Source organism: Dermacentor silvarum, chromosome 1, assembly GCF_013339745.2.
Source record: "Dermacentor silvarum isolate Dsil-2018 chromosome 1, BIME_Dsil_1.4, whole genome shotgun sequence".
NCBI lineage: Eukaryota > Metazoa > Arthropoda > Arachnida > Ixodida > Ixodidae > Dermacentor > Dermacentor silvarum.
The window spans coordinates 85,508,083-85,629,978 of NC_051154.1; the positions used below are offsets into that span (position 1 = coordinate 85,508,083).

The 121,896-nt window shown below is 45.5% G+C and overlaps 1 protein-coding gene across 1 annotated transcript; it reads left to right on the forward strand.

Moving 5' to 3' along the window:
• Positions 1-25,874: 25,874 nt before the first annotated feature.
• Positions 25,875-108,369, forward strand: LOC119431754 (splicing factor 3B subunit 3). Its single transcript, XM_037699225.2, has 26 exons — positions 25,875-25,980; positions 26,233-26,568; positions 26,918-26,994; positions 33,790-34,056; positions 43,002-43,143; positions 43,485-43,597; positions 48,617-48,679; positions 57,511-57,585; positions 57,669-57,772; positions 57,906-58,167; positions 59,365-59,437; positions 77,778-77,929; positions 78,751-78,906; positions 85,612-85,767; positions 85,841-85,969; positions 87,101-87,223; positions 89,363-89,517; positions 89,598-89,772; positions 89,833-90,006; positions 98,795-99,115; positions 102,941-103,153; positions 103,233-103,331; positions 104,686-104,829; positions 107,770-107,874; positions 107,962-108,057; positions 108,122-108,369. The coding sequence occupies exons 2-26, from the start codon at positions 26,343-26,345 to the stop codon at positions 108,164-108,166; spliced, it is 3,645 nt and encodes a 1,214-aa protein (XP_037555153.1). The 5' UTR covers positions 25,875-25,980; positions 26,233-26,342; the 3' UTR covers positions 108,167-108,369.
• Positions 108,370-121,896: the final 13,527 nt, after the last annotated feature.

Sequence of the window (121,896 nt, forward strand, 5' to 3'; positions counted from 1 at the left end):
TAAGCAGCCAGGGATCTTTAATTACTATCGCGTTCCACTCTTAAAGGCGAAGCTTAAGCACACTCCAAATTGTTTTAAGTGTTTTACCATCTCGGGGAAGCGCTTCGCATACTCGCTATAAGATCTGGAGCACGACACTTAGCATTTGTATCCCGCAATACCGCCGCTAACAGTCCAAAGCACCGACTGGGGCATTTGTTTACATCGGCAGGTACAGCGACCGCTCGTCGTTCGCTTGAGATATGCTAGTCACTCATCAGTGACATCAAATAATGTCAGAACATAGCAAAGCACGCAGATTTTGTGCATGTAAGCACCTTAGCCTTACTCTGAGTCGCGCTGATATGAGCGACCACACACTTTCGAAAACAGCGAGTCGGAGACCGGTAGTACGGGAGCGTTGTTTAATTAGGTGAAGCGCATTTAATTTAGGGAAGCACCTGTGAGTGCGACTGGCCGCCTTCAAGAACAGTAACGTACCTACCGTATTTTCTCGCATATAACCCACACCAAAAATTTAAAAACGTTGTTTAAAAAGTGGGGGTGCGGGTTATCTGGGAATATTCGCGAAGGGAGGGGGTGGGGGTCGGCTTCACGGCAACGCACGGCCTGTCATGCAGAGTCCGCATTGTTGACATCGACGTGTGTTAAGCCAATAAGAGGCCAAAACAGGTTATAGCTAAATCTACATCCATAGTCTGGCCAGTGGATGGCCGACGGTCTTTACGCCCTCACACCGACCGGACGCGTGCTAAGGGCAGGTATTGAACTGCTGTGCCAGTGGATCGTAGATGCGTGAGGGGCGATTCCAGCCGATATGGTGCGCAAATGATTCAAAAAATGTGCCATAAGCAACAGATTAGATGGTTCCGAAGACGATTACGTCTTTGAGAGCGGCGATAAGGCCTCGGATGGCAGCAGTGAATCAGATGACAGCAGTCACAGCACTGACAACGTTGCGGTGGTCGTTTTTAAATTATTTGTTTAGAAAACGAAATGATGACTGCGCGTAGTTGTAACTTTCTAGTCCGCATTTTTTTCGGATAAGCGTGCGGGTTATACGCGAGGTTATTTTATTTTATTTTTTTTTTTTTCGTGGAGTTCGAAGTTCAGGGTGCGGGTTATATGCAAGGGCGGGTTATATGCGCGAAAATACGGTACGTACCGATGGTAATAGCGCGCCGTGTCGACGCTTTTATCTTTTTGTGAGTGCACTGTATGAAATGATAAATCCGTATGGTCTAAACTGAACTACAGAAGTACTTTTCTTCATCCTAATGGCTTAATTAGCTTCAGGTCAGTCGCTCAGGTCCGCCAGCAGTAGATGTACAAACTGTGTGTGCGGATGACGAAGGCTGAAGTCCGGGCAGCCAACAATGCAACACCATTTGCCTCCCATCTCTTGCCCGTCCATACAGAACATAACTTTTCACGACAGCAACTTCTCACACCAAACACTGGCTCACTATCATTAGCTCACTCCTCGTCCCTGTCGTCTTCCATTCATTCCCAGTATATACTCTGCGTATACCTCCTTTTACGTCATAACGCAATGTAGCCTGTAGCTGAGGAGAAGGCAAGGCAGGTGTTGCGAGGGAATTAACGAAATTATTTGTAAAAAATCTGCGCAACTCTCAAGCTTGATGTTTTCAAGAAATTGCGGAAGCACTGAAGAACGCAGTCAGCAAATTTCACGCAGATCCGTTAACGTCGAAAAGTCGCCGAAGTTGCCCTTCAAAGACAGTTGCGTCTTCAGCGCAATTTTTAAACGTTGGCCAGCACGACCCGCAAAAGCACCACGTGCAAAAGTTTAAGTGGGCCTAAGTAGCCTAGGTGCTTTCTATTAATGACAGAATATACAAATGGGCACAGTGGCATAGTGAATGGAAATGGGGAAACAGAGTACGAGGAAGGACGAGACAAGACGATGTGCTTGGTTGGGTGGTGACCAAAATACATGTGACATTTCGTCGCGCATGCTTCTGGTACCCGCCGCCTCGTACTGGTGATACCATACTCGTGGTAACGATCGGAGTTAACTCTTGCCTGTCCACGGTCTTAACGCTCTAAATTAGGTGCAGTGGAATAGAGTTACAGGAAACTCTGTTTGCAACCAGTTGCACCAGCCGGAGGCTGCAATCTCGTGGATGCACACATTTTCCCGGGTAGTACACGTCATGACAACGTTGCATTTTCGTTGTGAATTTTCTATTAACGATATTTTGGACAATAACATTACTACAAAATGGGTCTGTTGTTCAATGTCCCCCTTGCCTCGCGTGCACTGTGACATCATATAAGGCAAAGAAAAGTTTGTCGGTTTCGCCCAAAGGGCGAAGCACTGTGAACGGCAACAAAGTTTGGCGTTGCACTGAAGGCGTCTCGGAACAATGGCGTGATGAGAAGCACCACCATGGGTTGACAAACATAAATAGATGATGATGATGATGATGATGATGATGATGATGATGATGATGATGATGATGATTTTCTGTCAGCTTTGCTTCTGAATTCGAATTGACTTTTGGGGTTTTAGGTGCCAAAACCACGATTTGATAAGGCACGCCGTAATGAGGGACTCCGGATTGATTTTGACCCCCAGGGGATCTTTGACGTGCCCCAAGTGCACGGGACACGGGCGTTTTCGCATTTCGCCCCCATCGAAATGCGGCCGCCGCGGCCCGGATTTGATGACCGCGACCTTGTTCTTAGCAGCGCAACAGCATATAGCCGCTAAGCCAAGGCGGCGCGTTTGCTTCTGAACGAACCGACGCTAGACATGGAAAATGTGCACTTTATTCAGGTCTCACGTCTTTTGTGAAAATTGTTTGGAAATGTTGACATGGCTCAGAATTCAATTCTGCGTGAGCAAGAACCAAGCAAGGAACTTGCAGGAGCTGAAATCGAAGATAAAGACGAGGCTATTGTTTTCATGGACTTCTCTGAAAACTGTACATGTATTGCCCAAGATGCGCCATAGTCGTACCACTATATGTGAACACGCAGGACACTGTGCACCCGTGGATTTGTTGTGTATTACCGGTCACAATTAAGATAAGAGTCAAATGATTTGCTGTCATTTCAGACTGCTTAGAACACACCACTGTGGCTGCCGACACATGTGTCTGCTTCTTAAAGCGAAGTTCTCGATATTTGAGAGCTAATCACCCAGAATCAAAGAAAAAACACAACCCCCCCCCCCCCCCCGATGGTGCTTTATTCCAGTATAAAAAGAAGAAGGAACAACCTCAGCTGCCATGAAATTAATTTTAATTTGAAAGCCGAGTGGAACTTTTTTGCCACTTCTCATGGAAAGAGCGCCTGTGACGGAGTTGGGGGAACCATCAAGCGTTTGGCAGCAAGGGCTAGTGGACAAAGACCCTACGAAGGTCACCTACTGACACCTCAGCAGCAGTTCACTAGGGCTAAAAATACAAAGTCGCAGTTTCGCCCGAGAGGCGGAGCATCGATTGCGATAGCAAATTAGTAGACAGCTATACAAAGTAAGGATAGTAATCTTATTGGCCGTATAAACTTGTAAACATTAATTCGCCTACTAACTAAATTAACCAGCATGGTGTCACACAGGCACAAGCAAACATGAACACATCTCACTCGATGACCACGCGCATTTGCTGTCAAAATGCTGGAGTGAGATAGTGCGGCAGCAGCAGCGAGCTAATTGCATTCGTGCTGCCTCTCACTTCAACGCGAAGCGGCGAGAGCACAGCGCACACGAAGATATGTCAGCACTCGGCGCACTCTGTCCCCATCGCAGATCGCTTTCAAGATAGGGCCCACACGGCTGCGCCATGTGCAGCCGCCGCCGGAGTAGAACCCTCGGTGTCTTGCGCGCGACGGAAGACGGCGCGCTTCCTCGACGCACGCGAGAAGACGCACGCGAGATTGAGGCACCATCGTCGGCTCACCCTCACAAGCTTTCACTCGCATGCACATCGAGCATACGGCGCGCGGTGGCGATGTTATCGCCCTTGGATACGGAACATCACGGCGACGCCGATGGCACAAATGCACCTAGAGCGTCCATATAAATGATATCGCAAAAATATAAAAGGACTCGTTGTTCTGTGGATACCTTAGAGGAAAGTTGACGAAAGAAAAATGGAACTCTCTGCACGGTTTGACGCTGCCGTCTCTATAAAATGTACGCGGACATTCCATCATTTTCCAGCCGTGCACACCTTCGAATCGTGCATAAATGAGTTACAGGTGCCAAGGGCGGCATGAGAACGGCCTTCCTGATAAACGCCGAGAATTTTTGTCACCTGCGACCACTGCACGAGCTCGCCGCAACTAAAACCGCTGAAACTTCGTAAAGTAGCGGCACTCTCCTCCTCCGCCTTCACTCCTCGTTTCTCCTCTACTTCGCGCTCCCTCCTCGACCATGGCGCTGCCTACAACGCTTGAGCGTAGCAGACGACCTTTCGCAGAGTGAATTCACGCATAGCACTGCGGTGCACTTTAAGCGATCGCGTTGGCGTTCTAGCTCCGAGGAACTTCGTGTAGTGCATAGTATTTCTATACATATGGTTATATATATGCAAATTCAGTGACGGCAGCTTCTTTTCCCTGTTTTCATAGCGAGTTTTTATGTGTCTAAACGAGCACTAACGTCATACCATGACGACTCCGAATGTATCGCGTGCGCTACAATTATCAAGCGCGTGTCGCAAGATCTTGTTGTGAATGGTTGTAAATAACACGTTTACGATCGAATGCCAACATCCTGGCCTCCAGCAAACCCTCAGTAACCTAAATAGTCCGCGCCGTCCTTACCACTTGAATTTGCGGCGCGCATCAGCTATGACGCTAAAAGGATGTCAGAGGGCACGGACGCACCAGCCTTAGTGTCCTACAGCAAGTGCGTCTCAGAGACATAGTGACCGTACGAACTAATAGTTGAACAAACAAGCATGCAAACGACTAAACGAACGACGAATAAACCAGCAAGTGAACGAGCGGGCGAACGCACCTTTTCCCTTTCTTTGCGAGTGCCCCACCGCTGCATCGTAACCTTCACACAGTTTAATGCTCACGCGAATTAGCACGTGCGTCTAAAAGACCTATGATGCTGTCGTTCAGCGACAAACGCACCCGTAACTCCGTTTCGTGAGAGCACGCACGCTTTTCATCGGTGCCTTTGTATCGCAAATCCACCGGGCGACCGCCAATGACGAACACGAACAAAAGAGGCAAACAAAGCTATTCGCTCTAAAGAAGGCTAGTAAGTAACCACAAAAGGCAGAGTTGCTTTCCTAAGATGAGTTTTCACGCTCGAAACTCAAATGTTGTCAAAAGGATAGTGCTGAATCTTAAAAGTTTCGTAATCACGGTTTAACACGCAGCCTCGAGTGGCCGCGAATTCAAGCCTGTTGGCGTACAAAACGATTAAGCTTCTTGCTCTGCTGAAACTATTTTGGCATCTGAATGCGCAACAGGTCATGTGGATGGAAAATGCCGCAAAACTTAGTTCAAGGCGTTCGCAAACCAAAACAACATGGAAGAGCAACGGCGCCAACATGAGCTCCTCGCCAGTCGGTCGACTCTGAGTAGTAGTAGTAGTAGTAGTAGTAGTAGTAGTAGTAGTAGTAGTAGTAGTAGTAGTAGTAGTAGTAGCAGTAGCAGTAGCAGTAGTAGTAGTAGTAGTAGTAGTAGTAGTAGTAGTAGTAGTAGTAGTAGTAGTAGTAGTAGTAGTAGTAGCAGTAGCAGTAGTAGTAGTAGTAGTAGTAGTAGTAGTAGTAGTAGTAGTAGTAGTAGTAGTAGTAGTAAAACTTTATTATATTCAGAAACCAGACAGGCTCCTACCCCAGTCCTCAGAGGAGGTAAGAGCTTAAAGACGAAGTTTGTCCAGCAGGCTGGTGCCCCTATTCCAAGGCCCCACTATATATCACGGGCCATCCGCTCAGCTCGTTGGATCAGTCGTAGCTGATCTTACAGCAGCGCCTCCCATTCGTTCCATGTGCCGTTTGTTTCGTGTTCTCCGTGTTCTGCACACTCCCACGTGATGTGAAAGAGTGTTGGTGTTGCTCCACACCACGGGCATATGTCTCTGTATGCCGTGGGGTAGATCAGGTGGAGTGTGTGCAAATTTATGTAGGTGTTCGTCTGTAATCTTCGCAACACGGTTGCCTCCGCAGCGCTGAGTTTACCGTGCGGGGGTGGATAGATCTTTCTATTTTCTCTGAAGTATTTCAGAATTGTTGCAAAGCAAGGGTCTAGGGATGTGGGGTCCTCTATTGCAGAGTCTGGGGCGGCACGGTAATTTGTAAAGCCTCGAGCCGCCTCGTCCGCATGTAGGTTCCCGGTGACGCCCTCGTGCCCCGGTGCCCAGGTCACAGTTTGGATGTATTGAACCGTGGGGTCCCATCCAGTCCCGACAAGTATTCGGAGCGCCTGTGCTCCAACTTAGCCCCTTAGATAGTTTCTGCAAGCTTTCTGTGAGTCTGTGATTATTGTTAATGGAGCTTTTCGCGTCCAGCCCTCTTTTATTGCGAGCGCAATTGCAACCTCTTCTGCTGCTGTTGTAGAAGCGCGATCTATTGAAGCGCAGGCTGTAATTTTCCCTCTACGGTCTGTGACCACTGCCACCGCCTTCCTTGCATCTGTCTGATAAGGCGCAGCGTCAGTGAATCTTGCCGTATTCATGTATTTTGTCATTTTTTCTATGTATTGTGCCCTAGCCGTTCTTCTCCCAGCATGCAGGGTAGGATCCATGTTATTTGGTACGGGGGATACCGTGTACCATTCTCTAAGTTCGTTGGGTATCTCATTAGTTTCTTGCTGTTTTTGCATTAGTGCATCACGCCCTAACTTGCTTAAGACTTCTCTCCCTGTTGGAGTCTGTAGCAGGCGATTTTCTTGTGTTCGTAGCTGTGCTTCGGTTAATTCTTCAATCGTGTTGTGTAGACCAAGCGCCAGTAGCTTGTCGTTTGAAGTATTCCGAGGTAATCTTAGAGCAGTCTTGTAGGCCATTCTTATTATTTGGTTTGCTTTTTCTTTCTCTTCCCTGTTCATATTATGATAGGGGAGTGAGTATGTGATGCGACTGACGACGAGACTTCTTACTAGCCGGAGGGTATCTTGTTCTCACATCCCCGTACGATTGTTTGTTATACGGGCGATCATGCGTGACATCTGTTGCACTGCTGACTTGAGGGTATTTAGTGTATGCAGGCATCTCTGATTAGCTTGCAGCCACATACCAAGGATTCTTATGGTATCTTTCTCTTGAATTATTTTTCCTTCTAGCTTGACTTGCAGCTTTAGACTCGGGTCCATCCTTAGTGATTTTCTCTTTGTAAAGCGGATAAGTTCCGACTTTCGGCTGAGCATTGGAGTCCCCGTAGTCTCGTGTACCCTTCTTTGGTGCTAGCTGCCTGTTGTAGTCTATCTTCTTTCTCCGCTAGGCTACCTGTAGTTGTCCATACGGTTATGTCGTCGGCATATATCGTATGTTGTAGACCGGTGATTTCTTTGAGTTGCTTTGCAAGGCCTATCATGGCAACGTTGAAAAGTGTGGGTGAAATTACCGCCCCTTGTGGTGTTCCTTTGTTTGGTGGCCGAATGGTGTCGGATTCATAATCCCCCATCTCGATTATTGCAGTTCTCTGATTAAGGAAACTCTGGACGTATTGAAATATTCTCTGTCCACAGTTAGTTTCCTCCAGCCCTTCAAGTATTCCTTTGTGACTGATGTTATCGAAGGCTCCTTTTATGCCAACGGCCATGATGACATTTTCCCCCACCTTTGAGACGTTCGTTAGTACTGCTTCTTTTAAGAGTAGCAGGATATCTTGCACTGAAAGATGTGGGCGAAAGCCAAACATTGTGTTGGGCATCAGTCCGTTGTACTCAAGATGATTTAGGAGCCTGGCGTTGACCAGTCTTTCAATGATTTTTCCTAAGCAGGACGTAAGGGAGATTGGTCTCAGGTTCTCTATGCCCAGCTTTTTTCCTGGTTTAGGCACCATGAGCACAATCGCGTGTTTCCATTGTCGTGGCACAGTGCCTCCAAGCCAATGTTTGCTAATGTATTTTGTGAGAGCTACAATGGCTTCGTCATTTAGGTTTCTGATCATAACGTTAGTGATTCGATCTGCACCCGCAGCCGTGTTCTTTTTTGTACTAAAGATTGCTGCTCTGACTTCTGCCTCCGTGAAAGGCTTGTCTAGCTCAGGTTGCGGTGATCCTTTATACCTTCCGTGGTATGGAGGTATCTTCCCGTCTTCCCCAAAGCATTTTTTATGGATGGCTTGAATGAGATCTGCTTTTGTGCCAACGTATGAGTGTATTAATCTTTCGATGGCTTTACTGTTTTCACTTTTCGTCTTTGTTGGGTCAACCATGGCTTTAAGTATGTTCCATGTTTTGGCCGTACCCAGGGAATCGTTGAGGGAATCACAGAATCTGGCCCAATTGGTTGAGGCTAGTTGATTGGCGTATTCTTGTGCCGCTGGGTGATATTTTTGATTTTTGCCTTTAATTTGCTGTTACGCTTCTGCCTTTTCCATCTTTTTGTAAGGCTTCTCCTTGCTTCCCAGAGATGTAATAGGTGGGAGTCGACCTCAGGCGCCTGGTTTGTTCTTGTTATTTCGTTTGTGTACCTTTCTTTTTGACTTCTTATTTCGTCGCACGATTCATTTAAGTTTGCTATGTCTGTGGCGGTCATCCGTTTTTCCAGTGATTTTCTAAACGCATGCCAGTCCGTTATTTTGGCTGCGCCAATCTTTTTACGGATTTTGGTTTGTGTGTATCGTGGTGCATATAATATAGTGGTCACTGCCTAGATTTTCTAGGGTGTTGCACCACTCCACAGCCTGACAATTTTTTGCACATGGTTAGATCCGGACTTGTGTCATTGGATTCTTGTTCCTATTCTTGTTGGGATTGTTGGATCTGTTAGGAGTGCCATGCCTGTCTCTTCTATTTGTTTTGAAATGTTCTTCCCTTTGTTATCCTGCGTTAGGTATCCCCAACTTGGATCTTTTGCATTAAAATCGCCCACAACTATTAGAGAGTTGTGTTTCGCTAGTTTTACTGCGTCTCCAAAGAGCTGCTCGAAGGTTATCTTTCTCTGTTTAGGTGGAATATAAATGTTTAATATGAAGGCACTGTTATTTTTCTTTCCTTTACATAAGATTTCTGTAATGGTATGTGGTATTTCGATTCCTTCTATTGGTTTATTGGTTATTAGTTATTTATTGGTTATTGGTTTATTGGTTTATTGGTCGACTCTTCTCAAGCAAAAATGGCCATGGAGCGTGACTGTAAACAAACGAAGTCGGCGCCCGACGGCGCGAGGGCCCACGTGATGCCATTAGGCCAATAGCGACGCGGCGTCGGCCTCGGACAAGGCGCGCGAGGAGGAGGCGGCATTCTTAAAAGCGTTTGAGGCGCTTTAGCCGCAACGGACTGATAGCTCCGCCCCAGGTGACCACCCACGCTCAAAGAAACAAAATAAGTCCATTCCGACATAGGCTCTTCTGCGCCTGACATAAAAAGGTGTGGCATTTCCGGCGGTTGCATGTGTGTGACATGTGGTGAGAGACGCCGGGTGGGTGCACCGGGTACCTATCTTCAAAAATTATTTTCTCGCCTAAAACAAAAAGTATTTCAATTAAACTCTCAGAAATAAGTGTTTATTTACTTTGGCTAACAAATGCATCAAATTTTTACTTGGACCACCTCACCTCATATATATAAGGGACTACACTATTTCTCTATTTATACTGATGGTTCCACAAACCTCCAGTGTTCGTCCTTGTGCTGTGGTTGTCCCAGCAAGAGCTACTACCATAAGCTTCAGGACTGACCACCCAACGACATCGACATCTGCGGAACTAGCTACTCTTCGATCGCGCTGCACTTTGTTTCATCAATCGGGAACCACCTCGACAATGGTCAATCTTCAGTGACTCGAAGGCAGCCCTACAATCTGTGCTATCAGCTCTGCGTCGCGGGCCATACGAACAGCTCGTATTCGATATTAGATACCTACTCCATACATCACATGAGAAAGGACACCACGTGGCATTTCAGTGGCTTCCAAGTCACTGCGGTGTCATAGGGAACGAAGACGCCGATAACGCCGCTCGGGCAGCTCTTCACGACACACAGGAAGAGGCCATACCACTCTCACGGTCCGAAGCAGCCAGCAGACTTCGAGTGCTTGCACAGGAGATCACGCTCTCTCTATGGTGCACACCAAGCGGCCAGACCAACCGGAGCAATCGTCAATACCACCTGCCTTCTTTGATGCATCTCTGTATGCCAACTGGACTCCGCCGAAGAGAGGCCACTATGCTTTATCGCTTATGGCTAGGGGTGGCATTCACTAAATCTTATTCACTTCTCATTGGAATGGCAATGCCTGTCTTTGCGAGGAGACGCTAGAACACATTCTATGCGACTGTCCGGAATATAATTTTCCGAGACAGTCCCTGGCGTCCGTTCTAGCGCACCTTGACAATATACCAATGTCAATTGAAATGATTCTCACGTGTCGTCGACAGAAGACATCGCAGCTGACGGCGACGAAGGGACTACTTAGGTTTTTAAAAGAAACGGGCTTGGACAAGCGGCTGTGACAGTGATGTCACGTACCACGCAAGAGTGACGGACTGTGACAGACGATGTGTGTGCTGTGCTGTGTGCTCCTTCTCTCTCCTCCCCATCTTTCATTCCCCCTCGTCCCGCTCCCATGTGTAGGGTATAGCAAACCGGTTGTGCTGAACTGGTTAACCTCCCTGCCTTTCCTTCTCCACGCTTTCCTTCCTATTTCTTTCTTTCATTTTAAAGATTATTCTTCAGCACTTTCCTTTGTTCTCAAGCTAAGAAATATGTTGGCCGCTTCCTTTCATTCTGCCTAATGGTGAAAAGTAACGAAATTGACTTTGTAGGCAACTGAAAATTTTAACAAAAATTCTAAATGTTGTGAATTTTCTGTACTCGTGGACAACTTTCTGTTGCAATAAAGAGAAAGCTATGGGGGCGGAGCTTCTGCACATGTGTTACCGCGCCATGAGGTTCGGCAGTGTTTGGCGGCACTTTTCGTTTCTCTGAACAGACGCAGCTTCCACGTGTGATGGTATCGCATTTATCAGGACGCGGAACGGAAAAGCCGCAACATAAGTCAACTTCAACGCTCAATTGTGTGTTTTGACTTATTTAGGTGTTGTAAATAAGGTGTTAATGTTTTCTCTACCCAAGCGTAAACTAACGCGGATGGAATTGTAGGACTTTTTTCAGAAGTGCTCTCGCTTGCGCGCGCTTTACCTCGTAGCTTTACCTCGTAGCTAGGTAACAGAAAGTTGTCCGCGGCTATAGCCGGTGTAAACGCATAAAGAAAAAGAAAAAAAAAACTTTTTAAAACTTATACAGAAAATGTCATCTAAAAAAAACGATGCTTTATCAATCATCAAGAAAATTTAAGCGCAATAAAAAAATTTTTTGCCTTTTATTTCCAAGTGACTCTTTTGCCGCATCCGCCATAACAACATGGCGGCCAGAAACGGAACAAAATGTTCTTTGATTAAACATACGCTGCGGAAGCGATTGACACTATAGCGAGATCAATCAAAAATTTTTACAAAGAAATCAGAGATGGTCGAGTTCAATGTCTGGTGCGTTTGGCGTGGAATGACCCAGCATCATTTATGTTGATTACCTCCCCAGCACTGAGATCAAGAGTGAGTACTACTGTGAGATTCTCCAACGTGTACACATGCAGTGCACTCAGGAGAGAAGTGGCCTGGCTCTTATCATGGTCGTTGTCTTAATCCAGGCCAATACGCGCCAGAATACAGCGCACCACACAATGCGCACTTTGCGGGATCTCGGTTGGGAGGTACGTACTGACGCATCCGCCATACCGTCGCCACCTCGCTCCAAATTACTTACAATTTGTTTGGACTATAGAATGAGTTCCTGGGAGGCCTGTGCTTAGCACTGGTTTCGAGAAATACGTCATCAAAATACGTGGATAAATCTATTGATGTTCATATTAACACATATCAGCACTGCGTAATATGGAGTGCTAATAGACAGTTTTAGTATAGCGTACACAACTAATAGCGTACGCTATACGCTATAGTACAGCCAGGCGCGTAGCCAGGGGGGGGCTGATGGGGCTTCAGCCCCCCCCCCCCGAAATTTTTTCGTGCCGGCATACACCGCCGACCAAAACTACCACCGACGCCGCGAATAATAATAATAATAATAATAATAATAATAATAATAATAATAATAATAATAATAATAATAATAATAATAATAATAATAATAATAATAATAATAATAATTTATTTCCCATGAAAAGAATTACCTGGCGGGGTTCTGGATAAAAAGTTGCACGCAGGCAACTTGACTAGCCCAAAAACTCATCAAAGGCAACAGAAGGCGTCGGGCGCTCACATGTGAGTAAACAGATGGGAAGGTGTCAATTTACAAAAAAAAAAAATGTGTATACGAGACAGGTAGTAATACACTTTAACAATCAGAAAAACAAGTAGTCTGCATTACTAAGGAAATATTGAATTTATACATGAGCATTATAGATTACACAAAGAAAGTCTTATTATACGAAAACAGGAAGAAAATAGGAAAAAAAAAACCTAACATAGCACTATATTCAGTGCAGCATAGACTAAAGCAAATAAAGGGGGGAGAAGTCATACAGGATTGCATATGAATAAACTCATTAAACAAGAAGGATTAGTTTGACTGAAAGTAGTTGTGCAGGCTGCATAAGGACAGAAGGTCTATTTCTCGTAAGGCGAGGTTATTGAGTAAGGTCGGAAGTGTATGTCGAAGCATTTGTTGGCCATAATTCGTTCATGAGTGCGGAATGTTCCATTGTTCAGGTGTCCTAGTGTCATAGGCTGCGACATGTTCGTGTAGGCGAGCTATGTTCAATCATTCTGCATTCTCTCTACAATGTCTTTTTCACGCTCGAAAGACATTTCGGCACGAACATTGCGAACAAGGGCTGGATTTCGTGGTACCTGGGGTGCCTGGGGTGGATTTCGTGGCACCTGGGGTCACGAAACGCAAGGACAGAGCACAAACTTTCAAGGGCTTTTCGATAGCGAGCGGGCACGTTGCGGCATCTCGCAGCGGACGCGGAATAAACGGAGCGCATGGATTTCAATTCCGAAACTTTATGGGTGTAAAGTTCTCATAAACTTTTGACGCGAAAGGTGCACTGACATTTCCATAGGCGTGCTTTAAAAGATTTTCAATTCTGGAACTTTATGGGGTTAATGCTGTTATAAACTTGGACGAACATGCGTGCACTGGAGCCCTCGTGTCCAAGCCATTCCAGAAATGAAAGCTCGCGCTCGCAATCTTCCACAAACACGAAAATACTAAATATTACCGTGACTGTGAGCTAGCAGCTGATAATTTTCTCGAAACATTTTCAGGACGCGTGCCCAATGTGATCGATCAGCTGGACCAGGGCAGGCAAAGTAAAATTTGAGAAAACAGGAGAAAGGAAATGGCCTATTATTGAGTAAATTCTTTTTGCGGGCTACAAGGTCTGGCTCTCGTTGGCCACAGGGACAGTGGCCCTATGAATTTAAGCATAGGCCCCGCTAAAAGTACAAGTATTTTCAAAGCGCTTCTCCGCATGCGAGCTGATTGTGGAAATACATATCTGAAGAACCATTTGGAAAGTTGCCCCAGTAATGCCTCGTATTTAAGCCCAGATGCACAAAACCAAATTATAGAAGTTTGTGGCGAAATTATCAAAGAAAGCCTAGTTGCAAAAGCAGGCTGCTTGTCCATACTTCCTGTCGAAACGACGGACATCGCCGGAATCGAACAGTCTACTGTTTGTGCAAGGTACCTAAACAGTAAACAAGGATGCCAACGACATCGAGGGAGTGTTTTAGGTTTTATCACCGGAATAGATGCCCTCTACCTTTGCGACTGCAGGTTCTGTGTAAATGTGTACAAACTGTTCCAGATTCTAGTCACCCTTCCAGTGACCACTGCCAGTGCAGAGAGAATATTTTTTAACAAGAATTTACTAAAAAACTACTTGCGCTCTACAGTGTATGTGGAACGCATGGTTAGGCTGGTGCTTCTATACACCCACAGAGACGTCGGCATCAACGTGTCCGAAGTCATTGACCGCTTCGCTCAACTTCCCCGCCGAGAGAAGTTTGTCCTTTAGATAGCGAAGCAGCAAAAATCAATGCAAGTAAAAACTCTGTTCCTTCAGGTCCATAAGCTCGTAATTATGAAAACGTATGACTGTTCGTTAGCTTTTAAAACCGCAGAAATTTTATCCTTTTATTCTAGCAGTTAGCATCATGGTCAAAATTATCATGCCAATACGAAAATTACGAGGACATCAATAACCAATTTTGACCGACCTTGCTCATTGAAAGCCCGGTCCACGCGGCGTTTGCCAAAAACACACTCGGATATTAGGTAGTAACTTGCCGCATCATCTGTGGCTTTCGTTTGTCCTTTTCTGTCCGTTTTACCTACCTGCTTTTATTTCTTTTTTTAAACGAAGCAAAACCCTCCTTTAATTTTGGGTGCAGAATAATTGATGCCGCTGTGCAGGCAGTTAAATTACACATTTTCGTACTGATTTTTGCATTATTACTCTCTTATTCTACCTGTATGGTGCTGTCGCGACCACTGCATGACCCGAGTACATATCACGATTTCTGCGATCATTGTTTTGTTCTTGCCTAGATCATCTGTCTTTCTGTGCGCAAGTTTCTGTGCGTATCTCTGACTCCGCAACGTGCTTATTTGTCTTGTTTGACGCACAATATACAGTGACGTTTGCTTAAATACGCAGATTTATTGGAGACTTAGACGTCTAAGTCTCCAATAAATCTGCGTATTTAAGCAGATACGTACGTATATTTAAATATCTTGTTGCGAGGTGTTGTGTATACAAGCAGTGAACTTTGTTTCCAGCGACTCTTTTTTGCCCTTTAGCGAGTTGTATCTTCGCATTTGTATATTCCATTCTATCTTCGCATTTCTAATGTATATTTTGCAGAACTCCTACTTTTATGCGACTGCCACAGATACGATGATGAGAGGATTGCCCTTCGGACGGCTTTAGGGCACTTAGACGACAGGCCATTTACGGAGGAAAAGATCTTGGGCGCGTGGCCTCGTGCGTCTGCTATGTGCAGGGCTACAAAGGCGCTGCTGTGTTTTTTGAAGTGCACAAACCTGTATGACCGCCTTTGACGAAACTCCGCGATGAACGCTTAACTGTAAATATGCAACGTGTGAACTGTGAACTTCTCTCTTCCTTCTCTTTCAATCCCTTCTCCCCCTTCCCCCGTGCAGGGTAGCCTACCGGGCTCAGCATAGTTAACCTCCCTGCCTTTCCCTTATGACTTCTCTCTCTCTCCTACTTTTTATTTGTATTCACAGTTGCGAGTATAATCTCGGTGTAACTACAATACACGACCGGTAACAGCTGCTCCTGCGCAATCTATTGCAACTGGGGACAGCGTCATTGAGGTTTTTTCCTGGCCGTTGCATATGTGCAAAAATGTAAACAAGGTTCTTGAATGACGAAGATTCATCAAAATATTTGTCCTCAACTTATTCATTTCATGGCCTTTACGTTCTTCATATCAGCTGTATACACTGCTTTGCTGGTTTCGAACTGATATAGTTCTAATGTCCGTGTGATATTTTTTTTTCCTTATTAAATAAAAAAAAAAACACGGCCGCATTGATATCAGTTATTTCTGCCAGAATTTTTAGGACATACGAATATATTCTTTTGTGAAAAAATGCATATTTTACTTGACAGTGCGTAGCGTTCAATAATTCATTTGCAGCATCTTATATACTATATGGCATTGGCAATGCAGTTATTATTCATGTATTTGATCCCTCGCCAATTTCTATGAGGAGGAGGCCGCGCTGCAACCTGAGCCCCCCCCGAACAAAATTTCTGGCTACGCCACTGAGTACAGCGTACGCTAAACAGCGCACGTTCATTACAGTTTTAGTTGGCCTGCGAGATCTTCCGATCTCAGAGGCCATATGCCATCGTCGCCATAGACACAACGCCATAGACACGTTGTGCTGTGCGTGTGGAGAAGAAGAGGAAACGGCTGAACACCTCATACTTTTCTGTAAGGGGCTTAACCCTACAGTGCAAGGCAACGGGGCTGATTTTTTCAAAGCATTGGGGTTTAGGGACAGTGAAGGCAAAATAGACTTTAAGCGGGTAGAAATAACCAAACAGAGGTTATCTGATTGGCGGATAAAATTAAGGCAGGGGTGAAATTTCACCCACCACAAAGTACAAATTATGTTAATAGCCATGGCTAGGTGGCGTATGCCACCGCCCGATTTAAAGGGTTCAGCCTCATCCATCCATCCATCCATCGGCTAACGCCTAACGAGGTTTCCCTCGTTAGGCTTCGTATCGTTCGAAACGAGAAGCGATCTCGAAAACTCCACAAGGTTATCCATAATACACTGTTGTCGAAGCGGCCTGAGACTAAGCGAAAACCGTTTACGCACTCATTTGCTACGAACGAAGCGAATTCTACAAAAGCCACGCCATATTCAATTCGAAGCGGGCAGCGGGGACCGCCGCCATGTTTTACGTAAACTACGCAAACCACGCAAAGACGGTAACTGAGAAATAGCGTGTGTACGCTATCGGTCGGATAGCGTTCTGCGCAAGCGCAGTGATGACCCGCTATTTTACAGCGTACGCAATGGCATAGCGTACGCTAAACTAAAACTGTCTAATAACTGTTAACTGCAACATCAATGCATTTTGCTACAGATTTTGAGAACGCATTTCTCGGAACTGGTGCTATACACAATATTCCTCCTAAATAGATATTACTTAATTACTACTTGACTTAAATTACGCAACTGGTATATGTTTTTAAGTGATTAATTCCAAAGTTAATCAGTGAAATATATTTATTTGGCTACACCACTCGGCGGGCCAATTTATCTTGCAAGTAGTGTCCAGTTCTTGAAATAATCCAACTGATGTGACAGAATGGCGATTTCTACTATATAGAAGATCTTTAATAAGTTGATAAGGGCGTTCAAAAGTAATCGGTTGAACCGGGCGATCAAGTGTATGGTGGTTGCATATGTGCTTTGTTGGTAACGTGTGTTAATTACGCTATCATTGACTGAAGGCATCTGTAACCTGTACCTGTAAGTACTAGTTGGTTAGTTTGAAATGGCGCTTTTAAGTTTGGAAAAGTGTTGCCGGAGTTAGAATAACGTTTCGGAAAACGTACTCTAATTGAAATTATAGCGACGTTTAAAAAAATTGGAGGACGCTTAAGCTTCGCCTTTAAGAGTCGAGTGGAACGCGATAGCATTCATAGATCCCTGAATGCTTGTCAGGGTTCCCGGCAGCTGCAGCTTTCTTTTTTCTCCACCTTCGCCTCTGCGCGCCGCTGCCGTTTTACTCTCTTTACGCTGCCGAGGAGGCGAGCGCCATCTGGATGGTGTTTTTTGCAAGTAATAAACCCGGGCGCGCCGCTGTTTGTATGGTAGAAATACTGGAAAAGGGGTTTGTGTTTGAGTTTCCTCGTAATAGAATTATGTTTTCGCGTACATTCAAATTACAATCCGGCGCTATCATGTCTTAATTTAGGTTGCGGCTAAGTCGTACTTTACCATTTTTCTGACAGATTTTGCTTTGAGAAATTCAATTTTTGTCCACTAACGCCTTGCGCCACGCGGGGATCCTGCGCGGTTGGGGTGGTTCGGGATGATTTTCTCAGCCACCGACGCCGGCTATCGCGTTAAAATGATATAACAACGTTATTTCCACTATCAGAGAAAAAAATATCCTCCATTTTTGTGCTGGTTTTTGGAATGCTATTTAAAGTTACTTTCTAAATGTTGTATTAACGTTGAAAGACTTAATAAGACGCTTAGTGTTGGCATATTGAACGTAACGTTTTCACTATATTCATAACAAAACTGTTATGTTATCGGAACGTTGTGAGGTACTTGGGTACCTCCGATGGTAGTCACCGGCGATCGACTGAGTGCAAAGCTATCTTACTAATATCTCCTTCCTGGTAAGGAATCCCATTTTACTAATATCTCCTTCCTGGTAAGGAATCCCATTGTTTTCGCACGAAAGTGACATCGCGGGATATAGGCTGTATGAAGTGCTAGCCGAACCAGTGCATTTTCTTGACCTCTTTACGAAAATAGCTGTCTTTGGACTATGCCAGTTGACTTACGATCAGAGTTGCCAGATTGAGTTGTTTGTAGCCAAATTGGGCTACTTAAATTGTCATTCTGCTAGACCAATCTCATTAACTTCTACAGTTGGTAAACTGCTCGAACACATAATCCTAAAACACATAACTAGTTTCTTAACAAAACTCGCTTTATGCATTGAAACACAAAATTAACTGGAACGCCAATGCATTTCTCCGCAAAGTTCGGGAATTAATATGTCGAAACTGTTGTCATCCCGATAATTAATTCCAAATTGTTCCACCTTGCGAACTCCACGGCTGCAATTTGTAAGTTGCAATATGGGCAATCAGGTAATTAGTTAAAAACTTAGTGAATTTTTGTTAATTATTTGACTATGCATTTAATTTTTTGTGCAAGTAATGTCCGCCTCTTCGAGTAGACAAGCTCATTAACTAGAATCGGGCTATCTGCCACAGGCAACCTTTAATAAATTTTGAAATTGTTCGCTGAAACACCCTGTATACTTTTCAAGGCAACAGATGACAAAAGAAAAAATAAGATGAATTGGTTGTGGCACTATTATATCGACAGGTATACAATTTCCTGTATTACATCATATTCGGCTTTGCAAAGTGTTTTACGCCTGCCTTGGTTCTTATCACGTATATGTAGTACAGGAAAATTCTTCTGAGTACTCGGCGCAGTGCAGTTTTGGACGAAGACACACCATTCAGGATCGTGCACAATTCAGAGAAGGGCTGTATCTTCGGCCGGGACCTGAAGAATGTGCAAAATTTAAGAAGTAACCAGGTGAGTCAGTAATGTAATCTTTGCAATTCTATGGACGATGGTTTAAATGTTATACAATTTAGAAGTTCTAAACCAGGTTTTCTGCATCATATCCGCCGTTCGACCGAGTAGTACGTTAGCTTGCATATCAGAGTTCGTTGGAATTACTTTGTAATAAGGGGGAACATTGAAGTAACAGCTGGAGCAATGAATAAGCCGAGGACCGGTGTAGACATATGCTGTGTTAGTATTTTTAATAACCGCGAAATATGTGTTTAATGCTACAAAACAAATACCAGTGGATGTTTTAAAAATTAGGAAATATGCCTTTATTTATTTAAAAAATAGATCGGAATGTACATTGCAATTAGAGCGCTGGCTCAATCTTGTCGCATTCGAACAGGCGAATTTCATGCAATAGCAGTTTAAATCCTTATAGATGTTTTAATTAATATTATTCAGATTCAGAACACAGCGTTGAGATAGAATCAGAACACAGCGTATATATCTATGGCAGATGTATACGTACATAATTTACTATATCCAGTAAACCGTGAGGTACGTCATCTATCAAAAAATGTCATTGGAGGCGGTGGTACAAGCGGCTTTTTAATGTTCGTACACGTAAAAACACTTAGTGAAGTGAAGAAAAGAAATTTAATTAAGCAAAGCCAAACATCAGTGAAAACAAACAGAACAAAATAAGTTGCGCTCGAACGCGCGCCAGAATTTGTGGTTACATAGTCAACGTACGGCGATTCGGCCATACCTGTATATTGAAGGATCCGCTCGAACTCATGAAATTTCAATTCAGACTAGTCTGCCGCATCAGGCAGACTAGTCCTATTGCGGATGAATTAAAACGCGGATTCAAATTTACTGAAATGGACTGTATTAACACATAAGCACAGGAGTAAGCTTGTTGAGGCGTACCTAGCATGAAACAATATGCTCGGTCACAATTAATCACGCACACGCATCGACACGAGTGCCACTGTGGATCTACAGATACGCAGGTGGCTGTGCGGATGCATACACATGCACACATTTGGCCAGCCATAAGGAAAACCGATGTTACTGATAGAGGTTAAACTCACTACCAGAGTCCTTCTATGTAAAAAAAAAAAAAAAAAAAAAAAAAAAAAAAAAAAACATGGAAGGACTCGGACTCTGCCATTACTCATGTACAGATGTTGTAGACGTTTAAACGGCAATCCCGGCAAATGCAATTTAAGAACTTCCGATTAGACGTGGACGACGCGTGCAACTAGCAGGCGACGTCTGCGCCACAAAGTCGCGCCAGAGGTTCTGCGGTTGCGCCTTCGCGCAGAGGCGCGAGCGAGAGTTGAAAATGAAGGGTGAAGCACTGAAGAGCCGCACGGCACATAACACGGAGGAGGGCGCAGCCGCAACCGAGTTCAAATCAACCGCCGAATCACAGTCACGCATGCGCAATCGACTCTCTGCCCAAAAGGAGTGGGGGAAAAAAAGCCCTTCCAATGCTTTGCAGTGAGGCGCCCGACGACGAAAAATACTGTGGCGGCGCTGCGATCGAAGTGAATTGGGCCGCATCAAGGTCGCGCTGGAAACTGCCGGCGATACTGCTCGGCATGGTCATTCGTACTGCTTCGCGCCCTGGTATTTGCGTTCAGACCAGCTCAAATGGTGTTCATATTTGCATATTACATGTATTTATGCCTTAAGAATAAATTCCTTCCTTTCTCTTCTTTTTTTTATTTTATTTTTTAATGCCGCTCGGTGATTGCGCGTGCATTGCGGCCGCAGTGTTTGTTTTCATTCTACTACGAGGAGTGTTCAAATGAAAAGGTACGAAACGTCGTAACAACGTAACCGTTAACATAGATGTCTATGCCGCTTTGGGAGAACGTAGCGAGACATCTAGAGATGCGATTGGAGTCTCCGCCGTGGATTGGAGCATGCGGGGACGCCCGCATGCGCAGGAGAGAGCAGAGGCTCTTATAAAGAGCGCCGTCCAATTGACGCGGCAGTACGTGTGAGGACAGGATGGCGTTCACATTGCAAAATTCGATGATTGAGGAGCAGCGAGGCGTTATCCGATTTCTGACAGCGGAAGGTGTTAAACCGGCCACCATTCATCGCCGGATGGTGACAGCATACGGGGAAGACTGTGTGTCCGACAAGTCCGTGATTAAATGGAGTGCCAGTTTTCGTGCAGGCCGTGAGAGTTTGGTTGATGACCCGAGATGGTCCAGGCCAGGCAAATACAGTCATCACGGCCGATCTCATCGACAAGGTGGACGACCTAGTGAGAAGTGATCGGCGTGTCACATTGCGAATGTTGGCGGTGAAGGTGGATGTCAGCGCTGGAACACTTGCGTTATCGGAAGGTGTGCGCGCAATGGATTCCGAAACAACTCACCGACCAGCACAAGGAACTGTGTATGGGCGAGCACTTCAACATCTATGTCGGTATCATGAACATCCCGCTTTCCTGGAGCGGATCCTCACAGGTGATGAGAGCTGGTGCCATCACTACGAGCCAAAGACAAAGCGGGAAAGCATGCAGTGGAAGCGTGCGTCGTCACCTCCCCCTAAAAAGTGCAAAGCCGTGGCGTCAGCAGGCAAGGTGTTGCTCACCGTCTTTTTCGACGTCCAAGGTCCGCTACTTGTTGAATTCCTCGAGAACAGAAGAACCATCAACTCCGATGTGTACTGTGAGAGTCTCCGAAGCCTACGCAGGTCCATCAAGAACAAAAAACCGAGGATGCTCACGGAGGGTGTGGTTCTGTTCCATGCATGATAACGCGCGTCCACACGTCTCCTGGTCAAGTTCAAGTGGGAGCAGCTTGACCATCCGCCCTACAGCCCGGACATGTCGTCCTGCGATTTCCATGTGTTATTTTGGTCCCCTGAAAAACATCTGAAAGAGAAGCGCTTCAACTCGGACGACGAACTCAAGGACGTTGTGAAGGTCAAGGTCTCGTCACGGCCACATGAATTCTGGGAACAAGGAATCCTTCGGCTCGTTCATCAATGGGATCGTTGTGCTCAGGCCTGTGGTGTATACTTTGAATAAAGTCTTCATTTATACCCACTGTGTCGTTTCGTACCTTTGGTGAGCAAATATTTTTCTCGTTCTTCAAGCAGCATGCATCTCTCGTGTGTATTGTTGCGCATATAGTTTTCCATCAGTAGTTCTTGCGAAACGCAGACGGAGAAGCATATGCAACCTTCCTGCTTGCCGCTTCAAACAAATAAAACATATCTGCCCCATCCGACGTCTTGTACTCAGATTTACGGGAAGTATTGTTATAAAAAAATTAAAAACTGCAGCGCAACATTCCATTCAAGTTTCCGCCTTCCTCGCGTAACAGAATGCGGAGTAATTGTTACGGGGTCATTTATTGCGGCCGAAAACAGCTTTAATTAGTCATTCTATATGCTAATCTTTGGCCGTAAGCCGTACCTAGATTTTTTCCCAGTCAATACTTCAAAAAAAAAAATGTCGCAGTTTCGCCCGAAAGGCGAAGCATCGATTGCGATAGCAAATTAGTAGATAGCTATTCGGAGTAAGGATAGTAGTTTTATCGGCTGCATAGACTTGTACACATTCGCTTACTAACTGAATTAACAAGCGTGGTGTCCGCGCGCACAAGCAAACATGAATAGATCACACTGAATGACCGCAGACAACGACTGCCGAAACGCTGGCAGCAAGCGGAGCCGCCGCAGCGGGCGAAGGTTCGCGCGGTCTATCGCTTCAACGGAAACTGAGCGGAATCAACAGCGCATACAAAGGTCAGAGCCGTGTGGAGATAAGAGACGGTGCGGGCGACCGGCACCGCCGGGCAAAGTGCAGAGGAGTTGCGCAGAGGAGAAGTTGGCAGAGGAGAAGCTGCCTCCCCCCCCCTCCCTCCCTCCTCCCTCCCGCGCTGCCTTCCTGGTTTCTTGCTTTCGCGTGGGAGATTGAGTGACCAGTTCCCCTTGCGCCCGGTTGCAAGAAAGCATAGCGCGCGTCCCCCGCGCGCTTTCACTCGCGCATACGGCGCGCGGCGACGATTTTATCGCCCTTGGACTTTATACAGAACCTCACGGCGACGACGACGGCAGAAATCCGGTTGAAGTGTCCATATAATTAATATCGCAATAAAAAGAAAAGGAAAGAAAGCCGGCGCGGTAGCCTAATTAGTGGCTATATAGCGGATACGGCGTTGCGCTGCTAAACTGGAGCTCGCGGGTTCGAATCAGGTCGCGGAATTCGATGGGAACGAAATGGAAAAACACTCGTGTACTTCTATTTAGGTGCACGTTAAAGAACCCCAGGTGGTGGAAACTAAACCGGGTGCCTCATAACCATATCGTGGTTTTTCGTCGTAAAATCCAAGAATTTGTTTAAATTTAAAAAAAAGAAGAAAGAAAAAAAAAGCAGGTGGCTGCGTTCTCCGGCTTTTTTCTAGGGGTGTAAACAAAATAAATTATTCTCGAGTCTGATTTCCGAGAAAAACATGTTACGCTTATCCTATAATTCATAGATAAATCTAATGCCGTTCCCAAATGTATGTCCGCTCAACTGAACAGCTTGCATATTCTAAACGGCTGCTTTCAGTTATACGGTGCACTGTCATAACGACAATAATGAAGCAATTAAAGGAACGGCATACCTCACATACACGTAGAGATATGTGTAGATCTGCTGCGTTCATTGATCAGTGTGGAACCACCCAGTTTTAATGGGTTGCAAACATGGTTTGGCTGTCAAAAAAAGGGTGGGGGGGGGGGGGGATTTTCCCTGCCTGAATCAAGTTAGCAGGTTTACAGGCTGCCCCAAAACGGGGCGTTTATATTGAATGACAGCTAGGAACTTCTTAAGCAGTACTTTTTAACACCCGTGCGTTAAATCTCTCAGGAACTGCGCCTCTGCGCAACAGCCACGACTCTCCGGCAGCCGAATCATTCGGATTAACAGTACTCGATCACTTGCATCGGTCACTCACCTTTGAGACTTCAATAGTGCTGTTATGGACAATCGAACGGAAACGACTATTCGGCGTCGTACAGTATATCAATAACACTTGCATATATATATATATATATATATATATATATATATATGTGCATAATCATATCATAAGAAGCCAGCAAACAGAGACACCAAGGACAACATAGGGGAAATTACTTGTTCTTACTAATTGAATTAAAGAAACGATAAATTAATAGAAATGAAATTGGATGAAAAAAAGGTCGCAGTTTCACCCGAAAGGCGAAGCATCAATTGCGATAGCAACTTACCAGAGAGCTATACGGAGTAAGGCTAGTAGTTTTATCAGCTGTATCAACTTGGACATGCAGCAGCACCAGCAACACGCAGAACTGCTGTCGACGCCGTTTTGCCCGCGTTCGCACAAAACGCGTACGGCGTTGGTGACTGTTGCCGGAGCCTCTGGGGGCGGTTAGGAGGTTTTCGACGAGATCAGAACGGGAAACTCGTCGAGCAGCGTCGGAAGTCTTTATCACCTTCTCGCCTCCCAACGTTTTTATATAAATACGCATTTGATGCCGCAGCTAAACGTCGCCTCCCTCCCTCCCGTCCCCCCACGGACTTTCGCGCGACGGAAGAAGTCGCGTTTGCTCTCTATATATGGTGATTGTAAAGGCGGGAAGAGACGCTTAACTCTGCAGCCCTTCAGGGAGCAAGGCGCAGAACGCGCGTTTGTTCTACGCCGTGCGTTCGCTCCCCGTGAAAGCGCACGTCCCTCGTGCCCTTTCACTCACACATACAGCGTCCGGCGCGCGGCGACGATTTCATCGCCGTTGACGTCATACGGAACCTCACGGCGACGGCGACGCCGACGGCAGAAATCCTCTTTGAGTGTCCATATAATTGTTATCGCAATTATTTCTTCTCGTTCACACACACACACACACACACACACACACACACACATACCTATATATATATATATATATATATAGGAGGTGTTTTTGCCTGCTATGAATATTATTTCTGCGAATGAGAGTTTTATGTGCAGTATTCACTAATAAGTGAGTTTGTTACTGCAAACACGTGCACTTATTCCCGTCGGGAGTTCTCATTTTTGAATTAGTACATTTAGAATAGAGTGACCTAGAATCCATGTTCTAGTACACTCTAATTTAGAATATTTGATGTTTTTCCCTTACATATATATCGTGAATATATATGTCTATGTACCATTTGATTTAATTACCTAGAAATGCATTGGTCATTCTTCACGCCACAAAGTTAATAAACCTGGTTTATTTCAGTCGAATATTGTGTTCTTCGATCATTGTCCCTGATCAATATTCCACCAACAAGAAGCGCGCGTAAAATGACACGATATCAATAAAATTTTGTTACGTAGCTTCATGTTGCAAATATGAGGCTTATTACCAGTTATTTTTAGAAGACAGTGTTAAAAACAGCAGTTCACCTGGCTAAAACTACATTTAGTACCGGCCGTCAAGAGTCATGGTCACACCAAAGCAATTTAAACATAAAAAAATGCACTGCACAGACCTTCAGCGAGAAAAACTGGGCGTCCGCCAGCGTCCGCATAGCGAACGCGTGCTCACTAGCAGACGACGCGCTTAACAACGACAGCAAAATTGAAGACGTCATGTTGTATAATTCATGCCTCAAATATACATGTTTGGCAATATGGTCTAAACATAAATTTTCAGTTGAAATAAAGCACTATTTTAAGAGTTTACTATGTGCAATCGGCCTCGGCGCCCGCAGCGAAAGTATGTTGAATATGCCACGGAGCGCGTCTCCGCCCCAATCCAGTTCGATCGCAGCGCCCTCGCACCATTTTTCCACACGCGGCGCCTCAGCGGGAGAGCGCCGTTCGGCCCACTCGACCTCTTTTTAGTACACCTCGGTTATGAAATTGCTTCTCGCGCGTAAAATGGACGCTACGTTCATTGCGGTGTTTCTGGATTAAATCCGCATCAATCGAAGGCACATCTTATCGTGTGAGTAATTTTGAACTGAATGATGTTGGGTCTGGGTGAAATTACAACTTAAGCACCTTTAATACTTGCTTAGTTTCTATAATTTTTCGAATATTTTGATTCCGGTATTGTTTACATTGGGAATCTTGGAAGGGTAGAACACTGTGTGTGTACCTATCCTTCCTTCCTATGTCTTCTGCTTTCCTTTGTCTTGTGATTGACCACGGTAATAGCTAAAGGGGTTCGATCGTTCATGAATGATTCTATTTTCAGAGAGAAAGAAAAAGAAAGGCTATGGCAACGACGCATTGAATCGAAGTGTTCACTTCGACGGATACCTACCTGCTGCAGAGAACTTCGTTGTGTGAACGTCGGTCTGCAAAATGTATCTCTACAACTTTACACTGCAACGTGCCACCGGTATCACACATGCCGTTCACGGAAACTTTTCGGGCACAAAGCTACAGGAGGTTGCTGTGTCCAGAGGCAAGATTCTGGAACTTCTCCGACCTGATCCAAACACCGGCAAAGTTTACACACTCTACGCATGTGAAGTGTTCGGGGTCATACGCTCTATGATGAGCTTTCGCCTCACCGGCGGATCGAAAGGTACGCTCGTATTATTGCTAGTACGGGTGTCACACGGCGCTCTTTTGATAGCGATCGAGCCCGATCCGGATCGAATTTCTCGGTCGCGATTGGTTTCTTTGCTCAATCTGCGGAAGGGAGCCAATCGTAGTAGAGAATTTCGATCCGGATTGGGCTCAGTCGTGATCGATAGTGGTCGTGTGACACAAGTATAACTTTCGCACCTTCTGTTGTGTTCTTGTAACGTGTCTTTGCTCCCTTCATGCATCTGCTCTCGATGCATGAAGGGAGCATTCTCAGTGCACCGGGTAGTGTATATTAACGTTTGCCTTTTGGTGTCTTCGTTTCGTTCCTCTCGTGCGTCGACTAGATTACCTGGTGGTTGGATCTGACTCGGGGAGGATTGTTATCCTGGAGTACAATCCCCAAAAGAGTTGCTTCGAAAAGGTGAGATTACCTGATCGTTTAAAGAAGTCGACATGTGTTAATTTCTAGTGTGCCGTCTGTACGAGATGGTAATGCAGTGGAGTGCGTCCTGCCCCAACGAAACCCACTTGAACAGCCACTATGGTTAGTATAGAGCTACTTTATAATCACTATGCCGCGCACTAGAACCGTTGGTTCATCAATAGTAGGAGCTCCGAGTGTCAGGTTCGCCTCCTAACGCTGTAATATGCGTCACTTCAATACAGAACTCGATGTGGTCCGTTAAGGCTCATTCACTTGAGGAGGTCGCGCGACCTTTTGCGACTCGCGACCAAAAAGCAACCGATGTCCACACCACTCACACCGGCAAGCCCGGCTGAGCACGACTCGTAAGTTGCAATCCTGGAGATTATCGTTCTCAGCGAGGGGAACTGTAGGAATCTACGCAGTTCGCGCGTACTTCACTGTGTAAACCGGTTTCGCGTTCCGGCAACAGCGATAGATTTTCTTTTGAGCGATGGCTGGATTTTGATTCGAGCGAACAGGAAGACGTCCCTGTGCTGATGTGCTCTGCCGTGGTGTCAGCTGTGGCAGCGCAGAAAACGCGACGCTGGTGGGTGCGCCTGTGCCTCCGCTCGCGTGAAGTGGCCGGACACGCAAGCCGCCTCCTGCCCGAACTTTTGTGCGCATCACAATGAGTATTATCGAGAGCAAGTTGTAATTTCTAGTTCACATTGCGCACTATTCGGTGCATAATATTAAAGCGAAGCTGTTCACCCGCTGTTCACCTTTGGGTGGCGTGCTCATCCAACGAACGGTAGCTGGAAAAGGGGTTTGTGTAATGCTTTCTTTTCCTGCTGTTTACCTTCCAGCGAATGCGACCGCGTACATTCGACACGTTGCTGCAACTGCTGCGTCCCAGTATCACAAGACACCTGGGGGGGGGGGATTCTGTAAGAGTCCATCCACCTAGTGGACGGTTCACTTCGGCTGTCGCCAATCGCTCGAGCTTCACGAGTGCGAAGGAGACTGGCTGGCACCTTTGCGCTCGTGGAGCTCGAGCCAATGGTGACAGCGGAAGTGGTGGACTCTTACAGAATAACCCCCCTTGTAGTCTGCATATGGTGGCGTGGACATTGTATTTGGCGTGGAGGATGCCGGATATAAACACATAACATCACTTTCGGCATGGCGCCGATTGGTTGAGCAGCTTAGTGACCGCGGTCGCGCGACTGCAAAATCGAGCAGCGAGCGACTGGCCCAAAATGGTCGCGTTTCGAGAAAAGCGACCATTTGCGACTGGTTGCTTTACGACCAACTTGTTCGCGCGACCACTGTCAGTCGCCAGTGTGAATGAGCCTTTAAACTGGCGTTTCGGTTACGTCCAGATGAAACGTCACCGACAACGTTACCGTTTCATCTGAACTTAACTTTAGCGTCGTAACGTCTCGGTCTGGATGGAACGCTGGACATATCGTAATTCCATTAAATATATAACCGAGATCAAAGGTGATGTGACTATGGATATGTGTCTGCTATACACATCTCATTATTTTTTCAAATAGGTGCATTTAGAAGATGGGCTGAAATATAGGAGGGTTGTTCTATGTCATCTGCTAGGAGCGTTGGTGCCAACCATATTTGAGGTCCGTGTTCTTTGAGGTCTCAGTGCACGCAGGCTTACAGTGACGGCCGTAGCTGGTGACAGCAGCTGTTTGTGATCATGTACTGTTCTTAAAGGGACTGACAACTGATTTTTATGGACCCAGTTTTTTATGGTGCAATGAAAAGCTCACCCTCGATTGTGTTTACACCTGCAGCGGTTACTTCCAAAAGCGCTTGGATATTTTGTAAGCAGAATTTTTAGATCTGAGCAGCCTCTAAAAAAATCGCTCCTCCAGCAACGCTGAGAAGTGATAGCGATGCCGATAGCCCGCCTTGCAAATTGTGAAAGCTGTCCATTGTCCTGCTTTCACTGGAGGGAGTGCAGCTGTGGTTAACCGCCTGTATTGTCACCTTTCCAACCACTTTTAAAGGTAAATAGCCTGGTACTATAAGTTTGCGTTGTTGTACAGATCTTTCTTATAGTTGTAGCGCATTTTTTTCCAAGTACACGCCTACGTCATGGCTGGCTGGCCCCCGGCGTCTTTACATTGTTGTACAGACCTTTGTTATAGTTGTACCTCATTTTTTCCCAATTACACGCCTACGTCATGGCTGGCTGGCCCCCGGCGTCGTTATTCTGTCGATAGATGAGCCAAGCCAGCTCATCGAAGGCGAAGGCAGCGCCACTTTTCTGCTTACTACAAACGAAGGCTTATCTGTACGTTGTAGGTTAGAAAAAACTTATAATAGAAGAATGTTACTGCATTTCAATATTAATAAAAGACCAGGAACCGCGTACGCTAGTAGAAGGTCACGTGGTAGACCTCATAAGTATGTTCATGTTTTTGCCACGTGGGGCGCCAAAGGTCATTTTTCACTACTTTTAGTGAAGAATTAAAAATATAAATCCACGTTTAATAAGGAAAACAGGGTCCATTCTAGCCAATACTATAGACGATCTTTCCATCAGCGGGGTTATCTCACAAGCTCCCATGTCTCTGGGGGCTTGTGCAATGTAGAAAGTGCCGACATAGTGAAGAATTTTGGTTGTGATACTTACGACTATATTGCCTTTGGTGTGGGTGTGCGATGAAGGGGGCTCTTGCCACGTCTGGACACCAAGTTATCTTACACATGGCATGAGTTTTTTGACATGACATGAACTAAACGTGTACTAAGTGTCTGAGCTGCACTTAATTTGATGCCCTTAACCCTTTAAATGGACCTTGAAATGATTTTGACGATCGTACTGAGTCGGTGTTTGTCCTTTTGATCGTTTAACCTGTTCATCTAAGTGCTCCGCGTAAAACGTCTAATTTATTATAAGGTTTTAAAAATGTACATCGCTACCAATCGCAGTGGCACCGCTCCCCTGAGTTTTCAGCTGCCCCTGGCCAAGTGATGTGAGGTGACCATATGACATCAGTTGGGCGAGCTATCCGATTGGCTGCCCAGGGCGCGCCATCGATAATTTGCAAACTTTATGGTGAACAAATCTTATTCGTAATAGTTGGAATGTTAGTTAATTTGTTTCTATGAAAAATGAAATAACAGAAAGAGAATGCACAAGAACAATTTCTCACTACACTCAAGCACTTCAGGCACATAGCAAGTGTCATCTGCTTATGTTACAATGTGCTCTGTGGTGATGCGAGCTGCACGGTCAGTGTTAGTCTCGAGCTTTATTTTCGTGAGCACCATGGTTTGCCCTTGCGTTGTGGGCGGCAAACGTAGCTATCGGCGACATGTCAAGCTGCGACATCGTGCTTCTCTGCAAGGCAGCATTTTTTTCTGGTATGTTGCCTGTGTCAGTAAAGGGTTAAAAACTTTCTACTACATATATGTTGTGGCAAATCCTCTGAATTTAAAAACAAAAAACGTTTACCAGTGGATGGGTGAGAGAAAAATGCATTAAAGCTAGCCGATGGTCGTTTTGCCATTGGTAAAATGGTGTGCATAATGTGTTGTTAGTAGGGGTGTGCGAATATTTGAAAAGTTCGAATATAATATTAATATTCGTATTCGATTCGAAAAATAAATATTCGGAAATGGGGGGTTCGAATATTCGGTTGGATACAAATGTTCGAATCAAATCGAATAAATTGCTGGCTGTGCGGGAGCAAACACAGTTCTTAGCATTTGTTTCTATCTAATCTAAGAATATTGGGGCGATTTTGTTGTGAATTTTGTGATATTTCGTCCTGCTAGCGAAATTTCGCTTGTAAAGTACACTTAGCCACTAAATGTCAAACTGTGCAGGAAAGCCAGCCTCTCAATAGCAAGGGGCATGGGTTTGTGGACAGCGAGTTTCTTCTTTTCTTTTTTTTCAGCGCCACCCCCAATTTTGAGCTTATTGCTTGACATGAAGTGCGATGAGTGACGAATGGCACAGAGTCAAATGCCTTTGTGTTTATGGGCATTTGATGCGGTATAATAAGGCACAGGCTGGCGAGGAGGACCGCTAGTAGGAATTACTAAATTTTCCAAGTTAACATGCACCAAACACACAATATGTTATTATAATGGCTTACTAGTCTAGTTTTTTAACATTGACAATGTAATTGCAGTATTTCGACATGACAAATTAACCCAACCTGCTAATATATGCACGTGCATATCATTCGATATTCGAAGCTAAGTATTCGTATTTGAAAATTTTGATAATCACACACCCCTAGTTGTTCGCCCTTTATTTATTTATTTATTATTTATTTATTGATACCTCAAATGCCCCTGGTATGGGGTATTACATGAGGGGTGGGTTACAATTGTACGAGTTCTACGATGATTGACTTGAAGTGGCACGGGTCGGAGTGGTGCGCAGCGTCGGTGGGCAGATGATTCCAGTCATTCGCTGTTCGAATGAAAAATGAGTTGAGGTGCGCAGTAGTGCGCGCAGGTGGTGGGTATACAGCTTTGGAGTGACTGTTGCGGAGCGAAAGGCGATGAGCAGGTACGATAATCGAGTGAGCAAGAGACGAGTGATAAAACTTGTGGTAGAGGGACAGGCGCGCTATTTTTCTGCGTGACACAAGACTGGGAAGATTAGCCGTATGTTTTAGATGAGTGACGCTAGAATAGTATGAATAATCTGAGAAGACAAATCTAATAGCACGGTTTTGAATAGACTCAAGAGAATTCTGTAGGTTAATCTGGTACGGGTCCCAAACTGCGCATGCGTATTCCAGCTTGGGACGAATGAACGTTTGGTACGTTAGCAATTTTACGTGAGGAGGGGTGAACTTAAGGTTACGCCGGACATAGCCAAGGACACGGTTAGCTTCATTTGTTATGCTTCCTATATGATGTGACCAGCTGAGGTCATTAGTCACGTCATCTGAGGTCATTGGCGGGTGTTGCCTACAGGCAACATATGAGTGCGAATTTCTTGGCCAAATGTCTTCGGCTAACACTTTACTGACTGTATGTGCATATCATTCGATATTCGAAGCTAAGTATTCGTATTTGAAAATTTTGATATTCACACACGCCTAGTTGTTCGCCCTTTATTGGCGGGTGTTGCCTACAGGCAACATATGAGTGCGAATTTCCTGGCCAAATGTCTTCGGCCAACACTTTACTGACTGGCAGCAAATGCAATTTGTTGGTTTAGAGCACGAACACAGGACGAGGAAGAAGAAATTTGGCATGCGACTCGCTTTCTTTTGAAAACACAGTGAGACCAGACAGGCCGTTGCAATATCTCTGGCTGCAGTGGTGTCACACGTGTAATGTAAAGAAAATGAAATGTACACATATAGCCTCCTGAGGCCCAGAGTGCATTTTGTGTCACGGTTTTGTTTCATATTTATTATGCTATTTTGGCTTCCAGAAAGCGATAAAACCACTATTTTATAGTTTTTAAAATATTTGCAAGTGAACACGGCAATGTCTAATATATTGGACATTGCCAATATTTCGAAGATCGTATTACACTTAGCACCTAGATTTTGGTGGGAGCATGTCCAATATATTGGACAAATGCTCCATTGCTGTGCCTCAGGATATATCGAGAGCTGTCTGTACAAATTCTAAATGAAGCCATAGGTCGCTTGGGGTGAAGCCCACTTCCAGTTTTCTGCATGGTGTTTCCTTCCTATTCATTCTCTGCTTGCCACTTCCCCCATATTCAACCCATGCAATGACACCTAATTCATATTTAATTTATAAGCAGTCATATTTTGAATAGTGTTAAAAGCAGAATCACACTCGTGTAAGCCAGCAGAATGTCACTGAGCTTAGTTGAAACCCATAACACCAGAACCATTCTGCTCTCCGCCTGGTGACCTCCTTAATACTGTTAAGCATAAGCAGCCATGTTTTGAATAGTGTTAAAAGCAGAATCTCTCGTTTAAGCCACCAGAATATGTCACTGAGATTCGTTGAAACCCATCCCACCAGAACCATTCTGCTCTCCTTTGCATGGTGACTTCCTTGGTCCTATTTAGATGATTTGTTACAGCCTTCGGAATTGAGAAGCCAACTTCAGCAGCATTTTCGTTACCTCCCTTCTTCTTAGTATGGTTCTTACACGCAAACAACATGCAGTTCACCATTGTGAATTGGCGTAACACTGCTGTGCTTACTCCATACAACACAATGCAACATGCCCACGGTGGACACATGACTTCAAACATGGTGCCAAAGTTGATGCTGACGCTCATGTCACCTGGGAGCACTGCTTCTGTGCAGCCCTCTGAACGTCTGAAGTGCAGAGTAACTGTTAGGATAAAGTTTGTGCCAGGCAACATTACACCCTTAAAATTAGAATTAAATTGTAGGTTTGGTAATTCCGAAGCTTCATAGTGGGTTATAAGGAATGCTGTATTGGAGGGCTGTGGATTAATGTTTACCACCTAGGGTTCTTTAACGTGCACCTAAATCTAAATACACTAGCATTTTCCATTTCACCCCCATTGAAATGTGGTTGCCGCCGCCAGGAATCAAACCTACTACCTCGTGCTCGGCAGCATACCATAGCCAATGAGCTACCACAGTTAGTAACATTAGATCTTTATTGCTACATTTTTTAACCGGGTTCCACTATTGTGGGGCTTTTAGGTAAATATGACCTTGTTTGCAGAACAAAGATTTTTGCTTGTGCTTGGCAGAGCTTGCAGCTCAAGCTGGCATGTTCAGGCATGTAAAATATCTTCTCATTGCTCCAAAAATATTTGCTCCTTTGAGACTACTTAACACTGCATTCTCTAGGTGCATCAAGAAACATTTGGGAAGAGTGGCTGCCGACGCATTGTGCCTGGCCAACATCTTGCCATGGACCCCAAGGGTAGAGCTCTTATGGTGGCAGCTGTTGAAAAGCAGAAGCTGGTGTACATCTTGAACCGAGATGCAGCTGCACGGTTGACCATTTCCTCACCACTGGAAGCACACAAATCCAGCACTCTTGTGTATCATTGTGTTGGTGTTGATGTTGGATTTGAGAACCCAGTGTTTGCCTGCCTTGAAATGGACTATGAGGTTAGTACTTTTCTTATTTTGGCAGTTATATCATTAACTTGTCTTAGCTCACAGTACTAGTAGGTTGTTGGGCCAGCTAATGATGTGGCATGATTGAATAGCTCAAGAGCAGTGCTGGGCAGTATCGAAGATACATGTATCTTAGATACTATCTTAGATACTCTTTGGGTATCTTGTATCTGTATCATGATGTGTCAGGCAAGACGTGTATCAGTATCTGTATTTCCAATACATGAAAGAATGTATTGTGTATCTTAAGATACAAGATACTGCTATCGCAGCATCACCGTGCGAAGCTCTAAATGATGACTGAACTCCGCTTCTCAAGTTGATACTGCTGCCACTAAGCCATTTGAATAAAACTAAAATCCGCGACATTCTTTTATCTTTCCGCCAGAGCCCCCCAGCGAGGGCAGGCGATGAGATCTGCGCATCCCTATTGGTGGAGTAGAGTCACGTGGTGGCGCTTGCGCCGTCTCGGCAAAAACAAGTGCACGCACCTCTGCGTGCAGCTGACCTTTTTTGTTTTTACAAACAAGGTAAAACTCCAGAGCGGCATTTGTGCCATCGTGCAGAGGCTTCTTATTGACGTTCTTGTAATTAGATGGCAACCCGCTAGCTGGTCGGCAAGCAGAGCAGCTACTTCCATCAATTACAAAAGCGACAAGCAAAAACCGCTGACTTCGCAGCGTATAAAGAGCTTTCGTGTTAAGCAGCTAAAGCAACCCCAGTAAATATTTTGGAATGAAAATAATATGCTTTGAGTATGAAAGACAAAAATTTTTAGATACTAACAAACATTTCAATCAAATGAAACAAGGCTGGTCGAAGTAATTTCCAAGCAAAAAATTTTTTTGCATATGCGTTTGCTGATACATCATATAGATCTATAATAACAAATTTGCGAATGTATTGAAGTATCTTAAGATGCAAATTAAAAGTGTTGTATGAGATACAATAATTGTGGTAGTATCTTGTATCTGTATCTCAAATATTTTTTGCCCGAGTATCTTGTATAGTATCATAATACAATTGCAAAGTATCTTTGCCCAGCCCTGCCCAAGAGGACACATGTCTTTAACCACGCCTTCCTAGTGTAAGCCGAGACGCTGGTGACAAATTTTTAAGGTCTCCATTTTTTTCTAATGCAACTAAAAGCTTACTGTCCACGGTGCCCAATCCCGTAGCTGTTGCATAGAAATTGTTGGGAAAAGCTTTTACACATTATGTCTTTGCGGCATTTTCATGTTTAGGTAGACTGATGGAAGCTCTGATAAGTGTTGCTGAGTGGTTGCATGCTAGCATAATAAATTAAATAAATTTATCAGGGCAGTTGTCACTATGACTCACACTGTCTGAACTCTTAAAGGGCAACTCTGGCAATTTTTTGACCGTGTCAAGGTAATAGAATATTTAGGTTCCCGAGACCTCCCTGTCCTGCGTCTGATAGGAGAATTGTTCCGAAAATTCGAAAATAATTTTAAATAAGCAATAAACAGCAAAAACAAAACCGAAACCTGACCAAGTAGCCGAGCGAACCTTTCTGTGTGTCGTCACGAGTGTTCACTCGGCGGGAAAGGCGCGCAAGGCAGGCCAGTCTCGCCCGCGGACCAAACGAAACCGGCAAAGAGCAAACACTCAGCTTATTCGTGACCGTGCCGGACCTTCGAGTGACAATGTCAGCTGTACCAGCTCTTCGGATGTGTTAAACAGTGACAGCCATGATTCTGACAAATTCAATACCAACGAATCACTGTTAGCATGCGACCCGCCACCACGAGAGCCAGCGCCCATGCGCAACATATTCCGCTGCAACATGAAGACCAAGGGTAGCCCTAACAACTGATTTTATACGTGCTACTTCCTATTTTAGGTTTTTTACCCCTTCTCAGGGAAGCGCTTCGCATGCTCACGTGATGTAAGATGAGGAGCATTTGTTACATCGGCAGGTACAGCGACCACTCATCGTTTGCTTGAGATATGGATGCTAGCCGCTTATCGGTAACATCAATTAATGTCAGAACATATCAAAAGACACAGATTTTGTGCATACCCGCCGGGGTGGCTCAGTCAGCTAAGGTGTTGCGCTGCTGAGCACGAGGTAGCGGGATCAAATCCCGGCCGCGGTGGCTGCATTTCGATGGAGGCGAAATGCAAAAACACCCGTGTGCTTGCGTTGTAGTGCACGTTGAAGAACCCCAGGTGGTCAAAATTAATCCGGAGCCCTCCACTACGGCGTGCCTCATAATCGGAACTGGTTTTGGCACGTAAAACCCCAGAAAGAAGAAGAAAATTTTGTGCATGTAAGCAGCATTACATCACTCTAGGTCGCGCTGATATGAGCGACCACACAGAGAGAAATCCATCTCCCCCGTCGCCGCTAGCCGTCGGCCAGAATAGCTTGAGACACAGCAGCAGCAAGGGCTTGACTGATGATGTCCTGCTGGACATTGGGAACGCATAGTTTTCTCGCGGAAATGCCGATGCCAGTATTGACACCGTTGGCAGCTGAACGAGGTGGTTGTTTACGCTGCTGTATTGAAGGGGCCTCCGCTTGCTGCCCATTTGGTATACGAGGCAAACAGTACACCTCGGAAGCTAAATAATGAGTCAGCATATCAATAGGTAAAAATGCACCCATGTACGTAGTCACATTTAATTTAGGAAAACGCCGGCGAGTGCTACTAGCCGCATTCGAGAATGGCAACGTAGAGATGTTGATTGTGTCGTCCCTTCTAGCTTTTTGCGTGTGCACTGTATGAAATGAGGAAGGGGTTATTTCAAATCCATAGGGTCAAAACTGAACTACAGCAGTTTTTTTTCATCCTAATTGCTTAACTAGCTTCAGACCAGTCGCTCAGGTCCGCCAGCAGCAGATGCATGAACTTGGCAACTGTGATATAGGCTTAACCTCGGCTGAACGCGATCGGCATCGGCTCAAACTGTTTGCGGATGGCGAGGGCTGAAGTTCGTGCAGCAAACAATGCAACACTGTTTGCCACCCCCCATCACTTGCCCGTCCACAGGGAACGCAACTTCTCGCGACAGTCAAGCACTAGCTCACGATCGTCAACTCCTCCACGCTCTCGTCGGTTGTCTGCATAATCCCGGCATGCACAGCGTGGAACACTCCTGACGTCATACACAATGTGGCCTGTAACTGAGGAAGAGGTAAGGTAGGGTGTACGGGGCAATTAATTAAATTCATTTGTAAAAAATCTGCGCAACTCTCAAGCCTGCTTTTTTGAGGGCATGCCGGAAGTGTTCAGAGGAACATACCCAGTCAATTTTATCGACATCCATTGACATCGAAAAATCGCCGGGGTTGCCCTAAACCACCCATAGGTCAAAATTTAGTTGTGGTGTTGGAGTTGTGCACGAGTCTACATCGAACACGTAATCGCGAGAATTTTTCGAAATGGTGCCGTAATAGCGGAGTTGCATGCATTTGATGATCGAAACACTGTCCTTGCTTGTTTCGCTCTTTCCTTCGCTACTCTCTGTTCGTCGGCAGGTCTCTCCTCTTCGCCGAGTGCTCCTCCAAATGTCATGTGACATGCATCATCGCCAACGCGCGTTTCAAAACACTGTCCACTTCCATTTAAGGCACGTTCACGCTAACGACAAACATACCGACGGCAAACCGGCCTCCAGTGCCGTAGAACGTCTGGCGTGCAACAGGTGTCCAAAGTAGACGGCAGTTCGGCCGGCTCACTGCCTGCCGCACGATCAACGGGACAATCAACGACCGCGAAGCTGCGCGCCACCGGCGATAAAAAGAGTGGCTGCAGCTTCTGTTCCAAGCAAAATAATTTCCGCTAGATAAAGCGATGCATAAATTGCAGGCACAAGTTGGTATCAGCTAGCGCAAAACAGGGGTAATTGGAGATCACAGGGAGGGAGGCCTTCGTCCTACAGTGGACATAAATATAGGCTGATGATGAAACTGTACATTTTTATGAAAAACGATTTCCACTGTCTAACGTTAAACATGAACGAGAGCTCCGATACTTGTCGAGCTCAGCTGCAGTGCACGGCTACCTAAGGCAGACAACCAGCTCGGCCGTGCTTACATCGCAGCCGACAGTGCCGCTAATATCAGCGTACATATTTTTTTCATTGTGTACAATTATTGCGAAGAGTGACAACAATGGTAAGAAAATATTGCGGCTTGTGAACGTCGGCGATTCATTCTGAAGCGCTGTCCACTTTAGCTTTGAAGTGAACCGGAGACGGCCTAGCAACGATATCGGCGCCATTGGGCGATCAGCGGCGGTGAGGCTGCTGCACAAATGGGTCCCAGTCCCATCCTCTCTACGGCAAGGAAATATCGCCCTTTGTGAGCAAAACCACCATCGAACGGCGGCCTGCGAATGGCAAATGGCGTGTGGCGAGTTACCGTGCTGGTAATGTGGACGGGTTATGTACCCGCTATTGCTGCCGTGCCGGCCCTTGTTCATGCAAAGCGTTCCGCTATGGACCCTGTGTTGCGCGCACGTCTAGAAAGGCCAACACTGTCGGACTCTGTTCGCACAGTTAATCAGACCGCTAAGCACGACTGTGTTGGAACATGACCAATTTGGCACTTGCGTTGTGGGCTGTAATTACTGATTCGCAAGGGCGCACAAGCGAGCAACACGATGAGGTAGAGCAGGGAGCGCGCGTAGCTGCTAGCAGACTAACCGGAAGTGGCAGGTTTTTGCTCGGCCAATCGACATCGTTGCCCCCGTTGACATCACCAGATGCACCCTGGTGACGTCACGACAACTGCTGGGGATACCGGAAAGTACAGTGTACTAGAAGAGTTGTAGTGCGCTGACACCGCGGCAGAGCTTGACGCACTTCATGTCGCCGCCGACAGTGGCGCGGTTCGCAGCGTCACCTGAAACTTTCCTACGCGTCGCGGTAAAACAGCTATCGCGTGTTGCTGTTTTCACCGTATAAAAGTAAAATGCACGACGTGCAGCGCACGAAAGTTCTTTTGGTGCACCTTCGCAGTGTGCAGTGAAATAAATTACTATTGTTGCGGCTGATCTACAGTGGGTTGGCGATTTTTTTTTAGCCGGAGGCACGGATGCTTGCTATTCATGCTGTTCTGTTAAAGGCTTGATACGGCCGCCGCAGTCACGGTAGTAAGAGGCACTCGAGTTTTTTCTGCAGCTGATCGATAAAATGGTCAGTGTGGTTTCGCCACAACGACCGCGCATCTGCGTTTCCAGCACCACCGCGCCGAATTTAACCACCACTTCGAGTATTTTTTTTTCGCAGGTAAGGCGTGCAGCGCCTTAGACATTTTCACGTTGCCCCATCTATTCACGAAATTAAATATTTAGGTATCACTGCTGCACAATTTATACTGGTTAGCTGGTTATTTATGTATTACATCTTTCGTAACGTTAATGCGACATGAAATCGAAAGGATGAAAATACCAGGTACACCGGTGAGCAAAAGTATACAGACCACAGGGTCGCCGAAAAAACTCAATTTCTTCGTAATTAACATGCATAAAGTGGAATTGACCAGTACACGTTAAAGCTCGCAATGCCAAGATTGGACTGCAGTCCTCAATTTCAAGTTGCATTCGCAGGCAGTTGAAAAAAATCAGCTTCATCGCGCAATCCCTGGTCCGTATACTTTTGCTCACGGGTGTACATTTCTGCAATAATTAACAATGTTTATTTACAACGAAGTAAAGAATGATCCCGGAAGAGACGGGAGCAGCCGGTGAAAATTCCGAATAGCTACTGTCTAGTGCGCTTCGGCTTTTCTTCGCGGTTGCTGGGTCCCTTTCACACCATTTCCTTTTGTTCCTGGGCTTCGGTGTCGTCTTCGTCACGTACTGTGGTAAATTCGGAAGAATCGTGGGAACAGCGTTTTCTGATAGCAGTGGCAATTGTCACGAGGAATTCACACCTCTTTGCATTCTATATTTATAAGGTGCACAGGTCCCTAATTATGAATCGCGGTTCGAAGTGTAAATCACAGACTCGCAAGATTCCTCCAGTGTCTTATCTGCGCGGTTGAGGTTCCTCTCCCATTCCTTTCGCCGTTCTTCATCACGTGGAACGCTGAGCAAAGACGCCTTTGGTGCATCTTTCACACGACTGTCGGCAGATCTGCACTCGGGTTCAAAGCAGTATTTTCGACGTCTGCTAGCCATTCTCTCACTAAGAGTGCACATTGAGTAAAGCGTCAAGCAGAGAGCAAGCAGAGAGGATACTGCTGAAAACGCCGGCGGGACTTGCAGTCGAGAGCCGACAACGTCGACATTAAGTGGTTAGTTTTCAGAAAGGAAAGGTTGGCACTATCTTCTGCAGCCCTTGAGGGAGAACGGTCAATGTCGCGATCCAACAGAACGTACTCCATACCAAGCGAGGGAAGTTTTCAGGAGAAACTGGTGGCAGCGCCTCTGGCGGGCGCCGGAGCAGGCGACACTGAGTGCGACGCGGCGCAGGGATATGGCAGTGAGCACACTGCCCCTATTCTAGTACACTGTACCGGAAAGGCTCGGAGAGGAGCACGGCATTGTTTTTGATTTCGTGGCGCGGGCGCGTAGTGCTGCAGCTTTTGGCATTGTTGATCGTGATGGTATTCCGAACTCAATGCGGGTGTTTACTTGAAATCTTTAAAAAATATCTGAGGTGGTTTAGGGGCCCTTTAAGCCTCAACCACGAGGAACAACTTTCCAACTGATTTTTAGCATCGGAGCTGGCCAATGTCATTGATGCCAATGTCAGTGATGCCCAAGTCTGCCCATGCCATATCACAGCGCCAATGCCCAAATTGGCTAGCAAGTCATGAAAGCCAGCCGATGGCGCTGCCGAAAATTCATCGGAAACTTGTTTCTTGTGGTTGGGCATTTAAGTTACTTCCGTACCAATGTGTGCATGGTTTTGTTTTGTATCGACCAGCTTCTTATGCTGGGGTCATTTTACCATGCTAGCCAAGTCCTTGCATGGAAGACACTTTTTTGCCTGACCTTGCAGTTGGTGGGCTTGTCAAAGCCATTTATGTGCTTTAGACTTAAAGGGGGGGGCCCTGAACCACTTTTTATCGAAGTGGAGAAAGGCATTTCAAGTGAAAATAGGCTATTTCAGAAATACTTTGCCTCAAAAAGTACTTCAATGCGTTCAGCAGAAGTAGAGTTATTGGCAATCAAACACTGCCTCCGCTGTGCTCCCGTTCCTTCTTCAATGCCTTGCACTGCTAAGGCTACGGCGGAGCGGGGCATGGCCACAACACTCTGCCTTCTAAATGTCACCATGGCGTGCAGTTAAAATTGTATGTTAGATGTTAACGTAGATGCCATGACTTCCGATTTTGGTGCCTACAACGTGTCAAATGCGGTCGTCCGCAGTGCACTTAGCCAGTGGACTCGTGGCGGCCAGGGTATCTACGCTAAATAGCCGACCGCAGCTGCCAATAGCAGCCGCACATGGGAATCCACTTTATTACAAAATAAAGCGACCAGAAAAGAGTGAGGAACATGGCTTCTGTTGAAAAGATAGCGTTTGAGAGAAAGGTGACTTTGCGCTCCACTTGCAAGCTCCATGCACCGCGTACGAGAGCAAAACTTGGCTGAGGTGTTCACAGCAGTGTATGCTACCCGCAGACTATGTTATTTCACCAAGCCTGAGGGGTGGTTCAGGGTGGTTCAGGGTTCCTTTACAAGGATTGGCACTTTTGGAAAACATCTCATCATTCAACACACTGGAGGCATTGCAACTCTCAGGGAGACTCTGAAATTGCACACATACTAAAGTACCTACGTGGTCTGCAATGCAGTCAGTGTCACCTGTTCCACTAACCCACTTATTAGTAAGATGATGGCACCCTTTCTCAACATAAACTTTCCTCTGAATACACAATAAAAATGGCACAAATGCTAATAAAATAAAACAAAGGCTTTTTAAATGAACCACAATGCACTTAATAGCAGCAGTAGTGTATGCCCCCTTGTGATCACATGAGGGTCAAGAAGGGTTAGTTGTGGTGTTGGCATTCCAAAGTACTCTGTGACAGTCTTCTTTACTGAGCGCTGCTGCAGTATGGCCAACTGAATGTATGATTTGAGGTCACAGTTAAACCTTTCAACCTGCCCATTTGCTTGGGGGTGATATACAGCCGGAAAGCTGTGCCTGATTCCTCTGTCTTGAAGAAAGGACTCAAATTCTCGGGGTGTAAACTGTGGTCCGTGATCCAAGACGAGTTCAAATGGGTAGCCTTCCCGTGCAAATATTGACAATAGGAAATCAAGTACTGTACGGGAGAACACATCACTACAGAAAGCAACTTCCAGCCATTTTAGAAGTAATGAACTACAGATTTAACAAAACGACAGTCAGCAAATGGGCCAACAAGATGAATAGCTATCTTGCTCCACGGCCTGTCAGGAAGGGCCACTGGCTGTAGTGGAGTGGGATAGTTCTTAACACTCTTGTCTGCAGCTTGGCAGATTGCGCAGCTGTGGATTGCACTCTCAACCTGCTTGTCCAGACCTGGCCACCAGTACTTTTAGCGAAGATGTTGCTTTGTCTTCACGATTCCTGGGTGCGATTCATGGTCTAGCTGAACGAATGTAGCTGTGAGCTTGGCTGGGACTACAACACGTTCCGAGCGCATAAGCAGACCGTCTGCTACTGACAATTCCTCGCGCACCTCATAGTAATGATTTCGCTCAGCTGGCACTTTTTTTGGAACAGGCACTAAATGCAGATAATCTTTGTTCTTACTTTCTGCATTCGTAAAATTCAAAGCATGCTCACTGCTTTCACTGCCTGGATTGCAGCATTGTCTGATGATTCAATGCTTTCGTTTCTTGATTTCAATGTCATGCTTTAATTAATAGATTGGAGTGCTATTGTCATTGTTTGCTCCAATACATCTTTCTCTGCAGTAGTGTGGTGTGTGTGTTGTCAATTTGCTATGCTCCAATCTTATGCAGGAAGCAGATTCTGACCCAACTGGTGAAGCAGCTAATAACACTCATCAGACGTTAACATTCTATGAGCTGGACTTGGGCTTGAACCATGTTGTTCGTAAATACAGTGAACCTTTAGAAGAACATGGAAACTTCCTCATTGCAGGTGATTTTTGTTTTTCTACTCCTTCACTTGCTTATTTTTTTCTTTGAGCACACTTTTGCATTTTCTTTTTTGTCATTTCTAGCACTTGGGGTATACTAAATTCCCTAATTCTAAACTGATCTTGCCGTAAAAATGGGGGCTCTACGGATAATTCCAAATAATTAAGCATGCGTTGTATGAGTAAAATCTGGCTTTGGGACCTATAAGGTAGTTGGTGTGAAGCCATTATTGTTTGGCACAAAATGCAGGACACAATAGGGAAGATAAGAAGCTGTCCAGATGTCTTGCCAACCAACCCAAAGCATTACTCTTTTTTTTTTCTCTCCCATTTTTGAGTGCAGTTCCTGGAGGCAGTGATGGGCCCAGTGGTGTACTGATCTGTTCCGAGAACTACATCACATACAAGAATTTCGGAGATCAACCTGACATTCGTTGCCCGATCCCCAGGAGAAGGGTATGTCTTCACATTTGTTTCACGGCATTCTTCAGTGCGACTGTTTTGCAGTCGGGAAATATTTGATTATTTTTGTTCAGTAACCAGTTGCACATAAACAGTTAGGTTGTTGCTTAGACAAGCTACAATGCAGATTTAAGCAATTCAGCAGTAACTACTGCACAATGATCTGGTGAACAAGGTAGTTGTATGTTACAATACCACTCTTCCCTGCAGCACATGCATTGAGTTTTCAGTATTGCTGCTGATTTTTTCGAAATAAAACAAAGGAAGATGAGTGATTATAATTTTGAAAGCAACTATGACTGAAGATTAACAATGTGTAAAGGGCTGCTTTATTATTTTCTGTATTTGTAGTGCTAAATGTTTGAGAAAGTAGTGTAAAAGTAATAAATTATTTTTGTTAGGGGTTGGTGTGGGAATATTCAAAGCTTAGTATACGAAACGAATAGTCTTTCCTATTAGATTTGTATTGGATTCAAGAATTCACTATTCGAAGTTGTTGCATATTTGTTCTTTTTGAACATTATTACGGACATCCGTAGCAGACTACAAAGAGAACTACTGATAGAAGTGGAGACTCTTCCAAATCATTCTGCTGCAGGTATTGTTCCACAGAGGAACCAGTTCCTGAGCGACTGCTTGATGATCGCTTCTGTGCAATCACTTCCTGTCGTTAAAGGGCAACTCCGGTGATTTTTTGACCATGTCAAGGTAATAGAATATTTAGGTTCCCGAGACCCCCCTGTCATGTGTCTGATAGGAGAATTGTTCCGCAAATTCAAAAATAATTTTAAATAAGCAAGAAAGCGCGAAAACAAAACTGAAACCTGACCAAGCAGCTGAGCGAACCTCTACGTGTGATGTCATGGGTGTTCCCCCGGCAGAGAAGGTGCGCAACGCATGCCGGTCTTGACCGCGGGGCAAACGAAACTGGCGAAGAGCAGACGCTCATCTGATTGGTGACCGCGCCGGATCTTCGGGTGTCATTGTAAGCTGCACCACCTCTTTGGATCTGTTATACAGTGACGCCTATGATTCTGACGAATTCAATAGCCACAAATCACCGTTGACATTCGACCTGCCACCACAAGAGCCAACGTCTATGCGCAACATATCGCGCTGCAACATGAAGGCCAAACGTAGCCCTAACCACTGATTTTATCCGTGCTATTTGTTTTTTTAGCCGTTTTACCCCTTCTCAAGGAAGCGCTTGGCATACTCACTGTAAGATGTAGAGGACGACTTTCCACATTTGTATCCCGCAAGAACGCAGCTGACAGTCCAAAGCACCGATCCGGTACATTGTTTACATCGGCATGGTACAGCGACCACTCGTCGTTCGCTTTAGATATAATGCTAGCCACTCATCGGTGACAGCAGTTAATGTCAGAACATAGAGAAACGCGCCGATTTTGTGCATATAAGCACCGTTGCGTGTTGCATACAGCGACTGCTCGTCGTTTGCTTTAGATATAATGCTAGCCACTCATTGGTGACAGCAGTTAATGTCAGAACATAGAGAAACACGCTGATTTTGTGGATATAAGCACCGTTGCGCGTTGGCAACTGAGTTTCTCTCATATGAGCAACCACATACCTTCGAAAACAGCGAGCGGGAGGCCGTAGTATGGGAGCGTTGTTATGCTGCCTACTTATCATTCTTCGTATTCTCTTCATGCACACAATGTGCCCCATTAGTAGACACAGATGAGAACTATACACATATGATCGTTTATTTAGAGAACGCCTAGTTTTCGCGCGGAAATGCCGATGTGACACCGTTGGCAGTTGAACGAGGTGGTTGTTTATGCTACGGTACCGAAGGGGTCTGAGCTTGCTGCCCATTTAGGGCATATGAAGCAAACAGTACATTTTGGAAGCTAAATAATGAGTCAACACAACAGTTTTTACGTAAAAATAAAACCATGTACATAGTCGCATTTAATTTTAAAAAGCGCTGGCCAGTGCGACTGGCCGCCTTCGAGAACGGAAACGTACGGATGTGATAGCGCGTTGTTTCGTCGCTTCTAGCTTTTTACGTGTGCACTGACGAAATGAGGAATAGTTTATCCCAAATCTGCATAGTCAAAACTGAACTACAGAAGCAGTTTTCTTCATCCTAATGGCTTAATTAGCTTCAGGTCAGTCGCTCAGGTCCGTCAGCACTAGGTACACGATCTCGGCGACTGTGTTATAGGCTTAACCTCGGTTGAACACGATCTGCACCGGCTCAAACTGTGTGTGCGGATGGCAAGGGCTGAAGTTCGTGCAGCCAACGACACAACACCACTTACCACCCCCCATCACTTGCCCGTGTCCTCAGGGAACGCAGCTTCTCATGCCAAGTGCTAGCTCATGATCGTCTCGTCGACTCCTTTACGCTCTCGTAGTCGTCGCTGTCTGCGTGATCCCGGCATGCTCTGCGTTGGAACACTGACGTCATACACAATGTGGCCTGGAACTGAGGAGGAGTTAAGGTAGAGTGTTCGAGGCAGTGAATTAAATTAATTTGTATAAAATCTGTGCAACTCTCGAACCTGCTTCTTTGAGGACATGACAGAAGTGTGCAGAGGAACGTATCCAGCGAATTGCATCGACATTGTTGACATCGAAAAATTGCCGGAGTTGCCTTAAACGAGCATGTCTCACCTTTGGCAGCCTACGAGTTTGCTGTCACAATTTAGGCAATGCAGTTTATTGCCAATGTCATCATGTTTGAACAAGTAAATTAGCGCAATAAATAACACAGAGACAAGAAGGGAGACAAAGACAAACGCTACTCACAACTGTGTAATGGAAGGCAAGGATTCTACATATATATTGTCTTGTCACTCATGCGCGTACCGAAGAACGGGCACGTGTACATCAAAGGCGGTTGCGCAAGAAGTTGAATTCAGACGCAAGTAATGGGATAGACGGCTCACTTATACACCGATCTCTGTTCTTCATGATAAAGAAGGCCTCCAGTGCAAGTCTAGAAGAGGCGTTGCCGCTCCTGCCCAGAATGGTTGTCTCAGAAAATCGAGCGTCACACCTACACACGGTAAATTGGGCCACCATATGTGCTCCCTTATCCTCCTTTTTGTTTATTTTTCGCGCATGCTCACTCAAGCGGTTGTTCACAGAACGTTCTGTTTGGCCAATATACAAAGGGTGCAAGGGGATGGCTAGAGTCTTGACAACCCCTCTGTAGCTCTTAACAAAGGCCTTCTCATGCCTAGTGTGGCAGCCCCACCTGCTCTCATAGCAAACTCGAGAGCACAGCTTCGAATGCTTGTTGGCGCAGAAAAAAACAAGAGGTATACCATGATGGTTAGCAACCTTTTTAAGATTGTGTGACACTTTGTGCGCATAGGGTATAACCTCAGGCCTCAGCTTCGGTCGTTGGACCTATCCTCTTGCCTTTCGTACTCCGAGCTTTTTTTGGTAACTGGTTTCCCTTTGACGGTCGTCAACGCTATAGCCGAGTCTGCTGCGAAAAGTAAAGGGGCTGCCTCACTAGGCATCAGAAGCCCCTTTTAAGTGCTCCAGAGAGGTTGTCTATGCCATCCCCTTGCACCCTGTGGGCATTGGATATGTATCGGCCAAACCAAATGTTGCGTGAACCACCGCTTAAGGGAACATGCTCGAAAAATAAGCAAAAAGGAGAATAAGGGGGCACATATGGTGACCCATGTTACCGCATGTGGGTGTGACGATTGATTTTCCAAGACAACCATTCCTAATTAATTTTGACTGCCTGGGGTATCTTACGGTGCTCCTAAAGCAGGGTAACAAGTGTTTCTGCATTCCTCCCTCATCTGAATTTAGGCGTCGCCACTTGGTATGGCTCCACTGAGCCGCCATGATGGGTATGGCTGATAGTTGTAGACAAAGTTCACCTTGTATATTGTTTAAAGCTACAGTGTAAATGGGGCGCAAATGAGTACCTTCATGACAATGCAGTCCAAATTTTTGTTCCACAGGCAGTTATTTAAGCAAACTATCATTTCAGCACCGTGAAAATGTGCATCATCTGCGATAAAATGTTCGCTTTCGAAGAGTAATAAATTTCTGTAGCTGGTTCGATCTACAGAAGAGGCACACTCTTACGAAATCGCTACTTGCTGACTTAGGGGAACTCTGCGCACACAGCAACATCGCTACGGTGCTGTGCCGGTAAAACGGAGACGATTCTATTTTTGAAGCACAGTTCGTAAATGCTGTCACTTCAAAAAATAGCAATATGCCGGAATTACGATCGAGCAGGTCGCATGAACGTTTTTTGCCAACTAGCGCCCGTTTTGGAAGTGCGGCAGATGGGAGGGAGGGGCACTCGCAGTGACGTCACATTGCTTGTAAACAGGGAGAGGTCTACTATAGAGTTTTTAATGTGCCATTAGTTTTTGTGCAGCTACATTTTTGAGTTATGCCTTGCACAATCACAAAATGTAGTGATCTTTGTGTACTAAATCTTCACAAAAATTATCGTGCTGTGGGTTAATTAGCTCTTTCTAGACTGCAAAGTGCCAATATCTATCCAAGCAGAATGTACAGTTACTGGAACTATACAAAAAAAAATTGTGCCTCCATTCCACCCTGTGAAAGTGGACGTACAGAGTGGTCCATTTAAAGGGAACACCGGAGCGCGTGGCTGCTCAGTGCCACTGCCGGCCAGTGGCTGCAACAAGTATCGTGCAGTGAGCGCTGTGGACGGGGCTCTTTTGTCGTCTGCTACTGCACTTAAGATTGAAGAACCCCAAAAATTAATCCGGAGCCTTCCACTATGGCGTTCCTCATAACCCACTGTGCAGTTTCGGGACGTTAAATCCTGCAATTTAATTTAGTCCACATCTCTGCAACAGCTTCATTCTCTGATGATAAGGTGCAATAGGGCATAGAAAATTGTGCATCATTATGGCTTTAAACTTTTGCTGTTGTTGTCATTGAAACTTCGGTAATGTGTAAATTTCCTTTCCTCATTGAAAAGGTGGATTCTAGCAGTGTTAAAGGACTAATGTTTCCGTTGTTCTGCAGAATGACTTGGATGATCCAGAGCGGGGCATGATATTTGTTTGCAGTGCAAACCACAAAACAAAGGTATGTATCTATCACTGTTTGTGAAAGTGCTGGAAAGGTAATATAATAGTGTCAAAGGGATGCTAAAGTTAGACATTACATCAGGCTTAATGGATAGATTACAGTAAAACCTTGTTCAGTCGGATAATTCGAACTCGTCCTCTGGTCCTGGCAGGCATGTGCATTACTTAATGCAATCAAACTTGTTAATTCGGACGTATTTGGCCAGACATCGGTTAATTCGGACAACTCTCTGAGCTCGGCAAACCCGAAGCACCTCAATTCTGCAGTGCAAAAGTGCAAAAATGGCGCCAGCGTCCAACTGAAATAAAGCGGCAGCGTCCGCATTGCTGTAGTCATCAGCAGAAATTATACAGGAATGAACACTTCGTCTCTAATTGGGCCTTGAAAGCCTTTTACAGCCACGCTTAACACCGCATCCTCCGTGTGCCTTCATAACTGTCGAGTCGCCATCCATGATCGCGTCGATAGCGACCGTGGTTTCATCAGCAGTTGTCGCAGCAAATGGTAGCTTCATTTAGACTCGGTGTGTGTGTTGGCCACGTGCCTTCAGAACCACGAGGTCGCAGTCTGTGATCACGTCTAGAGTGCAGTCCACGTGTAACGATACCACATATAACGATATATCGGTTATAACGATGAGTCGACCTAAGAGTGTCAACTTATGCATTAGGGCTATGAGAAAAAAAGCACATATATAACAATATATTATTCACCGCACATCGGATTCACCGCACATCAGTTGCCTGTTCCTAAGATGGGGCGAAAGTTTGCCTACGCGAGTTTGTATTTGCCGCCATTACCGCGCAGCGCATCCCGCCTGCGCACCGACTGCGAACGAAAGCCACGGAGAGCATCGCAAGTTGGCACAGCGTGCACAAGATGGCGCCAGATGCTTCGCGTCCACGGCGGTCGCGTGAGCGTTCAGAGGAGAGGGGGGAAGAAATTGATAAGCGAGCGGCGCCTGCGCTATGGCGCTGAGCCGTGCTCCCTCAAGGGCTGCAGAAGATAGCGCCAACCTTTCCTTTCTAAAATGAACCACTTAGTAGCCTGCGCGGCCTACGCTGCCTTTACAATCTCCCGCTCTCAGCAAGCGCAGAAATTTGCCGCGGAAGGAGCGGGAGGTGCGCCGACAAAGCGCCAAGCCGTGTCTTTCGAGACGAAGCTGCAAATTTAGCAAGACTCGAAGAAGTACGAGCTCGCGCAGTCGATGATATCGACAATTATGAAAACCGGGAGCACCACGATCATGAAGGCTAGAAGCAGTGGCCATGCCGATCAACGGCAAAAGCGGGCTTTGTGCGCCAGGACGAAACCCTCATGGGTGAAACTAACACGGTGGAAGCCGCTGACATTACCTAACTCTGGGAGCACGTCGCTACTGACAATGAAATAAGTGGTGCTTCTATGGAGGAGTTTCTAAGTGCAGGTAGTGCTGCCTCGTTCTGTGAAGAGATCTCCGCCGGGGCGATCGTTGTCCCGACAGACGGCGGCGTTGTGCGACAGAGGTGACGACAGCAGTGGCAGTGACGACATTGACAATGGCCCGTCATTGACACCGACCCCGATGTTCAAGTGCCGATGTTCAACCAAAGTGCAATGTCGTCAATCGAGTCGATCATTGATTTCACGCACGCTAAATTATAGCCACCAGTGTTCGCGCAGCAGCTGGACGCGATGCACACGGCGGTTGTGAATCCAAGACTTCTGCAAAAGCAAGCGCAGATTTCTATTTCTGCGCGCCTAACGATTGAGACGCTATTTAGAGGTATAAATAAACATTTTGTTTTTCCCAGCCTACTTTCTGCAACGTCAATTTTTTACCGCAAGTGGCAAATTTGGTTTCGGGACTTCAAAAATACAGTGTAGACCGCTTATAATGTAAGTCGCCGGAGTCGCGAATATCCGCACTATAAGCGGTACCGCACTATAACCAAAGCAACAATTTTCAATGCTCGTACATATGCAAAACATGTGCACCGAGCCGCCACGCATATGCGACAGTCGAGGAATGCGGCTAGAACGTTTGCATTCAATGTACAGGTGAATCTCGTTAATTCGAACCAAATCACGCGGCGGCACCTCCGACTGGCATTGCTCCGGCACCGCCATAGAGTAAAAGCTTAGGAGAGACCCCTCAATGTCGTGCGAACGAAACAAAAAGGAAAAAAAAACGCCGCGGAAATTTCACCCTCTCTCAAATGGCAAGGTCGTCGATTCTGTGTTGCGCCGGAACATGCGTCTACGTGCCGACGTCTCAGCCACGCTACCGTAGCCACGTGTAGAAAATGGCAGTGAACCCTTCTTTCTCCTTTATGCATCCTTGCACGCTGCGGCTACGGTGCAGAGGGAAGCAGTGGCGCTGTCCCAGGCCAGCCAACGAAACTGCCCACGCCGGCAAACGCCCGCTTCCCGATAACGGCAGAAAACGAAACTTCGTCGAGCTGGCGCCGGGCCGGCTGGGGCGGCGGGCGCGCATGGTGACAGTCGAAAGTGAGGGAGCTACGAGGGAGGGCGAGGGGAGCCACCGAAGTGGCGGAGTTGCTGAGGCGAAATCCGCTTCCCTGCCGCCCTCCTCCCTCGCATTCCACGGTTTCCGCGTGCGCCCTTCGCCGTGACGTGCCGGTGCCGCCCGCTCCCTGAAGTTTCGTGGCACTCGCTCGCTATGCGCGCTGTGATATTTCACGACTCGCACTCAAGATTCTGGTTTTCAGCCTCACTGGCTGTTCGTTCGCACCACGTGCCCTTCTCCTCCACTTCGTCTCTCTTTCTTCCTCGAGCACACCTTGGGGCGTCCGTTTGAGGGAAGCGTTCGCCGTCTCCGCTGACTTCCGTACTCCCAGGCAGCCGCACTGTAACCGGTATTTCGTTTCCCGCAACTGCACTACAAGCGATACGTGTATACATGGAGTGCTATGGGAAAATTAATGGGACTCTGAAAAGACCGCACTATATCCGGTCCTGCACTATAAGCGGTTACGTTATAAGTGGTCTATACTGTATATCCGTTTTTTTTTTTTTTTTAACGGCAGACCAGATATAGCGATGATCGGTTATAATGATCGGAATTTTCATTCTTCTTGATACTGTTATAAGTGGACTCCACTGTATAGTGGCTGTGGTTTCGTCCTCAGCGGTTACAGCAAACAGTGCAAAGCTGTCGAGGAGGAAGAGCACCGGCTACATCGCGATAGACGGACGATGTGTAGGCGACCAGCTCGCTGACGAAAAAATTTGTGAGGATGTGAGTGTGGTAGTGAAAAGCGTGTCTCAGATGAAGACGCGTGCCATAGCCGCACTGCGAAGGACTCTCAAGGCCTTCTCCACTGCGAGCGCTAATCAGCTACGAGATGACGAGAATTGCAGCTTCCATACTGCTTTTGTGCAAAGTAGAAACAGGATTTGCTGATTCATTCATTAAATAAATGCATGTTGACCTAGTAAGCATTTGTTTGTTTTCTTAATACCCTTGATAATTCGACATTCAATTAATTCAGACATTTTTTTCGGTCCCATGAAATCAGAATTAATGAGGTTTTGCTGTACAGTGGAATCTCGATGATACGATCCCGGCTAATACGAATTTCCGGATGATACGAATTTTTCTGGGGTCCCGGCCGAGCCCCATTACTTTGCAACATGCTAGAGAACGGTTGTTACGAATCGATTTTCGACCCGCGTCGGTTGATACGAATAAACGCCGCCCCACCGACGGCCGCGAAAGAGAACAGCGCGCAGTCACGCGCTTTCTCCTTTTCTCTTTTAGTGCGGAGGCGCGGACGCGGCGCCGGACAGCGCGGAGGCCACGACTGGGCGCGAAGAGTTTGACACGGTGGTGCTTTTCTTGCTTTTGCGCTTTTCCCCACGCGGGCGTGGGGAAGTGCGGTCTATCGCTTCAACAGAAACTGAGCGGTGTAAGCACAGCACATACAAAGGTCAGAGCTGCGTGGAGATCGCTTTAAAGATACGGTGCGCGCGACAACCCCGACAGCCGGCACAGGCGCAAAGTACAAGAACGCATTTGTTGGCAGAGTAGAAGCCGCCCCCCCCCCCCCTCCTGTGCTGCCTTCTCGCTTTGCTCCTTTCGCGTGGGAGATTGCGTCGCCAGTTACCCTTGCGCCCGGTTGCAAGATACGCATTTGGTGCCCCACAGCACAGCGTCGCCCCCTCCCCTCCCTCCCTTTCTCCCATACCCCGCCGGCCTTTCGCGCGACGGAAGCAGGGCCGGGCTCGACTGGCGCGCCCGGCCGTGACGGAAGTCGCGTTTGCTCTCCGCTGTGCGTTCGCTCTCCGTGCGGGAAGGCGAAAAAAGGCACGCTTTCACTCGCACATACGGCGCCCAGCGACGATCTTATTGCCCTTGGACTCATGCTCCACGTCTCAAGCTCCTCCCCCGCATCGCCCTCGTTGATTTCCATCGCCCTCGTTGATCTCCTCTCCCGTCGGTGGGCGCACCTCGTTGAGAAGCGTGCTCGCTACCACCCTTGTCGGCGAGATTTTCCAGTGGAAGCCGCATTATAACCGGTATTTCGTCTCACGCGGCTGCACTGTAAGCGGTATGTGTATACATGGAGTTCTATGGGAGGGTAAACGGGAGTCGGAAAAGGCCGCGTTGTAGCCAGTTCTGCACTATAAACAGTTACGTTATAAGTAATCTATACTGTAAATGCTTTTTACGTGCATGTGCCTGAGTGAGTTCACCTCTGACTCTTTAATTTAGCTCGTTTTTATTGTGTTTCGATGATACGTATTTCGGCTAATACGAATATTTTTCGGGACCCCGTGAGATTCGTATCATCGAGATTCCACTGTACTCTTCTTGCATTCACTTAGTGTTTGTTCTCTGCAAGCATGTTAGCAATAGAGAAAGAGTTGCAATTAAAACGTATTTTTCATACCACATAAACACAAATATAGGTTGACCCATGACCTTGGAAGTGGAAAAAACGAAAATTCTTAACTGAAAATTGTCATGATACAGCGTAGACCGCTTATAATGCAAGTCGCCGGAGTCGCAAATATCCGCACTATAAGCAGTACCGCACTGTAACCAAAGCAACAATTTTCAAGGCCCGCACATATGCAAAACATGCTGCGCCGAGCCACCACGCATATGCGACAGTCGAGGAATGCGGCTAGAACGTTTGCATTCAATTTACAGTCGGATATCGTTAATTCGAACCCAATCACGCGGTGGTGCTTCCGACCGGCATTGCTCCGGCACCGCCATAGAGTAAAAGCTTAGGGGAGACACCTCAATGTTGCGCGCAAACTAAACAAAAAAAAGAGAGAAAGAAAATGCGGCGGAAATTTCACCCTCTCTCAAATGGCAAGGTCGCTGATTCTGCGTTGCGCCAGAATATGCATGTACGTGCCGACGTCTCAGCCACACTACCGTAGCCACATGTAGAAAATGGCAGTGAACCCTTCTTTCTCCTTTATGTTTCCCCTACTTTCTAGTCACGTGTTGACCTTGCACGCTGCGGCTACGGCGCAGAGGGAAGCAGCGGCGCTGTCCCAGGCCAGCCAACGAAACTGCCCACGCCGGCAAACGCCCACTTCCCGATAACGGCAGAAAACGAAACTTCGGGAAGCTGGCGCCGGGCCGGCTGCACAGCGGCAGGCGCGCACGGTGACAGTCGCAAGTGAGGGAGCTACGAGGGAGGGCGAGGGGAGCCACTGAAGCGTCAGAGTTGCCGAGGCGAAATCCGCTTCCTTGCCGCCCTCCTCCCTCACATTCCACGGTCTCCACACGCGCCCTTTGCCGTGATGTGCCGGCGGCACCCGCTCCCTTAAGTTTCGTTTACTGCCGTTATCGTGAAGCGTGCGTTGGCCGGCGTTGGCAGTATCGTGGCGCTCGCTCGCTATGCGCGCCGTGATATTTCATGACTCGCACTCAAGATTCTGGTTTCAGCCTCACTGGCTGTTCGTTCGCACCACGTGCCCTTCTCCTCCACTTCGTCTCTCTTTCTTCCTCCGAGCCCTCCTTGGGGCGCCCGTTTGAGGGGAGCGTTCGCCGTCTCCGCTGACTTCCGTACTCCCAGGCAGCCGCACTGTAACCGGTATTTCGTTTCCCGCAACTGCACTACAAGCGATACGTGTATACATGGAGTGCTATGGGAAAATTAACGGGAGTCTGAAAAGACCGCATTGTATCCGGTCCTGCACTATAAGCGGTTACGTTATAAGTGGTCTATACTGTACTTATTTTTATATGTGCATTACTCGTCTGTTATCCAAGCTTCAGTCTGTGTGTCCATTCTTGTTTGAAAGGAATACAAACGAACAGCACAAGTCTCATTCATCGTAGTCATCTCCACTGTCATTGGATCAGGACTTCTCCTTGCTCTCTGCTTCCCACAGAGCATTTTCTACAGTTTCGTTATAGGCATTGCTGATAGAGCAATTTTGTGAAACACCAAACTGACACTGAGGAGCCTCGTCGTTGACTTCAGCAAACTCCAGAAATTTCATTTTGAAAGCAGCTGAAAATTGGCGGTGCGTTCTGCTACTCATCTTAAGCAACATGCACCATAGAAAACGAAAGCCACACTGGCCACATAACACAGAAATAGGGATGGGAACCAACAACGCAACAAAACTTCGTTACGTGATTGGATGTGGATATGGCTGTGGCCATGCCGCTATGCAGTTCGCAAACGTGCACGCCACAGGTTGCCATATGACGACTCATAAATGTGCTAAAGATGGCTATATAAATGAAAGGGCAACTTTTTTTTTTTTTTCTCTCCGGAAAATCTTCATACATTTCGGTTTCTATGGTACATTTCATTTGCCTTTAAATGTTAAAGTGTATATCATTTTACCTTTAATGCTGCTGTTTCTCATGCTCGTTAATTTTGTCACTGTTCTTGTTGCATGGCACACATAAGAATGTGACTGTAATCACAGTAATGGCAGCCTTAGTTATCGTGGTTAATTTCTTGATGTTGCAAGATAGCATTATGCTTTCTTGTTCTCAGTATTGACCTTTACGTGCCACGCTATTGTCTCGAAGTCTGACCAAAAATTGAAAAATTGTGTTGAAGACCCACTTGCCAACATGTTTTACCTCCTCAGAAAGAATACATTCACTTTTACTTGCGCTGTCTCATAAATTGTGTGCTGCCATCTACCAAAAGCACGACTAAGCACTGAAGCAAAACTACGCTGGTCCATGGCATTGCTAGAAAATGCAAAGTACCGCTGATGAGCTGACCAGAAATGCTTGATGAACTCAGCTTGTCCAAGGCACAGAAGGGGTTAAAGGAGATACATAGCTTTCTTTGGCTGTTTCTTATGTTTATGTGAGGGTCTGACTTGCACCGCCGATACAAAGATGTCAATGCAAAGGGCACACGTTCTCGCACAACTGAGTTGTGGAACGCGGGAGCTTTGTGGGTGTAAAGGCTTAGATGTTGTGGTGGAGTGCTCTGAAAGGGCAGCCCTCTTCTCCTGCTGCCCCCTCCCCCTGTGGCAGCTGTGAGAGAGGGCTTCGGTGCTGGGACATTCTGGAATGCTAACTATCAATTTAGTTTGACTTGCTAGTAACTTTGCCTTTTGTGTCTGAGTATAGAACTAAAAAAAATTACCCTTCAAAAATATTTTTCCCCATCTTAGCCATACTGTGTACATGTGTGAGATAAGCAAAGAAAGAAAAGGGAAGGTGGAAAGGAGGATAACGAAATAAGAGTCGAACCATCACTACTGTATAACTATGCACTTATCATAGCTAAAAAGGCCTTTGATTTAATGAGCAGTGCCTTTTATAACCTTGCTGAACTGCATGTTTGCTTCAATCTTGAGAGAACAGCATGTTATATTTTGTTTAAAAAAAAAAAAACCTAATCGTCGCATTTACAAGAACTTGGACAGTATGCAGTGCTTATGTACTATACTCACAAAATGAAATGTGACAGGGAAACTTTAATGTAAAACACATCATATGTTGTGGGGTCTCATACGGGCTCTTGGGGCTATCCGGTTGCGGTGAGTCGGACTTCCTTGATTTGTCGCAGCACCCATGTGAATGTTCTATTGGTAGTAATTCGGCTAGCGTTCACTAGTGTATGAAAGGCGCAATAAATGCCCCTTTGCTTGTTTGCACCACTGTGTTGTTGTTCCTTTGTCCCAAGAGCCCATGTGAGACCCCACATCTCGCGTTCGTGCGTGTTGGTCATCGATCCCAAGCCAAAGAGGAAGCGCCTTTGACCTTTTTCTCCCAAGTCACCCCGCCATTCGGTGGCGTTAGCATCGCGACACTCGCGCCATCTCCACAATGTTTAAATACTCAAGAATGCCATGTCATGTCTCTAAAGGTGATCTGTGTGCGAGCCAAAATTAGGCTGATGTCACACAAACTTGAGATTGGAAATGAAAGTATGCACATTAGTTAGTCCTAAATTGGCAGGTTTCATTCCGCGAGTACAGTACATGAATGCCTTTAGCTTGGCTTTGCACGAGGCATATGAATGTGAGTGTAATTCATTTGTGTATTGCGGGCCTGGTAATACCTTGGAATTGCTTTAAAATTGCTGCTGTTTTCAATTCCTGTCAAATGGCACTGTTAATAAAAGTATGTGGGGAACCTTTCTGCAGCGCACTGAAATAAGTGACTTTTCTGCGTCATTTATGAAAAGCAGTCATATGGCCTCATGGGCCAATTTGTATGAAGTATGAGGGACAGATGGCTTTAGCATGCATTTTGTCTTCAAGGCCATTATGCTTTTTGACTAGCAGTGTTGTTGTTGCAAGGTGTTAATACATTCATCATGTCTTTGTCTTATTTTCGAGAAAAGGAAAGAATTTACTACGCTTATTTTTTTTTGCAGTCCATGTTTTTCTTCCTGGCGCAAACAGAGCAAGGGGATATCTTCAAGATTACATTGGAAACAGACGAAGACATGGTGTGTAGCTATTTTAGATAGGTACATACCTTTATGTCAGCTAGTGTTGTTTGACTCTCGTATTGTTTGTGTCTGCTTTTTAGGTCACTGAAATCAAGCTAAAATACTTTGATACAATTCCTGTGGCAGCCAGCATGTGTGTGCTGAAAACTGGATTCCTATTTGTTGCTGCCGAATTTGGAAACCAGTGAGCACTTGTTTTATTTTTATTGGTTAATCAGTCTTAATGGCACTTTTAATAGCTAGCCTGGTAGTAGTGTTCACAATTTTTCATGCAAGTCTGCTGATAAATGCATTTTGATACGAACTGTTCTTTGCAGTTGCCTCTACCAAATTGCAAGACTCGGGGAGGAGGATGAAGAACCAGAGTTCAGCAGTGCTATTCCTCTTGAGGAAGGAGACACATTTTTTTTTGCTCCTCGTGCTTTACGCAACTTGCTACCTGTTGAAGAGTTGGACTCCTTATCCCCAGCCATGGGCTGCACTATTGCTGACCTTGCTAATGAGGACACGCCTCAGTTGTATGTAGCCTGTGGCCGAGGACCTCGTTCCTGTGTGCGTGTACTCCGCCATGGTCTTGAGGTGAGCGCCAGCATATGTCGTTTTCTAATTACACTTGCTAACATATGGCGCTATGACTGCTTTGCAAATGTCAAAAATGTTGTTTGGTGCTTTCGGCATTGCGAAAGTGAATCAAGCTAGTCCAGCTGCGCATTTCCGTTTTGTCAACAGCACAGGCACACGAGAGCTGTGCCGCCTTTGCCCGAAGCTTGTGTGCATGTGTGAGTTGTGAGAGAGAAATTTGGGACTGCGCTTAGGTGCTATGGTGGAGTATACACTTGGCTTCGTTCGTCCCTAGCTAATGGCAATGCGCACTATGTGAGAACCGGTGCTTAACTTCCATTCAAATGGTATCACAGCGGCCAATACAAAGTTTATAACGAGGAAGCATACAAAACACCAAATTCACAGTAACAATATCTCAATATTCATTGGTCTGCAGCCTCTAAAGTGGCATCTACCTAAGCCCCCATCACCACGCCTTACAGCGGGTCGCTGCACTCTCCTTGGCAGGAATCTGCCATGTCAGGCCTGGTGGTCAAAGCATAGGTTAAAAAAGAACTACTGCAGAAATGCAAGGGCGAAATGATACAATAAAGCAGATAAAAGAGAAGGGGGGGGGGGGGGGGGGGGCATTTTAACACGCATTCAAATGACTGACTTCCCAATTATGAGGTCTGTACTGTGACCACTATGCCACAAAAGATGGAGGAAGACCTTATTCTGGAGTATTTATCGGCGGTCACGTAGTGCAGCTTGGCCAGGGACAAACAGGTGAAAGCGTGTCTTCGTTCGTGGTACCTAGGTGCAGTCCCCACATTTTTCTCTCAACTCACGCATGTGTCAACAAAACATGACGTACCTCTGTCATATCTATGCCGTTGACAAAACGGAAACACGCCATCCATCCACCTGCTGAAGAAAGCATTCTTTGTGTTAGCAGCCCTAAGTGGCAGTGTTTGTGGACTGAAACTAAAATAGTAGAAAAGATGCAGATGGGGTGTCTTGCACTTGCACTCCATGCTTACTATTGCCATAGTTGTGCAGATTGCCAATGATTGGCATGTTGGGGCTAACTTTTAATTGAGCATGTTAGTCAGAAAACATAATTGCAAGTCTTACTTGTTACGTCTTAGGTTGATGTCTAAAGAACTAGATACTATTGCCTCTTCAGAGCTCTAAGATAGCACGGTGATGCATATACTTTGTGTGTTTCAGGTCTCGGAAATGGCCGTGTCCGAACTTCCTGGTAATCCCAATGCAGTGTGGACTGTTAAAAAGAAAGCAGACGGTAATACTTCAACTAGTCTTGTGCTTGTTGTTCACGGTGACACTATTCTTTGGCAGCTGCATTCCTATTAGTGCTTTAGGAATTTTTATTGACCCTTTTCGTACCTCAGGAAATAACAAAACACAGACTAGATTTTCCTGATATTTCCAGAAACGTGGCCGCATGATGACAGTACTTGTCAGAGGTAGAGAAAGGGTTAACCTGAAGTTTGGCTTTGTCGTTTTAAGGCTCTACAGTAAACCTTGTTTTAACAAAATTGTTCAAAATTTTTGAACATCCCATGCAACCACGGATATCCGTTGGATGTCCTATGGATATCCATTTCCGATATAACGGACATCCAGTGGAGGTCCGCGAATCTCCTAGCAGACATTCATTGGACGTCCGATGGATATCCAGAGAACAAATTTGTACATCCGATGGATGTACAAATTTGTTCGAAATCCGAAATGGGATCCTGTGGTAGACATATTTCGGGTGGTATATGTGTGTCGTGTACCGGGGTATCTACTCGATTGTAACGCGCACTCATTTTTCGTGACAAAAAAAAAATGTCCTTTACAGTATCGCGCACTTCATGCTTTCATACAGAAATACAACTTTCTCTCATTTGGAAACACAAGGATTTACTCCTGATGCACTAAAGTTGCGATAAAAGAAAAGTTGCAATTTCGCCTGAAAGGCGAAGCATCGATTGCAACAGCAAATTAGTAGACCGCTATACGAACTAAGGATAGCAGTTTTATCGGCTGTGTAAACTTGCAAATATTCGCTTACTAAATAAATTAACAAGCACAGTGTCACGCGTGCACAAGCAAACATGAACACATCTCACTCGTTGACCGTGGAAACTCTGTCAAAATGCTGGAGTGACGCTGCGCGGCGAGCTAATTGACCTTCGTGCTAACATGCCTCTCGCTTCAACGCTACCTATAAGCGGCGAAGACACAGCGCGCGGCGGACTTTCTCCGTCGCAGATCGCGTTTAAGATAGGGCCAAGGCGATCGTATCGCCGAAGTGGATTGTCGCAGAATACGTCCTGCTTCGGTACACTGAAACCCTTCTGTGTTGCTTTGCTGGCGAAAATCCTCTCCTGTTTGCACCAGTCCTGCACGTAATTTTCGGATTCTCCGAACGCGCGTGATGTGGCCCGATTTCTGTCCGTCTCCGCACACATGATTACTTTCCCTTTAAATGCGGCATCATTATGAACTCAGCACTTCATGCTGATAGAGCAGACACAGAAAACGGGAAGACAGACGGTAGGCTAATGCCTAAGCACGTGTACTGCAGAACATGGAGGAAGCTACGGCAGCTAGGCTAGAGTGTAGCTAGGCTCGAAGTGTGTGCGAGGCGGCCATTTTGAAATCCCGTCCGAACGAAGACACTGACTTCGTCCCACCTTCTTTGTCGTCCTTAGTCTCGTTTTGCACTAATTAAACAAGATTACTTAATACAGACATAAACAACAGTCTACACAGAATAATGTAAGATATCAAACATGCCAGAAACAGAACGCATTTTCAAAGATAATAAAAACATAAAATGTGACACACCTGCAAACTCATTGGGATGGAACGTTTTAACACTGAAACTACTGGCATTTCTGCTAGTTCGAGGAATTTATGTATTGTTTACCAATAAAAATATTAGGGTTACAAGGAGCATGTTTTTCACTCAGTAGCTCATAAAGAATAACATTTTAAGTGCATGACACTTTGAACTGCAACTTTTTAGTGCTTTGGCTACAAGAACGGTATATCTAGGCAGCTATTGCACATATCCATAATCAGATGCAGAAATTTCCACCACGAATGAATTTTTATAACAGTATAGCCAGCACTTGCACTTAGCGACCGCAGAATAGTGAATGATTTTGACTTCTTTAAACATAAATACGTTCAATTTAATGCTATAAGGATCTTTAGTACCCGCCTGAGCTAGTGAGTGGCCGAGTCCGAGGTTCGTGTTTGCGTCATGCTACAATCATCGGCATTAAATTCTGATGTTGCCTCTGTACAATGGAAAAAATCCCAAGGCACACAAACATTCGTACGGATAGGATGACAACACATGTTAACACCTATGTGTGGCGTACATGCACTGCTGCACCATTCTGGTTGGTGGCACGAGATCCAAAGATTCGACATCCGAAGTCTTTCGCGTGTATGGCTTTCCCCTCACTTTAGCGCTTGTTGGCACCTGTGAACAAAACACGTTCAGATACTCCAATGGATCAAATAGAGATAGATGTAGCTGTCATACCTCAATAGCTGAGCAGGTGACTTCGGGCAGGCTGTGAAGATAGCAAATGAACCGGCACTGCACCAGCGCTTCGCCGCCATTGAAATGATGGGACGATGGCTGTAACTTGGATTGGATTGGATCGCTGCAGGACACTGTCGTCGAACAGCATGCATTTTCAAGGCTTTCTAACACATTAATAGCTTTGTTGAAACGTTTTAGTATACGAAATTAGGCAGTGAAATAAATTGCAGTCCACTTATAACGATGAGTCGACTTAAGAGTATCAACTTATGCATTAGGTCTATGAGAAAAAAAAACATAACGATATGTTGTTCACCGCATATCGGATATTACGAACGAAATATTGCTTCTGGGCGGCGTTTTTATGCGGAATAATCGGGAAATTTGCTCTCCTAAGTTGCCCTTAATCAAGACGGAGCGAAAAGTTTTGCCTACGCGAGTTCGTGTCTGCCGCCATTACCGAGCAGCGCGTCCCGCCCACGCGCCGATTGCGAAAGCCATGGAGAGCATCGCAAGTTGGCACAGTGTGCACAAGATGGCGCCAGCTGTTCGCGTCACCGGCGATCTAGCGAGCGTCCATAGAAGAGAAGAAGAAAAAAAAATAAAGTGACAAGCGAGCGGCTTCTGCGCTCCCTTTACTCTCTCTCACCGAGCGCGGAAATGCGCCACGGAAGCAGCTGGAGGCGCACCGACAAAGCGCAAAGCTGTGTCGTTTACGACGAAGCTGCAAATTTTACAAGATTCGATAAAGTACGAGCTCGCGCAGTCGATGATACAGACGATTATAAAAACCGGTAGCTCCACGATCATGAAGGCTAGAAGCAGTGGCCATGCCGATCAATGGAAAAGGCGGGCTTTGTGCGCCGGGACGAAACCAACATGGGTGAAACCAACACGGTGGAAGCCGCTGGCATTACCGAACTCTAGGAACATGTCGCTACTGACGATCAAAAAGGCGGTGCTTCGATGGAGGAGTCTAAGTGCTGATAGTGCTGCCTCGTTCTGCGAAGGGATCTCCGATGGGGCGATCGTTGTCGCGACAGACGGCGGCATTGTGCGACGGAGGCGACGACAGTAGCGGCAGTGACGACGAGATTGACAATGGCTCGTCTTTGACACCGACCCCGATGGTCAACCAAAGTACAATGTTGTCAGTCGAGTCGCTCATTGATTTCATGCACGCTAAATTATAGCCGCCAGTTTTCGCGCAGCAGCTGGATGCGATGCACACCGCGGTTGTGAATCCGAAACTTCCGCGAAAGCAAGGGCAGATTTCTATTTCGGCGCTCATAACGATTGAGGACGCCACTTAGAGGTATAGATAAACTTTTTATTTTTCACAGCCTACTTGCTACAACGTCGATTTCTTATTGCAAGTGGCAGATTTTTGTTCTATATTTCGGGACCAAGACGTGTTCGGTAGCTTTTTTTTTTTTTTTTTTATGGCAGACCAGATATAGCGATGATCGGTTAAAACGATCGGATTTTTTGTTCTTCCTGATATCGTTATAAGTGGACTGCACTGTACTTGTTTTTGGGAATAAGTGGTGTATAAAAAGCAAACGTCTGTGACGTGTTTCCGACTCCGAAAACGTTTATGCTGAATTCATATAGCAATATTATAGCAAAAGCATAGCCTTAGAGATTGTCTACCACTACATGGCGTCTTTGATGCATCCCAAGCAACCAGGGATATCCGCTGGACGTCCTATGGATATCCGTTTCAGATATAACGGACAACGGATGGACGTCCGCAAATCTCCAACAGACGTCCATCGAAAGTCCTGTGGATATCCAAAAAAGCAAATTCGTACATCCAGTGGACATCCGAAATGGGATTCTGTGGCGGATGTATTTCGGGCGGTATGTGTGTCGTGTATACATGTTTGTGTGGTGTGCGCGGGCACACACACGCACCTTGAAGCAGCGATAGTGGAATGCATTGAAGCACCCAACCAATGCTATATAACAACCGGTTGGGTACTGCAGTGCATTTCACTGTCGCCACTCTGCTGTAAATAAACCAAATAATGGGCCCACACCAGCTTCAAAATACAATAAATCTTTTACTTCATTACAGGCACATGCTATAGAATAAAGAAAAAAAAAACTCACAAGCAAGAATAAACGTGTGATGGAAACCAAAGAAAGCACAATGCGTAGTGGAAGTGTGAGCATTAAGGCTTACCTAATACAGTAAGGTATGAGAACAGGCTAGAGAAAGGGCGACAAGAAAGGTGAGACGAAGACAAACACTGCCTTCATCCCACCTTCTTTGCCGTCTTTGTCTCGTTTTGCACTGATTAAACAAGATTACTTAAAATAGACATAAACAATAGTCTACACAGAATAATGTAAGGTATAATTCAAACACAATTATGTACAATCATGTCAGAAATAGAAGACATTTTAAAAGATATGAAAAACATAAAATGTGACGCACCTTCAAGATCATTGCGATGGAAAGTTTTAACACAGAAAGCACTGCCATTTCTGCTGGTTCAAGGGACTTATGTATTGTTTAATAATTAAAATTTATTATGCATACAAGGGGCATTTTCTTTTTTTTTTTTTTCAGAAGCTTAGTAAGAAAAAAATTAGGTGCATGACACTTGAAACTGCGAACTTTTGGTGCGTTGGCTACAAGAACAATATATCGAGACAGCCATTACACATATGCATAATTAGATGCTGAAATTTCCACCACAAAGGAATTTTTATAGCAGTATAGCCAGTACAGTACATGCACTTAGCGACCGCAGAATAGTGAATGAATTTGACCTCTTTAAACATAAAAACATTCCATTTAATGCTATAAGGATATTTAATACCCGCTGCGCTAGTGAGTGGTTATACAGCATACTGCCGCTGAGCCCGAGGTCGGGGTTCGCGTCGTGCTACAACCATTGGCATTAACTTCCGATGTTGCCTCTGTACAGCGGCAAACATCACAAGGCACACAAACATCAGCACGGATAGGACGACAACGCATGTTACGCATGTGTGCGGCGTACATGCACCATCCTGGACTTGGATTTTTCCGGCCACTGACTGCTGCTAGCTGCCGGCGTGAGATCCGAAGTCCGCAAATATGGCCTCTGTTTGCAGTGACACTTTCTTTCGCGTGTACGGCTTTCCCTTCACTATAAGGACTGTTGGCACCTGTCAACGAAGCACGTTCGGTACTCCCATGGCTCAAATAAAGAAAGATGTAGCTGTCACACCTCAGTAGACCTCAGTAGCTGAGCAGGTGACTTCGGGCAGGCGCGAAATGGCAAATGAACCAATATTCCAACCAGCTCCGACGCTGCACCGGCGCTTTGCCGCCATTCAAACACTGGCTATAACTTGGATTGAATCGGATCGCTGCAGGACACTGTCGTCGGGACAGAATGTAGCACTATACTGAATGTGTTGCTAAAGCTTTCTGAAACATGAACACAAATATAAATGGTTTTGTTGAAACATACTTATTATATATAAAATTAGGCAGTGAAATAACTGTTTTGTTTTGGAAAGAAGTGGTGTTCAAAAACCAAACATCTGTAACGTGTGTCCGGCTCCCGAAATCGCTTCCGCTGAATTCAAATAGCAAATGTAGAGGAAAAGCATAGCCTTAGAGATTGTCTAGCCACTTCATGGCGTCTATGCTGTATTTTTTACCTCTGTAATTGTCCATACAGCCAGTGAAAACATAGCCTTTGAGATCTGTTACACTCCAGGCTACAGTGGGTTTGCCCAAATATTAAAATCTGCATAACTGCTGCCTTAAGTTGCAAGAATGTGTCAGCTACCCGTTTGCCTTGCAAAAAAAGTTGGCAGTCACGTTAAAATACGCTAAAGAGGATGAAGGCGACAGCATGCGCGCTCACGAGACATTCATTATATTACTTGAAATTCTCATTCGAATGCGTTGTTACTTCCTATTGTTTTCTCCCACCAAAGGTGGGTTTGAGTGCCTTAATTAACTCTATCTTAATTAACTGGGTCTTAATTAGCACCTGAGGTCATGAGTTCGACACCCACCAATGGTCGTGTGTTCGACCATCAATGGTAGCACCATCAATTTTGGTGCCATTGAATTTTGGTCCGATCAAGGGTTGTGGGTTCGAGAGCCTTAATTAACTACAGTGGAACCTCGATGATACGATCACGGCTAATACGAATTTCCGGATGATACGAATTTTTCTGCGGTCCCGGCCGAGCCCCATTACTTTGCAACGTGCTAGAAAACGGTTGTTACGAATCGATTTTCGACCCGCGTCGGTTGATACGAATAAATGCCGCCCCACCGACGGCCGCGAAAGAGAACAGCGCGCAGTCACACGCTTTCTCCCTTTCTCTTAGTGCGGAGGTGCGGACGCGACGCCGGACAGCGCGGAGGCCGCGAATGGGCGCGAAGAGTTCGAAGCGATGCCGCTTTTGTTGCTTTTGTGCTTTTCCTCCTTTTCCGCGTGCCATCGGGCGGAGTGGCTGCCGTGCTTCGGGTCGCTTTCTTTTTTGCGCCATTTTGCCTAGTCGCAGCGAGCTATGTCTACCGAGATACAATCTCAGCTGATTCGCGCGGCCGTACGCCGAGGCTCAGGGCGATTGTGGGTTTCGCTGCTGAAGTCACACGGTGCAAGATAGCGCAGCACGTAATCCACGGTGCAAGGTTGCGCTCGTTCAGTCAGGTGCGCCTCCGCTTCTCCCGCTACTCGCCGTATTTTTCTTGCCGTAGGAGCGCTTCCGTATTCCGAAGGCGTGCTTCGTCCAAAGTTTATTCGCCAACGAGCGACGATCCATCACTAACCTGGGAGTTCTCAGTAATCCGAATTCTGTGTGTCAAATGAAGACGCCGGTGGGGTTTACGAAGCAGACAACTGCGGTTGCCATCTTGCCCCTGCCACAGCAGCAACCAATGGAGAGACGCCTTTCAGCACGGCAGCCAATTGGAGGCCCGCTTTTATCAGAGGGCCCGTGTGACTACCTATCGCAGACCTGCGCTTCTTTGGTGTTTGTGCGTTTGTCACAAGTTGGCGACGACGGACGAATTGAGAAGCGGAATGGCGAAACTTTGAGCTTTCTAACGATACCAAGATGTCGGCGCTCGGTGGCGGGAAATAGGAGATATGGTTCCGTGAACTGCGGTGATTTTGCGCAATTTAAAGCTGTTTTCTCGCCCTGCGCACTGACGAATTAAACTTTTTCGGGCACTGATTTCAGCCAAACCATTTTGATGCAGCGTAGCTTAGGCGTTGCAGATACCCAAACGCGTGGTTTTCAAAAATCGATTTTTCTCGCGATTTTCACGATCTGATCCCCGCGTCCCCCCTTAATTTAGCTAGTTTTAATTGTGTTTCGATGATACGAATTTCGGCTAATACGAATATTTTTCGTGACCCCGTGAGATTCGTATCATCGAGATTCCACTGTATATCTTAATGAACTATGTGTTAATTAACACCAAAGGTCATTGATTCGACTACCACCAATGGTCGTGGATTCGACTCCCACCAAAGGTCATGGGTTCGACTCCCATCAATTTTGGTGCCATTGAATTTTAATGCCATAACGCCGGACATCGTATTTTTCGACCCATGAGCCACTTAAGGCTTTCGCCTTAATAACTCCGATTATGTGTTCAATAGAGTGCAGCAACATGAAAATGTAAAATGAATTACGAACCTTTACACTTTCCAACTATATTTTTTCCATATACTATATGTCCTAACTTATATCCTAGGCATGCCCATTTATGTACAGCCATGGCACGTTCAAAACAGGATGTCCCCTGGACATCCAAACGGGATATGGACATTTCTTGAACGTCGTATGGACGTCCGTGATGGATATTTAGATGGATGGACATTTGGACTTCTGGGGGACGTCCCACGGATATCCGTGGTTGCTTGGGATCGTTCATGCAGTCTGTGAAAGCATAGCCTTTGAGATCTGTTATGGTTCAAGCTACAGTGGTTTTGCCCAAACATTAAAATTTGCATAACTGTCGTCTTAAGTTGCAAGGATGTCTCAGCTACTCGTTTTGCCTTGTCTCAGCTACTCGTTTTGCCTTGCAAAAATAACTCAGATTATGTGTGCACTTAGATAGAATGCAGAAACATGAAAATGTAAAATGAATTATGAACCTTTAGAATTTCCAACTATATTCTTTTCATATTAGGACATTGATCCATGTCCTAACCACGGTGTAAGATATATACTCTTTAGGTGAGGACACTCGCCAGACTCGATCGACCAGATAAAGTAGCAAAGGCACGCGCCGATCGGCCCGTGATGGCAGCAGATACCTATCGGCAGTACGACGCAACTTTAACACAGAAAGCTTTTTATTGGTTTAATCTCCCGTTCTTATAGCAACCGGCGGTTTGCGGGAAATCCTAAATGATTGAGTGACGCACGAAAGTAGGTCACTGGGGAGAGGGCATGCGCGCGTTCCTTGTCGGCGCACGCTCTCGCCTGCATTCTAACTGAAGTTGCATCGTTCAGCCGATAAGTATCCGCTGCCGTCACCGCCCCGATAGATGCGCGCCCTTACTACTTTATCTGGTCGATCGCGTCTAGCAAGCAAGCCGAGAAGTGTCCCCACCTAAAGAGTATATATCTTACATCGTGGTCCTAACTTAAGTCCTAGGCATGCCCATTTACATACAACCAGGGGATGTTCAAAACAGGATGTCCCCCAGACATTCGATCGGATGTCCTCTGGAAATCCGAACGAGATATGGACATTCCTTGTACGCCCTATGAAAGTCCGTGATGGATATTTGACGGATGAACATTTGGACTTGACGCGGACGTCCCACGGATATCCGTGGTTGCTTGGGATGTGAGCCAAATGTACTGCGTGCAGCACGGAATTTACAATCTCGTTTCAGCAGCAGTGAACATTCGCTTGCTCTCGCATCCGTGATGTCATCGAAAGCACTTGGCCCACCAACGCTATTGGCTGACTTCGTGATCGCGAGAACATTCTCAGTAAAACATAATTTCTAATATTGAGTTACATAAATTAAATATATGTCCGCGATCTCAAAAAGATAAAAATCATTTCATGTTTGCACTCCACGTGGCCTCTGAGATGGCAGTGGCGTGTAGCCTACTCTACTGCGGGCACCACAGGATGCCGTGACGAGCCCATTTACCGCAGCGACATTCAATCAACTTCTGCTGAGTGTTCTTGTGCAAAAGTGCTTTTGCCGAGTCTTTTTCTTGTGGCTGAGTGCATACAGCAGACAGCCATGTGCAGCCACATTCAGGCTAGAAGAGACGCGCGCTCATCCCCGCTCCCATCAAATTATGATTGCTATTGGCAATCGGAAAAGTTGCCCAGGAGCATGTCGTTTATTAAAAAACATAAACCAACTCTGGACACGTGGAACTCTGGAACATGATGACTTATTACAGTCAAATCTCGATATAACGAATTACGCGGGACCACTGAAAATCGTTTTGTTATTCTGAAAGGTCGTTATAGTGAAATCTCCAAAGTTAACCATTCCGCTCATCAACCAATCAGTTCATAAGTTGTCACCGTTTGAGCTATCCACGAAAACAATGCTGTTGGCTCTCGGCCCGCGCTGTTGCTATTTCCATAGAATCCGCCGCCAACCACCACCGAAGTACCGTATAATGAATTAAGAGACGCACCCAAGGCAGACACTGGCGCTGAAAAAACTACCGACAAAAAGGAAGCTCCATGTCGCCTCCAAAGAGCAATGTTTCTTGTTTGTTTTTCACATTCCTTGCCGTGGACACCGTAACTGTTTCACTCGAGGCAGACACCTGAACTATTCTAAAGTGCAACCGCGCGTAAACGACACCTTCCAGAAAGTGCAAAGTGCGACCGTGTGATATCCCCGTGAGTACGGAGGTTACATTTCTCCGCACGTGTAGCTAGTACGGGCACAGACAGCAGCACCGCGAAAGAAATAGGCGTGCACAGAAATAAGGAAAATTTGCGCCTCCGTTGCTAGGCGACACTTCTCTGGGCGGAGCATGCGCTTGCAAAACCTGATGCATAGTCCGTCTCAGGTTTTCCGCCTGTGCACTGCGATGTCCACTTTCTGCGCCTTGTCGTCTGCTAGTCTACTGTTTCGGCTGCCGTGAAGGATACACGGAAATCTAAGAATCCCCAGATTTCAGAATATGAGTTCATAGTACTGAGGCATTAACATGACACGGAAAGTGAATAATGGTTATTCTAAAGAGTTCAGTATTCTGAAGTTAGTAGTACTGAAATATTTTTACATCGAAACCATAAGAAGTCAGCTGGGGATTTTTGATATGTTTGTTAATCTGAAAAGTTTGTTTATGTGGTGTTCATAGCATTGATATTTTACTGTATATCAGTAAAGAACTGTTTTGTTACCTGTTGGGAAATATTGAAACCTAACTGAGTGTGCAAGATGTTAATTAAAAGGAAACTTGCATTTTGCAAAGAATTGGATAATGGTACAGGGAAAAACCACCCGTCGTGGTGGCGTAGCGGCTTTGGCGTTGCGCTGCTAAGCCCGAGGGCCCGCGGTCGAATCCCGGCAGCGGCGGCCGCATTTTGATAGGGGCAAAATGCAAGAACGCCCGTGTGCCGTGCATTGGGTGCACGTACTCCAGGTGGTCGAAATTAATCCAGAGTCCCCCACTACAGCGTGCATCATAATCATATTGTGGTTTTGGCACGTAAAATCCCAGACTTTCATTTTTACCATACTTTTTTGATTTAACAATTAAAAAACACTTTGCAAGTAACCTTTAGTGCCATAAGGATATTAAATCTGTATTAGAGCTCGGTGGGCACATTCAGTCTCACTGAACCTCCTAAAGCAGAAGAGTTACTGGGAAAGGGGCACTAATGTTTACTGTGCATGCATAGGAGAGTCCTGGCGAAATTTTGAGCGATCTTATTCATGAAACATTTTTTAGAATAAATAGTCTGGTTAAAGGGGTCCTGACCACTTTTTATCGAAGTCAGAAAATGCATTTGACTGTTAAAACAGACTATTTCAGGAATACTTTGCCGCAAAAAAGTACTTCAATGCATTCAGCAGAAGTGGAGTTTTTGGTAGGCGTGTGCGAATAAACGAATATTCGATTTTGAATTGAATAGTGAACCTTCGAATTATTCAAATTGTGAATCGATTATCTAATATTCAAATTATGAAATATGGGCACCTTCGTTGAATGACCCGGCCGTGGTTGGGGTCTTGACGCCAGCAGCGGTCCCACGGCGCGCAATCTTTATCGGTACAAGGTCCGACCAGATTGACTGGACTGATTGAAACAATTAATGCGACGCGAACAAAGGGAACAACAAAAGCAGCGCGTGAGGAAAGCACGGAAGCATGTGGGAAGATCAGGCCGATTAGCCACCGGAAGGTTTGCTGATCGTATCGAATACGCGACTTCACACGTGGATTTGCGCAGGTCGGAGCTTTCTACCCACATGCAAGCACACAGACAAACTTGGCACGCTTGCTCGCGGTAGTTGCCGGCTGGTCCACTGTGGACACGAAAGCTGCATCCGTCAATCTAATCTGTACTCGGGATTTCGCAACCAATCTCTGATGAGCCACCTGTACGAACATGTTATTGACAAGCTATCCGGGAGGGTTTGAGGCCCGTTATCACCTCGGCCGGTGGCAAATTTTTGTCACAGCCGCTCCATTGGCCACTCGGAGGCCTAATTGGAGCTGCGTCGTCGGGTGTCAGGGCTAAAGCTACGGTTACCAAATCAACACAGTTCTATTCACAGCGGTCGCATGACCCTCAGAAAGCCGACAAACCGCCTCGTCGGGTTGCACGGGATGACCGTTGCATGTTCACAGCCACCATTTTTGCGAAGTACCGATCAGTGGTCCCTATGCTCGTAGGCGCACAATGGTCTCTTTTCATAGCTTCGAACGACCCGTCACAAGACTATCTTTGGATTTACATGACGGTCTTGAAAATATCACGTGACAGCGTGCTGACCCCCGGCTGCAGATGCATTTACACAGATGGCTGATGGACGTGGACGGAAAAAAAAAAGGAGGGGGGTGGGGTGGACGTCCTGTAAACTTGCCGTGGGCCTCCCGATTTGAGATCTCTTTACCGTTGATGCTGGCTGCAATCAACGGGTGCGGCGCAGATGACCGTGCGGAGCGGTGACATGATGAGCTTTCCCCGCTTTTGTCAGTTGTGCAATCTGCCTTAAAGGAGTCCTGAACCACCCCTTGGGCTTGCTGAAAAAACATTTCGCGTAAGCTGCTTTGAACATATCAGCCAAGTTTTGCAGTCGTGCGTTGTGTGTGGAACTTGTAAGCGTCACCTTTCGCTCAAACACTCTCTTTTCAGCAGAAGCCATGTTCCTCTTTTTTTTGGGCGCTTTATTTTGTCATAAAGCATCCAGAAAACACGACAGCTATTAGCCGATAGCTGACATCAGTCAAGAAGGGTGTTTAGATCTGTTTGGATCAGTGCGCTTCTTCCTACTGTTACTGCGTATATTTATTGACAAAGTTTAATAAACAGGCTGAAGTAAGCAAAAATATGCTTTCGAATTTTGATAGTAACTATGTACTTCAGGAAGAAGCAGACTATAGTCTGCTCCCGCTCGGCCTCTGCCGCTCGTGTAAGAATTAAACTTAGGTCACCCTGTTTGTCGGTGTTGTAGCAGTCAAGTGCTGTTAATTTCGAATAGCTTTGAACGCTCAACTAGCTTCAAACCATGCTAAACTTATGGGGCGACCTGGGTCTTAAACTAAAAATTTTGTAGAATCTTTATTCTTTGACGTATAGTGCTGAAAACTTGTACATATATGTAATGTTATGTGCTTATTTCCAATATAAGGTCCGTTTTCGTATATGTCCTTTGGTTTCAAATTTTATGCAAGTTTCCTTCAATTATCTTCCGGAAAGATTTTACAATTATGTGTTCCTTAGATATCACTAAACAGGGTATTAATGGTTTCTGTACAATTCAAGAAGTGCAACAAAATGAATCTTATTGCTCCGCCTTACCTAGAACAAGAGTTGCGAGACTTGAAAGCTTGAAACTCGAAAAAGTTTTTCTGGTGACTAATTCAATACCTCGTAACTAGTATTCTAGGTGCAGCAGACCAATAAGGTTGGCTTTGTTGCACTCCTTGAATCATACAGAAGCCACTGATACCATATTTAGTGATATCTAAAAAACACATAATTGGCAAATCTTTCCGGAAAATAATTAAAGGAAACTTGCATGAAATTTGAACCAAAAGAGATCAACGAAAATTGACCTTATATTCGTAATAAGCACATAACATTTCATATATGTACAAGTTTTCAGCACTATACGTCAAAGAATAAAGACTCTACAAAATTTTTAGTCCAAGACCCAGGTCCTCCCTTAAGGTCAGACCACACACACGTTTGACAGCGCGCTCATTCCTGGCCGCTACTGGTTAGATGCCTTGGCAGACTTATTGATAGCACTTCAAAATGCGAAGTTGGATAGGACTAATATCCATCGGTCAAGCTGGTGAAGGACAAAGGCGCGAGCACGCACTCAAGCCCTGTCATGCACAACGTAAACGCTGCGCATGCGCACTACAGTTGCATATAGCTGCGGACTGCTACATAGCGTAGAGGCATAGATACCGCGGTCACCGCGGGTCCACTGGCTGTCCACTGGCTAAGCGCACTGTGGCCCGCTGAGGACAGCCACGTTTGATGTGTCGTAGACGCCAAAATCGGAAGTAGTGGCATCTACATTAACATCCAAAAGCACACTTGAACTGCACACCACGGTGATGTTCAGTAGGTGGGGCGTTGTGGGCACACCCGCTCTGCCGTAGCCTTCGCAGTGCACATCATTGAAGGAGTGGAAGCACCACGAATGCTGTGCTTAATTGTCAATAACTCCGATTCTGCTGAACGCATTGAAGTACTTTTTGCAGCAAAATATTTCGGAAATGGCCCATTTTAACTTCAAATACATTTCGGGGCGCCTTCAAGGGCCCTGAAACACTTTTTATCAAAGTGGAGAAATGTATTTGAAGTTAAAATGGGCTATTTCCGAAATAATTTGCTGCGAAAAGTACTTTAATGTGTTCAGCAGAAGCGAAGTTATTGGCAATCAAGCATAGCATTAACGGTGCTTCCGCTCCTTCTTCAAAGCCTTGCGCTGCTAAGGCTACGGCTGGGCGAGCCGTGCCCACAAGGCTCCGCCTTCTAAATGTCACCATGGCACACAGTTGAAATTTGATTTTGGATGTTCATGTAGACGCGACTACTTCTGATTATGACGCCTACGATGCGATCCGCAGTGCGCTAAGCCAGTGGACTTGTGGTGGCAGCCTGCGGTGGCCGCGGTATCTGCGTTCCGTAGCAAACTGCAGCTACTTGCAACTGTAGTACGTATGCTCGGTGTTTTACTACAGGGCTTGAGTGTGTGGTCGCGCTCGAATGCTCCACTCTGACCATGCTAAGTGGTGCGGACCGGCTTTGTCCTTCGCCAGCTTGACCAGTGGATAGTAGCCACATCCAACTTGCACGTTTTGGAAGCGCTATCAAATAGTCTGCCAAGGCGTCTAAACAGGAGCGGTCAGGAGTGAGCGCGCGCCCGCAAGCGTGCGTGTGGTCTGACCAGGCTGTCTTCTTGGTTGACGTCAAGTATGGGCCAATAGCAGCCACTTATGGGAATCCACTATATGATGAAATAAAGCATCCAGAAGAGAGTAAGGAGCAGGCTTCTGTTGAAAAGAGAGTGTTTAAGAGAAAGGTAACTTCGCGCTCGACTGCAAAGCTTGGCTGAAATGTTTACAGCAGCGTACGGGCTATCCGCCGCGGACAATGTTTTTTCACGAAGCCCGAGAGGTGGTTCAGGGCCCCTTTAACGAGCCAACGATAACCCACCGAAACCACCTGTCATAAAGATGTTTACTGGAAAGCAATACTTTCTAAGCAATAAAAGATTGCCATTAAGCACAGTATGGCCCACTATTAAAGTCGGAACCCGATTGGTATTTAGAAAAAGTTCACTATTTCTTCATATTAAGAGGGAAAAAAGCATTTAATTATATTTGACAGACATTCTATCGATAAATATTTTCCAGACCTTCGTATACGAACTGAGTTATCAGTGCTAGCATAGTATTTTGTTGTTCTTTTTAATAAGAGTAGAGCATACTATGCATCTCGATTCATAGGTACCTAAGTTACTGATACTAAGCAGGCCTCCTGAGCATGTGGAGCACTGTGTTTTTTGCACAAAATTTGGAAGCATAAAGGTTTGTGTTAATTTTCTGATATTAGATTCAATATTTGGCTTTTTTTTTTCTTGATTTGATTCGATATTCGATTTGAAATCTGCTAATTGGTATTTGCACACCCCTATTATTGGCAATCTAAGATCACCTGTGATCCCCTTCATGGTGCTTCCGGCCCTTCTTCAATGCCTTGCATTGCGAAGGCTACGGTTTAGCGGGGTGGTGCCCACAATGCTCAGTCTACCGAATCCCACCGTGGCACTCAGCTCAAATTTGCTTTTGAATGTTTTCATAGATGCCACTACTTCTGATTTTGGTGCCTGCGAGGCGCGAAACTCGGAGGCCATCCCTCGGCTTACGGTTGAGTTCAATGTCTCATCGCTTTGTTGTGTTACAGTGTATAGATGCAAACAGTGTAAACAATGTACAAGTGCATGCAATTCTTTGCATCATTCACCTGGATCGTATTTAGCTTTCATATTTTACACAAAAGGAATGTTGGACATGACAAAGCTGTTTATTGAATATGCGCATTCATGTCTTTCAGCTGTTGCAATCCGTGATCACATGCATACCTAATAAGACTGCTAGCTAATAAATAAAAGCACAGCATTATATTTGACGCTTTGCATAGAAATTGGAAAGACTCACAGGCGTTGCCACCATGTATCAGTGTATGTGTTCGCCTGCACACTGCATTTTCAGTAGTCATTAAATTAAAGGCACGCAAGTGTGAAATTCAGGCTCGTAATCATGAGCTGAGCGATCGACTTGTACTTGCACAATAATGAATAAAAAGAAAGTGAAAAAAAAAAGGAAGTGCGGCACCTACGTGTACGGGGAGTGGCTTTCCTGCGTAACTTTAGAGCCCAAGATGGCGTACCTTGGTGCAACTCTGGCTTCCTAAAGGGAGCCCTACAGTAAATCTAGGCCGAGCGATAACCAACGATAGTTGGTGATGGTACGATAGTCGTACTTCTGGAAATACTGAATTTCTATTGAAATTCAAAACTCAGATTTTTGCTTATTTCAGCCTGTTTATTAAGTCTTTCCGTACCGCGCCCATTGGGCATCGTTAGCCCTCTATCAATGGTTTGAAACACTGCTTTCGAGACCTTCCGCGCTGCTCACGGACACACTGCACCATTGTACGTGAAAGAGGAGAAACGGTATTTTTGTTTTCTAAGCTGTTCGCTTTTTTCACGTGAGGCGGTGATTTTTAAACGCGCTCCAAAGTTTCACGATCGTCAAAAGAGAGCGCAAAAATGTCCGGCTTCGGGAGATTGCAGATATCACGATTCCGCTGCCTCTGATCGTATTGATACATCGAATAGCAGCGAGTCAGAGGATGCTGCCTTTTCGTCGGACTGAGTCTGAAAGCGACGACGACGCAAACCAGCCCAAAACATCGGCGGCTGCAGCCCGGCACGCCCAACTGTAGTGCTTGCAGTTAAATTTTTGTAGCGGAATACCTGTTCAATGCAAAATTTAGATTTTTTCGGAGATACTGTTTAATAGATGGCAATACATTTTGTATATCATAATTTTCGTAACATTTTTTCCTAGTAGATACAAGCGTGTGTTTACAAACTTTGTTCAATTTTATTGCACAATCTTGATTTTAACAATTTATATCTTTTTTATGACATACATCTCATTAATAAAACTTTTATGCATGAAAAGTGCATTCATTTTGCTTTCTCTTTATGTATTACATTAAATATTGAGTGCAGTGGTTCCTTCAGAAAGAAAAACATCTGCCGTAACATACAAAAACCCTATTTAAGGACATAGTCATAATTTTGTCCATGCAATTCTGATTCTGAAAATATATGTTACATCATTGTTACATCATATGTTACATCAGTACGCTACCGCATAATGGTTTGTCTCCATGACGATTAGGTCAATGATGCCCCAGTCAAAAAATATGTGAAACCGGCCGAGAATGTCATTCTCGTCAGTGGGCTGCCGCAAGATTCCGGGCATTGAAGAGACGGGAAACCGCGGAGGTGCAGGTGGCGGGTTGTCCGTGTTCACGCGCTGCCACACACGTGCACTGCTCAGTGCGTCACCGTTGTCGCTGTCGTCATCTGAAGCAATATCCAGGGTAAAGACAACGTTCGAGTCGCTGTCGGACAAATTCTATGTCGTCACTAATGCTGCTTTCTGTATTGCTCCAGAAGCACCGCTTGGAGCATCGCCGCCACCGGCATTCTTCTTGCGAAGCGCCATTATGTAATTACTGTTGCCAGGTTTAAAACATGCGCGGAAGGCACGAAATGCGGTTTTCATAGACAACTACTGCCATTTAGGGTTGAAAATTGCAAGCAAAGCAATTGACGAGCGTGATTCCTCTTTGGCGGTGGAAAGAGCGGAAAATCGGGCTGGATGAATGTGACTTGTCGTTGGCGATATTGGTACAAACTCGTGTGATGAGTACAGCTTGGGGTTGGCGGCCAAAGGGCTAAACTGTGTCAAAAATATATGTAGTAACAGTAGGAAAAATGCACTGATCTAAATATCCTTCTTGATTCATGTCAGCTATTGGCTAATGGCATGTGTGTATGGAATCTGCTATATGACTAAATTTTAGCATCCCGAAAAGAGTGAGGAGAAGACTTCTGTTGAAAAGAGAGTGTTTGAGAAAAAGATGACTTCGTGCTCTGCTGGCGAACACCACGCGCTGCACACGAGTGCAAAATTTGAGATGTTCACAGTAGCCCGAGGGGTGGTTCAGGACCTCTTTAAGATAGAGCATTGCGATATGTTTGAAAACTCATTTTCTAATTTCTCTATATAAAGCTCATCTTTCTGTCTTAACGCTTAAAATAACTTTGCTGCAGAGGACTATGATGCCTACATAATTGTGTCCTTCGTCAATGCTACCTTGGTGCTCTCCATTGGCGAGACTGTGGAAGAAGTCACCGATTCTGGTTTCCTTGGGACAACACCCACGCTCTCATGTGCCCAAATTGGAGATGATGCGTTAGTTCAGGTGAGTTCACATGCATGGCATTTTGACGTTCATTTTTGTTGTGGAGTTGTAAACATACTTTTCTTTCCTTTGAAATTCAGTTTTCAGCTGTTCTTGTAAAAAGTAAAACATTTTATAGCAGCCATTACTTGTGAGTCTGACTTTTCCTTTTGAATGCTGCAAGTTTCATTCAAACTGGCTCAGCAGTTGCCTAAGGGCATTTCTGCATTTCACATGCATTTAAATAGGGAGGGTCTAAATATTACCTTAAACTCCTAGTCTCCCAACTCCCCTCAATGCCCGCAATTTTGTGCAATCCTATACAAAACCCCAATTGTATGAAACAATGATGACATGACAATAAAAGCTCCATTCTAAATGAATTCTTGTTGAAAGAAGGCTGTATCTTTTAGGGTGTGTAATAATTACCACTTCTGAGCTATGTACTGGTGGCATTTATGGCAAGTTGTTACTGGAGCCGCGTGATGCGTTCGTCTTGGCTAACCAGTGCTTCCCAACCAGACACTTGCATGTGAACAAAGGGTGGCATTTTTTAGTTTGAGCCATGCATATTCATGCAAATGCAGTATGTATATGCAATTACAATTTCAATGCCAGCATGGGATCAGCACACTTGTGGTTTGCTCTTCTGTAACTCATTCAAGTGAAACTTGCTTTTATTGCTACAGAAGAGCTTTTAGATTATTTTTGTACTGTTTTTGTACAGGAACAAATGTGAAAAGGGAAAATTGTGCTGTTTTTTTTGTTTTGTTTTTTTTTGTTTTTTTATAGTAGTCTATCGCATTGCTTTTTTTGTCTGAGTAATTCCTTCTTGCTTTTAGGTGTACCCCGAAGGGATTCGGCACATTCGGGCCGATAAGCGTGTCAATGAATGGCGTACACCGGGAAAGAAAGCTATCGTAAAGTGTGCTGTCAATCAGCGCCAAGTTGTCATTGCTCTCACTGGAGGGGAGCTTGTCTACTTCGAGATGGATCCAGTGAGTCCCCATGCTTGATAATTTTCATTTACTTTTTTTTTTTTTTCCTACCACATCGTCAGACTTTAGTTATTACACTGCATCAAGGCATAATTGATTAGTGTTGTGTTCCTTTCATCTACATTGGTGCGATCTTGGGCTAAACTGCATTATTCTAGCACACATGACTGAGTGCTTGTTTTAGGGAAGAAAAAAGAATGGCCGGTTCTGTGATTATGGTATACTTGGAATGTGAAGGGCATAATAGAAGCTAAAGCCTTGTGACAAATTCAAAGAACAGTGCTTTACAGCAGTGTATCATAGGCACCCTTTCAGAGTTTATTATGAGCAGTAAATCAGGCAATGAAGAAAGCATGTTGGGCAATGTTTAAAAGCTGTGTGCTTGTGTGTCTGATACCTGTCAGACGGGCAAATTTAATGTTGCTTTGAGTGAGTGCGCTTTGTCGTTAGTGTGATTTGCAGACTGTCACATGAAAACATTTAGTGCAGTGGTGGTCCAACTGTGCCATTTTGCTACAATTATACTCGTTTGCGCCTTGCTGCGCCCACTGAAGTACTACTTGCGCCAAGTGCGCCAAAGCGCCACCTTTGCCTTGGGCGCTACGCGGACATCGCAGTAGCGTGGCCGATCCCTCCGTTTGTGGACAGACCCGCAGCTAAGCATTCCGAGCATCGATGACGCGGACTTCGCGACCAAGCTTCGCGCACGGAATCCTCGATCAGACACGCAGTTAAGTCTTTCAGCACTCGATGTTTCGGAATTCGCAACCAAGCACATCGAGCGTCGACTCCTCGAGCCCGCGGCTAGGCATTTCACTCATCGGCACTTGGGACTGCGCGACTAAGCACATCGAGCGTCGACTCCTGAGGCCCGCGGCTAGGCATTTCGCGCATCGGCACTTGGAACTGTGCGACTAAGCACATCGAGCGTTGACTCCTCGAGCCCGCGGCTAGGCATTTCGCGCATCGGCACTTGGGACTGCGCGACTAAGCACATCGAGCATCGACTCCTCGGGCCCGCGGCTAGGCATTGTTGCTGCACAAAATTGTTTTTCTGCATTTCTAGTCGCTTGCGTATTATGTCTGATTGCATAAACTATTCTCAGTAGTCCACAAATGATATTTACATAGGCAAATAAAGTCTGTTTGCAACGTTTTCTGCTCTGGACACGCGAGCTAAATGGCTGCGTCAGTCTGTCTTGCTTCTGTTATTTGCTCTAAAGAAGTACTTAAAAATTGTGCAGTAGTTATTAATAAGCTGCACCAAATGTCACGCACTTGCTTTTCTCCTGCTCCAACTGATCCAAAACGCAAGATTTTGTGCTACAGAACTACAAAATGCTAATGTAGCTGCTCTTAAATTGCTACAAAACAGCTCTTTTCCTGCTCCAAAAATTGCTGTAATTCTTAAACTGGCTGGACCACCACTGTTTAGTGAAGCTCGCTATAGAACACACTTGCCAGTGAGTGCAGCCGGCGAAGTGTGCAGCCTTGATAGCAGTTCTTAAAAAATAATGCTCAATGCAGCGTTGGCACTAATACTAAAACCACTCTTTTTGCAACTTCATATGTTACTGTATACACATGCCATTTGTAATGGAAACTGCCAGTGCTGCACCACTGTCAGCACTGCACTTCCAAACGCACAACATATTTTCAGGTGTTGGGTGTAATGACATCTTGTCTTGGCTGATGACTATTGATCATGTTGTGATACAGTCGCTGACCGATTTTCCGGCACCTCGCGGGGACTGAAAAATAGTCCGAAAAACCTAACCATCCGAAAAACTCGTTCACCCCAAAACTCGAGGTGTGCCTGGGTGCTCCCGCCAATGGGAGAAGAGAGCAACAAGGGTGATGCGGAGGAGGAGCACAAAACGCGGAGCGTGCGAGCAAACAAAACAAAAAAGAAAAAAAACGGCGGCGGTGCAATGCAGGCGCGCTGTGGTTGCCTAGGTTGCCAAGCCTTTTGCTTGGCTGCTTATCAGCGGTGCGCTTTGCACTGAACGCAGCTTCAGTTTCTGTGCACCTTGGTAGACAAACTTGGTAGGCATTCTTAGTAGTTGCTGCAGCTTATCGCCTGAGGAACCAAACTCCGCTTCGTATCTGAGACACGCTTTTCACTACCGCGCGCACATCCCGATTATCTTTTTCCCTAATGAGCTGGTCGCCTACAAATTGTCCGCCAATCACGATGTAGCCGGTGCTCTTCATCTTCGACAGCTTTGCACCGAGTCAAAGCGAAACTACTGCTTGCCGCAACCGCGGCCGTTATCGATGCGATCATGGATGGCGACCTTGCGGTTCAGAAGGCAGGCGGCCGACGCACGCACCAAGTCGAAACGAAACTACCGTTTGCTGCAACAAGTGCGCACGAAAACGCAGTCGCTGTCGACGCGATCATGGATGGCGACTACGCAGTTGTGAAGGCACGTGGCCAACGCGCGCACCAAGTCAAAACGAAACTACTGTTTGCCGCAACCGCTGCGGACGAAACTGTGGTAGCTATCGACGCAATCATGGATCGCGACTACGCACCTATGAAGGCACCATAGAGTTTCTGACTATAACACCTAGAGGGTAATCTTCACCACCGTCTACTGTATGCGAGTTTCTTAAAAGGTGATGTGCTGTCATGGGAATGCCGGGATATGTGTCTGCGAGGCTTGTGTTGGCTGGTGTTGTACGAGCTTCATCTAAAACGTGGATATGGCTACACAATTAACGCGTTCCTAAAATAAAACCTAGGTAAATTAAAGGTTTTCATTGTCCCATATTACATCTCTCAATAAAGTTTACTTACCTACAATGCAGAATCAACCGAAGAAAGGCAAGAACCGACGACAAGTTGTTCCAAAGCGAGCGAGAATCTTGTCGTCTGCCCTCTAACTTTAGCGGCCAGCTGATACTTTTTTACGTTTCATATAATTGTACATCCAATAGTAAGTCCTCAAAATTAAACAAAACATGTTTTTGTGTAATAATAAAGCTAAAGCAGCTTTTTACGTGCTGTTTTAGCAGGAAATGAATCATTGTGACAGACGGAACGGTGCTAGCCAGGCGCGTCTTCAAGGCTTTCTGGCTCTCCGAGAACGATGCCAATCCGAAGTCACAATATACCGGCATTCCCATGGATACCACAGTGCAGCAGCGCCAGTTTTCCCTCTAGGATATAATGAGAAACTCTACGGAAGGCACGCGGCTAGCCCCGAAAGCGGTGTTACGCGCGGCGACGAACGCAAGAATAAAGGCTTTGGGGGCGCAATTAGGCACGAAGAGTTCCGGTGTTGCTGTCAGTCATGTATCGCATACGATTGCCGTTGAGGGCCATAGCGATGCGGACTGCGTCACTTCGTTTTTGGACGCTAGCGCCATCTTTGCTTTCTTGCGGCGGCGCGCATTTGTGGTGCTCCGCGCATTACTATTTTTATTCCTCCGAAGTATACGTCAGTTTTTTTGTACTTAGAGGCAGAGCAACATTGTTCTACAGCAAGTAAATACATTCTGGAATAACGCGAGTGAACTTTAAGTGTTCGAAATAGCGTAGAATGTGTCCAGCAGATGGCATTTATTTGCACCAAAGTGCTCCAATATCTGTATTTCATTGCTCCAAATTGCTCCAAAATTAATTTTACTGCTCCAAAAATTGCTCCAAATCTCAGTTCGTAATTGGTACCACTGCACACTTCATAATATTGAAGTTCTAAATACATGGTGCAGGGGTGCAACAGCTGCACCAATTGTGCCATTTTGATACAATTTCGTATTTTTGTGCTGAGCTGTGCCAAAACCGTGATATATGTTGAAATTGCGCCACGCTGCGCCAAAACGCCCGACCAGCTGCTAAATTTATCGGTTACGCTAGTTTTAGTGGGAAACAAAGGCCGCATTGGCAACCTGCAGCTTGGACATATCCAATCCAGTCCTACGGTGGCTAGAAGGGGGAGGGGAGAGCAGCTGCGGCGGCGGAGTGTTGCAAGCAATCATGACAGCAGCGGCGGCGCTGCAGTCTCTAGCAAGATCGCTCCCTGGGCGCAGAGGCACGGCTGTTGGTGCCGCGGGTTTCGAAGCGGGCGTTTTTGTTCGCAATTAGTGGCCGCATATTTGACATAACTAGCATTAAGCTAATGCATATCATACCTTGTTAGTAGAGGAGACTATCAATGACTAGCAGCTATCCTCTGATGAGTGGTTAAGTGTTAAATGCATTCGCTTCGGGCACGTCACGGCCGCAGCACAACGATTTGTCGCCTTGTCTCGGTCGCACGCATTCTACGTGTTTTCCCGAATTGTCAGGAGTGAAAAAAAAAAGTATTTTAGCTAATGTGAAAAATATTATGCTAGTGGTCTGGGTAGAGAAAGCTGCACCTATTTCTAGTCTAGGTGTGAAGAGATCCTTAGGTCATATTACTGCGACGCACTGCATCCTGCTCGTCAAATTGGTTAATACCAATCTATGACGATTTAGAAATCATTCCACATAAAAATTAAGTAAACAACCTTATTTTAGTCGCCAATGCGATGAACAAGAATGGTGGTGACCATGAGGAATACTCAAAAGGACGACAGACGTGTTTGATGGTGGGTGCTGAAGAATATTTTCGCTGCTGTTGAATTGCGGCGTGTTGTATATGCAGTAAAATCTCGCGGAGACACGGAGTGCACGTTGCTTGCAGTAATGAAAGCAGTTCGCCATTGCTGTGTTGACTCAACAAGATCCTCGCCGTATCCGTGCACGTGGTCACAAGCGGAGCGGTTCCGAATGCTCCACGGGAAACTCGCTTGTACGGTACAGAAAGTGACCCGGCACTGACTGCGTGAGCTTTGTAGGCGATGCAATGCACAAAACTAGCAAGGGTTCGGTTCCATGCTGCAACAGGCACATCGTTAATGAAACGGTGCTGATTTTCGTGTACACTGCCGAAACGCCAATAGATTGTCAAACAGTCGCTACATGTTTCGACTACCGCCGAAACGTCGCGACACATCGTCAAAAAAAAAAACGAATGGAAACCATTCACGAAGAAATGCATGTGTACTTTCAACATGTTTGCCGGAAAAAGTTGCATGCAGTGCACTGCTGGGGCGCGATCGAGGTCGTTGTTCAGATCGCGCGTTCAATTTCGCCGGGCGCGGCCTAGGTCAACCGTGCACGACGAAACTGAACGCGCGCTCCGAACAACCATCTCCGATCGTGCCCCTGTCATCACCTATGCTGCTAATGTGAATTGCCGTATATACTACTCGCGTAATGAACGCACTTTCTTTCCCAGAAATCCTATGCAAAGTTGGCAGGTGCGATTATTATGCGGAGTAAATCTTATGGTGTTTTATGAGTAAGTATTCTTTGTGGAACTGCTCCAAATTTGGGATTTAGTGCTCCAGAACTGTTTTTTTTTTTCCGTAACCTGCTCCAAATTTGGATTTTCCTGCTCCAAAAATTGCTCCAAATCCTATTTTTGCTGTTGCATCACTGACGGTGTTCTATGGACAAGCAGTAAAACGTTAAGTACTTCATTATATAGAGAATTTTGTTATATTGAAGTTCATTATATTGAGGTTTAACTGTATATTGAGGTTCAAAATACAGGGTGCTCTGTGAACCAGAAGTTGTAAAAAGTTTAATATTTCATTATGTTGAAAATTTCATTGTTGAAGTTCGTTATATTGAGGGTTAACTGTACAGTAAAAGGTCGTTTATCCGGACCTCGTTAACTCGGAAATTCGGTTAACTCGGACTCGTGGCGCGGTCCCGGCAAAACTGTGCATATTTCAATGGGGTCAAATGCTCATTAATTCGGAGGGATTTAGCCGCGCACCGGTTATCTCGGACAACTCCGCGTGACTCCAGAGTCGCGCGATCTCGGCGGCTTGGAGGCTCAAGCACCGCTTGCCGTAACCGACGGCGGAACCGGATTTTTGGAGAAACCGAACGAACTGCAGCAGAATATGATCAAGATGATAGTGAATGCTATAGACTATCATGTTGCCGTTGCTGGTCCGCTGACTGACAATGATATATTATCGGAAGTGCTTGAAGAGGACCAAAATCACTGTTCCGATGATGACGGTCAAGGTGAGCCGCCAACGCGACGTCGCCGCACTGTGCAGGAGGCCGCCGAAGCCCTCGCTGTCCTCGAGGAGTTCTGCGTTTGTTCTCGCGACAGTGAACGTGTGCACCACCACCTGATGGGATTAAATAAGATCGTTCTGTCAGAAATTCCGACGGCGAGGCAGACGAAAATAACGCACTTTTTCAAGAAATAAAGGTTTGTCTGTGCCGTGTACGTTTTCCTTTTGTTTTCATGGTCCATTCGATAATTCGGAATTCGGTTAACTCAGACATTTTCTCCGGTCCTGTGAGATCCGAGTTAACGAGCTTTTACTGTATTACCTAAAATAATAAATACATAATATGCTGGCTGACTTGCCTATCGACACTGGCATAAATTCCAAATGAGACTCGCTGTGACAAAGTGCACTCGTTCAAGGTGTCACTAAATTTACCCATGTGTTCCTTAATAACTGGTGTTCCTTGTTTTATGCTCTTTTTATTTCTGGAAGCAGCCAAGCTCTGGGTGCTCTCTTTTTTTTTTTTTATGAGAACATATTGCTTTATTAAATACATAGTTTGACAACTGTGTAGTGATTTTGCACTCATTTTTTTGCTTGCTTTTTTTTCCCCTTTTCCTCCTTTTTAATTAGACTGGCCAACTCAACGAGTACACCGACCGTAGGGAAATGTCAGCTGACATCATCTGCATGTCATTAGCCAGTGTGCCAACTGGGGAGCAGCGTTCACGGTTTTTGGCTGTGGGTCTGGCAGACAACACTGTTCGGATCATTTCTCTGGATCCATCTGTAAGGATGAAACAGTATTTGCAGCTGCATCAGTATGTTATAAAGGGTGCTGATAACTTGTGGAATTTTACAGGACTGCCTGTCTCCACTGAGTATGCAAGCTCTGCCTGCAACACCTGAGTCACTGTCTATTGTTGAAATGGGAATGACAGAGGTTGATGCCAGTGGCCAAGGAATCCTTTACCTCAATATTGGCTTGCAGGTAACTCCACCGGGTTACTTCTTTCCTTGTAGTGTTGGCATTCCAGCTGCCATTGAAAGTAAAGGAATGATTGAAGTCGTAAATAAAAAATAATTTCCTTTTGGATTTTGATAAGAACGACTAATTTTGTGCTCCATTTTTTTTATTGGCCTAAGGTGCAATCTGTTTGTAGGCAATCTATTTGTAACTATATTAATTGGGCACTAATGTGAATGCCAGTTCTGAGTTTATGTTCTAGACTATCATATAGGTCACTAATGCATAATTTGTCTGGATTTAGATCTCTAAATTTAAAAATGATGAGAAGATATGGCTGATGACTCCATTGGTGTGCAAATGAGTTGCTGTGAGCCATAAATAAGTGACATGCATGTGTTTGGTTGATACATTCCTATTTTTGTTGACTGCACTGAAATTTATTCAATCGTGTCTCGTTCCATTTTTATGAAATGTGCACTTGTGCCATATTTGCATCTGTGAGGCTGAAAGAAATAAATGAATGCAAGAATCAACAAATCACAGCACTAGACCTTTCAAGTAGCACACATATCAGTGTCTTCATGCGAACCTCAGCCTGCATTCCTTTTAGTGCAGCCTCCTGTAGTGTACACACCAGACTCCAGATGGCATGCCAACTCTGTGCTGGGTAAAGTTCCCCAATGAAAAAAAGTAGCTGCTTCACAGCCATGCCCTGTTCTTGCATTTCACTCTCCTGCACCTCAACGGTGGCAATAACAACACTGTTGCAGGGTAGCAGATGATCATGCACATTTTTATGCAAACTGAGTGGTAACTTTGAGTCTGGTGTTGTAGTTTGACTGTGATTTTGTTCGTTTTCCTGTGCGGATCATGTCAGACACTTTGCCTGCTGACGTGAGCAATTTGCATGCAAACGGGCACCATGCTTACACATGAGTCACTAGAAAAACACAGTTTAGCATACACGTCTAAGGACGTGTGTTGCAATCTAGGATGTCAAATTTTTTCGTTTTCTGACTATGCAAATGCAATGTGAATCGCAGTCAGGGGCATGTCAGGCACAAGTAAATAGGACATGTCATGTTTTTTTTTTTTTTTTTTTTTAATAAAGATGCTCATTGGTGTCTCCTCCCTTCCCAAACTCTTTACCAGAATGGCGTGTTGCTACGTACTGTTCTGGATCAAGTCACAGGAGACCTTTCTGATACACGGACTCGTTATTTGGGCTCCAGACCTGTGAAGCTCTTCAAGGTCCGCATGCAGGGAAGTGATGCTGTAAGTCCACTTTTTTCTTTCTTTGAAGAATATAAGTATTACGTTAAAAGTAGAAGCCCAATTTTCCGTGTATTTTTTGATCAATTGTTTTTTTTTTTTTTTTACAACATTTAATGTTTTCAGGATGTGCTTAACTGCATTAACCCTTTGAGGCTAGAATTTTTTGCATGAAACTCGAATACCAGGATTGATTTTCTATCATGGCAATTTAATGTTCAAAACAGCTTAAAAAAAGTATAGTTTTTTTTTAAAGTGTAGAACAAAATGTTGTGCGCAGTATACATAGTTTAGTCTCAACATGTGAATACACTGTAATAACAATTCTTTGCAACTAAAGTAAAAACCTCATTAACTCAGTTGTAAAAATGGGGGGAAATTTTGAGATAAGCAGAGTTTCACACATAGATCACTTGAACCTTTCCAAAATGGTGCCAGGCCAGTAACCACGAACTTCCTCAAGGAAGCTCAATAGAGCAGGAGCAGTATTTTTGGTCATTCAGTTTCACAATATTTCGCATAACTCGCCACCGGATACATTGGCATCTACGAGCGGCAGGGTTCCTGGCATTGTGCCAAGACAGCGTGCTTTGAGGTGTAAGAGTTAGGGGATTGGTCCTAATGCAAGACTTGAAAAGACCGTGGTCCGATAAGTTCATAACCAGTACCAGAGATGCAAAAAATTGATGCTGCAGATTTCTGCAGTGTAAAAATTCAGGACAATTTGACTTTTAAAAAATCATGAGCCGTTCCATTCTCTGAAGATGGATGACCAGCGAAGCTGTTTAGCACATGACATAGAGGTGAAACAGAATGGGGAGGCCACGTATAGTTTGAAATCCCGAGGAGCAACACGCCTATGAAGTGCGACGCCACGAACAGAGACGAGAATGCAATCGTCGCCGGGAGTGCACACTACATGGCCTCATCATTATGACGAGAGAAGAGAAGTGAAATGGAGAATGGCACTTTGTCTTATATACACGTGCGACAGTGCCGTCACCCCAGGAGAGCGGCAGGAAACTAGACATGCAAGTGGTTGGAACGCCAACAAAGAGAGGGCGGTACAGACGTAGACATGGCTGACGTGCGTCGGGCTTTTGGGTTTAGATCGGATCATAGTATATGTTGTTAGCCTTGTTTGTGGGACCTCTTTGGGTCCCAGGTGTGACAAGGATAGTTCAAGGGCACATTACAGGTCCCGGAGCCCACACCCGGAGTCCACAGGGGTATGTCCCATTGGCCACACCTTTAGCAGATGCAGATGCCCATGAATGACGTGACTGTTCATGCCTCACCCTATGTCACGCCATGAAGCCTGTTGTGCCTGTTGACACCATTAATGGGAAGTTGTTGTGGCTGCAGAATTCTGTCTTCACTTTTGGTGATACAATATCACAGCGGCAAGTAAACTATGTAAATCTTTAGATAGTGACTTTTCCATAGTATTTTTGTAGTTGAGATTTCGAGATGTCTGGAGTCCAGTGCAAAAAATGTTCTAGGTAAGGGGTGAAAAAACATTTGGAAAAAATTTTTATTTATCCGCTATATTGAGGCATCAGAGTTTGAGGGAAATGAGGCTTTACTGTATAGTAAAATTCATACAACTTACTATATTTGTCTTCGAAATAGCTTCGAAGCAGCCAGCAGCACACACAGCCACAGCAAAAGTGAGGCATGCATGTGAATGCCCATGAATAGACTCTGTGGTTTACACCTGTCTGAAAACCAAGGAAGTGTGAAGCTTTTATTTGTATGTCTGATTGCTAAGTGATATACAAAGAGTCTTTGCGCATCTTGTGAAAAGGACTGTGCAATGATATTGTCTGTTGCAAGTACCCACCTTTAAACAAACTGCGTGCCTATGAGAATCATGTGGGTGAGTATTTTGCAGCAACACCTTCAGCAGGAGAATAGTGAATCTAAAGCGTGCATTTGTGCATGTGAGCATGCGGTAGTAAATACGGCAAAGCATGAATACTCCTAGGTTAACGCGATGGTAGCCAGATACGTAGCATGAAGCAAAAAAAGTCTGTTAGGAGATGAGAGAGGTGGCAGCATAATAAAAAAAATTCACGCAGAACCAACCACAATGATTATCTATGTTAAGCAATACCATTTCAATGCTTTGTCTATTTCCAGGCTCTAGCAATGTCAAGTCGCTCATGGTTAAGTTACTACTACCAGAACCGGTTTCACTTGACCCCACTGTCATATGAGACCCTAGAGTTTGCATCTGGATTTTCATCTGAGCAGTGCCCTGAAGGCATTGTGGCAATTTCAACAAATACACTCAGGTATTTATTGTTAGTTCTTTTGATGTACTCTCAGAAAATTTGTTTGGTATTTGCTTCAAGACATTTTTCTCTCTCAATAGAATTCTAGCCCTGGAAAAGCTTGGGGCTGTTTTCAACCAGGTGTCAACCGCGTTGGAATACACACCTCGCAAATTTGTTGTGAACAGTGACAGTGGTCATTTGATCATTGTTGAAACAGACCATAATGCTTACACAGAAAAGATGAAGCAGCAGCGTAAGCAGCAGATGGCAGAGGTAAGATTGAAGTTGTATAGCCAAGTTGCAAGACTTCTAACATATTTTTCATTTCTTCAGGAAATGGTGGAAGCAGCTGGTGAAGGAGAGCAGGAACTGGCTGCAGAGATGGCTGCTGCTTTCTTGAGCGAAGTACTTCCTGAGGCAGTGTTCGGTTCACCAAAGGCCGGCTCCGGCATGTGGGCATCAGTAATCAGAGTCCTGAACCCTGCTGACAGCCAGACACTTTGCAAGGTAATGGCACTCGCCCACAGATACTAGACATGGAGGCTTGTGTTGATCCAATTGCAGAGCTGCATTTGTGGCTTTGAAACTGCTATTTATCAGTAGCAGGCAGCTTAAAGACTGCATTGTTCTGTTCATTGAGTGGACCTTTGCAAATGCTCCCTTGCATCCATATGCAGTCAGCAAACTACTTTTCGGGCAGGCCTGATAATTCTGAACCCTTTGCGGCACCACTGCGTACCCCATAGAGCCGATGTATAAGGACGTCTGAAATTTCACATGCTGAAACCCTTCGCCGGCGTCCAATTTTTTGGACTTTTGCCATGGCCGCAGGTCCGCAAGGGCATTAATCAAAGCCACCACCGCCACTATTGTGATTATTTCCCCACCACAAATTAGTGCTGTAGCACGCCGATTCGCTGGCATCTGTAGCCATTGTGGTTACTGCAGCCATTTTTGTTTGGCCGCAAGGTGTTTGGTGTGTGGTCGTATGGCCGTTTTGCACTGTCATGCACTTGCAACTAGGTCCTAGCTAGGCCTAGCTGCTAGAACTACTACAGGGACATGCATATTTTGCGAGCTCGGAAAAACATTTTGTGCTTACCGCTGCACTGTTCTTGCTCAAATTTCACAGAAAGATCGCATTTTGGAGGCTACGTCTTCTAGTATAACACTTGGAACGATTACTTGTCTGTTTTTGAAGTCAAGAATGAGGGACTGCTGTCGTCTGTGTGAAAAATGCCGTCTGCAAAAACGGCCCTAGCACAGATTTGTGCCGCTGCCTGTCGGCAGCAGCTAAAAGGAGCTGCTGCCATGTCAAGTGGTTGATTTGAAGATGCCGTTTCATCTGCTTATTCATGTTCAATGATCTCAACATGAACTCGCTTGCTTTGCTGCAAAACGGACAGACTAAGGCATTTCTAAACCAAAATACACTTCTCTTGTCCACAAATATTTGCTGCAATGGCTTTGATGTCTGCTTTCGCCATGCTGCTGTAGACAGTGACATATTTTAGTAGTTCAGCTAAGGTTTGCCAAGGCCACAGATGCGTTCTTTCAGTGTGACTTGATCTTTGTCAAGCTTTCGTAATGCCGTTGTCTTCTTTAAACGAGAAGGCAGCGGCTGTCTCGTGATTGCTGCATTCAGGTTCATTTAATGCAGCGAAGACAAACTTCAAGAAGAGGTTTCGCCAGCGGCCTCCCTCCAGAACGAGCATCCTGCTGTGGAAAAAGCTTGAACAAAGTGCTACCTTGCAGAACATGCAAAGAAGGTACAAGGAGGAAGCTCGCCAAAGTTTAGCAGATGCTATTGATGCAGCTTTTATTTCAAATACACATTGTCTACTCAGCGTGCCACTTAAGTATTCGGAGCACAATACACAACTGTCAGCAGAGTGCCCCTACAGGCTAAGAGTGCTTCTGTAACTCTCCGACTAAGATAAGAGCCATCGGCTAGACTTCTGTCAGGCAGAGAAGGACAGGCTACGCATTGGTCTGGGGCACCTCAGTTTAATGCTGTTTAGTGACGAGGTGGTTTTTCACTTGGCTGACTACGTCAACAGCCAGAACACCAGGTACAGGTCATAGACTGACCCGGACTTTTTCACCACCCATCCAGTAAAGTCGAAGGGACTGACTGTTTGGTACGGCATCTGGCAGGAAGGTGCTGTCAGGCCTTTTTTATTTTGACGACACGGTCACAGCTGCGTCGTACGAAAATATGCCGTAGAGAGAATTTATTCCTGAGCTAGAGGAAAACCACATGCAAAAAGAGCTGTGCATATTCCAGCATGACAGTGCACCATCTCACTACACAGAGTATGTGTCGGTGGCTTAATGACGCCTTTCCCGACACGTGGATGGGTCGAGGTTTGCCCAACATGTCGTGGCCGCCACATTCATCTAACCTCACTCCATGTGACTTCTTCGTGTGGGCTTTATACAAGGCCAAGTGTACACCCGAGGAGCAATTGGCAGCACCAACAGATATAAACAGGGGTGCAACAGCTGCGCCAATTGCACCATTCTGATACAATTTCGTATTTTTGCGCCACGCTGCGCCAAAACGCCCGACCAGCCGCGAAATTTCTCGGTTACAATGATATTGCAATGCTCTTTTAACGGACTGTGGGACTCGCATAACGCCTTTGCTTGCCGTGAAGCGTAAGAAATCCAGGCTGACCGACTTCTGGAAATAAAACTTCCGGTAAGCGCAAGCTTGCCGACTTTGTCATAATTTGCAATGAAATTGAGATAATTCAAACTGCTTCATTGCGTCGGTGCATGTGCCGCGAAGCGAGTGTTTCGCGAGCGGCCGGGCACGGGCTTTGAGTTAGGCGTCGGCCGCAATGCACGAAAAATGCTGTAACTGCAGCGTGAAATGCATTCTCTCGTGAAGTTGACACTTCATTGACCGCCTTTAGTACATCTCAACCGTTGCCCCCACGCCATCGCAAAGATTTCCCGGACGATGGTTTCGGTTTCGTTCGCCCGTATTACACTGTACCCGTATTTTGCAGGCTATAACTCGCACCTTTGTACAAATTGCACCCTCCTAAAAACGGCAGTTCTTCCGGGAAAAAAAAAACGTATATAAGTCGTACTGGTGTACAAGACGCACCTGTTTGTTCGGTATAGGATTTTTAAAAAATTGTGACGTTTCACTCCGTAAACGCGGGTCACGTGCAAGCGTATGGGTGTCATTTCTACACATAGGTCGGCACACTCGCTCACACTCACTCGCACTCCTTTCAAAGGCGTGAGTGCCAGTGAGTGCGAGTGCAAGTGAGTGCCAATGAGTGTGAGTGGAGGTGAGTGCCAGTGAGCGTGAGTGGAGGTGAAAGCCAATGGGTGTGAGTGGAAGTGAGTGTGAACGTGACTGAGTGCTTCTGGGTGTATAGAGGTGAGTGTGAACATGAGTGAGTGGAAGTGAGTGTGAACGTGGTGAGTGCTTGAACGATAAGCAGAGGTGATATCGGTTCTCCTTGCTTGCGGAAAAATGGAGGCGCATTGTGTGTACAAGCTCACTCGCGTTGATGACTTATCGCGCTAGCAGATTGTGCACGCCAAGATAGAAACCGCTCACTAAGGTTGTAATAATCCAAGGTTCAGGCATGAGTGAGACAATGTATAATGAAATGAGCAGATATATTATATTGTGATAGCAATTATATGGACACTCCAAGCAAATTTCTGCCGTGGTCGTGGACGTCGTTGTGAGGTTCCGTATAAAGTCCAAACACGGTAAAATCGTCGCCGCGTGCCGGCGGTACGCTGCGTATGCGAGTGCAAGCTTGCGAGGGTCAGCTGACACTTGCTGCTCATTCTCGCGTGCGCGAGGGAAGGGGAGGAGGAGTAGGGTCGTCTTGCTCCGGCGGCGACCGCATGGGTGTCGTATCTCGAAAGCGATCTGCGACGTAGAAAAAGTACGCGCCCGCGCGGGCCTCCTCTTCAAAGCGATTTGCGACTGGAACTATGTTCAACTAGAGCCGGTAACTTCGTATGCGCTGTGTTTTCGACGTTTAGTTCGCTTTGAAGCAAGAGGCGGCATGAAGGTCAATTCGCTCGCGGCTATAGCTGCGCCTCCTTACTCCAGCATTCTGAGAGCGAGTTTCCGCGGTCATCGAGCGAGATGCGTTCATGTTTACCTGTGCGCGTGTGACACCGTGCTTGTCTATTTAGTTAGTAGGTGAATGTTTACAAGTTTATACGGCCCATTAAACTACTATCCTTGCTTCGTATAGCTCTCTACTAATTTGCTATCGCAATTGAAGCTTCGCCTGTTGGGCGAAACTGCAACATTTTCTTTAATACGCTAGGGAATATGTATGGGCTGGAGCGCTTATGGCGGCATATCCAAATCATGACCGGCAAATTTTGCCATGACTTCCACTGAGTGAAGACGCTTAATACTGTGTGATTTGCTACACCTTCGCTGGTCATCCGCCTTCAGAGGGTGGAATGGCTCCTCATTTTCTTCCTGCTTCCCTGTTAAACGTACATGTACAGGTTCCTTATATAAACAGACAGAGCGGAAGAGGGACTAGCCAAGTTAGCACAGAGTAACAGACACGCACGCTCGCATACATGGAGAAAAAGCGAAGATGCAATGATAGATACCGCTTTGTTCTCCCTTTTGTGTTTGTTTCGGCGTTAAGTGGTTGACTAAGTATGCGGACAGTCAATCTCTCCCACTATTTCCCGCTTTCTTGGCTCAATCCGACCGAAGGGGAGCTTAGCGAGCATGGGCGGCAAGCATGCACACGTCTAATGTCAATGACAGAGAGATGGACAGAGAGAGGTTGGGGGAGACGTCAATGTTTATGTCACCATGAATAAATTGAAACGAAAACTTTAGTCGTGCTAGTTTTGCACTACTTTGCAGTGTTAACAAACCAGCTCTCTTGAATAATTCAGTCTGTTACCTTGTATGTTAACGTGTACTTATTAAAACAGAACCTTATTGCCTTCCTCTGCACCCCTTCCATTCTTGCAATGAGTTTATTTGCGTACGAAAACCAAACGATATTGGCCTGCTCCAGCACTGTTTGAACAAGCATTTTGTAGGCCAGCAAATTTTATCTGGGGGCGCAAGACGTAGGTGTCTTCTCAGAAAGAATAGTCGCTTTAGTGCTCAGCATGTGCATTGATTTCCACTTGAGGTTATTTTGTTAACATGGCGTTCCATCGGAGAGTGTATGTTAAAGTGACACCTAAATATTTACGCTGAAATGCACAAGTGAGAGGTGTGTCGTTAATAATGTAAGTAAACTCAGATATCTGTTTCTTTCTTACCGTTAGCGTTACAGATTTTTGGGCATTTAGAGTCATCTGCCACTCCTGACATCAAGAAAAGGCAGAATTTTGTATGTGGTGATTATCACTGTAATTAATTTCGCGGTACGAAATACAATAGTCAGCGAATAGACGGATGTTACCATGTAATCGGGAAGGCAAATCTTTTATGTATATTAAAAATAAAACTGGGTCCAAAATACTGCCTTGGCGCACTCCCGATGCAACAAGTGCTAAATTGGAAGCTTCGTTATGAATATACACGAATTGTGAGCGGTATAGTTCGGCACTGTGACTCATGAGTGCACTCACTCACACTCGCACTCATTTCAAAGGAGTGCTAGTGAGTGTGAGTGGAGGTGAGTGCGAGTGAGTGCCAGTGTATGTGAGTGCAGGTGAGTGTGAGTGGAGGTGAGTGCCAGTGAGTGGAAGTGAGTGTGAGTAGAGCACTGCACGGGCTCGGGCTTACCCGAAAGCCCGGGCCCGGCCCGTGGGCCGGCCGGGTAGAGCAGTTTTTTCATGGGCTCAGGCCGGGCTCGGGCACGGCGTGTGCTTTTTGACCCGGGCTCGGGCCGGGCTTGGGTTTTTTGACACGGGCCGGTTGGGTTTTTTGACGAAAGGGAACCACTCACGAAGAAATGCATGTGTACTTTCCACATGTTTGGCGGAAAAAGATGTGTGCAGTGCACTGCTGGGGCACGATCGAGATTATTGTTTTGAGCACGTGTTCAATTTCGCCAGGCGCGGCCTAAGTCAACCGTGCATGGCGAAACTGAACGCGCGCTCCAAACGGCGATCTCCGATGACGCCCCTTCCCTCACCTATGCTGCTAATGTGAATTACCATATATACTCCCAGAAATCCAATGAAAAGTTGGGTGGTGCACTCCAAAACAGAGGGGTTCTTTTTCCATAACCTGCTCCAAAAGTAAGATTTTCCTGCTCCAAAAATTGCTACAATTTCTATTTTGGCTGTTGCACCACTGTATAAAGCACAGCTACAAATGTGCATCGATGCAGACAGAGGGCATTTTTAACATTAGGAACCCCTGTCATTGAAGTGCCACTGAGTTTCTGCTTTTCCACCATTGACCAACAGGAACAGTCCTCATCAGGACCAACAGCATGACACTCGGTACGAGTTGCGCAACCGCAACCCGACCTGTAACCCTCTATAAAAATATAATTGCACCATGAAAGCCTCACATGTGTTGCCAAAACTTATTTGTGGGATGACTAAATTGTAATAGAAAACTATATAACAGAAAAATGCATAATAGCACATGGATGCTACTTACAGAAAAAAAAAAGAAAATCAAGTTTATGCTACACGTTGTCTCTCTTTCGCAACAAGCAGATGACATGAAAGCTATTGCAGCCAATTTTTGTGCACAAAAGAAGTTTATATGGATTAGAAATGGGTTATACTGTCCATTTTGCAGCAAAGCATGTGAGGTCATGCCGAGATTATAAGAGAAAAATAAGCAGACGAAATGGCATCTTCCAATCAGCCGCTTGAAGCCACAGCAGTTCCTCTTTGCTGCTGCCGGCAGGTGGTGACAGAAGTCTGCGCTTGGGCCATCCTTGCAGATGACATTTTTCAGATAGACAAAAGCAGTTTCTCATTCTTGTCTTAAAAAACAGGCACGTAATCGTGGAAGTGTTATACTAAACAACAAGATTCCAAAATGATATCTTTCTGTGAAATTTGAAGAACAGTGCAACGGTAAGCGTAAAATCTTTTTCCAACCACTTTAGGTGAAATATGCATGTTTCTGCAGTAAGCTACTAGGGTTACTAGACAGCTAGGCCTAGCTGCTTTGTCGTTTGCTACCAAGCTTCCTGCTATTCTGTGGCGAATTTTTCATTGAAAAGATTTGCCAATGTCAGAAATGACGCTGACATCTTCTTTGTCATCCTTGTCAATGGCTTCGAAGTGCACAAAAGAATGTCAACTGTATAAACGTTGCATATAATGCCGGTTCCCAAAAGTCAGCTTCGCCACAATGCAGCAGGTTACGCGATCAAGCGTGCACAAAGTATCGGGGAGAAGCATACTAAGAGTGGAAAGGGGCCTCTGTCATGGGATGTGGTATGTGTTCCTTAATTATCGCGCGTGCACTCACTGTCTCCTCACACACACACACACAGACACCGGCCATGGCGGCCGCATTTCGATGGGGGTGAAATGCGAAAACACCCGTGTACTTAGATTTAGATGCACGTTAAAGAACCCCAGGTGGTCAAAATTTCCGGAGTCCCCCACTACGGCGTGCCTCATAATCATAACTGGTTTTGGCATGTAAAACCCCATAATTTTTTTATTTATTTTTTTGTCTCCTCACACAGTATGTGTGCCGAGAGGCCTAATAAATGTACTGGCAGGCCTTCAGAGCTACTTTGGACGTGGCTGTGGCGATTTGAGCCCTTGAGGGCTGTAAGAGGCATGCATTTGTATGGTTCAGTCATTCATTATTGGGTCTGTATTCGTATACATTCAAGTATTTGCACACCCCTATACAAGGGCAAGCACACTTGTTGCATTGCTGTATTGTTGGCACTATCTGCAGCCAAAAGCAATCAAGTCATAAAGCCATTGGCATCTGTCACGGACAAATGTGCAATGCAGTTGACTGTCATCAGCTTATCATAAGCAGTGTGCTGGTATATGGGTGGACAGCTGGCTGCCAGCGCAAGTGCCCACTTTGCACTAGTTTGTCTAGGTGCTTATAGGATGGAATCACCACAGGTGAAATAGAAAAAAAAAAAACCTTGTGTGTTGTCATAAAGCTCTCGACCTGGACCTCTGGCAGCTTGTTGACGCTTGTGACCACTACGCACCATATAGATCCGCTAGAAGTTTCAGGATTTTGCCTCACAATGATACTTGCTAGACTGCATTCACTGAATGTGAAAGGCAAAATGAATGCAAAGTTTTTATTCAACGTTATGTTGGAGAAGTGCAAGACCAAGTACCAAGTGCATTAATGAGCTCACTATCTGGTACAATAAAATACAACAAAGCTACTTTATTTTTTAAAATTGTTTTTATCAACTTTACTTTTTATATTTTTGTCTTCCCTCCATTTCTGAGAATATAATTGGCAGCTGTACTGTTGTAAAAGAAAGTCAGCTGCCATAGGAGGGATCTAGTTGTAGTGAATTGCAATCTTTTGTCCAGGCATTCTCAACATGTTCTAGGCTGTTCGTAACAAACATGTTAACTTCTGCATGTGCTCAGTTAATTCTGTCTTTTGAACATTTGTCTTGTATATATGTTATATCATTAGCATATTTAAAAACAAATTGCAGCAAGGCATTGTTATATATATTTCAAACTTGCAATGATTCATTGAGTCCACTTGTATGTATTAAAAACCTCAAAACTAAAAAATATTTCAGGTATGCGCATGAAAAAAAAATCTGTTTCAAATGCAGTGTATACGGAAGACACCTGCACCTAGGCATTATAGAAACTTGCCTACTATTGATCTTTACTGACAAAAACAAGAGTACCTGCCACACGACCACATACCGATGCTGCCAGCAGCCATCAAGACAAACGCTTTTTTATCACACATTGTAGTGATAACCAATCTTGTGGCACCTGTCAAATCAGAAACATGCAAATTTCTCTGCAGCATGTTTTAAACATGGTTACTTTCTTTGATGTTTGTGATGCTTAGGTGTAGCCTTGGCATGTACAATTGTCTGCATGAGGCTTGAAGGGGTTAATGTAGAGAATGAAACTCAAGGGCACTGTTTTTAGGAAAGTAGCCATCTTGCTGTACTTAGCTGTGACTAAAGATTATTGATTCGTCTCTTTTTCATAGACGATGTATGGTCCATGTAAGAATGCATGTAAGACACTCAGCAATTCATTGCTAGCCCATGAGGCTCTCCAGATGTGTGTTTTGAAGGCAAATTGCTTAAATTACATTTTCTATTGTGTCAAGTCACATTGACACACACGCTTGTATAACATATCATTTGCCTGCCCTCAGGTAGCCTTGGAGCAGAATGAGGCAGCACTGAGTGTGGCGCTGGTCAAGTTTGCATCTCAACCAGATGAGCAATATGTTGTAGTGGGCGCCGCCCGAGAGCTGTCCTTACAGCCTTGGCATGCACGTAGTGGCGGCCTGCTGCTCACTTATCGGCTGAGCCATGCTGGTGAGACACGTCTGGAGCTCGTGCATGCCACGTCTGTTGAGGAAGCGCCGACAGCCCTGTGCCCTTTCCAGGGCCGCCTGCTGGCTGGGGTGGGCAAGTGTCTACGCTTATATGACTTGGGGCGCAAGAAACTGCTCCGAAAATGTGAGAACAAAGTAAGTACCTATTTAAGCATTGGTCACAAGCTGTGCATTTGTATTCTTTAGTGAGTATGGACCACTGGCAAGCTGACTGGTGTAAAGACTGTTTTTGAAGCATCAAATGCTATTAGCTCCCGTTGTTGGCGACCTTCAAGTGACCTTGAGCCAAAAGCCAGAGCCGTTATCCGGGCACTCAAATGAGAACATCCGGGCACTTAAACGAGAACATCCGGGCACTCAAACGAGAAGCATCCGGGCACTCAAATGAGAGCATCCGGGCACTCAAACGAGAACATCTGGGCATCGTTGCGAGAACAAAACGAGATCATCCGAGCAACCAGTCAAAACTAAAGAAAGTGCGGTCTCTGGCCCTTAGCCCTTTGTACAGGACCGCATTACATACGTAATTTTACAATGCTTACTATATATTATAGTACAAAAAAGGCGCTCTATGTACGCTATGTACTTGCCCTTTCAAGTTCTTCGTAAGTGTGTTTTTGCACCGGTTTAGGTTGGCTTTACTTTATGGTGTCTGCAGGGCCAAATTTGGGAAATCTGAATTAATGTCCCTAACGGTCCTGTCCTATGAGTGCACTGGAGCACTTTTCAATATGCCATAGGTGCTCTCAGAAGTTCACTCACCATTGTCATTGGTGTTGCCAAGACTAGTACAAGCTCTAATGAGACACTTTTGAAGCAGTTCTGAGTGTTCCTGTTTGCTCACAGGAAACTGCTGTGTAGATTTAAAGCTGTATGTGGACAAAAGTAGAACATTGAATGCTAATATTAAACATGTACACAGTAACCATTTGCAGAAAGCTGTTCGTAAACCATGAAGCCTGCTAACTGAAAAAGCAAGAAATAAATAATAAAATTCAGTTTTGTAAATGGTGACACGTTTATATGTTACTTTAAGTTATGCAAATTGAGAATCTACTTAATGACAAGGAAGATGTGCAATCACAAGATTCTCAGCTATTATGAGTAAGGACTGTGTCACGGCTGTCACCCATTCGCCGTCGGCGTGAAGTCGATCGACGGGGTATACAAGTCGGTAGCTCGTCCCGTACTCGAGCGAACACAGTGAAAGAGTCAGAGTCGGGAGTAAACAAAAAAACTAGATATTTATCGACTGACTACGATACACAAATTAATAAAATGAAATAATAAAAAAACGCCAGAAAACTAACCCACCTGAACTTAATATAGTTCAGTGATGACGACAAAGAAATATGACGAGCAATTAACAGGGGATATAAAAAATGAAACAGGGGGCGGATCAAATACACAAGAATACACTTAACAGTAGTTCACTTAAACAAAGTTCAAAAGAAAAATGATGTCGTACGCGTGGCCGGGCAGCAGCAGCAAGTCCATAAACCGTGAAGTCGGCGCGCAGAGCTTTCCAGAAGAATGCCGGCGAGCCGATCTTGTTGAGGTGGATGCGATTGCTGGGTTGGGCTTCCCGGGAGTCTAGATCTGACGACTTCCCTCAGGCAGGTTGAGCTAACTTGAGGCGAAATACCGTGAGCTTTGTTGCAGACGTTGGTTTGTCATCTTGTACGTCAACGAGTTACTCGGAGTTCCGACGTGGCGACGTGGCCCCGGCGATACTGGACGGCACTAGCCCCCCGACTGCTTCTCAGCAGATTACAGGTTCAGCTTCCAGACTGATTAGCAGGGCCTAAAACCTGCGCTTAAATAGCCTCTCGTTTCTCTAGTTCCTTAGGTCAGGGAATGGCAGGTATGGGTGACAGTTCACCTAATTATCTCATGACTCCTTGCTTTGCATTTTATTTATTCTGATTACTCCCGTCACTCTAGTGTTAGCAACTTAGGTAATAGGGCCAACCTACAAAAACTTGAGCAGCGCAGGATCATATCTAGATTAACATTTATTTACCAACTTTATCACGAGAACTTTAAGCTATCACGGGAACAATATCTTGAGGATCCTTTCAAACGATCACAGAGAACGCATCACAGTAAAAGTATTAGACAACCAGTCAGCCACATTAATTTTCACAAGTTCTCTTTATTTCCTCGTGCAATTTATTATTTGAATACGTTATCTGAGGAGGCAGTGAACTCCGTCTCGTTGGAATCATTTGTTCGAAGTATTAATAATATCAACTTTTGTTGAAATTCGAGTCCAGTAGTGGAGTACACTCTGAGTTGATGATATTCCCTTGTTCGAGAATTCATTTATGTCATCTATGTCCAGTGTATTGCCATGTTTTTCCACTTTTGGATGTATTATATATTTTTGCAACTATGTCAAGTACTTATTTAAATTTCCTTCTCGTGTTTGTATTCTAAGTATCCACTCCTGCATGTGCCCGAGAAGGGCCTGCAGTATCTGTCAAAAAAAAAAAAAAGTTAACCGCGCCTCTTTTAATCAAGGGTGTGGGAACGGATGATTACCCCCCGCTGTCAGAGGTCGCGCCCCCACACTGCACCACACAGACACACGCGCACACTTGGATCCGTTGACAAGCACAGAAGCAACAGCGGCCATCGGCCATACGGCGCCCGTTAATCGGCGTGTCGCTGTCGAAACTATGCGGCACCGTGAGACCGCGACATTTTTGGCGCCCGTTAATCGGCGTGTCGATGACTCGAAACTATGCCGCTTTGTGACAAACTGCACCCCTGTATTGAGGGTCGGGTATGTGATATAAAAAGATATTAATGTGTATACACAATTGAAGGAAGTTTGTGAGAGTCTTGCATACTGTGGCAAGCATTTTAACAGTGTGACATCTAATGTAGACGAGATGGTCTGTGCATCCAGCCCATCTTTAGTGTTGCCACTTATGCTGCTGCAAGCTCAGGCTGTTCATAGAGAAATTAACAGGTTTATTTTGAGCAGTCTCTTATGTGCAGGTATTGTTATAATTGTTTTGTTTGTTTGTTTGTTGTTGTTTTTTTTTTTTTGGGGGGGGGGGGTAGAAAAAGAAACAGCTATAGTTATTCTGCCTATGGACAAATACCTTAGTACATATTGTTTGATCTGTTACTGTGATGCATGCCTGCTCTGATCCTGGTCCTTGTGAAGGTGATCCCTGTGCTATTCCATTGCTTTATGCTTGTATTGTGCCTGTATGGTTGTATTCTTAGTTAGCATTGTAATTGTGTTTGGGTTTTCAGAAGGCTTTTTTTTTTATGTTGTGTATCCAAATACACTCGTCTTTTGTCACACAAAGTACTAGTTATTTTCAGAAAAGGGGGACCACTTTGCTCTGTGCATAAGGAACTTGTGAACATTCTCCTCATCATTGTTGGTTGGAAGCTGGGTTTTGATTATAGCAAGCCCTCTCTCATACAAAGCAACTTTAACACTGACTGGTCCACAAGCTGGCTTCCGGTTTAGAATGAGCCTATTCACACATCTAATGCCAACCAGCATGACACCAGAGAGTGTCACTACTGCCAGAGAAGTCAAGTGAGCAGTCGAGCCTCGATATAACTAACACTGATATAACGAATTATCAGATACAATGGAAGTAACTTTAAAATGTTTCTCTCTAATATCACCATGTACCAAATACATGCTTATAATGAGTATTTGATATAACGAAGGCATTTTTGTGTCAGATGTGACTTTGCTATATTGAGGCTCGATTGTATGTGCGATTTGCTTACTTGTGACTATATTCAGGTTCAACTCCTACACTAATTTTAACACTTTTGTCTCCAAATTTGGTATTCGTTTTGTTTGATTCTAGCAAATGTAAGTTAATTAGAATTCTACCATGGCCAGGGTCCTGTGGCATAACAATGAATGTGCACAGGTGTGCTCTGTGATTTTAGTGTACTACATTGTACTTTTCGTTTCAGTACATCCCCAGTGCCATAGTAACAATACAGAGCATGGGCAACCGTGTGGTGGTGGGAGATGTCCAGGAGAGCTTCTTCTTCCTTCGCTACAAACGCCAAGAAAACCAGTTGGTCATCTTTGCGGATGATGCAGTACCTCGTTGGATCACTGCATCCTGCATGCTTGACTACGACACAGTTGCTGGTGCTGACAAGTTTGGGAATGTTTCCATTGTAAGTTACTCCACCTTGCTGTTTTTGAAACAAAAGTTTTGAGAATGAACCTTACAGTGACAGTATTTGCATCCTCTAGATACGTCTGCCAAACAGTATAAGTGATGAAGTGGATGAAGATCCAACAGGAATCAAATCACTTTGGGACCGTGGCTGGCTAGGAGGCTCATCTCAAAAGGTGTGGTGTGCATGACATTCATTAGTGTTTTCTTTTTTACATGAATGGTAGGCAGCATTAATGCTATTATAAGGTCTAATTACCTAAAGTGACCTCCCACAGATTTGCGTTGAAGGTACTCCATGGCCTGTCTATCTATACAGCTTTTTCCAGCTTATGTGGACCAAGCTATAAAAAAAAAATAAGGGGCTTCGAGGTGCAAGGGTGTTTTGTTACAGTTGCCATTTCGTAAACTGGAGAATTTTTTCTGTTATTGACTCGCAAGCTGTCAAAATGAATAACCTAAATTAATAAATTCTTGTATAATTGCAGAAGCTTGAATGTCAAATTGTGTATTGCGTCCAAAAACAGAATTTTCAGTAATTTCCAGCTCTCTAAATTTTTACTAATTATTTTTCCTCAATCACACTTTGCACAATCACAATTTGCACAATCAAAGTGATTGTGCAAAACTAAAAAAGAAAAGAGGTACAGTGTAATCTTGTTAACTATAACCCACTTAATTCGAACTTCCAGTTTATTTGAACTGATTCTGTGGTCCTGTCAAAGTTATGTGTACTTTAATGTGTGAAAATGGCCGGTAATTTGAACGCGCAAGTTTTGCGACCACGCCGCCGACCATGCTCTCGGCAGCGTGACAACTCACGTGGTGGCACTTCTGACCCCGCAGTGTGGCTGTATGCCAGCAGTCCTGTCTGTCATTGCAAATAACTTATTTTCGCGCATATAACCCCCACCAAAAGTTTTTTTCATTTAATAGTAACAGGTGCTGGCTTCACAGTAGCAAAATTTTGCCTAGAGGTGCATCGTTCTTGCATGTTTTAAACTTTTTATACCTGCTTTATATATATATATATATATATTGTCACGAGCAATGGCAAAGACAAAGACATTGTAGTGGGGCTGGGTCAGAGGCTCTCTTGTCGGACTGAAAACCTGCTGGAACCTGTGCGCTCTGTGCAGTCTTGACTAGGCAAGCGCTAGCCGTTCACGGTTAATTAAATACTCCCCGTAACAATATATATATTACTGCATCTGATGCGGAAGTCTCTTATACTCAAAATAAACCAGACATTTTGTAAATGCGATGTCTGTAGCAGAATACTATTGAGTCGTTTTCTTACAGCACGGAACACGCTGAACACAGCAGGAAAATGCGCCACGAAACACCAGGTGCTGGGGAGCGCCACATGGGCAGAAGCGAAGGTGTTGAAGAACTGTTATGAGCCTTTTATTTAAGAGAAATTTGTTAACTGAAGTTTAGCAGGAAAGTGTTCTCAACATTTGGAAACTGTTCTTGGAGACGTGGAACGAAATTGCATGAACTCAGGTTTGGTTTCCTTTCTTGTTTCAGGCTGAGGTCATATCCAATTTCCATATTGGGGAAACTGTATTGTCGCTACAGAAAGCAACATTGATCCCTGGTGGCTCGGAATCACTTGTGTATGTGACACTGTCAGGCACCATTGGAGTTCTTGTGCCATTCACAGCACATGAGGTAAAGTGAAATCTACGTTTTACAAGAAGACCTGGCCATAGGATTTCAGTTGCCTCAGTGTGAGCTACATTTAAGCTAACCATTTGCTGGAACAGGTATACCCTAGTGGTCTACATAAGGGTATAAATGAAACAAGGCACCATCAAGAACCTTGTGGAGCTGTCGCTAGGCTCTCCTAGCCACTAGGTGGGCCACGAAGTGTCATAGTTTTAGTGTTAATTATAATTTAATATTTTTATTATTCATAGCATTGTCCAGCACTCAAGAATAACTCCAGAGAGTAGTAATATGAACTTATGCAGGCTATCTCTTAAGCATGCAAACAGAACTGTTCAGCTACGTCATCCATGCATAACGAAACACGCTGTAATTGTGTGGTTGTCTGCACTTTTATTGTGTGTTCCCATAGTAGTTCCCATAATAGTTAAACCTCCATATAACGAACTTCAATACTATATAATGAAATTCTTGATTACAGTCAAACCTCGTTAATACGTACCCGCTTAATGTGTTGTTGTTAGAACGTTTATTAAAATAATCATAAAAAGTTTCCGCCCCCAGGAAGTGAATCCATCAGGGCGGGGGGAGGGGTAAAGGAGAGGTTCAAATATTCATAATTTTTTACTCTTGTAAAAATTAAAGTAACGACTGGAATATGAGGCGCCGTCTCGGGGGGGGGGACTTAATGTGCAATTGCGGTTTAAACGTAGTCGCGAAGATTCCCCATTGAACCCCATGTATTGGCTGACCACGTAAGCTGTAGTCGCTCATTGCCCACCAAACGGTTGGTGCGTACTATTTTTGTTTATCTACACGCACAGGTACAAAATCGGCAAAATCTTATGTGCGCAGACGTTCAATTCTCGAGTTGAGATGCCCGGACGACAGTCGCCAGCGATAGTGAACTTAAAATGAAAACGGACATCATGACGTATTTCCTGCTCCTACAGCTGTTGCCGATTGCCGCGCACAGAAGCATGGCCTTCGAGATTAGCTCCCGGTAACGCGAAGGACCCGCCAGTAGGAGGTGCGAATTCGCTCTCGCCGTCGAATTCAAGTAGTAACCGCGCAGAAGCACATTCTATTGCAAAGCGCATTTCTGCCATCACCTTGGACGTCGCTTTGAGGTTCCGTATAAAGTCCAAACACGGCAACATCGTCGCAACGCGCCGTACGCAGTATGTACGAGTGAAAGCTTGCGAGGGTCAACCGACTCAATCTCGCGCGCTCGAGGGAGAAAGGCGAGGCGGAAGCGCGCTTCTGTTCCGTGCGGATCACGGCGGGGGAGGCGAGAAAGGGAGGGGTTTACTTCGGCGGCAGCCGCGCGGGCTCCGTATCTTGAAAGCGATCTGCGGCGTGGAAAAAGTGTGCGCCCCCGTGGGCCTCATCTTCAAAGTGATCTGCAGACCACGGTGATTCTACTACAGTGCTGCAGACAAAGTGCAACTAGTGCCTGTAGCTTCGTATGCGCTGTGCTTGCGACGTCTAATTCGCGTTGAAGCGACGCTCGCTGCTGCTGCCGTGCCTCCTCACTCCAGCGTTTTGAGAGCGAATTTCCGCGGTCATCGAGCGAGACATGTTCATGTTTACCTGTGCATGTGCACGCGTTACACCGTGCTTGTTAATTTAGTTCGTAATCGGAGCCTCATGGACAAACTGGCTCACGGCCTTATTAAGATCAAAGATGACGTCGTCGTGGCAAGGCCGCCATGGCGGCAAGTGAAGATTAGCGATTTTTTGCTGCCTACCTGCAAATAAAGCCTATCTGAGTGCGTGTGTTTGAGAGCATCGTGACCTAGTTCTTTTCTGGCCGGTAAGTGGCCGCTAAACTGGCATTGGCAGTTAATTCGTACATTGTTTACTGCATACCTAAACGTCGTTCCCGGCCAACTACGTGATAAACGTCGTTCCCGGCCAACTACGTATTAACGAGATTTGACTGTAGTGAAGTATTCAACTTGTCCATAGAACAATGTGTATTTTGAACCTCAGTGTAATAAGTGTGTTTATACATGATTTCAATAAAAAAAAAAAAACTCTAGCTCGTTAGTAGCTGCGCACGTCTGTCAGCGCAATTGAGAGCATACACGGCCCCCCTCCCCCCTGTATGCTGCACTGGGACCGCTGAAGAGAACAGTTCAGTTGAGGGGAAATGGGAATGTATGCAGTGGAAAAGCATACATTCCACTTCATGGTGCCCTTGCATCTATGGTGTCAGTTCCATGTTCATTGCACAGTGAAACAATATAACCAAAGTGACTGCCACCTGAAAACAGAATTTATGGAAAACAAAGGTGGAAACTTTTCTCCAAGATAGAAAAAAGCAAGTGAGTGCATAAATATGGCAAGAAGAGGTTGTGAACCGAGGCTCACACTTTTAATTGAAAATTGAGCTACTTAAGTCTCCCTATTTCTACGTGCACTTTTATGCTCTGCTTCCCTTTGCTGCACCACCTTAAGTTTAGCAGGCTTGTTGCAAGGCTCAGCTAGCACTGCTGAGTGTAGCTAGCTTACACATACAGCCAACCACCTCGACACAGCCAGTTGCTTTGGCAAACGGTGCTAAGGCAAAGCTCTCATGCAGAGGCATGTGTGATGTTGTTGGAATGTCAAGATTGGTGTAAAGTGAGAGTTAAATATAAATGAGTTATGTTTTCCTTTTTCACAAGATTTTTCGTGAGGTTCTATATAGGCAGCAGCTGGATTGTGTTGAGATTAGTTCTACAGGGACCATATTTTGCTAGGTAGAGTTGTTCAGAAGTGTTTTTTGGTAAAGTTGGCTTTGTAATGGAAATGTGTTCTGCTATTAGTACTGTAGTCATTGTATTGGTACTTTTCATTGATCCCATCTCATTTTGTTAACCTGCTTGTTGCAGCATGAATGTCATCATGTTTGTGCAGAAGATTGATGTGAGTTTGTTATTGTGCTTCCTTTTCTAGGACCATGATTTCTTCCAACATTTGGAGATGCACATGCGGTCTGAAAACCCACCACTGTGTGGCAGAGACCACCTTTCATTTAGATCATCTTACTTTCCAGTCAAGGTGAGAGTGATTGTTAGTTATCTACAATGTGTAAGAAACTTATAAGTTGTTCATTAATGTGTTTTATGTGTGGGACTTCGTTTTCAGAATGTTATTGATGGAGACCTATGTGAACAGTTTAACTCTCTTGATCCATCTAAGCAAAAGAGCATCGCAGAGGAGCTTGACAGGAATCCGAGCGAAGTATGATTAATATTTAAGATCTCTGTGTTTTGCATGCCATAAATTTCTCTTCTTTTTTGCACAGGTTTCCAAGAAGTTGGAAGACATTCGGACACGATACGCATTTTGAGCTGCTTCTGGTTGGAAATTCATATCAGTGGTTTTCGAAAGCATGGGTGTCGGCAGGGGGGTGCAATTGGGGCACTTTCACCCCCCCCCTCTCCAAGCCACACTATCACCCCCTGTCCCCCCTCACCCCAACAAAAAATCCCGCCGATACCCATATCCCAAAGCGATTGAGTTTTGTAAATAAATGCATAAATGATGTCTCTACACCTTGTGGATTTCTGCAGAACTGATTTGCCATGTTATATTAATTTGTAACACCTGTCCTTGGTCTCTGTGTTCGTTTTTAAATCTTGTGCCATTAATACACTTTTGACAACACTGTGTCTTGTAGAAAGTAGCATATAGCCTTTTAATTTTACGTTGTTATACCACTAGCTGGAAGACTTGAAGCTCAAGATGCATTTCAAACATTGCATTTCATGCAAGTTTTATTGCTTTGTATCCTACTTTCCTTTGCCCAAGTTTTAAAAATAACAAATTTCTGAACAGGGCCATTATACATGATATATAAGTGCTGGAAAATGCCAAGTTTGTAATCAATGCCTGCTGAACATAAAGAATAAAAACCAAATGATCAACCTGAGCTTGAATACAGTAGGCTACAATACCCATGGATGCAAGCTTCAAATTAATCAGTCTGAAGGGGCCTTGTAAAGTTGTTTTGACTTCCTATTATGTTGTGCAGAAAGATTCCTTCTGTTAGAGTGACCTAGAATATGGGAGAGTGTCCAAAGCGCCGGCTCCGGCGAGGGCCTTTTTCTGTGAACTGCCGCGCCGCGCCGCTGCTGCTCCGGACCCGTGGGCTTTTCGCGCTCGCGAAGCGCACGGGAAGCGAGGGTCATCTGCTACGCGCTGTAGTTTTTGCGTTCGCTTTCCACGCAAAGCACTTAAACTCTATTTAACTTCAACAGTGGGGTGCTGCATGCAGCTTACCCTTCTTTGAGCGTTTCTTTGTGCTTGGGCAGCAAGATAATGCAAAAACTAACGTATCAAACTCATCAGCGCGGCCTAGCTCCGGTGCTAGAGTTCGGGAACGGTATTACGGTAACTGTGCGTGCATGCGTATAAACGCGCTAAGTGAGCCCGTGCAAGGAAATAACGTAAAAAAAAGAAACGTTATTCCCATGGGTACGCGGGCAATAGCACCATGCTTGCAAGAATAAGAGTAACGAAAAAAGTTAATTACTCGCGCAGTCAAGTGAAATACTTACGTGCGTGCAGTGACCGCTTCGCTCACCACTACGTGCATTTCGCTCATGGTTAGTAGTGATTTAGAGCCATACGCATATGTGTTTATTGATAATTTTTTAGCCTCGACAATACTTTATTATGAACAGAGCGCCATGAGAAGGTGTACACGAACAATTCTTGCTGTACGCTAACTCTTCAATACAAACTTCGCGCACGATGTACCTTAAGGTTCACCGTGAGCGAAGCTGGTTTCAAATTCAGACATTCGAAAGAAAAACCATTCCAGCCAATAGGTAAATAAACATAAAAAAGGGTGAACAAATATATATTTTTCTACATTAAAATGAATAGATAGCTACTACTGGCCTAGCTATTCACTCATTTCTTATGTAAAAGTTATTGCAGCAATAGCCTTGTTTTATTAATCCGTGAATCCTCTCTGAAATTACCAACATAACTTCTGATGATATATAATAGTTAACGTGTGATTTTTTACATAAACTAACAAGCATTCATGGCGCGTGATGATGTTTGTGCTTGCATTATATTGAGTGGAAAATTGTCTTGAATATTGCAAACTTCAATGCACTACAAATATCGCTATTGATTCTGCATATCACTAAAATTGTTACCTTCAATCAGTAAAACATGAGAAGTTTATGTTCTGGTGATTAGTTGCCTCTTTCATTACGTAACTACAAGTATGTAAATATTTATCAGTAAGTATATTTGCTGTGTACGAATCAGCGAGCATACGTAATAAATATTCCTAAAGTTACTTTCATGTTAAAATTCGCTTAGTGTTTGCGCTCTTGCAACACAGGAAGGCGAAAGGAGTTGCACATCCGTAAAGCGTCATGTTCGTTTTCTGACGTTCACTCGTAATTATGAAATGAGACGTACGTACACAATGTTGCACTGTTAGCATTTCATTCATTTTGGTTTGTCTTGTTTTTTGCCGCCGTATATTTCTCGCGTACCATTTACGTACACGCCGTGGTAGCTTAGTGACTTTGGCAGGTTGGCTCGAGGACGCGGGTTAGATTGACGGCCACGGCGACTTACATTTCGATGGAGGCGAAATGCATAAAGCACCCGTGTACATAGATATAGGTGCACGTTAAAGAACCCCAGGCGGTCGAAATTACCGGAGCGCTCAAAACGGCGTCTCTCATAGCCATATTAATTGTGATGTTTGGATGTAAAACCCCAGAAGTTATCATTACTATTATTACCCTTTACCTGTGCTCTCAGTTCTTCATGATATATGGGTAAGTTCGACACGTTGAGATCGAGATTAGCATTCAACACGTTCTTATCGTCACACCCACACCACGAGAGGGATTTCTGGACGAAAAATGCGGGTTTGCACCACACGTCATACTGTTGTCGTTAATCGCGACATGAATGCAAGTATGTCAAGTTACTAATGCCATGACCCATCAGTCATCTTAGTCACACATTTGTGCCTTTCCACGCTATACTTTGTGATATATACCAAGTGAACGAGACGTGAGAGTTACGCGGTTAGTATTTATTTTTGGTATACCGCGGCCCCGCTGACGGACACATTCCGCTTCCCAAGAGCCAGTTAAGGATTACGCCTTAATAAAGAAACAGCAGAGCGCGGGAGGCAGTCTTGTAAAACAACTCGAATGCACGAAATAAAAGAAAGGAAACGATAGGGTGTAAAAGCGTTAGCATGAGCTAGCCATATCTGCCCGTTCTTCTGGTTATCATCGCGATCTCCACCTTATTTTCTTCTTCAGCACATTCCCGTTGCTCATTCCACGCATAACTAAATGAAGTAAGCGCGCGGAATGCGTTACTCAAACAGCCGCGTAAGCGCGGACCAAGCGAGCTAGAAGGAAATATACAAAATACCCGTATTCACAGCCAGCAAACGCGTTCTCTGTGCGGTGAGTCACTGCGGTATTACGTTGCGGTGACGTGGCATTTAATATATCCCAAATTATTGCGATGTTGGCTAATAGCAACCAAAATATCAGGCTCGTAGCAGACGCCCGCCGCCTTGGCGCGGCTTCCGCAGCGGAGAAAGCCCACGGGTCCGGTACAGCAGCGCCGCGGCGCGGGAGTTCACACAGAAAGGTCCTCGCTCCTCCCATGCATTCGCGCGGCGCTTTGGACACTCTCCCATATTCTAAGTCACTCTACTTCTGTGCCACAGAGTAACATGCAAAAATATTGTAAATTATGGAATTGAATGTCCTAATGCTGCATAGCAGCTTTTAATTTAACTTAAAAATTAATTTTGACCACTTCAAGTGCTATAACTTGCGCCATGTGGAATATATAAAAAAAGTAATGTCCACATCTTCAAGTAATGCAACTCAAGCATTAGAACTGTGTTGCCTGCCACAGGCGGTTTGTAAAATTGTGTATAGGCTAAAGAAAATGCGCGGTATAAAGCGAACAGCACTACAGTAAAACTTTGTTAATTCGACCCTCGTTAAATCGGATAATTCCGACTTGTCCTCTGGTCCTAGCCGGCGTATGCATTATTCAATGCAATAAAAATTTCGTTAATTCGGACAAATTTCGGAGCTCGGTCTAGTGAGGAGCGCCGCAAATGTGTGACGCAAAAACGGCGCTAGCGTCCAACCGAAATGAAGCGGTAGAGCCCGCATCGCCGTAGTCTAGCGGACATCGCGCGTGAATGTAATGCCATTGCTCCCCGGGTTATATATATATATATATATGAGGCATTGGCGAATGACAGCAATGCCTGGTGCCTATTTGTGTCCTTAAAGCCGTTATTCTTGCGTTTACCGCCACGCATAACACCGTGTTGGCCGCATGCTTTCATAATTGCGTAGTCGCCATCCATGTTCGCATCACTAGCGACCGCGGTTTCATCCGCAGTTGCAGCGAACGGTAGTTCTGACTCTGACTCGGTGCATGCGTCGGCCACGTGCCCTGAACACTGCAAAGTAGAGATGGGTCGCTCAGGAGCGAGCCGGATCTTGTGAGCGGCTCTTTTTAAAGAGCGAGTGAGCGGTCGTTCAGTAAAAATGAGCGGCGGTTCTTTTGGAGAAAGGGAGCCGATTCTCTCGCGTTCAGAGAGCCGTGCCGATGCGTTCCGTCAGAGCAGGGTCTTCTGCTGGGTGCGACTTCCGCGCCATCTATTAGCGGTATGAGAAAGCAACTGCCCTCCCGCCCTTCCTCGCAAGAGTCGCCTTCGGCTGAAGAACGAAAGAACCGCCGCTCCCTCGCTCTTCAAAAGAGCGACTCAAAAGATCCGGCTCGCTCCTGAGCGCTCAGGAGCGGGCCGCTCTTTTGAAGACCGAGGGAGCCGTGGTTCAGTAAGTGAGCGGCGGTTCTTTCGGAGTGATGAAGCCGGTTCTCTCTCCTTGAATGAGCCGTGCCAAACCGTTCCGTCAGAGCTGGGTCTTCTGCTGGGTTTCGATGTTTTTCGATTTCTGACCGACGAATGGTGTCCGTTGTGGGCCGACTCGCGCTACTGGTACTCGCTCGCAGTGTGTAGTGTGCGCAGCAGTCCCCTTGGTTTTTTTGTGCGTCTTATGGTGTGGGGCACCCGATGCCACCGAGGGGAGAAGTAAAGAATTGGCAAAGGATAGTACCGTTCGTTGCCTGCTGCTCTGCGAACGATGTCGCACGACTCTCGCCGATCGCACATCGTGCGCTGGTCCAATAACACTTCTAAGATGGTCTTCCGTGTCTTTAAAGGCCCCTAAACCACCTAAGATGTTTTTTGAACATTTCAAGTAAACGCGCAGCAGGGGAATCTGGTGATGTCAACTGCGGAAACGATGTCCATTTGTTGAACAAGAACCTACGACTTCCGGTTAGTCTGCTAGCAGGTACGCGCGCTTTCTGTTCTTCCTCGTCGTGTTGCTCGTTTGTGCGCCCTTGCGAATCTGTAATTACAGCCCGCAACGCAAGTGCACAGTCGTGCTTAGCAGTCTGATTAGCTGCGCGAACAGAGTGCGACAGTGTTGGCCTTTCCAGACGTGCGCGCAACACAGGGTCTGTAGCGGTACGCTTCGCATAACACGGGCCGGCACCGCAGCAACCGCGGGTAGCCGAGAAGCGCCGAGTCCACGTTACCGGCACGGTAACTCATCGCACGCCGCTTGCCATTCGCGGGCCGCCGTTCGACAGCGGTTCTTGCTCGCGAACGGCGAGATTTCCTTGCCGTACGTAGAGCTAGGATGAGACCGGGACTCATTTGTGTGGCAGATTCACCGCCGCTGATCGCTCGACGGCGTCGATATCGTCACTAGGCCTTTTCTGGTTCCCTTCAAAGCTAAAACGGACGGCGCTTTGAAATGAAATACCGACGCTCACAAGCCGCAATATTTTCTTATAGTTGTTATCGCTCTTCACAATACTTGTACGCAAAGAAGAAAATACGCTGATATTAGCGGCGCCGTCGGCTGCGATGCGAGCACAGCCGAGCCCGTTGTCTCCCAGCTGATGTTTTCGTTGCCTGTGGCGGAGGCGCGCAGGTTCGCGGTCGTTGATTGGGCCATTGATGGTGCAGCGAGCGGGGCGCCGGCCGAACTGCCGTCTAAAAGTAGCGCCATCCACTTCTCTCCTCCTCCGTTCCACTATCGCGCTCGGCGCGACCGGCGAGATATCGACAGTGGCGCCGCCTGCGTCGGGCCTGCCGTGGCAGACGACAGCTAACGCGCTACCAGAGGAAATCCGAGGAAAACTTCGATCGCGCCCTGCGGAGACGTTTTTGAGGCGCGATTTTGCTTCGTCAGTCAGTAACTGGTCTTAATAATGCCGTTTTGGAAGTAGCAACGCGACGATGTGAGACGGCGCAAATATCAAGTGTGCAGCAAGCGTTTGCGCACGCCGGATGGTAAACAAAAAAAGCCTTTTGCCCTCGCCTTGTCGGTTGCGGCAACTTAAGGCGCAGCAGCATGCCATCACAACGAAGTTCTTGTCCCTAACACGTTTGATCCGTTTGTGCGTACAGAACTTTCGTCGCACAGGCCCGAGAATGGCAGTCGGAGCGCGCTGGAAAGAAAAAAATATACAAAAGCGCGACGCGAACTTCCACGTGACACGGATTGGCCAATGGGGGAGCGGAGGAGGCTGGGGCGACAGGAGGCGGCTAAGAGAGGGCGAGGAGGAAGCGCCGGGGTGAGCGCGGTGGCGGCAAGATCTAAGAATGGCGCTACTTTTATAAATATAGGGGTTTTACTTTGGACACCTCTCGCGCGGCAGACGTTCTACGGCACTGGCGGACGGTTCGCCGTCGGTACATGTGCCGCTAGCGTGGACGTGACCGGAAGTACGGTGGCTAGAAGGGGGAGGTGGGAGCAACGCAGCCGTCGGTGAGCGCGGCGCGTGTTGCAGTGATTCATGATGCCGAGTGGTGGCGCGCGCGTCGACACTAAGATGCCTCCGCTGTAGTTTGGCTGCTGCCGGAGCTAGCGAGTGCGCTCGGTTTGCATGGTTCTGTTCGGTTCTTTTAGCTCCACGGCTCATTGCTGTTTGCATTCACGCTGTGCAGTTCTACCTCCTTGTGGTGACAATAGTTTTACACGTTGCCATGCCGTAAGAAGCCATGGCAAGTCGCATGAAACGACAGACGCACTGTTTTGCGCCGTGCTGCGCAACAGGCTATGTATCTGCTAGAAAAGCAGAAGAAAAAAAAAACCCTTTCTCGGTGCCTGATGACGATGAGGCACTTAAAGCGTGGCAGCGGCGCGGGCCCCATGCATACCTATAAGGCCTTAAACAGGACTTGGAAGATCTGCGAGCTGCACTTCGAACCCCAGTTGAATCATCTACAGGGTGTCCCAACTATCATGCAACAAGATTTAAAAATACCCTAATGCCCCGTAGCTAGACAGAACCAAGGCAATGTTGTTTGCCGTCGCTTGTAGATACTCCGATTATTTCTTGCATTCCGCTTAATTACATAATTCGACTTAATCAACTTCTCGAATATTACAATTAGATGAAAAGTGTCAATGTGAAAATTGTAGAACAACTTAATGAACTACCGATACAACTTTCTTTTGCTCAATACGTGCTACATAAAAGTGTTTTTCCGAGCGTGAAAGAAGCCAGCGAATACACGCAAAGTGCCTCGAGCGGCCAGTCGCGCGGCAATTTTGCGTGTATTCGCGGGCTTCTTTCACGCTTGGAAAAACACTTTTATGTAGCACGTATTGAGCTACAGAAAGCTCTACAGGTAGTTTTTCAAGTTGCTCTACAATTTTCACATTGGCACTTTTCATCTAATTATAATATTTGAGAAGTTGGTTAATTATTGAAGCCTAATTATGTAATTAGGCGGAATGCAAAAATAATCTGAGTATCTAAAAGCGACGACAAACAACATTGCCTTGGTTCTGTACAGCTACGGGGCATTTGCATATTTTTAAATCTTGTTGCATCATAGTTCTGACACCCTGTATAATGGATCATATAATCAAGTGCTGTACGTCGTCCTTTTGAGTATTCTTCATGTCCCCGCCGTTCTAGTTCATCAGCGACTAAAATAAGTTAGTTTACTTAACTCCTATGTGGAATGATTTCTAAAGCATCATATATTGGTATTAACCAATTTGACGAGCAGGATGCAGTGCGTTGCAGTAATATGACCTAAGGAGCTCTTCACTGCGAGCCTAGTAATCGGTGCAGCTTTTTTTACCCACACCACTAGCATAATCTTCTTCGCATTAGCTGAAATCATTCTTTTTTTCACTCCCGACGATTCGGGAAAGCACGTAAAACGCGTGCGACCGAGACGAGCGAAAAATATTTGTGCCGGCCGTGACGTGCCCGAATCTAATGCATTTTAACACTTAACCGCTCATCAGAGGATAGCTGCTATTCATTTATTGTCTCCTCTACTAACAAGGCACGATATGCATTATCTTAACGCTAGTTATGTCAAATATGCGACCGCTAATTGTGAACAGAAACGCCCGCTTCGAAGCCCGCGGCACCAACCGCCGTGCTTCCGCGCCCGGGGAGCGATCTTGCTGTCGACTGCAGCGCCGCCGCTGCTGTCATGATTGCTTGCAACACTCCGCCGCCACCGTTGCTCTCACCTCCCCCTTCTAGACACCGTACCGGAAGTATGCAGTGTTTTGAGAAGCGCGTTGGTGATGACGTTTGTCACGTGACCTTTCGAGAAGCACTCGGCGAGGAGGGGAGACCAGCCGATGAGGAGAGTAGCGAAGGAAAGAGCGAAATGAGCGAGGGCCGTTTTTCGATCATCAAACGCGTGTAACTCCGCTATTACGGCACCATTTCGAAAAATTCTCGGCTACGTGTTCGTTGTAGACTCGTGCACAGCTGAAAAACCACAACTAAATTTCGACCTCTGGGTCGTTTAGGGGCCCTTTAACGACAAGAGGTGAACGTACAGTTTACGTCCTGGTCTTCATTTGTGCTAATTACTGTAGTCATGAAAATGTCGCCCATGACATTCACTTCAGTGCATTTTCTGAGCGTGTATCATTAGCACGTCAATAAAACGAGGCCAATGATCTGTTGTGTTGTACGTAATACAACTTCATTTTTTTTTTTTTTTTGTCCTGGTGTATGATGGCATGATCGCCAGTATCGCGCGTGCACACAAGAGGAAAAAAAAAAAAAAAAAAAAAAAAAGGTACGTGCGGCAGTTTTGTGGATCTTTCGCATGATTTTTGTATTGTACTTCAAGAAATGATTTCTACATTCATATTGCATGGCGTTACAGCTTACTCATATTATAGTGAACATACGTACGTGAATGAATGAATAAAGTTGAAACATAATGTACAATCATTTTGTGTTCTTAGTTTGACAAAAGTTGATTTTAAAGTGCCACAAAAACGGGCAAGCTTCTGTAATGATGATGAAGTTACATATTTTTTTTCTGAAAAAAGTACGTCGCATTCTGCCTGTCATAATATCATAAGCATTTTATCCTCAATATCAGAAACGAAAGCTTCATTACAACTAAAAATTCACGCTTTTAATATATGTAAAAATATTCTATAAACATAGCAAAAATACCAATAACACGGTTATTAAATTATGCATATATAGTTTTTTTCTCAAAGCCACTAACTATAGAATATGCATAATACAGGTTGCACGTTTAAGGGGGGACGTGGCTTTGAAAATCAACTTCCTGATTTCTTTATGGATGTTGATGAAAATTGGCACAAATGTTTAGAATGTCTCCCTGATACTTCCATAAAAGTTTCATAGTGATACCTTGAGAACATTTTATTGAGCAGAATTTTTCTCTCTTGAACTTTCTGGAGGTCCTGGAGAGCTTAAAAAACATGATGGAAGGCTCGTTGAGTATTGCCTGCATAGCTCAATGCGTGCTGAAGGTCGTGACAGTCTTAATTTTTTTTTTTTCGCAACACAAATTTTTTAGATAGTCATTTTTCAAGTTACCTTCGCACCAAGCACACTTTCGGGGTGAACGAATAGCCACGCCATAAATTTATAAAATGTCAAGATAAAAATGCGAGACTGTCTCGACCTGCACTGTAGTCCAAGGAACGTGACAAAAAAAAACAGAATCAAAATAGGCTAAACGGTAACAAAGAAATCAGCTCCAGAAACTGAGCAGAAAGGCGAAAAAACAGTTTTGAGAAAACGGCTCTCAAAGTTGCACCTTCTCTTCAGTTCTCTAAAACGCACCAATGTGTTTTGTGACGTGGGGCTTCTTGGACATGTGGCCTCTGGTCTGCTGAGCGTTCGTTCTGCCTTTTTCATGTTTGTATGGCATTCTTTACTGCTGCTCTACAAAGAGCATGGTGCCTGGGTTTCAAACCAAGTGAGGTGCAGAACTATGTGGGCATAAATATACAGTAGTTCTGGCGTTGTACCTGCAGACTGCCTCATTGATAGCAGCCTATAGTGCAGTCAGTGAGGCATTGTTTTCTTTTGGTAGAATCGACCATGTTACTGAATGAAGGCTCTCAGCAGCCTTCTGAATCATCTTCCATTGACAATGGCTATGGAGGTTAGGAGAGCCACTGATAGATAGGCAGCAATGTAGCTGCTAGGTGCTTTCCAGCCTGTACTTTTTGTATCATGCCTCACTTCGGGCCGATTCACACTTGCGACTAGGCGAGGTCGCGCGACCAAGTTGGTCGCAAAGCGACCAGTCGCAAGTAGTCGCAAATGGTCGCTTTTCTCGAAATGCGACCGTGTCGGGCCAGTCGCTCACTGCTCGATTTTTCAGTCGCGCGACCACAGTCGCAGAACAGCTGAACCAATCAGATGCGAAGGAACAGGACGTCCGTATACGCAGACGCTTATTTTACGCGGAGATGATCGACATTTCTAGCAGACGTGAACGGCATATCGTGATACATTTCGGTTTAGCGACTCGTCGGTCGCATTTGTAAGTGTGAACATCATTCGTCTTGAGTAGTTTTCTGGTCGCCAGTCGCAATCATGGTCGCGCGACCTCGCCTAGTCGCAAGTGTGAATGGGCCCTTCTACAGCCAGGTGTCTGTGCCAGCCCAAGTGGCCTAGTGAACAGAGCTCATGATGAGGTTCTCTTTATGAAGGGGTGGTATGATAGGTATTATTACTAGATATCGTGGCATTACCGTTTTACGATAACAGAGTCGGCGCGCGATGTGCTAAGTCGCGGGTCGATCCGAGGTGCCGATGTGCGAAATGCCTGGTCGCGGGTCCGCGGAATAGACGCTCGACGAGCTTAGTCGCGCAGTCCGAGGTGCCGATGCGCGAAATGCCTGGTCGCGGGTCCAAACGCTCGGTAAGCTCAATCGCGCAGTCCGAGGTGCCGACGCGCGAAATGCCTAGCCACGGCTCCGAGGAATAGACGCTCGAGGTGTCGACACTCCATGAGCGATGTGCCGACACGCGAAATGCCTAGCCGCGGGCTCGAGGAGTCGACGCTCGAGGTGCCGACGCGCGAAGTGCCTAGTCGCGGGTCCGAGTCGACACTCGATGAGCGATGTGCCGACGCGCGAAATGCCTAGCCGCGGGCTCGAGGAGTCGATCCTCGATTAGCTTAGTCGCACAGTCCGAGGTGCCGACGCGCGAAATGCCTAGCCGCGGCCTCGGGGAGTCGACGCTCGCGGTGCCGACGCGCGAAGTGCGTAGCCGCGGGTCCGAGGAGTCGACACTTGTTGAGCGATGTGCCGACGCGCGAAATGCGTAGCCGCGGGCTCGAGAAGTCGACGCTCGATTTGCTTAGTCGCGCAGTCGGAGGCGCCAACGCACGAAATGCTTAGGCAAGGATCCGAGAAGTCCGCGCGCGATGTGCTTCATCGCCGAGTCGGAGACGCCTACGCGCGAGAGGCTTAGCCGCGTGTCCGAGAATTCCGTGCCTGAAGCTGCTCGGAATGCTTAGCCGCGGGTTTGAGACGTCCACAAAAAGCGGGATCGGCCACACTACTGCTATGTCCACGTAGCGCCCGCTTTAACACTCGTCGAAATTACGGAAACTGTCCGGAGCTCGCGAGGACACCGCAACAAGCGGAGCAGACGACGCCATCACGGAGCGAGCACCGAACCAATGGCGAACCGCGCTGGAGTCACGTGGCGGGCGCGGCCAATCGGTGGCTCCGGCACGACCTTCAATCATTTGCTTTTTGTGTGCTTGTTTCTGTATGGAGGAGATAGCTGAAGCGGCAGATTTGAAGACGGAGAAATGCGCTTTCCAACGAGACCAAGATGGCGGCGCTCGGCTGCGCCGTTAGGGTGGCTAGCCACCCTAGCGCCGTTCCGAAGATATCGTGGCTTGAAAAACGCCGTTTTTTTCGCGATTTCCGCGGAATTTTTCGGCACCTTGGCTGATACAACAATTTTTTTAGAGCACTTCTACTTGGTTTTCAGTGATGATATTTCGGAATCGGATAGAATAAGAGTTACAGAAACTGAAAATGTGATTTTCAAAAAATCGATTTTTTAGCAATTTTTCGCGATGCGAAAGCCGCGTCCCCCCTTAAGTGAACCGGTGAGCCGTTCAAATGAACCGGTTCATTTCAGTGAGCTGAGCCGTTCCGAGCCGCTCACTGAAGTGAGCCGTTTTGCCCATCTCTACTGCAAAGTCGCCGCTCATAATCACGTCGATATAGTGGCCGCGGTTTCATCCGCAGCGGTTGCGGCGAACAGTTGTTTCGTTTTGACTCGGTGCAAAGCTGTTGATGAATATCACCGGCTACATCGCGCAGTAGTGCAAAGAGTGTCGCAAATGAAGGCGCGTGCCGCGGCCGTGCTGCGAAGTGGCGAGATAAGAATTTCAGCTTCCGCTCTACTTTTGTGCAAAATAGCAATAGGATTTGCTAATTCATTCACTAAATAAAAGCCTGTTGACGTAAGCATTTGCTTATTGTTTTTTGGGTACCTTCGATAATTTGGCATTCGGTTAATTCGAACATTTTTTTTCAGTCCCGTGAAATTCGAATTAACGAGGTTTTACTGTACAAGGAAATGAACATGACATGTGATACCATCAAACCTTGTTAAAATAAAGCTACATCCAACATGAAAATATAAGCGTATATAGTATTCGTTACATCCTGACATCTGCAACGAAAGGTATTAATGTATTACTGCATTATTTTTAATGCATATCCATGTTCATTGTATCGAGGTTCAACTGTATTGCTTTTCATGCTACTTGACATCCACTGCTCAAAATTGCTGCTATTTGCTGCTGTAGTCAATGGATTTTTGATCAGGGCATTCAAATATTGAATGCCATGATCTTGCACTGCAGGAGCTGAAACCTAACTTATTGCGCAAGAACGGTAAGACTAGCACTAACCCCTTCTGTGTCCAGTTTGTGAACGCTAAAAGAGTAGTCGGGGAATACCAACTAGCCTGAGCTCTCATTGAGCTTAGACATCACCATAACCCATATATGCACACAATCAGTTGTGCAAAGTTCATTCAAAGGGATACTAATGAACACTTACTTAAGCTGTATTTGTAACTTATGTTCCTAAAAGTGTCTTTGTAAGCCAGTGTGCAAGAAAAAAAAAAGATACAAGTGGTGGAACCATTTTTTTTTAAGTTTGCGCACCAGCTCCCCTGACGGTGTCTCCTCCTGTATAATTAGTTGTTTATCAATAACATTTCCTGTGCCCAAACTGCCAAAATATGAGAAAATACTTCGAAATCTCTGCCATCACACTGATGTACTGGAGCGGTCATGCAAAATTCCGAAAAAAGTTTGTTCTTCTTAATAATCAATGTTTTTGAGCCAAAGGAATGCAAAAAGTGTTTAGCAAGAAACACTAGGCTAAGCTGATTTAGTGTTCCTTTAAAGGGCCCCTAAACAATCTGCAACATTTTTTTACACATTTAAAAAACTTGCACATTGCATAGAGAATGCCATGACAATCGTCTCTGGCAAATGCAGCAGCACTCTGTGCCATGGGAATGCCACAAATTCAAGAAACAATGCCCTGCTCCCCTCCTGGCCTTTCCGATGCCTCCTTCGTGCATTTTGATGTCAACGGGGTGCTCTAGGTGAAAACTCTATTGGTCAGGGAACGACAGTGCTAACATGACAATAGCCAACTGTGTTCGAGGGGGGCT

Bases quoted from the DNA above. Each gene is read 5' to 3' on its own strand.
- LOC119431754 (XM_037699225.2), top strand. From the start codon at position 26,343: ATGTATCTCTACAACTTTACACTGCAACGTGCCACCGGTATCACACAT. The intron at 26,569-26,917 runs GTACGCTCGTAT...TGCGTCGACTAG, and splicing joins CCTCACCGGCGGATCGAAAG to ATTACCTGGTGGTTGGATCT. The intron at 103,332-104,685 runs GTGTGGTGTGCA...TTCTTGTTTCAG, and splicing joins TAGGAGGCTCATCTCAAAAG to GCTGAGGTCATATCCAATTT.